Source organism: Vulpes lagopus, chromosome 19 (genome assembly GCF_018345385.1).
Source record: "Vulpes lagopus strain Blue_001 chromosome 19, ASM1834538v1, whole genome shotgun sequence".
Classification (NCBI taxonomy): Eukaryota; Metazoa; Chordata; class Mammalia; order Carnivora; family Canidae; genus Vulpes; species Vulpes lagopus.
In genome coordinates, this window is record NC_054842.1 from 50,943,342 (window position 1) to 51,080,761 (window position 137,420).

The 137,420-nt window shown below is 42.1% G+C and overlaps 1 protein-coding gene and 1 pseudogene across 1 annotated transcript; both read left to right on the forward strand.

Annotated features, from left to right (window-relative positions):
• Positions 1-15,008: 15,008 nt before the first annotated feature.
• LOC121478701 lies at positions 15,009-24,844 on the forward strand (annotated as a pseudogene).
• A 27,719-nt stretch (positions 24,845-52,563) lies between these two features.
• On the forward strand, positions 52,564-82,408 carry LOC121478933 (TCDD inducible poly(ADP-ribose) polymerase). The gene is made up of 6 exons (XM_041734427.1): positions 52,564-52,767; positions 55,934-56,891; positions 72,373-72,541; positions 73,824-73,984; positions 79,447-79,725; positions 80,351-82,408. The coding sequence occupies exons 2-6, from the start codon at positions 55,975-55,977 to the stop codon at positions 80,796-80,798; spliced, it is 1,974 nt and encodes a 657-aa protein (XP_041590361.1). The 5' UTR covers positions 52,564-52,767; positions 55,934-55,974; the 3' UTR covers positions 80,799-82,408.
• Positions 82,409-137,420: the final 55,012 nt, after the last annotated feature.

The window sequence follows — 137,420 nt, forward strand, 5'->3', positions numbered from 1 at the left end:
GCCGAATTATTTTCCAAAATGGCTCAACCATTTTGTATTCCTACCAAGACTGTATGAAAATTTCAGTTGTTTCCCATCTTTACTGCTCCCTTGTATTGCCAGTTTTGTTTTTGTTATTTTGTTTTGTTTTTTAAGTCATTGTGATAGATGTATAGTGGTAATTTATTGTGATTTTAATTTGCATTTCTCTGAAAAGTGCAAAAACAAAAAAAATGCCTAATACAATAATTATTCTAATGAAATTAAGAGTTTTTGTGAATTCAAATGTATTGATCCTTTTATTTTTTTCACTGTGTGGAAAATTCCTTCCCAATGAGAAATCAGAAAAAAAAATTCAGTTATATTTTTAGGATTTTTTTTTGAGTATTTGCTCCAAATTACCTACATTTTAAATCCATCTGGGCACATTAGTTAGTTATATGATGGTAGTATCTTTATTCACTGGGGAAAAAAAATGGCCAGGCAGCTCTCTCTGTAACCTTTATTGACTAACCTATTCATTCCATTTATTTGTGAAGCCTCCCTTATTAAATAAGAGGGTCTATTCCCAGGCAATCAAATCTGTTTCATTCATCTTCCATCCATTTGACAATTACTTGTTAAGTACTTAACTATGTGCCAGGCACTATTCTAGATTCTGGGAATTCAATGGCCAACTAAAAATACGGGCCTCAAACTCTCAGAGCTTATATTCTAGTTGGGGGAGATAGATAATAATTAAATAAATTAATAATTGTATAATATTTTAGGTATTGGTAAAAGCCAAGAAGGAAAGTAAAGCAGGGTAAGGGGCATGTAATGATGAGCAAGTGCTACTTTGAGTAGGTTGGTAAGATGAACCTCTCTGAGGAAGAAATATCCAAGACATAAATGTATTAAGGTTGTGGAACAAGAAGATACCTAGAAGAGGAGCATTCCAGTCAGTCACCTGAAAATGCAAAGACTTTGTTATGGGAATGAGCTTGACATATTGGGGAAACATCAAGGAGGCCGTTGTGGATGAAACTAACTGATAGTGAAGGGAGTGGAGAGGAGGTGAGAAGGCCATTTAAAGGCCACAGGTCACAGAGATCCTTGTAGACAATTTATATTCTAAATCAGATGAAAGCTATTGGAAGATTCTGAGTGGAAGGCTGATGTGATCTGATTGGCATTTTACAAATACCACTCTGGCTACTGTGTAGACAATTGTTTAATACATCGTTTTTTTTAATAGTTTTTTTTTTTTTAAAGAGATCTTACTTATTTATTCATGATAGACAATAGAGAGAGAGAGGCAGAGACACAGGCAGAGGGAGAAGCAGGCTCCATGCAGGGAGCCCGACGTGGGACTCGATCCCGGGACTCCAGGATCACGCCCTGGGCCAAAGGCAGGCGCTAAACCGCTGAGCCACCCAGGGATCCCCATTTAATACATCTAATTTAAATAAAAATGCATCTACGAAAAGAAAAATAAGTAAATAGAAGAAATATATTTGGATATAGAAAAAAAAAACAATGGTGAAGGTGGTATTTTAATACCCATAGTGTGGGAAACACTGGCTTTCCTGGTTATTACTTGTATCTAGGCAACTGTACATTCCTGCAGGATTCTCTGATGATTAGCTATTTTCCTAAATTTTTTTTATAATACTAAGCATTCTCCCACCGATTCTTCAATGAGGTTTCTCTGCTCCCTGGTAATCAAGCCTGGGCACAGGGTTTCATAGTTTCCGAGTTATTGCACACCTATTATTTTGACAGAACTTGGAGGAACTCACCTCAGAAAAGTCTGAAGTCCTGAAGCAAATCAGGATTTGCTTGTAAATTACGTGTAAATTACATCACTGCTGTGAGCCGAAATCAAACTGTGTGTGGAGAACTGGGAACCAGGGAGGAGGACTAAAATCGCATATAAACTGTCCTGAAGGCACATTCAGGCACAACCTCCTCAGTCACAGCACCTGTTGCTCTGGAACTGGTATTATCAACGAGCAGTTCAGCTAGCTATGGTGTGATTCCAGATGTGCTGAGAGAACCTATATGACCAGTGTACGCTTCTTGTGATTCAAGGAACAGAGTTTGAAAGATGCTTTCATCACCCAACTGCATAAAAGCAAAATTTCTTGTTTTGGAAAAATATATGCCAGGCTAAAAGAATTCAAAGAGTATGATGAGCGCATACAATGAAAAGTTTAAAGAGGGGAAGTATGTACCCCTGGCTACAAATGTACTAGCTTATGCTTGGAATATTTTTGGAAAGATGCACAAGAGGTTATTTACAGTGGTTGCTTCTAGGGAACTACTGGGTTCTGAAGTAAAAAAAAATAGAACTTACTTTTTACAGATTCTTTTGTACTTTTCTAAATTTTTTTATTGGACTTTTTTATTATGTGCATACATTAAAATGTCAATTAAAACAAATTAATGAAAAACAAATACAGCTTTTGTTTTTATCATCAATGACGGGTCCTTGAAGCTCTCTCACTGCAGAGGCATGGAGCCAGGGTACCTCAATTTTAACCAGAGTGCAATATAAGTTACCTGAACCTTAGCTTCCTACCTACTGGTAGGCCAGCTGGGCCCAGAGCTCCCTTCTAGAAACAGAATTTAGCCTTTCCTGAGAAAAGGTGGGGAAAGTTCAGTTTGAATCGCAGCTGTGTGACTCATTGTGGAAAAGGAAAATTATTTAACTACTCTGAGGCTTTATTTCTTCATCTGTGAAATGGGGGAAATAATGACCAGTAGTAGACTTTTAATGACAGAGAGGGCTTTTATATGTTGAAAGGAGCACTCCCAATTACTTTTTTTTTTTTTTTTTTTTTTTTAGGATTTATTTATTTAGTTTAGAGATCCTGAAGCACAAGTGGGACGGGCAGAGGGAGAGGGAGAGAGAATCTCAAGCAGAGTCAGCACTGACTGGCGAGCACACCATGGGGCTCTATTTCACAACCCTGAGATAATGACCTGAACTGAAACCAAGAGTCCAGTCAGTGCTCAACTGACTGCACCACCCAGCTGCCCCCAATTACTTGCTTTTTAAAAAATATTTTATTTATTTGAGAGAGAATGCACAGGAGGAGCAGCAGGAAGAGGGCAGAAGGAGAAGCAGGCTCCCCACCGAGCAGGGAACCCAACTCAGGACTGGATCTCAGGATCTCAGGATCATGACCTGAGCCAAAGGCAGATGCTTAGCTGACTGAGCCACCCAGGTGCCCTCAATTACTTGCTTTTTAATTAATATCCATTATGATAAAGGTTTTCATTTGTGAAGCTCTTATCTTTTAAGCTATGAAACACAATACACAGATATTATTTTTATGTTCCATTTTATGCTACTATATATTAGATCATATCTTTATAAATCAAATGGAATACCTTTCCCTCATTCTTTGATTACTGTTCAGTTCATAAATTTAATGAATGAGAATTGTTTAAATAATTACCTTGTATATAACTAATCAGATTCCTTTAGACATTTCAAGCCACAAATACGAGTTAACTGTTATCTTATTCTCTCAAACATTTTATGATACAGTCTTATCTCATAAAAAATCTTTGAGAGTTTAAACAATTTTCTAATAGCTCTGACTTATGAATTTAATCATATTTTCTTAAGCATATAAATGTCTTTTAAAATTACATATATAAAACAACACAATGATCTTTAAAAACCTGCTACAAGCAATTTACATATGAACATCAGTACCTTAGTACAAAAATTTTAAGTAGTTTTCTGGGATTTTGCTCACCTGCCATCATAGGTCAGCTGAGGTGACTCAGTTGAAAATCCGATTTTAAATCCGTATCTTGAGTTGTTATTCCATTTTGTTTCATAATTTTAGGTACCTATTGACTCTCACCCTGTGGCATTTTATTGATCATATGAAAGTTAATTATGATAAACATTCTTATCTAGTGTTCAGAACACCAGAGGTAATCAGTTGTTCATCACAGTTTTTTCGAATTCAAAAGCAAATAGAGGCAGATTGTGAATATTGGTCATTCCTCATAACAAAACCTTAACAGACTACATTTCCCTGCCTCTTTTGCAGCTGAGTATGGCCATGTGACTACTGGCCAATTAGATGTAAGCAGAAAAAAAAGATGCAACTGTGAAAATTACAGAAAGTCTCCTAAAAAAGGAAGAGGTGTAGCCTTCAACTTCCCTTTCATCTTCCAGTTGCTTCAGAAGGGAAGATCCAGCAGTCATCAAGTGCCACAGCCCAGGGATGGCAAACACACAAAGCTATAAGGAGTTCTAGTCCTTGATGATTGTGGTGCACCATGCTACTTCTATACTGACCTGCAGATTTCTTTTAAGTGAAAGGAAGATAGCATTTTACCTTGTTTAAACTGCTATTTTTGAGGGCTCTATTACTCACAGCTGAACTTAATCCTGACACATGGCTTATATAACTTCCTGTGCCATCTTCCTCAACATCAGAATCATGCATTGAGTTTAGAAAATCAAGAATATATATATTAAATTTATGGAGATAGTCTTTATTTTTTTTAAGATTTTATTTATTTATTCATGAGAGACAGAGAGAGAGAGAGAGAGAGGCAGAAACACAGGCAGAAGGAGAAGCAGGCTCTACTCAGGGAGCCCGACGTGGGACTCGACCCCGGGTCTCCAGAATCACAGCTCAGGCTGCAGGCGGCACTAAACCACTGTGCCACCGGGGCTGCCCCGCACATGGTTTTTATAAAATACTTTTTAGCTGTTGCCATATAAGATTGTAGGTTGATGAGTATTAAAATTTTTCTTTTATAATATTTTACAGATGCCAATTTATCTAATTATAAGATTAAATTATTTAAAGAATATCCAAGGGCACCTGGGTGGCTAAGTCAGTTAAGTGTCTGCCTTTGGCTCAGGTCATGATCTCAGGGTCCTGGGAATCAAGCCCTGAGTCTGGCTCCCTGCTCCCCTGAGCAGGGAGGAGTCTCCTTCTCCCTCCCCTTCTCCCTCTGCCCCTCCCCTTGCTCACGTGTGCATTCTCTAACTCAAATTTTAAAAAATTGTAAACGAATATCCAAAATGTCCCCAGGTAGCATTAAGGAAAAAATAAAATAACATGAATCAATGCTGCTTTCCCCATGCCAGGATCAGCATAAGAGGTTGGCTGCAGGGGTCCATGAAGCAAGCTCTGGGCCCTCAGCCCAGTTCCCTGGAGTCTAGTGGGTACTAGCCTGTCACTCCTCACCTATGGACCCTCCTAGCCTTTGGCTCAACCTCTCCTACAATAAATACTGCCAGATTGGCTTTCCTCATCTATTGTTCCCAAAGAAGCTTGGCAGAAATATCACAGAAGTTAGAGGGTTTTTTTGTTTTGTTTTGTTTTTTGTTTTTTGTTTTCATTTAGCACTTCAAATATTTGAAATTGTATAAGATGACTCAATTCCAGGAAACTTCAGGTATCCTGTGGCACTTGTTCAGTGAAGTGTTGAAAAAAGACCCACTCTAGGGTCTTACTGAAAGATGTGAGCAAGCCAACTTGTAGGAGGCAAGGACAAAATGTAACTTCAGAAAAGTGTTTCTTTCATTCCCTTGTGGTTTGCAGGTCTTCTCTGCCCCACTCCTACATTCTTCTCTTGAGCTCAGCCTCTCTGTGTGCTTGGCTCCACAAAAGCCCTGCCACTGGCTTCCCCATAGCAACTGGCTCACATGCTCCTCCAAATTCTATTTATGAATGTGTGTTTAATTATAAACCCTTTCAAATCCTTTGAGGGGAATATTTATTAAATGCTTATTATTAAAGCATCTTTCTTAAACACTATCTTTTTTACATCTCGTATCTATCCTTCAAAGTAGGCTCTCTGAAGAGACTCATTTTACAGATGAGAAAATGGAAACTCCTGGTTCCACAACAAGTACTTATTAGAGCTGTGCATTAATTTCAAATTCATGCAATTTTTTTCTCCTGTTTCCCTCAGCCATGCCAGAGAAACTGGTTGGTTAATCAATGTCACTTGCAACCAGCAGAATGGAAGGATCACAGCCTTTGGAATCAGACATACCCGTGTTTAATTCCATGTGGATATTTCTGAGCTATGTGATCATGGGCAACATATTTAAATTTGATTCTCTCATCTGTAAAATGGAAATAATAGTAGCACCTATCTAGTGGGATTGTCAAGAGAATGTGAAAAACAGCCTGCCACATGCTAAATACTGGATGAATAGTATTTATTCATTTATCCTTTTTTTTTAAATTCACTTTTTTGGGGAGGATTTTATTTATTTATTTATTCATGAGACACAGAGAGAGAGAGAGAGAGAGAGAGAGAGAGAGAGAGAGGCAGAGACACAGGCAGAGGGAGAAGCAGGCTCCATGCAGGGAGCCCAATGTGGGACTTGATCCCCGGTCTCCAGGATCACGCCCTGGGCTGAAAGCGGCGCTAAACCACCGAGCCACCCAGGGATCCCCCAAAAATTAACTTTCAAGATGATGAGTAAGCATTTAGCATTTGCCAGGTCTAGAAATTCCAATTGCTTTGATTTATTATTATTTTTTTTAAATTGAAGTTTAGTGGATATATGCTATATTACTTTCAGGTGTACAATATAGTGATTCAATAATTCTATACATTACATAATCCCCATCACAATAAATGTATTTAACATCTGTCACCATACAACATAATTACAATATTATTGACTATATTCCTTATGTTGTACTTTTCACCTCTGTGTGACACTTATTTATGACTGGAGGTTTGTACCCCTTATTAACCATCTTCACCTATTTCACCCATCGCCTCACACACCAGATTGTTCTCTGTATTTAAGAGTCTGTTTCTGTTTTGTTTTTTAGATTCCATGTTTAAGTGAAATCATAGGATATTTGTCTTTCTCTTTGGCTTATTTCACTTTAGGTCCATTTACATTGTCACAAATAACAAGATTTCATTCTTGCTTATAGCCAAGTAATATTCCATTACACACACACACACACACACACACACACACCCCACTGGGGTGCTTACATATCTTGGCTATTATAAATAATGTGGCAATAAACACAGGCATGACTATATCTTTTTTAATTAGTGTTTTCTTGGGTGAGTGGAATTACTGAATTGTATAGTGTTTCCATTTTTAATTTTTTTGAGGGAACTCCATACTGTTTTCCACAGTCGAACCCATTTATATTTCCACTAATGGTGTACAAGGGTTCCCTCTTCTCCCATATCTTCAACAACACTTGCTATTTCTCGTCTTTTTTTAAAAAGATTTTATTTATTTGAGAGAGAGTGAGAGAAAGAGGAAGAAAACATGCATGGACTGGGGGAGGGGCAGAGGGAGAAGCAGACTCCCTGCTGACTGGGGAGCCTGACTCAGGGCTCAATCCCAGGACCGATCCCAGCTCAGGATCATGACCCGAGCTGAAGGCAGACACTTAACCGACTGAGCCACCCACCCAGGTGCCCCTATTTCTTGTATTTTTGATGTTAGCCATTCTGACTAATGTGAGGTGATAGCTCACTGTGGTTTTGACTTGCATTTCTCTGATGAGTAGTGATGTTGAACATATTTTCATGGGTGTGTTGCCAGCTATGTTTTTTTTTTTTTTTTTTTTGGAAAAGTGTGTATTCAGGCCCTCTGCCCATTTTTTAAATCAGGTTATTTGTTGTTGTTGTTGTTGTTGTTGTTGTTGTTTGGCATTGAGTTAAATAAGTTCTTTATATATTTTGGATATTAACCCCTTGTCAGATATATAATTTGTAAATATTGTTTCCCATTCAATAGGCTGCCTTTTTGTTTTGTTGATGGTTTCCTTTGCTGTGCAAAGATTTGAGATAGTCTCAATAGTTTTGTTTTCCTTGCCTAGAGGAGACATTTCTATACAAATATGGCTAAGGTCAATGTTCAAGAGTTATTGCCTATGTTTTCTATTAAGAGTTTTATGGCTCCGTGTCTCTCATTTACATCTTTTTTTTTTTTACAGATTTATTTATTTATTCATGCGAGACACACACACACACACAGAGGCAGAGACACAGGCAGAGGGAAAAGCAGACTCCATGTGACATGGGACTCGATCCCGGGTCTCCAGGATCATGCCCTGGGCTGAAGGCAGCACCAAACGGCTGAGCCATCCAGGCTGCCCTGTATTGTGATTTCTTAATGAAGTTTCACAAACTTGCATACATATTAGTATTTACCCCTGGAGAAAAGTATTCCCAGTATAAGAGCCAGTTAGAGCAAAGTCTCTAAGGTAAGCACACCTGCTTTACTCAAGGAATATAGAGGAGGTCACAATGACAGGAGCAGAATGAGCAGAAGAGACAGACCATATTGAGTCTTGGAGGCCAATGCAAGGACTTTGGCTTTTATGGGAAGCCATTTTGGGTTGTGAGTAAAGTTCTGACATGATACGACTTATATTTCAAAGCATTGCTTTGCCTCGTATATTGAGATCAGATTTAAGTGAGCAAGCAGAAGTAAGGGAATGGTTAGGAGGCAGTGGCAGTAATCCAGGGAAGAAAGGTGGCTTGGATCAGTATGGCAGCAATGAAAATGGAGAAGAGGTTGGATTCTTGACATATTTTGAAGGTCAAGACAACAGGATTTCCTGATGGATCGGATATGAGTTATGAAGAAGGGAAAGGAGTACATAAAGTAGTGAGACCGTATGGGATCACTAACAAAGTGAGCTTAGAGAAGGGAAGATGGCCAAGTTCTGAGGTAGGAAGCATACCAACTTTTCAACAAGACCTTAGAAACACTGGCCTTATATTTCATTGATGTAATACTTACATATAAATGCTGAGATTTAATTCCTTCAGCATTCACTTGTAATTTAATCATTATGATTGTTAAATGAAACTAAGGTGTATATAAGGCTTAATCTTCCCTCACTCACTCTGTGAAATTCAACTGAGAAGATGTATTACACAAGGTCAAAGAAAAAGGCATCAGAATTGGAATCTATAATCATTCTAGTCTCAGTTCTACAGATAATGGTTTTGTGAGCAAGTCATATAAACCTCCAGTCATTGATTCCCACATCAGTGAGACTAGAATATTGAAACGGATGTTGGGTCCTCTTCCATATTAATGTTATTATTTTTGAGATGAGTCTGTACTTGGTAAGGCTTGTTTTGTTTTGTTCTTGATATAGTATAAGGAAAATAATTTTGAGCAGAGGTATCTTGAAGAGTGCTTTAATTCTCTCCCTCACACTCTTCTCGGCCTGCAAGGGAAGGATAATGCCTGAACCAAATGCTTCAGTCAAAATTGAGTTGGAACATGATGCCCGATCTTTGCAGGATTCCTTGGGGAATATACTATGTAGTTCCTGCTGAGAAAGGGAAGTTTCACTGGCCTGGCAACCTGGGGATCTCCTGTAGGTATTTCATCAGACTTTCTCCCTTAAGGAGAGTACAGGGCTGAATGAAGTCAGAAGTAGCAGCTCTTACATGTGTTGGATCATGAATCCCCTTGAGAATCTGATGCAACAGCTGCTCTATCCGGCCAAGAGGAAAAACATCATTGCCACCAAATACTAGAAATGGAAACCTTATTTTTTAATAAATGAAGAGACCGAAGATAGAAATAAAGAGACTTGAGCTTGGCCCTGCTGTTAGTAGTAAGCAGTGAATGCAGGACTAGATGTCTAGGTGTTGTCTCTTAGCCAATGTTCCTTCCATTAAATGATGTTGCCTTTTATATTTTTTCTATTTTCCTGCAAAGTTAGTTTCTTAAATGTTTGGGAGGGTGGGAGGGAGTGCATCATGTTTTGTTTTTAATTCATATTCCATAATATTCAACCATTTAAAGTGTACAATCAATGTTTTTTTGCATATTCAGAGTTGTGCAATCATCACCACTATATAATTTTAGAATATTTTATCACTCCAAAAGGAAACCTTGTACATAATAGTGGTCATTCCCATTCCCCCACCCCCAGCCCTAGGCAGCTACTAATCTACCTTCTATCTCTGGGATTTGTCTACTCTGGGCATGTTGTTTTTTGGTGACTGGCTTCTTTCACTTAAAATACTGTTTTCAAGTTCATCCATGTTACAGCATGTATCAATACTTACTTCCTTTTCATTGCCAAATAAGATCTCATTGTATCAAATGTTTGTTTACCTATTCATCAGTGGATGAACATTTTTTTTTCCATTTTGTGACTACTATGAATAATAATGCTATGAACACTTGTGTACAAATTTTTGTGTAGACATAGGTTTCATTTCTCTTGCTATCCACCTAGGAGAATTGCTGGGTCATATGACAGCTCTATGTTTAACATTATGAGGAACTGCTAAACTATTTTCCAAAGTGGTTACAACACTTTATAACACTATCGGCAATGTTACAGGTTCCAATTTCTCCACATTCTAGCCAATATTTCTTATTATCTTTTTAAAATTATAGTCATCCTAAGAGTGAAGTGTTGATATATGGGGTTAGTGGCCTACACAATGTACAGAGTAGAACTAAATAGTCAGGAGCTAAAATGGAAATTCAAAGCCAGATAATAAGCTCTACCATCATTTTTTTTTCAAGTCAACACTTAACTGAGCTTTTACTATGTGGCAGTTACTATACTAAGCATTGTCTTAGATTTCCTCCCTAACTTTGATCATACCACCATCACCAGCTACTGTTACTGGCCTATTTTATAAACGAGGAGACCAGCTAAAAGAAGTTAAGTTACTAGTGGCTGGTAGGTGGCAAATCCAGGATTTAAGTATAGGCCTGTCTCCTGCTGAAGTCTTTAACCACCACACTGTACTGCTAAATATTTTATCTAGTAGATTTCCTTTTCCAAAATGAGTCTAATCAATCATTACTTCCAAAGTTTTACCCTCACCATGCATCGTCTCTAGCTCCCAGGGTATCTACAGTTATTCTCAAATTTAGTACCAGAATCACCTACTTCGATTTGCTTCATTAGCTTTGTAAGTGTGTCTGACATTTACCAAACTTGGAGAACCACTGAGTCTGTTAGAATTAAATTCAACTGCAATTAACAGAAATGGTGCCATAAACAAGACAGAAGTTTATTTTTCTTACCTGTTAAGAAGCCCAGAGATAGTTGGTCACTCTAGGGTCAATATCAACCTCTATAGATTGGGAACCAGGCTCCTTCGACCTTTGTTTCATATGGCTTCAATTTTTTCCAAAATAATTTCACTGTCCAATTGGCTTCTGGAGCTTCAACTATTATACCTGCATTCCGACAAGCAAGAAGTGGAAGGGAAAAAAATACACACCTTTTCTTTAAGGACTGTCCAGGAATATGCATGTATCACTTCCACTTAATTTCACTGGCCAGACTAGAGACATAAGGCCACACCCTGATGCAAGGGAGGCTGGGAAAAGTAGTCTTAGGTTCTGAGTGACTATGTAGTCAATGAACTATTAGAGGTTCTCTTATGATGGAGGAATTAAGAGGGGTGAATGTTTGGGACAATTAATCTCCATCACACCCAGGAAGGAAGAAAATTTACCTAATTCCTATTTCTACTACTATTTACTACTCCTATTTTGTCCTATTTCGACAAAAGACCTTAGAGAAATTCTCTCTGTAACAGATTTTAGATTCCATAATGAAGGTGACTAAGGCAATGGCTCTTAAACTTTGCTGCACAAGGGAATCACGTACGGGTCTTAAAAACTACTGATGCCTGGCTTCCTTGTCCAATCATTCTGATTTAATTGGTGTAGAATGGAACCCGGGCATCAGGTATTTAAAAGCTCCCATTGTGATTCTAATGTGTAGCAAAGTTTGGGAACAACACTCCTAAATTTTGAGGATCTTCAACCTAAGATCCATTGAGTATGGATTTATTCCATCAATGGCCTTTCTCCGAACTCAAACGCCAGCAGTTGGGCTGGTACATGTTCCTGGTATTAAGGTTAGGTATGATCAGGGTAAATCTAATGCCAGCGCTGCAAAAGACAATTCAGAGGGCATGTTCTTCTGACAATAGCCCAGTGACATTTTTATGTACAGAGGAGAACACATTTTAATTGTGGCTATATTTAAACACATGCATTATTTCTGTGTGGCATGAAAATAGCTATTCTGGTTGTGTGTGTGTGTGTGTGTGTGTGTGTAGTGGGACTCAGCTCTGATGGTGAATCATCCTTGAGCACAACATTTACATTTCGAACACAAGAACCTATTCAATTCAAATTCGGAGGGTCCTCTCTCTTTGGCAGTATGCTTGTCATTTGGAAGCTCAAAATAGCCTTTTAGAAATCCAAACAGTTTTGAGCTAGTTGGCATCTCAAACTATTACTAGCTGTCAGATATTTTATCCATTCAAGCAGATATCGGGCAAAGGTTATATTTTCTTTGAATTGTTAATGCAAGGTCTGTCTTTTAAGTTGAGATGCGAAATGAGGAGAAGAAGAATAAAATAGAAAATTTTCAAAGAAGAAATCTAGATAGGTCATTTCATCCACCTCTTCACCTTCAGATAGAATGACATTAAAACACTGTAAGTAGATAAGAATCTATACTATTTTTATAGTTCTTAAATGACAAGATTGCACAACCCAGTTCTCATTGCACTACATTTCATTGTAACAATTTGCAGCTAGAAAATACTTCTTTGCACTGAACCCAAGAGCTCTGGCCAAGTTAATCCCATTTCCTCCTTGCTAGTCTTCAATTCAGATGGACAACAGCATTCTTCGTGAAATTTTCTCACACACTTGGAAACGATAATTAAATAAGTCTCCAGGTTTCTCTCCTCTAATCTGCATAACCTCCCTTCATATCCTCCTTTTAGTGTTCAACTAACTGCAATCACCTTCATGGCAATCTTCTCTTAACCATGGGATTCCCAGAATTGTCTGCATTTGGAATGACCTGAGGAACTTCAGTGTCTACTCATGCTGGTGTCCCACCCCAACAGATATGATTTAATTGAAGTATATCCTGAACTTTGGAATTTTTAGAAGATTCCCAAGTAATTCAAAATTGTAGACAAGTTTGGGAATCACTATCTGAACTCACCCTCTTACCCTCACCTCCTTCCTCCTTGCTAATAGACCCTCAATAAGAGTCCCAGATTAGGCGTCATGATTGGCCTAAACAGTGGTTCCCAGCCCTGGGAACATTAGAATCACCTGCATAGCTTTGACAATAGGAATGCCTGGACCCCACTGATAAACTACAACAGAACATCTACCGTGGGACCCAGGGAAACTGTGCCTTTAAAAAATGCTCTCCAGGGGCAGCCTGGATGGCTCAGAGGTTTAGCACCTGCCTTCAGGCCAGGTCCTGATCCTGGAGACCCAGGACCCAGTTCCACATCAGGCTCCCCACATGGAGCCTGCTTCTCCCTCTGCCTGTGTCTCTCCCTCTCTCTGTCTCTCTTTGTGTCTCTCATGAATAAATAAATAAAATCTTAAAAAAAAATCAATTAAAAAAATAAAGTACTCTCCAGATATTTTTAATCCACCACCAGGTTGGAACCCATTGGTGGAAAAATCCGATTTAAAGTGTTTTCCAGGGCACTTGGGTGGCTCAGTGGTTCAGCGTCTGTCTTTGGCTCAGGGAGTGATCCCAGAGTCCTGGGATCGAGTCCCACATCGGGCTCCCTACAGGGAGCCTGCTTCTCCCTTTGCCTGTGTCTCTGCCTCTCTCTCTCTGTGTCTCTCATGAATAGTTTAAAATTTTAAAAAAATGAAAAAGATAGTTGCATGACCCTGAGAGTAAATGCCTCCTTAAACTTTGTGCCCTAGGCACCACATCTAGCCTCATCCTAGCCTCCACTCTGATTCAGATAAAATTTAACAGCTGGTACCTGTCAAATAATCTTATACAAAACAACCAGTTAGATCAACTAAAATATTAAGTTTTTCAGTGGTTGTTCAAAGTGTCCTAAAGCCAAACAAATTTATCTAGAAATGATGCCACATGCAGCGTGATCTCAATTTGGGGTACGCATCTTGGTATCAGATGACATCAATATCCCTCTGAGTTAAAAAATAACTACCATGCTGATTGTCTCAGTCCCTGTTCACCCACATGAAAACCGGAATGTGATCCTGTGAGAAAAGAATTTAATTAGGTGAGTCAATGGGTGTCAGCTAGCACGGTGGCGGCAGAACCGAGGACTAGGATCCTCGTGCAACTACTAAGGAGTCAAGTAGCTGTTACTCGAATTAAAAGTGGAAACTAGTAGGTGTTTGTAAAAATGTGTCGAGCTTGGCTATTCCTGCTTCCCAAAGCATTTTAGGACAAACATATGCAGCGGTCTCCCAGAAATAGAAGTGTGGGTAACTCAACCCAAAGTTGTGGTTCCTGTGTCCAGCCTGTGTTGGGTGGTGCGTCAGCAGAATGAACGGTGAAGAATCTCAGTGGGCTGACATTCTGGAGCTTCCTCAGAATGCCTTGTTCGGGCTGGCAGGGAAGTAGGGGGCGCTGACCAGGCAGACAAAGGGGAGTCTGCAGGTTGAGGCAACACCCATGGCTAGGACTAGAGCTTTAGATGGACCAGTTCCACTCCACATTTCAGGACTCTGACTTTTGCTTTCATAGGTGTAGCACTGATGGAGACAGCTGGTGGCCAGTAGCAGGAGGACAACCTCAACCAAGGGACCTATAAAAGGGCCCTCTTGTCATACCCTGCCCCTTGCTGCGGAGGTGATATTCGAGCCCTTCTCAGCTTAGTGTGGCTTGTGGGTGCTCTAGCATCAGTTCGGAAAATATTTAACAATTTGTTGTTAAAAATAATGACTACTCTTTCCGGTCTGATGTGTGCTAGACCACTCCAACTGACTCCTTCTTGCTCTGTGACTGTCTCAGACTTAGGACAGTAGGACTCTATGTCCTGTACCTTATTGCAGGGAGGGATGGGTTATGGTCCTACCTGTGAACTGAGAACTGAGTAATTGTTGTCTTAAGGCTGTTTCCCTACTTCCTTTTCTGACAGTCTTCAGGCAGGTAAGGAGGCACTCAGCAGCAACTGGCAAACTGGACCTGGATTAAATCAACACCTGAATGTGTCAGAAAGTTTGGATGGAGTCCAAAATGTGTTTGCCAGCCAGAATGACTAAGAACCCACACCTGGTGCCAGAGTGCAACACAGACCTGCCAGCGCACTTGGACAGATCTGCGGTGCTCACTGGAATCCATGGTCCTGGTACAGGAAGTCCCAGGTGACTCTGCCCCCAAAGTCACACTCCTTCAAATACAAAGGTTGGGTGTTTTTATGAGATGCATCCTGAAGTATGAAGAGAAGAAATGACATAATGTCTGGGATTTGCTTTAAGAATATTTAAATATAAGAACTTCAAAGAAAAAAAAAAGAACTTCAAAGAAAAAGAAGTGATACAAGAGGCTGGATGAAATGTGGCAAACTGGGATTATTATTGAATCATGATATGGGGTAAATAGGGATTAATTATGCTATTTTTTCTAATTTTGTGTATTTGAACACTTCCATAGTTAAATCTGTTTAAAAAGCTAAATTGATCTTTATAAACCTCATAAAGCTTGTTTGCAATGAGTCTACGCATAGCTTTGCATAATACCCACTTCTTTGAGATGACAGCAAGAAATAGGGAGCCCAACTATATGGAATCTGGATTCTCCTTTCCACCCAGTCCCAACAACTCCTCGCCTGTGCTCAGGACCCTTATTTTGCAGTGAGAAGATGACAGGTCTGGGGCTTAAGAAATCTGGGTGCAAGTTCGGTCTGTTCATTAACAATGAGACCTTGGATAAATCGCTTGCTCTGCAGCTTCTTTCCTTCCTCTGTAAACTGGGGATGATCCTGTAATAACACCACCCTTGTGGGTTATTGGAGGATCATATGAAATCAGGTACCTTGTGAAGTGTTAAGGAAGTGTTGTCAGCACCAGCAGCATGACCTTGGATCAGATGGCCAAGTGCTCTGACCTCAGAGTCCTCAGTTATGAGGGCGGAGAGTACAACAGCATTCCCAAGGCTGTGGGAGAACCACCCAGGAAACTTATACAGCTGGTTCTGCTTTGCAGCCTAGTTGGGGGACAGCTGAGTTAAGTAATGGCAGTAGTCCTTTCATGTTCTAGCAGTGAAATGGCTGTTGGGGGATTAGGAGTCTACTGTGCCAACTTACGTTGACAGCTAGGTACAGGTCACAGTTGGGGGTAATTTCATGGTGATAAACAGTTAAAGAGAGCCATAATATCTGCAATAATGAGGAGGAAATCTGAACTGGTCTGAGGTGAACCAAGATCTTTATAGCTAGGAGTAGGCACACAAATTAAGAGAGTGGAGGGGGTCAGCTGTTCTGCTCAAGCAGCTGTTACATAAAATGACTGGTAAGGGACTTTCCTGAGCTACCTGGTAGAGCTTCCTATAAGTAGGAAACAACTGCCTCAGGTGAGAGCAGCACCCATAATTTCTGCAGTCTTAGGGACCTTTGGGGTGTCTAGTTTAGATAGCAGGGCCACATGTGGGAGGGTGACCTTGTAATCCTGGCTCTAGGCCTATACCTTCTTCACTGGTAGGCCCATGAGATTGGCTGCCCACCATGCCCATGCCCATCTCACTGGCTATCTCTCTGCTTTTCTTTGCAGAATATTCCAACATTTGTACATACTTGTTTCCAAGTTGTTTTTCCCACATTCTGATTTCAGAATTCTTGTTTGTCTCATGTGAAGAACAATCCAATTCAGTATTTGTTGACTGCTTGCTATGTTCAAGCCCTTGTGCTACTGACCTCAGATGTTATAAAGGAGAGGAAAAAGGAGGTTTCTCCTTAAAGCCCCAATCTAATGTGGGGAAGGAGTAGGGACTACTAAGATAAGCACACAGGTAATCCCAATATACAAAGAATCTGGCAAGCACCACAAGAATAGTGGGTCGTGAAAAGATTTTAAGGAAAATGGTCATATTCCAAAGACTTGATGGAGAAAATTTATTAGAGATGGGTCTTGAATGGTAACTACATTTCCTAGAGGCAGAGAAGGATGGGAACAATACTTGGGGAAGAGGAGGCACAAAGGCACAGAGGTAGGAAAAGGTGGTATGTGTTTGGAGAACAGCAAGCAGTGCCATTTTGTCTGCAACCTGGAATGAGTAGAAAACCAAGAGGACACGGATGTAGGCTGGGGCCATTAGGAAAAGGCACTTACTTCAATTTTCTAAGCAATAAGGGCCCCTGAAGGTTTTTAAGAAAAGGCCAGAGATGAGTACTTCGAGAATATTGACTTAGTGCTGGTGTGCAGACTGGAGAGCCAGACGGACCAAGCTACGTAGTACGGAGGAGACAAGAGGCTGCTGGCCCTCAGATAGGCCACAGAGGCCACAGAGGCCACCACATGCTGGTACACAGAGTCCAGGAAACCATGGAGTCAGGCTAAGGAGGAGAAGTCTCGAGGTATTATTCTTAAGACTCTACTTTTTCTGAGGTAAAAAGCTCTCTGTTTTAGACATACCCTTGAGGTCTGGAGAGGTCAACATTTTCCTGTCATACACTGGAAAGACAAAATCAAGTTTTCTCCCCAAGTTGATCTTCTTTCAACACTGAAAAATTCACTTTCTTCTAATATCCATAGCTATTCCACTGGGATCCGTAAGAAAAAACAAAAAAACAAAAGTGGTTGAGTTGAAGGCCAGAGTAGCCTGCCTTCCTTGTGCCTTAGAACTTCTACACAGCCCCGAGTATGAATGATTTTATTCTTTCATGTAACAGTTTCCTTCCTCCTCCCGCTATGCTCTCAGTTCTATTCCTCCCTGCTTTTCATAGCACCTGTGAAGTCTCCTGCTTGAATGGCTCCATCCCTCCAACATCCATCTTGCTGCTTCCCTCTATACTCCTCCTGCTCCAAATCACCATCTCTCACTTCAGCCACTGTAAGGACCTCCTCACTGTCTGCTTATGCTCTTGTACCTTTCCTGGCCCCACTCTTCAAGCCACAGCCAGATAGATATCCACAGTGGTCCTTTCCAGAGTGAAGTAACACCATAAGATTATCTCATTTCAACCCTCCAACAAGCATGCCCCACAGGTTAACATCTGAAGTCCATAGGATGGCCTATATGGTTCTTCATGACCCAGCCCCTGGCTCCCCCCTTTCCCTTGTTCTGCAGCTACCCTGGCCTATTTGCTGTTTTCATACCCACCAAGCATGTGTCAGGCTCAGGCCTGGCCCTTGCTTTCCCTCTACCTGGAATGTTCTCCCTATTTTTATGGGCCACTCCTCACTTTAGGATTCTGTTTAATGCTACCTCTTCAGAGAAGCCTTTTTGGACCACCATGTCATGATCTATTAACTTACCTTGCTGTGTTTCTCTTGGTAGCACTATGGACTACAATCAATCTTTGTGTGATGTGTGTCTTCTCCCAGAAAATGTAAACTCCATCAGGACAGGGTCTCAGTTTTGCCTGCCTCTATTTGTTCAGGGCCTGGAAAAAAGCCAGGTTCTCAATAAATACTTGCTGAATGAATGAGTGTAGAGATCTTCTCTCTAGAAAACACTTTCCTTTGGCTCTGCTTCTGTTTCTTGGTTCTCATTTGCTTTGGTCTTTGAAGGTTTTAACTTAACAAAATTTAAAACTTAACAAAACAAGGGGCCTTGCCCCTTGACTGGCATGAAACTAAATGTTTCTCTTCTTCCATCTCACATCATTTACGATACTTCCATGGACTCCCAAAATTTAAATTTGCTCCAAGATTTACTCCTTACTCTCCTTTTTTCCCTTTCCCTCTCTCTTCATCTCTTATCTTTGTGCAGATGATGACCTAATATTATTTTCAGCCTAGACCTCTGTAAACTCAGTCCTTCCAGTGCCAAGTGGGCATCCTAATGGCACCTCATATTTCATATACTTAAAAATTTCTTCCTCCTCCTCACCTTTCTATGTGTTAATAGTACCACTATTTCCTTGGCTCCTAAGCTAGAAGTCTTAGAATCATTTTTTATTTCTCCTTCAGACCTTCTTTCCTCTTTCACCAATATTACTGGATCTTCCTTCTAAATGGCTCTTAACTCTAATTATTTCCATCCCCACAACCACCACCCTCGTATGACCATTGCCTGCCTGGCCAGAAGTAGCCTGACCTGTTTGATGTTCCCTTCCTGCTTGTAGGCCCTTATCTGAGCCACTCCCCTACCCCATCTCTGCTTCAAAAAGCCCCTGTAGGCTCTGTTCCAGCAAGGTCAACTCACTGACAACCATGCATTTCCAGTGCCAGTTTGGCTTTTTGCTTGTCCCTGCACTGCCCAAGGCTTTCAGTCCTGCTCTTAACTGAATGTCTAGGGCCACATGGGCCAGACCCACTCATATCAGAGCCTAGGCCCCAGCTCCCATTTCTTGGGGAATGAAGTTTAAGCTTACCTCTTCACCAGCAGCCTGTTTCCATTCTCCCCTCCTAATTCCTAGCTTCAAATAAAAGAATCATTTTTGAAAGATTTGCTTTAAGCCTTGTCTACCCTACTAAAAAATTAATGGCTATTTCCTATAGAATGAAGACAAAATTTCTCAGCTTCAAATTCAAGTTTGACTGTGGTCTACATTTTTAGCCATAGTATTCCTAAAATAGGCCTAAGACACAAATGCTTAGAGGGGCTGGGAAGGTAATGGGAGTGAATATATGGGTCCTGTATAACACGGTGAGGAGTGGTGGAGACTGTGGCAAACTGGAGGGTCTGCGCCCAGCTGTTTAAAGAAAAGAGCTAGCTGTTGGCATACAGAAATTTGAGCCTAGGATTGCCAGATGTTCTGAGTATTCCACAGAAACTGGAAATCTGAGGTTTTAGGCCAAATTTCTGGAGTTCATATGTATGTGTGTGTATATATGTATACACACATACATGTGTGTGTATATATGTATATACACACATACATATACATACACATATCTATACATGGTCTAATACATATATACCATGTATATACCAGTAATACATATTATGCCATATGGTATAAGACCTACATATATATATATATATTTCACGTGAGTGAATACATACACACACACATATATGTGTGTGTGTGTGTGTGTGTGTATATATATATATATATATAAAATGAATGACTATGGTACAGTGGTCTAATACACACACACACACATATATGAATTAATATGGTACACTGCAAATCATATCTGCAGGCTGGATACAACCACAGAGTTACCAGTTTGGAATTCGGCCTCTATATCTCCGAAACCAGCCAAAATCTCTGAGCCTACACTTGTTAAAACAATAATAATAGCAATAAGCAAGTGTTAGAACAGTGTTACAGATTGAGTTCCAAACGAAGACCTTATCCTTGGTGTAATCAGAAGGAGAATTAGAATGGTGGTAATTTTCTCAGGATGTGACTCAGAGGCATTTGCTGCCCTGTCAACATACAATTTAAAGCCATCCTGTAGCACCAGGAGCAATAGCCCAGTTTATGAAAGCACAGACACAGCATTTCCCACCCTGGTATAAGGTATATGAGAAATGCTTGTTGGAGTACATAGACAGCATTTCTAGAGACCTGTAAGTCACCATTCTTCAAAGAGTCTGTATTCCAAACATTTGTTTTTCAAGGTTTTCTGTTTTCAACATGGTCCCAGAAACAATGATATAAATAGGACCACAGAAGCCATACTGCCAATGGATTACTTTATATTTGCAATGAAAAAGAGTAGCAAAGAAGGCTGTTGCAAATATACTGGTGTGGTGCTTCAATCCCACAAACTTCCTTTGCCCTAGTGGCCCTGGTCAGAAATAAACCTCTAGTAGGCAGGCCTTCAAAGAGGAGCATGGACACAAGGGTGATTGAGAAGAGTGTTTAATAGCATGGTTTCTGAAGTCCTTCTAATCACACACTCTGGACTTTTCATTGGCATTGTCCCAGGAATGGCCTTTCTTTGAGCCTGGGGGCTTTGGGGTTTGGCTTGAAGTAAAGAAGGGAAGGGCATGAATGTAGGGCATATCCTTCCAGCTGTCCTGGAGCTGAAAGGGGCAACAGGACAAGGCAGTTTTCCTTCTTGACAAGGATGCTAGTGCAATGAGGTTGAGAGTGGGAAGGGAACCACATCAGGAAATGCCTCTTATTTTTTATTTAGGTCAAGGGTCCCCCTCAACCCCCACTCCTCCCAGGCCTGTCTCTCCCCAGGAGCAGGCTGGAGACATTGCCTTTACATAGTATTTCACTCCTCCAGAAGTTCAGCAAGTACAGCTGACAGCACCCCAGGGGACTCCTACCATTTCCTCAGTCTCCAGGGAGATGCCTCCTGAATGAAAGGATCTAAAAAGAGACACACACACATTTATATACACGCCTTCCTGTTCTCTCAAGCACCAGAATATTTTCTGCTCTGTGCTCCCACACTCTACAGCCTCATTATCTTCTGAGATTTTTCTCTCCTTCCTCATACCACTGCCTCTGCAACCACCCCCACCACACACACAGTTTCCTCTGTTATCTCTGAAGGCTAGGAGAACTACTGAGAAGAGAGGAGTGTTTCTAGAGCTTTATCTTCCTCAGTTCCGCCTCAGCTTCAATGTGTGAATACTAGGAAAGCTGTTCCCGGAAGTGTTGGAGGGCATATCGCTCTTTCCCCACCCTGTTCACTACCTCTCAACCCCCCTCCCCATTGATCACTGAGCCTATCACTCATTTCAAAGCTTCTGTTTAAATCTAACTTTCTTCAGTCAAGACAGCCACAAAAACTTCAAGCTCCTTTTCCTCCTTCTCCCTCTCCTACCCTTTGCTCCACTCTCCCATCCCCCTAGTTCGGGAGACTGGGCTGGTTTTTCTATTTTTTCCCATTGATGAGACATAAAGCTAAAAGTAAGACAACACAGGTGTTCTACATTTGTTTGTAAACAATATTTTACCTTTTTTTTTTAAAAAAGATTTTACTTTTTATCCATGAGAGACACAGAGAGATGCAGAAAGAGAGAGGCAGAGACACAAGCAGAGGGAGAAGCAGGCTCCACGCAGGGACCCCGACAAGGGACTAGATCCCAGGTGTCCAGGATCACGCCCTGGGCTGAAGGCGGCACTAAACCACTGAGCCACTCGGGCTGCCCTATTTTACTTTTTTTTTTTCTTTTTTAAGATTTTATTTCTTTATTCATGAGAGACAGAGAGAGGCAGAGACGCAGGCAGACGGAGAAGCAGGCTCCATGCACGGAGCCCGATGTGGGACTCGATCCCGGGACCCTGGGGTCACGCCCTGGGCTGAAGGCAGCCGCTCAACCGCTGAGCCACCCAGGCATCCTTATTACTTTCTAAATAATATACTAAATGACTTTCTTCAACCTCCAAACCTCTCCTTAGGTGAAGCACTTTTAAATATAATGCAGTGGTTCCAGCTGTTAATCTGAAAAGTACAATAAAAACACTACGAGAGCTCTTCTGCCATCATTGGCACTGTCCTCGGCACAACTCGCTCAGTGGCTCTGCCTGAGAGAATCCACCGCCCCCCACCACCTGGCAAACCTCACAGCAGACGGGATCCGGGCCATGATGGACAAGAAGGCCAACATCTGAAACATGTCTATCATTGCCCACGTGGACTACGGCAGATCTACGCTGATGGACTCACTGGCGTGCAAGGTTGGTATCACTGCCTCGGCCTGCGCTGGGGATACCTGCTTCACGGATGCCTGGAAGGGCGAGCAGGAATGCTGCATCACCAAGTCAAGGGCCATCTCCCTCTTCTACGAGCTCTCAGAGAACAACTTGAACTTTATCAAGCAGAGCAAGGATGGCTACAGCTTTCTCATCAACCTCATCAATTCCCCCTGACATGTGGACTTCTCCTAGGAGGTGACTGCCACCCTCCGTGCCACTGGCGGTGCCTTGGTGGTGGTGGACCATGTGTCTTGTGTGTGTGTGCACGTGGACACATGCAGACAAAGATGGTGCTGTGGCAGGCCATTGCTGATCATAGCAAGCCTGTGCTGATGATGAACAAGGTGGACTGGGCTCTGTTCGAGATGTAACTGGAACCTGAGGAGCTTACCAGCCTTCCGGAACATTGTGGAGTGTCAATATCATTTCCACCCATGGGGAAGGGGAGAGTGGTGCCGAGGGCAACAACATGTTGGGACTGGAGGCTTTGGGTCTGGACTCCATGGTTGGGCCTTCACCTTGAAGCAGTTTGTAGAACGTATGTGGCCAAATTTGCTGGACATGATTCTGAAGAAGCTGTGAGGCGACCGGTATTTTGATCCAGGCCCTGGCAAGGATTTGGCAAGTCAGCACGAGGCCTGATGGCAGGAAGGCACCACGGCTGTCAGCATCTCTCATGCCCTACCTTCAAGGTGCTTGATGCAACCATGAGCTTTAAGAAAGGGCAGACAGCAGGCTGATTGAAAAGCTAGACAGTGAAGACCAAGACCAAGAAGGCAAACTGCTCTCAAGGCTGTGATGTGCCGCTGGCTTCCTGCCAGGGATGCTCTGCTGCCAATGATCACCATCTATCTGCTCCATCTGCTGTGATCTCCTGCATGAGGGGCCCCTGGCAACGAGGCAGCCTGGGCATTATAAGCTGTGACCCCAAAAGCCCCCATATCATGCACACTTCCAAAATGGTGCCGACCTCTGACAAAGGTCAGTTCTATACCTTCGTCCATGTATTCTCAGGTCTGATGCTCACTGGCCTGAAGGTCAGGATCATGGGGTCCAACTACACCCCTGGGAAGAAGGAGGACCTGTACCTGCAGGCCATCCAGAGAATGATCCTGGTAACTGGCCGTTACGTGGAGTGCATCGAAGATGTGCCTTGTGGGAACATGGTGGGTCTGGGAGGCATGGACCAGTTCCTGGTGGAAGACTAGCACCATCAACACCCTTGCATTCCCACAATGTGCAAGTCATAAGGTTCAGCCTGAGCCCCACTGTTCAGGTCACTGTGGAGGCCAAGAATCTAGTGGCCTCCCCTTCCCAAGCTAGTGGAGGGTCTGAAATAGCTGGCCAAGTCAGACCCCATGGTGCAGTGCATCACAAGGAGTCAGGGAGCACACCATTGCAGAGGCTGAGGAGCTACACCTGGAGATCTGTCTGAAGCACCAGGAAGAGGAACACGCATGCATTCCTGTCAAGAACTCTGACCCCATAGTCTCCTACTGCAAGACTGTCAGTGAGAAGTCAAATGTGCTGTGCCTGCCCAAGTACCCCAACAAGTGCAATCAGCGGTACATGAAGGCATGGCCCTTCCCTGAGAGCCTGGCCGAGAATATGAACAGGCAGGACGGCCACCCATCAGGAGCTCAAGCAGCAGTCCCACTATCTGGCCGAGAAGTGTGAGTGAGATGTGGCTGAGGCCCATGTGATCCGGTGCTTCAGGCCCGATGGCACCGGCCCCATCGTCCTCACTGACATAACCAAGGGTGTGCAGTACCTCAGTGAGATCAGGATAGCACGGTAGCTGGCTTCCTGTGGGCCACCAAAGAGAGGGCTCTGTGCGAGGACAACATGTCCGGGATGTGCTTCGATGTCCTTGATGTGACCCTGCATGTGGACACCATCTACCTCAGAGGTGGCCAGATCATCCCCGCTGCCCAGCACTGCCTCTACACCAGTGTGCTGACTGCCCAGGCCTGGCCTATGAAGCCTATCTACCTTGTGGAGATTCAGTGTCCAGAAGAAGTGGTTGGTGGCATCTACAGTGTCCTGAACAGGAAACGGGGTCACATCTTTGAGGAGTCCCAGGTGACTGGCACCCCGTTTGTTGTGAAGGCCTAACTGCCCATGAATGAGTCCTTTGGCTTCACAACTGACCTGAGGTCCAGCACTGGTGGTCAGACCTTCCCCCAGTGTGTTTTTGACCACTGGCAGATCCTGGTTCAACAACACCAGCCACCCTAGCCAGCTGGTGGCAGAAACAAGCAAGCATAAAGGCCTGAAGGGAGGCATCCTGGCCCTGGACAACTTCCTGGACAAACTGTAGGCAGCCTTCCCTGTAGCCGACCACCCTCGGTGGGACTCAGCATAGCCCCTGCACCCGGCCGATGATCGACCACAGCAACATTCTCCATGACACCTCAAGACTGTTCAGACAGTGACACTCCATCTGACAGGTTCTGGGGCCCACTCAATGTCATCACTCAATGTGAATACTTGATGCCACTTCTTACAATATTTATTTCAAGATTTCAGAGGGAAGAGAAATGCCCGGGGGGACTTATTTGGCCGGTGGGGATGGAGAAGTGGGATGGAACACTCAACACATTTTTTTTCCATTTCAGAAACTCAAATGTCAGAAAAAATAATAATAATGCATTAAGAGGTTTATTTGGGTAAATGGCGTAGTGGATTTTCCCCCAGAAAGGGGGAAGGAACAAGCAGTAGACCTTTCTCTTTAGAGAAGAGATACCACATATGTTTGCTAGAAGGCAGGAAACTTCATGTAGTGTCACAATGAGCACCTCAGCTGTGTTAGTGCCACTGGAATAATATATTTGATATGATGGTGACAAAAAAACAAAAAAACCAAAAAAAAAAAAAAACCCACTGTGAAAGTATTCAAAAATCCAGAAACATAGATAAAATTGTGTATTTATTGTACTTGTTTAGGTTAACAATTAAGCCCGCTATTTTATTTTATTTTTATTTATTTTTTAAGCCCACTATTTTAAATGGAGAGATTCCTCACCTGAAATGTAGTTGTAGTTGAAAGCAGAAATATGTTTCTTCTGTGCTGACATTACAAATACACTACATATTTCCCTGTGACTTAAAAAATTTAACAAGTGTACAATATGATTAGTACACATTCCCTAGTACACACTGGAGCTAAATGGATTAACAAAAGAGCTATTTATCAACACATAAATCCTCCCATGTGGATGACCATTTCAAATTCAGAGTAAGTTTATAATATATTTATAAACCAAAAATAAAGATGATTTTGAATTTTGCATTTTAATGGAATCCTGGAGACTCCAATGAGAAGCCAAGTAGAAAAAGGTCATAGTGTCCTATTTCTCCTTTTCTTTAAAAATGGAATTCCTTTTACATAAATATTCTATCTGTATTACACAATAAATCTAAATAAGTGAGAGAGAACTTGTGCTCAGAATCCTGTCACCTCAGCAAAACTAACTTTTCATTTGACCCTGCTCCCTTCTAATTCTGGTGAGTAATTGGAATGAGTGCATTCTCCCATTTTCAGTTAATACTATTTGAGAAGCATGTTCCATGCTGCTATGTAATCTTTGTAATTTGAATTTTAATAGCTACACCATATTTTTAATTATTCCCCAGTTATTGGGCATTTATTTTGTAATCTTTTCCATAATAATTAATACTGTGGCCAATCTTCATTTATTTAGCTTTTTTTCCTTATGGATTATTTCTTCAGAATACATTCTATGAGGTAGGATTAAATAAAGGTCAAAAGCCCGGATGTGAAGAGGTTTTTATTTCACTCAGTGACCAAGGGGCTCTAGGGACTCCACCCATGGCCTCCCACCTTTTCCATCAGAGACAGACAGTTCTCTATCAGAGGTATATCAAGTGGCTACATTCCCCCTCTAGAATACTGGGACAAGCTGAGAGTCCATTTCAGAAAAATACAGGCTTAAATACTATGACCTTAAACCCATATGAGCTTGCTATATGTTGCTACCAAATGATTCTCAACAAAAAGTAAAACCAGCACTTTCAGATTATAACAATTTTGCTGGGGAAAAAAAAAGTGAACAAGGAGTGACATTTAGAAAGTTGTATGTCCCATTAATAAATGTAAAATGGTTTTCATTGTTTTAATTTGCATTTCTTTTATAAATTAGTGAGATTGAACCAGTTTTCATATATATGTTTACTAGTGATCTCCTCTTGAATGAAGTGTTTCTTTCCCCAGTTCATTTACTCAGTAAGGACTTAATATTTTTGTATATTTTATATAATATAGATTTTAAGCATTTTAAATACATGCTAATATTTTCCAGTTTATTTTTTAAATATAATTCTAACATTGTGTTAATGAGCTATAACCACCTCCAATTCTCATAGTATTGCTTCAGAAAGCTTTGGATATAGACTTTGGTTCAAAGGGCAACTTGATTAATATAAATCACTAACATACCTGTTTCCAGAGACAGTAACACAAAATTGTCAAGGGTTGGGATTTTTACAAGCCATGATTAAATTATAGAAATATCTTTGGTCAATGCCAAATTTATGTTGTAACTTTTTTTTTTTCCTGTACCATATAAACAGAATAATCAATGTAGTCTGGGACTTGAGGGAACCTCAATGTAGGTAATGAGGTTGGGGCCTTTGGAACGTGGAGAGAGAGGAGCTGGGCTTTCTTGGGATGACATGAAATAAGGTCATATGGTTTGGAGTGGACAGATGACATATGGACTGGGAAGAACTAAGTTAAGAGGAGTTTCTCTCTTTTCTGCCTTTCTACATTCTCATCTCCAACCCCTTTCTGATCACCAGATAAGATTTCCATAGGAAGTAGTTTACAAATATTTTTGGTGTCTCCTTTCATTTCCTTCTTCTATTCCTCTTTTCCCAAACTCCCTCACTCCTTCCTTCCTCTTCCTTTTCTTATGGCAGGACAGCACAATTACAGTGGAGTTTGATAAGCTGGATCCAGGTGCTATCATTTGATTTTTTAAAAAGATTTATTTATGTGTGTGTGTGTGAGAGAGAGAAAGAGAGAGAGGAGAGGGAGAGAGGAGAGAGAGAGAAAGCACAAACAAGCATGGGAGGAGCAGAAGGAGAGACTCTTTAGCAGCCTCCACACCAAGTGTGGAGCTCAATGCAGTGCTGCGTCTCAAGATGCTGAAATCATGACCTGAGTCAAAATCAAGAGTCAGACACTTAACTATCTGAGCCAATCAGGTGCCTCGCTACCATTTGATTACTTGACTTTTACCAGATTACTTTCTGAATCTCCATTTCCTCTTCTAAAGGGAGACAATAATAGTACCATTTCCAGAAGGCTGTCATGAAGATTAAAGAAGAAAAGTGTTTAAATGCTTAACACAGTATGGTAGACTATTTTATTCACAACTATTTGGTGCTCCCACCAGGGGGAGGATTACACTCTCCAATCCTACTAATGTCAGCCTTGGCCAGGAGACTTGATTAATCAATGAAATATGAATGGAGCTGACATATGACACTTTGAGGCAGAAAACTTAAGCCAGTACACAGTTTGTCATGTTTTCTTTTCCCTCTGCCATAACAACCAGCAATGTTCCAAAGAGAAACTGTTCTATCACTGAGTCCAAAAGTAAAGAGGACTTAGAATAGTCACGGTCAACATGCAGTGGGCACATAGCATGAGCAAGGAAAAAAAAAACTTTGTTACAAGTTATAAGCCACTGAGCTTTGAGGGTTGCTTATAATCTAGCCTATATTGATTGATTAAAACAGTATCTGGTATGTTGTAAGAGCTTCTATAACGACTGGTGAGCTGTTAGCCAATGTCCAGTGCTCAGATAGGCATAAAAGACATTCGAGTTCTGACCAGCCAGAATGGAGTGTCCTTGATCACACATAATAACAGTTTCAAAATACATGAAGTGAGAACTGATAGAAATGCAAGGAAAAAAGGATAAATCCACAATTACAGTCAGATATTTCAATACTTCTGTCTCAACAATCAACTGAACAAATAGACAGAAAATCAATAAGGACATAGAATACTTGAACCACCACCAACTTGATCTATTTGACAATTATAGACTATTCCATCCAACAACAGCCAAATACACATTCAAGTGCACACAAAGCAATCAGCAAGATAAACTATATTCTGGGCCATTTAACAAATCTTAATTGAAATCATTCAGAGTATATTCTCTGACTCCAGAGGAACTAGAAATCAATAAGAGAAAAATGTCTAGAGAATTCCTAAATATTTGGAAATTACACTACACAATTCTACACCTGTGCACCAACAAAATAACAGGAAAACTAGAAAACATCTCAAAGAATATGAAAACGAAAACACAACATAGCAAAATTTGTGGGATGAAGTAAAAACTGTACTAAGAAGATCTGTAACTTAAAATCTTATCTTAAAGAAAAAAAATCAAGAATCAAAGCTTTCAACTTAAGAAGCTATAAAAAAAGAGAATTTAAACCAAAGTAAGCAGAAGGAAGAAAGTAGTAAGAGCAAAAATCAATAAAATAAACTAGGCAAAAGAGAAAATGAATGAAACCAAAAGCTAGTTCTTTGAAAAGATCAATGAAATCAATAGACAAGAATTATTATATATTAAAGAAGGGACATCACTACAGGTTTTATAAATATTTAGAGTATAATAAAGTTTATAATAAATGTATCAATATATTTGACAAATTAAATGAACAAATTCATTAAGAAACACATCAAGTAGAAAACCTTAGCTTAGCTTCATATCTATTAAAGAAATTAAATTCCTAATATCTATTTTAAAAATTGAAGTCCTAATCTGCGCCCAAGTCTTAGACCCAGAATACTCTACTAGTGAATTTCATCAAATATTTAAGGAACAATATCATCAATTCTAGATAAACTCCTTCAAAAAATAGAGGGGAGGAAGGAATATATATCCACTCATTTTATGCCAGCATCACTAATATCAAAACTTGTTAAAGATCTAAGAAAACCATTGACCAATATCATTCATGAATGTTCATGCAAAGATCCTTAGCAAAATATTAGCAAATTGAATCCAACAGTGTTAAAAATTATACTATATCACGATTCAGTGAGTTTATCCCCAGAAAATAAATTTCAAATCAACCTCAAAAACTGACTAATGTAATTCACCATATTAACAGGATAAAGGAAAACATAATATGATCATCTCAACAGATAAGAAGAGACATTGATAAGTATTTCATTTATAATAAAATCTGTCAGCAATTCATGAGAAGGGAACTTCCTAAAGCTATAGATGGGGACATCTACAAAAGCCTGCAATTAACATCATACTTAATTGTAAAAGAGTGCATAAGAAAATATGGAAGAAAATCTTTAAATCTGGGATAAGCAAAGTTTCTTAAAAATAAGGGAAAATCATAAAAAGTGATCAACTGAACTTCATAGAAATAAAAAACCCTCTGCTCTGAGATAATATTAAAGAAATAAACAGACAAGCCAGAAATTGAAAGAAAATATTTACAAAATGCACATTTCACAAAAGACAGGTATCCAAGATATATAAAGAAGTCCTATAACTCAATAGCATGAAGATAAAACAATCCAATGAAACGAGGAGCAAGTGATCTGAACAGATACTTGACAAATGAAGATACATAAATGGCCAGTAGACACATGAAAAGATACTCCATATCACTAGTCTCTAGGGAAGTGTAAAGTAGAACCACAGTGGATCACTACTACATATCTATTAGAAAGGCTAAAATTAAAAAGACTGAAACACCAATTGTTGGCAGGGACATGGAGCAACTAGAGCGGTCATACACTGCTGGTGGGAACATGAAATGCTACAATTTTTTTGAAAAATAATTAGGCAGTTTCTTAAAAAGTTAAATATGCACTTACCATACAACCTACGCATCACACTCAGTTATTTAACCAAAACAAATGAAAACTTGTATCACTATATACCTGTACATGAATGTTTGCAACAGCTTTATTCATATAATTCAAAGGTGCAAACAACTCAAATGTCTGTCAACAGATAAGGTGATAAATCACAAGATACCCATATGATAAAATATTACTCAGCTATTTAAAGGAACTACTAACACATGCCACAGTATCAATGGTCAAAAGACACTAGACATAAAAGAGTACATATATATGATTCTATCTATATGTAATTCTAGAAAGGCAAAATCTAATCTATAGTTACAGAAAGCACATTAGGGGTGCCTAAGATTAGGAGTCATGGGTCAGGGACCTGGACTGAAAATGGGTACCTTACAATATCTTAAGGTGATGAAAATGTGTTTCCTGACTGTGGTTGTACAATGGTTGTATTTACTTATTAAAACGCATTAAACTGGGGTGCCTGGGTAGCTCAGCTGGTTAAGCATCTGCCTTCGTCTCAGGTGATGATCCCAGGATCCTGAGATCAGGGGTCCTGGGACTGAGCCCTGACTCAGGCTCCCTGCTCAGTGGAAAGTCTGCTTCTCCTTCTCCTTCTGCCTGTCCCCCAGGCATGTGCCTGCTCTCTATCTTTTACTCTCAAATAAATAAAATCTTAAAAAAAAAAACTCATTAAACCATAGCTTAAATTGGGTGCATTTTATGGAAATTTATCTCCTTAAAAAAGTTACAGATAGTGCTCTAAGGGCACACACTCTGAACCTATCAGCTTAGGTTAGAAATCAGCTCCCATTCTTTTTTTTTTTTTTTTTTTTTAAGATTTTGTTTATTCATGAGAGACAGAGAGAGAGAGAGAGTCAGAGACACAGGCAGAGGGAGAAGCAGGCTCCATGCAGGGAGCCTGACATGGGACTTGATCCCGGGTCTTCAGGATCAGGCCCTGGGCTGAAGGCAGTGCTAAACCGCTGAGCCACCAGGGCTGCCCCAGCTCCCATTCTTATTAGCTGTGCGACCTTGGACAATTTACTTAATCTCCCTTTGCCTCTCAGTTTTATCATCTAAGGTAATAGGATAGTAACAGCACCTACTTCACAGAATTGTTGTTGGGATTAAATGAGTCAACACACAAAGTTCTTAGATCAAATGGCAAGTATTAATATTATTACTGTGATTTTTATTGGTCACCTGACCATTCACAGAAAGGCACAAATATTTGAAAATAGGGCACTCTGTGTTGTTCACTGTTCATCTCCTATATCAAGCACAGGATGATATACATAGTGGGTATTTGATAAATATATATATATATTTTTAGTGTATGAACTGTGAATAAATACTGTGTTTCTCTTTGGGGTGATAGAAAAGTTTTGATGACGGTTGCACAACATTGTGAATGTAGTTAATGCCACTGAAATATGGTTAAAATGGCATATTTTATATTATTTACATTTTACCATAATAAAAGAAAAATGTTTATATACCTAATGAAAAAGAACCTACAGCTTTAGATTTCAGCTCTGCAGAGGCTATGTATAACCTCAGAATAATCACTATAGCTCTTTTGTCTGTGGCTTAAATGTGGAGGAAGACATTCATTTGTAGTGTCCTTTAAGGTCTTAAGATGAGGATATTGTGAACATCTTGACAGAAAAAGTGAAAATTTGGATCTACCATGAGGTACATTAATAACCAAAAAGTCTTGATATATCAAGCATTTGTCTAGTAAGATAAAATTTCCACCAACTAAGCTACAGCTTACTTCCCACACTAAAGCTATAAAAATATGGGAGATTCAGCACCTGTTAGTAAAATTATGAATTGAAGTATCTTGAGTTCCGGTGTTAAGCTGCTCAATAACATTCTTCTTTAGGACTTATATAACATGATTTGCTTGCATATCTGCGATACTTCTAATAAAAATAACAATTTTGTGGATACGGTCAGTTTTTAGGAAATGTTCTCAAAGTGACAGCTTGAAAACTATCATCAGTTTATTTCAAACCCTTCAAGCACGTGAATGAGTGTTCATTTTATGGCTATAAAACTTTCACATGTTCCTCCTTCCCTTGGTGGAAATTACTTAAGAACTAAAGATGTCGGGCAGCCCGGCTTAGTGGTTTAGCGCCGCCTTCAGCCCGGGGTGTGATCCTGGAGACCCGGGATCAGGTCTCACATTGGGCTCCCTGCATGGAGCCTGCTTCTTCCTCTGTCTGTGTCTCTGCCTCTCTCTCCCCCTCTCTGTGTCTCCCATGAATAAATAAATATTAAAAAAAAAAAACAACTAAAGATGTCTAAAATGATTAAAACCCCATAACAAGTACAGAGGAAGAAGTTTTTAGTGGTTAGATTAATTTAGACTAGTATGTAGTAATACTTCCTACCATAAAGACAGAATAAAAAGATACCCAATAGTTTCACTCAAAAGGAAAGTTTTATTCATTTTTTTCCTCCTCATTTCTCTCTCTACTGCTGCATGGTAACCACTGGAGAAAAGAGGAGGCGTGTTAGATTCCACAGTGGCATCTGCACTGACGTCGAGCAGTGCTCTGCGGCTTGCTGTGTATTTTGGCTCTGGTAGACTAGCTAAACTTCCATTACCTTGTTATCAAAATACCACAATGATAAGAGTTCCTCTCCCCCAAGGAATATATTTCACTTTACAGTTACTAATCAGCAAAGAGCCACAGGCAGATTTTTTTTTTTTTAAGAAAAGAGCTAAATGAACCATATGTATTATTTTCTTTACACAGGCTAAGGCTTTGAATAGAATAACAGGTGGGAGTTTGCAAGATATTTTAAATATTTCAAAGAGCCCAGTAAAAATTCTGTCAATACTAAGACAGAGCTTCCTGGCCCTACTTTTGGCTTCCAATTTTCATAGCATGCTGATTAATTAGGGGTTATATGTGTCTAAGTAGGAATGGAGAAGTAAATTATTACACGATAAATATAGTTTACTAGAGAGATTTTTTAAAGTAAATATGAGGTCCTTATAGGAAAAGGATAATGAAACAAATCCTTGGTGATTAAAATGATGGGAACCGGGAGCCTATACTAATTATTCGGTAAGTAGTCATCTTTCTATACTGTTGCTGCCTATGTGAGTATTATTTGTGATTTATACCCTACCATTTTCTGAAGACATTTAAATGGTCTCACACTAGCTAAATATTCTTTCAATACTTGGGTTACTTTACTACTTGCCCAATGAGATGATAGAAGCCCTAAGGAAAAGGAGGACCAGTCTTAGATGTCTCTGAACTTCACTGTTTTTCTAAATAGGTGTTTTCTGGCACAGAGTAGGTGTTTTCACCTTGTCCTAGTCACTGACCAATGGGTTGTTGGAGGAATTTTCTGGTCAGGTCCATGTGTTGCCCTATTTCAGCAAACACTTACCAAGAGCCTACTGTGTGTCAATCCCTGAAACTAGTGTGAAGTGTAATCAGGTGATGGGAACACACATTAAAGGAATTTGTAGAGTGCTCAAGGGAAGGGAACAGTTTATGCAAAAGGCATGAGGCCGGAAGAGCTAGGCTGGTCTGAGGCACCAAAAGGACAGCAGGTTTAGGTTCTGTGGAAGCAGGAGAGCACAGAATGAGATGAGCTTGGAGAGGCTGGCAAAAGCCAAATTATGCATGGCCTTGTAGGTTATAGTAAGAAGCAAGAAGCTCTTAAGAGTTTACTCGCTGACTGTTCTGAGAGTAGGGCTGGGGAAAGGGTGGTAAGAAGTGTGTCGGAGAAACGAGTTTGGAGACCAAGTATTGGCTTAGACCAAAGTGGCAGAAGGGGGATGAAGAGAAGTATGTTTGAGATTTATTGTCAAGGTAGGAACCATAGGGTTTACAGATGGACCAAATGCAGGAGATAAGGGAAAGGGAGAAGTTTCTGGCTTGGACAATTGCATGAAATGGAATGCCCCCTTTACTGAGTTGCAAGATTGGGAAAGAACAGGTTGAGATGGGAGGTCTTGAAAGGGAATCAAGAGTTTGGTTGTGGCTGTATTATGTTTGAAATGCCTGAAAGACATTGAGAGAGATGTCAAGTTAGTAATTACATTTACAAGTCTGGAGCCTATTAGATATATATGGTTGATCAGCATATATTGATGATATTTAAATATATATTAAAGGAACTCTGTATTTTAGAGATTCCAAAGGAAAATGTAAGGAGATAGAGAGGAACAGGGAAAGGAAGTAGAAAGGATACCAGAATGTGTAATGTACCAGAGATCAAGAGAAAAGAACAGTCAGCTGAGAAGTACGCAGCTCGATGCTACTGAGAAGTGAGCAGGGGGAGAGTAAAGTGACTATCAGACTGGATGCCATCAGGGTCACTGGAGGCCTTAAGCAGGCAGTTTCAGGAATGTGAAGGATGCTGAAGATAGACTGGACAGCAGGTGAAATGGAACAGGTGAGTTTGAGACAGTACAAACAAATAACTTTTTGGGGAGTTTAGGAGAACATGCAAAAAGGAAATTCAAGAGAGACAGATTTAAGGGAGGCAGATGGGGCTGAGACAAACTAAATTTTTAGGGATGCTGAGCTTCCGGTAGCTGCAGAGTATCCAAGTGAAAATGCCTTGCAGAAGGCACAATTGACTGGAGAGAGAGTTTTGAAACCATGTATGTACAAAGCTTGGACAAGAATCACTAGCCCAGATTCCCTTTTAACAAACCCTGTCCATGTTCAAGGTATGATGTAAAAAATTCAACACATAATTCCTCTTCCAAACATTCATCTTGGACTACTCAGCACAGCTGGTAACAACTCTAATCTCTAAGATCTACAACAAGCCACCTTAGTCCTTTACTTGGCCCCTTGAGGTTTTTCTGTAAACTAAATTTCTAGAGGTAGCATTTCTGGCCTGCAAGGTATACCTTGAACCGACATGTCAGAGGGCAGCTGCGCCCTCATAGGACCGTGGGAAGTTGTAGAAAGTTTACTGAGATATGCTGCCTCTCTTAGTTCCTGCTGTGAGTGGCATGTTCCGTCTGCTGGTTTCTGCAGCCTTTGCTAAATAAATGAGGAGCTTAGTTTCTCCTGAGGTCAGTTAGTGTGACATCTGGGCCATTCTTTCAATATTGGGAAAGGGAGAAGAGCCATGAAGCTCATAGGAGGAGGAGGGGATTTTGAAAGTAGAACCCATTACGTATGACTGCTGAAAAATTTCTTCAGTACTTTGATGAAGACTCATAATTCCTTATGGGAATGTTTTCTTGTGAGGGTAGCATGTACGTGTATCTTATAGGCTTCTTTTCCTCTTTTCAAAAACTTTAATATGCACCTACGTAAATAAGTTCCCATCTTATATGAATTGATTCATTTGTCAATAATAACTGCAGAAGCCAGTGTGTGGCCACACTACTCCAACAAAAACACAAAGTATATTGTGTTTCAGCTTAAATATGTGGAGAAGCAGTAACCTTGTTCTTGTTCTAGTGACATCCATTGACTTACATATGGTTTCTCTGTGTCCTGAGACTGTAAGTTCAATGGAAAGGGGACAGAGATACAACATGGGCAGAATGTAAGAGATGATTTATAGTATATACTAAAAAATAAATGTCTTGTTATATTAGATTCCTAGGGCTGCCATAACAGTGTGTCATAAATGGGTGGCTTAAAACAACAGAAATATATTGTCTCCCAGTTCTGGAGGCCAGGAGCCCAAAATCAAGGTGTCACCATGGCCTTGCTTCTTCTGAAACTTGTAAGGGAATCCCTCTTTGCCTCTTTCTAGTTGTCCAGAAACCTTTCGCATTCCTTGGTTTATAGCTGTGTAATATTAATCTCTGCTTACATCCTTACATGGCATTCTCTAGGTCTTCAGATGACCATCTTTTTTCTTTTTTTTAACACCAATTATATTTGATTAGAGGCCTACCCTACTCTAGTATGACTTTATCTTAACTAATTACATCTATTTCCAAGTTTTTGTAACACTATTTCCAAATAAGTTTACATCCTAAGGTACTAGAGATTAGGACTGTAACATTTTTTTAGGAGACACAAGTCAACACTTGACACTTATAACTTTTCACAAGAGAGTGGGAGGGAAGGAAAGGAGGAGGCAGGAAAGAAAAGTGGTAGTTATGGGTAATGGGTTAGGAGGCTACTTGTCCCCATTACTGTTTCCAGACCTCTATGTCCTTACCCCTTTATAACAAAAAATTGCGTCCTAGGGGCCCCTGCTATTTGGATAAACTACCCTCTCTTCCTTTTTTCTGGTAGATACTGTTATATACTGACCAATTAGTTCTGTCCACTAAATATTGGGCAGGAGTTCTCAAACTCTGTTGTATATTCCAGACCACCTGAGAACTTGGTAAAAATATATAGAAGCCCAGGTCCTATCCTACTTCAACAGGCCTGTCTCTGTATCTTTTAATGGCTCTCTAGGTGATTCTAATAAACTCTGAAGTTTGAGTATGAATGTCCTTGGGCACATGGCATGTAGTCTTTCTACTCCCATATTTGCCATCCACAAAGGTGACTCATCTAATACTAGGTCTCTTATTTCTTGACCTCCTTCGCCCTCAATGACCTTCTATTCCACTCCATCACATCCTGCCACTCCCACAGCCACACTCTGGACCTTGCCAGCATTATCTCACTAATCTGGGGTAATCAGTATTACCTGGAATGAGCTGCAACTCTAAAGGGCAGAATTATAAGGTGAGTTCTTTTTTTGTTCCCAGTTGCCCTTTCAACCCCCTTTCTAAGCTAGTTCTTGGGGAGGGGGGTTTGGTTGCTTGTTTTTTGTTACTAGAGCAGACCATTAACTTTTCTGGCTTTCAGGTCATAAAATTTCTTCTTGGAACTCTTGGTCACAAGATCAGTCTCAGTGCGATCATTCAAATGTTCAATAGAATTTGAGCTACGTTCAAAGCTAAAGCTCCTCTCCTCGTCTTGTTATTGTCACTCACTGGTAAGCAGGGGGAGAGGAGTACTTAGGGTTGTTTCTCTTTCCTCTCCATCCTCCCCCCAGTTCAGCTGCCTCTGTATCCTCTTGGATTGGATCAAGAGAAGAGGCTGTCAAGGTTTCACTTGGTTGTCACAGATACAGTCCACCATGGCGGCCTTTGAGACAGCAGAACCTTGGTGCTTACTCTTTCCTTTGATGGGCATTTCTGTGAGTTTTGAGGAGTTATTTCGCACTTGGAACACTCCAGTAAGCTCCCGTGATGGACGCAATGTCTTTCACCTTCTACTGGCTTCCTACAATTTCTTCCTCAGCACCTGGCCGTCTGGTGCCTACTCCCTCAAGCTAGTCATGGGATCTGGGATAGCTCCAGACTGGTTCCTCCCATAGGCCTGCATTTAGGCCGGGAGAAATACTCACCAACCCTTGCCTAGCTGCTGGTGGATATGAGCTTGCTCCCATACACCCTTACGTGCCCCCTATCACCACACCATTCTCCTTGCACACCCTAATTTGGTCAGAGCTTCTCTTACCAGCCCTTACACTCTTCAAACTCAAGGAGGCACAATAGAAGCTCTTCAAATGGCTTCCTTAAAGTATCTCTCTCATGTAATTTGAGAGAGGAGCACCACTGCCTTCACCTAGGAGAAAGTGGAAGTAAAAACCAAGGTACTCCAAAAATTCTCCAAAGAACACTTGGCTTTCAGTTTTTCAATTCCAGTGCTTGCACACACTCCAGGTGAGTGATGGATTAAGGGTCATAAGACCAGTCTGACCATCTCTTTGCAGGTCCCACAGAGGCAATATAACACCTCATTATGGCACCTATTGTTTTCTTCTCAGTCTTTAGGGCCTCAGCCAAAACTAAAACAGAAAGAGCTCCAATTAAACGTCCTGTTTACACAGAACGCTGCTCCCTAATTTAGAAAATGGCCAGTTTGCTTGTTAAACAATTCTCCCTAGGACCATTACGTGACCTTAAGGGGACCCTTCTCTGATTCATGGTCCCCTTTACTTTCTCTCATCACTAGTAATCTCCTGCTTCCCTCACTGCCCGGTTAGATTTCACAGTCTATTATACTTTCAGTAATTCTCTTGCCAATACCATACTTTCCTTTGTCTCTTTATCATTTCATAACATCAGTCTGGAAAAATTTCAATCTTGGATGAACTCAAAAGCTCATATCCTCCACACCTGCACCCAGGCAACTGTGCACCACAACTGAGAAACACAAAAGGGCTAGTTGATATGACTATAATTTCCGGGTCACTAGCTCTTAGCCCTCAACACAACACTGCCAACAATTCTATTATATTTCTTTGGCCAACTGGCTCTCTTTCTGTCTGTAAGGGACATTTCATGTGTTCCCCACTATACTCAACCTTTAATCCCCTACCCTAGTGCTCACTTTCTGTTGGTCTGTTTTTATTGTCTGTTGTTTCTATAGGTTTTTTTTATTGTCTTGTCTCCTCATGATGTATTTCCTTTCTCCCTCCAACTTTTATTATGGTAAGTTTAAAACTTACAGGAAAGCTGCAAGAATAAGTACATATAGCACCTCTATATGGAGATCCACACACATATCTTGGTATACAAACACATACACAGGCAGTTACACATGGTATGATTCAAATTTCTATTGCCATAGTATGCTAACTATAATTGTATAAATACAACTTCACTGCCAAAGCGTCAATCTTCAAATTGACCCTATAATTAACAAAAGCCCATCATGATCAGTAACAGTGTCCAATCATAACACTTCTTTCAAAATTTGTCAATGACTGGTCACCGCACATGTTATTCAGTTCAAGCATAACAAAGCATACAATTGTGTTGCCTCCTTTTCTCCCAGTGGTCAACTCTCATGACACTTTTTGAAAAAGATTTATTTATTTCAGAGAGGGGGGCAGAAAGAGAGGGAGAGAATCTCAAGAAGACTCTGCACTGAGTGCACAGTCGATGGGGGAGCTCCATCACATGACCTCAAGATCATGACCTGAGCTGAAATCAAGAGTTGGACAGTTAACCAATGGAGTCTCATATGACACTTTATAAAAATAATATTTGAAAGAGAAAATTGGTCAAAGGAGATGAAAGTATAGGAAAGAAAAGTGGTAACAATGAAAGTGAAATTTGAATCAAACACAAATAGAGTTACAGAAGAGATAACTGGGAATACTGACACTGCTACCATTAGAAACACTCCAGATATGCAGCCAGAGAAACTTACTAAATGCAGAGTTACCAAGATTAAGGAGGAAAGTGGCTGTGATGAAAAGATAAAAAAATGTCTTTGAGGAAGTGACATTGGCAGAAACTTCACATTAAAAGAACTTTTGAAAAAATAAATAAAATAACTTTTGAAGATTTCACAACATTGTAAATGAAAATGATAATGATTCAAGCTGATCCAAACTTAGGAGTATGGCAATTTGCAAAGGTACAGAGAAGATACTTCACTGTAAGAGTTATACGATCAGAGGAACCATACAAACTACTTTAAGTTTTTCAGAAAGAAATATAATACTTCAATCCTCAATTTCTCTAATGTTTTACATTCTAGTGTACCAAATAAAAATTACTTTTACTATTTTTTTTATTCCCTACATTTATAACTGACCATCATAATGTTTTGACAAAAATGTTTAAAGGTCATGGAACAATGGTAATTTCTCCCACTGATTATGAAAATAATTTTGTACAATTTCACTTTACATGGTCCTTTGAGTGCTGCACTACAATGCAAAGTGAGGACTATATATACATATATTTTTTTTTCCCTGAACCATTTGAAAAGACTCTATAGTTATCATGATGCTTCACCCTCTAAATAGTTCAACATGTATCTTTCTCTTAAGAACAGGGACATTTAGGACACTGGGGTAGCTCAGCGGTTGGGCCCCCGCCTTCGGCTCAGCAGTGTCAGTATTTTCTAATCGTTGACCCATGATGAGTCCTGAGACAGAGTCCCACATCACGCTCCCTGCATGGAGCCAGCTTCTCTCTCTGCCTGTGTCTCTGCCTCTCTCTCTGTCTCTCTCATGAATAAATAGATAAAATCTTTATATATATATATATATATATATAAAAAGAACAGGGACATTTTTCTACATAATCACAATACCTCTCTTGCTCTCAAAAAACAAACATTGATACCATAATATGTCTAATATTCAGTACATATTCAAATATCCCCAATTATCTGAATGATATCCTTTATAATGTTTTACTAATATCCAGAATCTACATAAAGATCAGGCATTCCCTTTAATCTAGAATAGTTCCACTGTTTTTTTTCCTTTTTCTCTCATGATATTGATACTTTTTTGAAGTGTTCTATAAAATGTCCCACTATTTGGATTTGTCTGATTGTTCTCTCATGCTTATATTAAAAATCAGTGTTCTAGAACTTGTTTCTTCCACCTGCCCGACTCCTACTCCCCAGACAGAAATCAGGTAGCTATGGTATGTTATTGTGAAATTTCTATAATGTTCTTCTCTTCATTTTATTCTTTGCTTTCTCTCCTTAACCAGTCAACAGGGAACCAACTGATCCTCTTCTTTGCAAAAAACAACAAAAAACAAAAACAAATAACTTCACAACCAAATCCCTTGACCCTCTCATACTTTCTCAAGAATGACTGAAATTCATCATCCATTTCTTCATTCGGTTAATTCCAGGACAGTCCGTCTTTTTACTTGTTGGGTGCTTAAATGCCCTCATGTCCTCTATCCCAATCCAAATCTACTCTCAAGATTCAAAATCCTTAAACTAAAATTGAAATGACTACCATCAGCTTAAAAAGACACATCTCCCAGGGGAAGATTTGCCTTTCAGCAAAGCTCTGTGAAGATGTGTGCCCAGTGCCCATCCAGTTCCCAAGGCATAATAGACTCTGACATTTTGTTGAAGTGAATTGACCTATACATAGCTCAGTGGGCAAAATTTCCTAAAGATTTCCAAACCAAACTGTCTTAATTAAAGCACTGCTTTCAGACTTACAACTGTTTCTGCTGATAATAGTTTATACAGGAGAGTGCTAGAGTCTTGGAGGACCAGGTAGGCATTTGAAAAAAATCTTTGAAATATTGTTACTTTAATCTTGACCAATAAAATAGCTCCTTACAACATGCCTTATCTGCAATCACACTTCAGTAGAAGCTTGCTAAATTCAAAAACATATACACCCACATGTATTTTAAAGAATACTACATGGATGATGGTTTTTCCTCCTCTGTTCACCATATCAGAAGGTGTAAAATGTCCGTTAATGGTCATTTTAAGCGTGACCATTTGGTTAAGGTGTTGTGTGTCAGATTTCTCTATTGTCAGATCACCTCTTTCCTTTTGTTACTAATAGTGTATAAGGAGATATTTGGAGACTATGTGAACACACTATTTTCTAATCGTTGACCCATGATGAGTGGTCAGTGGTGTTACTATCCATTAATAATTATTTTCTTATCAATTATTATTTTGGTGGTTACAAAATGATTTTTAAAAAAGATTTATTAAGAGAGAGTGCATGAGTGGGGGGCAGGTGGGAGGCAGAGAAAGGATCTCAAGCAAACTTCCCACTGAGCATAGAGCCTGATGTGAGGACCATGAGATCATGACCTGAGCCAAAATCAAGACTTGGGTGCTTAAGTAACTGAGCCACCCAAGCACCTCACAGAGTGATGTTTTAATGTTATCAATCCAACTACATTTATTCACTGGCATTCCTCTGTAAAAATGAGTTTTCCCTCCCTTCTTGTACCTTTGCCCTTTGAGTATTTTTATCAACTCATGGATTCTTTATCATTCAGTATGTTATAATGAATTGCCATCCTTATTTTTATCATTCAAATTGTCCTATTTGGGCCAGCAGGAGAACCTTTAATCTGGCTTGTGTCCTTTGACATTCCCCATCAGTTTGAGAATGCTTATCTGGTTATTTTTAATTGAGTGTCAGATATTGCATTTAGATAACTGTAAAAGTAGTTTGAGGCCTAGAATAATATTATCTTTCTCCAAGGAGGATTTATATTTGCTTCTGGCAAAAGGTTAAGGCCACTAGCAATCCTAGATCACCTTAATCCAATTGGAGGACCTGAGAGGATTTGAAGCTGGGAGGGCCGAGTCTATTTCTGGTCCCAACTTATAGCCTGTTATCACTCCCCTTGATCTTCCTCAAACTTCAACTTTTATACTTCTTGCCCTCTTAGTCTTAAAAGTTCTATTCAGCTTCTTAGCCCCCTCTTTGGGATAAATGGCTCTAAATGTTTTGCTCACCTCTCTGGGTTTCCTTCTCTCAGATCTTGTTACCTTCATTCTTCATGTTAGCTCCTAGGACGATTTTAAAAATATTTTGTTCAACTTTTGTGGGTTTTCTCAGTAAGAATATGAGCCTGAATTACCTAATCTATTACTGGAAGTGAAAGTTCCCCTTACCTCAGAGTTGACTTTTAAAAATAAAAATATAGTCATGTCATTTTCCTAATTAAAACAGTTTCAATGACTGCCTATTTTTCTTTCTTTCCTTTTTTTTTTTTTTTCATAGATTCACAATCCCAAGATCAAGAGTCACACGCTCCACCAATTGAGCCAGTCAGGCTTCCCTGCCTATTTGTCTTCAGAATCCTTAATTAGGCCTGAAGGTCTACATCCCCAAATCATCTCCAGCCAGTCTCCCTCTCACTTTCTACTTTCCAGACCCACTCACTGGCTTTTTTCTGCACGCCACACCTTCACAATTCTGGCTTTGCACATGTGGTTCCCATCCCTTGATCATTGTTAATTGCTCCCACCCATCTCCCTCTGATCTAGTTAATGCTTAATCATCAGAGTTCAGCCAAACGCTTCTTCACCAAAGAAGGTCTTCCTGGTTCCCTCAGACTAGGTTGGTCTCTGTTATGGCACCATGCTCTTCTTCACCAAAGCACTCACTGAAGTGTGTGATTATATGTTGATTTGAGTAAAAATTGTTTAAGCATCTGGAAGGATGCTAAATGAAGGCAGGGATCCCGCCCATTTTGCTAACCATTACATGCCCAGCAACTACTTATAGCAAGTATTCAATAAAATAGAGGAATGAATAAAAATGATCAATCAACAAGTCCTTTTCTGGGCCACTCATCTATGCAATTAGCCCATTTATTTCCACCACCAGGACTGCACCTAGGGTTTTGGTGATGTAGCTAAAATTTCCTGGCTTTTAACTTTGAAGTCTGATTTTTTTAAAAAAAAGTTTCAGTTTCCATTTTTCTTATGGTTTCATTGATTTCATTTCAAAAGAGCATTATTTTTGACCAAAGAAACATTTTTCAGTGACTTCACAAAACTTTAAAACCAAGGGGTTACCTTGGCTTCAATGTAAACATACTTATCATTGAGAACAAGTCATTCAGATGCTTGATCTCCAATTTAACTAACTCTTCAGAAAGTGAAATATAAGAGTTTCAGGCAGGTGATGAAGTCAGAATAGTACAGCAAATAATATTGCAAATATTTTCTTTTGCTTAATATAGATTTTCCTGGTAGAGTAAATTTTCATCTGCTTTGCATTTGAAAATAAAAGACAGCTGCCTCTTTAGAGGCTTGTAGGCAAGAAGTCAATAAATAATGGGAACTCTAAGTGATAATACAGGATTTTTGTTTTAAAGGCAGATTTATGCTTACTTTGCTAGAAACTTGCATGAGCCTTCACTGATATTTTATTTTCAAATTTTACTATGCTTGACTTGGAGTTGGCTATTTTTCCCCTCTAAACCCATAAAACATACAAATGTCAACTGTTTCATTTCTTTAGCCTCAAAGTAATTTCTTATTCAGTCAGCCTCCCTGAATGGGATCTTCACTGACAAAACCGGGTAATAGGAACTGTAAATTAGCTTAGGTTTATAGGAATTACAGTTTATCTCTCCCGGAGAACCACCACTGGACAACACCTTACTTCCAAGCTTTGTGAAAATAAATCTCCCTCTTCTGCAAATGCAGAACACAGTCCAATACTTTTTTTTTTTTTAAAAAAGATGGACTATTAAGCCCTTCTAATTAACCTTCATGTCAAATGAAGGAACCAATGTGTTTGCTCTATAGCTTTAGAAATGGGGATATCCTTAGATACAGTAGCAAGCAGTGCTAGCTTCTACTCTTAGTTCTCCTCTTCATTATCCAACTGCCTACTAACCATCTCCACTTGAATATCTATTATATCTCAATCTTCACATATCCAAAACTACATTGTTTCCCCTTGCTCCCAAAAGCCTACTTCCCACAATCTGCACCATCTCAGTGAATGACAACTACATTCTTCTAACTGCTCAAGCTACAAAGTGAGGGGTCATTCCTGGCTCTTCAGTTTCCCTCATACCCCATACCCAATTCAACAGCAAATCCTCTCAGCTCTACCCTCAACATGTGTCCAGAATCTGACAAGATTGGGTGCGTTCAGGGTGGTATGGCCGTAGATGTGTCCAAAATCTAATCACATCTCATCACTGCCACAGTTACACTTGTCCAGCCACAATACTTTCTTCCCTAGACTATTAACTAATCTTCCTGTTTTCACTCTTCCCACCCTACAAGGTTCTTCTACACATAGCAGCCAGAATTATTCTTTTAAAACGTAAATTATAATTTCTATGTCAAGGTAGAATCCAAAGTCTTTACCATGGCCTAAAAGGTATGAAATTTGGCCACTCCTTTGACCTCTTCAGCAGAACTCTCTTTTGTTCATTCCACTCCAATCAAACTGGCTTTTGTGATTTTCCTCTAACATGCCAAATTTACCTCGACCTCAAAGCCTCTGTATATGCTATTCTGTTTCCCCGGAACGTTCTTCCCCTAATATTCTCACCGCTAGCTCCTATATCTTCCTCAAGCTTCTGCTAAAATATTTCCATTTAGGAAATGTCTTTCCTGCACAGCACATTGTTTTTAAAAACACCTCCTTCCCTTAATCACAGTTTTTTTAAACACCTTGGCCAGAGTGACTATATATTTCAGGGCAGTCCTGGTTTCATCTGCATTGTCCTGACATAATTATAGATAACTATTCTCAAAGTGTTCTTATTTGATAAATTATGTGACTGTATCCCTTACCATGTCTTAGTCTTACAGCTTTCATCATCACCTGATGCTACTTGCCTATCTCTTACCATTAGAATGTTGATAAGAGTTAACCATTTAATTCTCTGCTATATCCCTAGCACTTAGAAGTGCCTAGAACACATACCCAAATACGTGGTGAATGAATAAGTGAACAAATGAATAAATGAGCTGGGGTCATTAACTCCTTATGTTAAGTGTTCTTCTGGGAACTTAGGGAGGAAAAGATAAGACACGGTTCCTATCCCATGCGCAAGTTCCACCTGAGAGATTCTGATTTGACTGGTCTTGTGTAGAGACTAGAAATGTCTATTTTTAAAGCTACTCAAGTAATTAATTGTCACATATAGGTCAACCTTAAATCCTATGGTCTGGGAGCTATCTACCTAGTGGAGGAGTCAGATGAAAGGCAGGTAGGATGGGCAGCCTGGGGGCTAAGTGGTTTAGCGCCGCCTTTAGCCCAGGGAGCAGGCTCCCTGCATGGAGCCTGCTCCTCCCTCTGCCTGTGTCTCTGCCTCTCTCTCTCTCTGTGTCTCTCATGAATAAATAAATAAAATCTTTTTTTAAAAAAAAGAAAAGGCAGGTAGGAATCAAAACCATCTCTCCTCAGCAAATGGCTAGGATAATCCAGTATGCCAAAACCACCATTTTAAGTTTAGACGTCAACATGAAAATTTATACTATGTACATGATACTTCCCAGTGTACCTGGCCAGGGCTACTGATGAATTAAATTCCTAAATTCCATTTTTTGTTACTGAGGAAAGTCTTGACTATTGGCTTTACAGAGCCACAAATTTGAGTGGCAAAAAAGGAAACTATGGATGGCCTAGCATGTCTCATGATAGTGTAAGTGAGGACAGGGAAGTTGTCCCACAGAGAACCAATTCCAGAACTTGATGAAAATGAGTACTTGGACATAATTTATTTGCAGGGAATAGCTTTGTAACCAAACCTGTGCATATGCCCTAATTATATCCTCAAGATAAACTCACACCAGTAGAAATGCTATTAACTCAGATAGATATCTGAACATGATTTTCATCATCTTTAATTGGGAATTCACTTTTTCAAAAAGAAAATGGCTTTTTTTCTTCTTATTAAATGTAGGTGTACTACAAATACAAACAACGGAGTTTCTTAACATGCTAAAGAATAATAATTTTAGATACTTCAAGAAATCTGCTGCTGCTAATTCTCTCCTCTGACAATACGTAGTTGGGCTTAACTCGTCCTCATTATATAGTCTTAGCACTTTGCCTGGTATACCACTATTTTAGCACTTACCACCCATAGTGTGTGTGTTTGTTTTCCTACTTGGCCACACCCCTGGAGTCTCTTTCCCCTCCTAGCGTCCCCCCACATCTCAAGGGTTTTAAGACTATGAAGGCTTAAAGCAACCGTACCTAGGGAACATCTTCAAAGCAGAGAATCCCTTGCCCTCTGAGATTTGGATTCAGAAGGTCTAGGATGGGGCTGGAGAATCTTCAGCAGACTTCCAGAGGCCATCTGGGCGGTCAGTTCACAGACTTTAAGAAACTGACAGAAAGTAGGAACTATCTTAGTCATCATTGCACAACCAGTGCCCAGCACATGCATACCCGATATATGTGTACTAAGTCAGCTAAATGAATGATCCAGAAAAGATCCAGGGACTTCTATGAGGAAATCATTTTGTATAGATCCAAAACCAGTTAGATCAAATAGCACTTTATGTACTGTAGGAATTATTCAACAGGTCCAAAACTGAAAGGGAATTGAAGAGCATACTTGATTGTCATGCATCCTGTGAGGAGAACAGCCCAGCAGATGATTAGGCAGATGACAAATGAAAATCTTAAAACAAAATACCTTGTGATCTGGTATAAACATTTTAGAACCCATGCTATTCATATTTTAGCTATTTTCTGCTAGGCCTTATATTTTCATCTTTCCCAAACAGAGGTACCTTACTGCTTATCAAAGGTGAAAAAAAAAAAAAGGTTTCAAGAAAAAGGAGATTACAAAGGAGAAATATTTTTAAAACTTGGAATGGTCCTTAAAGTGAATATTCTATCACTTTATGAAAATATGAGCGTGAAGTGCACATTTATCGACGCATGTTCATGCCTGATTCTGAACCTACCTCTGAGCTTTGAATTAATTCACCCTTAATTTGTGCTGATTAAATTCCCTACCTTTAATTGCTCTGACATGTTCTCTAGCAGCATTTTCCAGTCTTTTCCCATCAACACCATATTTAAAACCCACTTGAAGTAAATAAATTTCAGCCAAAATCATTTCTTGCTCTAGAATTCCAAGAGTGGAGCACTCCCTCAAAGGAAAATAGGAAATCTTTCTTTAGGTTAGTTTTAGAGGTTGACCCATTAATAACATCAACACAAAATTTTCAATAATAGATTTTAGGTGTAAAAACAATAGTAATTCAGATGCTTAAGTAAGAAGTTTGACTTTTCTTCCACTATGAATGTAATAAATACACACACATGTGAATTCCTTTTGAGTTAAAGAATAAGTTGTTTTTATATATATAGTCAGAAGGCATTATAGTCTGGACTTAGCACTCACAGATAAGGAATTGTCAGTCTGCCATTTATGCAAGTTCATTGTGTTCTCCATGTAACCTCAGTATAGCATTGCTAAGAGCTAAGGCCTCTGTTTTCAAATCTTGGGTCTTTCATTGTGCTGAGTCACATTAGTCACTGTTTCCTTCTTGGTGTGGTAACCAGAAATCATTATCCTTCTACCAGAAGAATGTTGGGGAATTAACTATTACTAATAGTTGTGAAAACAGAAAGCAACAGATATTGATACTTATACTTCATTGCACGTATTATGTTAATGAAAATGGAAGGTCTTGGATCATGTGAAATTTGAGGTAAGCAGACTTGGCTTTTATATGAATAAATTGTTCATTGAAAGTACTACTAAACTGATCAGCCATGCCAATGTAAAACCAGCAGACAAGGATGACAGAAGTTAGCAATAAAAGGAATACATGGAAAGGAAATTAGCATGTTTTAATCCTATAAATATATTCAAAAAGAATTTAGGGCAGCCCGGGTGGCTCAGCGGTTTAGCACCACCTTCGGCCCAGGGTGTGATCCTGGAGACCCGGGATCAAGTCCCATGTCAGGCTCCCTGCGTGAAGCCTGCTTCTCCCTCTGCCTGTGTCTCTGCCTCTCTCTGTGTCTCTCAAGAATAAATAAATACAATCTTTTAATAAAAAAATTTAATGGCCTAGGGCCATATATAGAAAGTGTACATCTACATATGCCATATATGTTGCAGGTATAGATTTGTGCCTTTTGTGGTTTTAAAGAGTACTCAGAGAGGAGTCACTTATTCATATAGGTTTACTTACAATATTTAATCCAAGTACTTGAATGTGGTAGATACTCGGTGAATAAAAATTTTTTTAAGTGAATTGAGAAGTTCTATGGCAAGGAACCAGTGAAGTAAAACTTTTTATAGTTACTTGGAATATTAAATGACTATTTATTTAAATGACTGCGCTAACATGGAAAGCCACTTGTAATGAAGGGTTAAACAAAATATGAATTTTCAGTAATGTCATAATGACGGGGGAGGGAACCTCTGAATAAAATAAGATGAAACACAACTATAGCAAAATGTTAAAATGGGACTTTAGAAGGTTCAACTATGGGTATTTTTAAAAAAGGTTTATATATTTTAGACAAAGAGAGTGTACGTGCACGTGCAGAGGGAGGGGTAGAGGGAAACAAGACAAGCAGACTCCCCACTCAGCGGGAAGCCTGATGGGGGGCCTCATCCCAGGACTCTGAGATCATGACTTGAGTGAAATCAAGTCAGATGCTTAACCAACTGAGCCACCCAGGTGCCTCCAACTAAGGGTATTCTTATCTTTCTCTCTACTTTCTATTTTTTTCCTTTAATACACATGTATTTCTTAATCATATAATTTGGTATACCTGTGAAATTGGCAGGAAATGTTACAGGACTTGACGTGTTACTTTGTGACAGCTCTTTCATTTCTGACATATGGTCATGTTGCTATCTAACCAGTAGAGTTTGCAAGCAAGATGACTAGAAGATAATATCATAGTATTAGCTAAGAAAACGTTTAGCTACGTATAACAGAAAACAGGCTAACCAAATTGGGGTTACAATGAGTTGAGGGGTGGCCAGTCTAGGACTACTTCCTGCAGCAGTTTCAAGATATCATAAATGACTCAGACTCCTACCTTTCTGCTCCAGAATCCTTAGCTTGTGGGTCCTATCTTCATATTTCCCACATCATGTTCACTTTCATTTTTGTCATGAGGCTCCATGTCCATCCTTATATTAGTATTCTAAGAGGAAAAGGAAGAAATGGAAAGTATATCTATATATATTAAGGAAAAGAAATGTCTTCCCAGAAATCTTCATCCTATGCCTAGAACTATATGCATGGCCACTCATAAGTATATGGGATCTAGGAAAATGATTTTTTTTTTTTGACTAGGCACATTGCTAGCCCTCCTCTCTCCCCTCTAAAAGTTATCAGGTAAATAAATAAATAAATAAATAAATAAATAAATAAATAAATAAAAGTTATCAGGCTTTTTCTGAGGAAAAAAAGGGGCAATAAGTAGTATCTGCTGCCCCTTTTCATAAAAGGAATACATTCATCTCCCCCTCATCCCTGCAAGAGAAATAATCTCAAAGTCTCATCCAGTTACTGTAATGAGCTCAGAGTCCAGGATCCAGAAGTTCCAACGATATGGAGTACTCCCAATCAATTGTATGGCTCTTCATGCTCCGGCAACTAACTTTTAAAGAAAAGTTATTTGCCTCAATACTCCTAAAATAAGTAACAGTAGATAGACAAGGTACAGGATGTTGGTACAAGTCCCATTTAGGAAAGGGTAAATGGGAAACACACAGTGGTTACTACAGAACATCTCCAATCCTGTTGGATAACTGTTGCAAGAAATCTATGCCCTTGGTCAGTTCATCAGTCAGTTCCTGATTCGGTTCTGTAGGAGGACCTTCCTATTCCATTTCTTCCAGGGGTCCTCTTGGACTGTTCCTTCTTGGAACCCGGATATTATAATGCTGCAAGGAAGCCCAAATTAGCCATGAGGAGAAGCCTTGTAGAGAAAAACTAGGGAACCCAGCCAGTAGCCAGAGACATGCGGCCCTAGTTGAGCCAGGCCCAGCCGTTTAGGGCACTCCAGTCGAAGCAATAAGCATCCCCAAGTGCGGATGAGCCACATGCACCACGACCTGGCTTAATTCCTAAACCAGAGAATCCAGAATCGTGAGCAAGTAAGAATTGCTGTTTTAGGTCACTAAGTTTTGGGGTGGTTTGTACCCAGCAATAAAGTAACTGAGTTATGGGACACCTGGGTGGCTTAATGGTGGAGTGCCTGCCTTCCGCCCAGGGCGCGATCCTGGAGACCTGGGTTCCAGTCCCACATCAGGCTTCCTGCATGGGGCCTGCTTCTCCCTCTACCTGTCTGTTTGCCTCTCTCTCTCTGTGTCTCTCATGAATGAATAAATAAAATCTTAAAAAATAATAATTCTTAAAAAAAATAAATGAGGCATTTCTAAAAGAATAAATAATGTGTAATTTAATGGGTGGGAGAGAACAGAATTAAAAACAACCCAAAAGAAAGCATGAAGTGTAAGGACCATAGAACAGAGACAAAGAGCAAACAGTAAAATGCTACTTTTTGAACTTAGATGCTGGCTTCTAGGGCAGCCAGGGTGGCTCAGCGATTTAGCACCTGCTTCCAGCCCAGGGCGTGATCCCGGACTCCCGGGATCGAGTCCCACGTCGGGCTCCCTGCGTGGAGCCTGCTTCTCCCTCTGCCTGTGTCTCTACCTCTCTCTCTCTCTCTGTCTTTCATGAATAAACAAATAAAATCTTAAAAAAAAAAAAAAGCAAACAAAAAGGAAACGTGCTTCTAGGTAACTCCGTGTGTATGAGCAGGCGCAGACCAAGACGCTGCCTTAACACAGTTTTTAGGCCTGAAAATTCTATGTTTACCTAGGGGCGTCGGAATTCGTAGCTTCGCGGAACCGCCTAGACTTGATGCCCCGTGGAGCCGCCTGCTGGGGGAGGCCCCGCCCTTAATCCACTTCTTGCTGGCGTCGTGTGGTTTAGAAGCGCGTGAGCAGGCTGGAGACCCGTTATCTCCGGTCCTAGCGCTGCTTAGCTCTTTATATAGGCGTCCCTGTGTGTGTTTGTGTGTGTGTGTGGTTTTTTGGTTTTTTTGTTGTTGTTGTTTTCTTTTTTTTTTTTTCAACCCAGGAAGCCTCCGAGCTGTGGGACTCAGTCAGACTTGAGGCCGCGGGCGAGAGCAGCTCTTGGCAAGCCGCGTGCGCGTCTCTGTCCACGACTAACCGCCATCCGGGGCCCTTCTCCCCCGACACGGCGGGACCCACGAGCTGCACGCGGGGCTCTCCCCGCACCACCGGAAGCCTATCCGAGGACTCACCGCCCAAGACATTCGTCGGCCCAGAAACCACGGCAAAGTCGCGCGGGGTGCGCGCCGGGAGGGGGAGTCCGTGGCGCTCCGCGGGGCGGCGGCCGCCGGGGCGTCGCCGGGTCCCCGCCGGGTCCGCGCCGCGTGCCGGGCCTTCCCTCGCGGCCCGTCAGGCAGGGGGCGGGCGACCCCGTCTGGCCGCGGCGACCGTAGCAGCCGTCCGGCTCCCGTCGGGGTCCCGCGGCGCCGAGGCCGGGAAGGCCGGCCGCACGGAAACGGCTCGTGCCGTCCCGCACCCCGTCCCGGAGCCCCTCGGTCAGTCAGGCGGCGCCCGCCCCGCGCGGCGCACACCGCCGCTCCTCACAGCCGCGCGACCGGCCCCCTCCACCCCCGCACAGCGCGCGTGCGCGCGCGGGAGGACACGCCCCCTCGCGGGAGCACGCGGCCGCCGCACGCACGCACGCTCCGCGCGCCTCCCCGCGCCGGGAGCGAGCGCGCACGCGCACGCGCACGCGCACGCGCACGCGCACGCGGGGCGGGCCTCCCTCGCTCCGCCCGCCCCGCCCTCCCTGGCGGCGCCCACTGAGCGCCCGGCCCTCTCCCCCCGCCCCTCTCCCCCGCGGCCCAGGCTCCGCCTCCGCGACGGGGCAGCCGAGAGGAGGCGACCGGAAGCCACTTTAAAGCGGAGCTCGGGGTGACAGGCGAGCGAGCCGGAGCGGGAGTGCGGCCGCTGCTCTCTGCGCTCCCGGCGGCGGAATGGCCCGCGCGCTGCCCGCCGCGGCCCCGGCCTGACCGTCGGACGCCCGAGCCCGCTCTCCGCGCGGACGCTGCCGCCGCCCCGGCTCCGCGGTCCGCGCTCTCCGCGGCGCCATCAGGTGAGGGCGGCGGGCGGCGGGGGGCGGCGGACCCGGCGGGATGGCGGGCGGGGGCGCCGGCCTCGCGGCCTCCGGGGCTCCGCGCTGCGCCGCGTCCGTGCTCCCCGGCTCCCTCGGACCCGCCAGCCCGGGACGGGGCGGCCTGCACCCCCGGAGCCCTCGCGGCCGCGGGCAGGTGTAGGATCGGAAGGCGGCGGCGGCGGCGGCGGCGGCCCCCCGCGGGCGGACCCCGACCGACCCCGCGCGCTCTGCGGCGCCGCAGCCCGCAACTTTGCGGGCGGTTCTCACGCAACTTCGGGGCGCACGAGCGCGCGCCGGCCTCGCCCCCCGTCCCCCGCCCCGCGGCGCCGGCCGCCCGGTGCCCGCGAGCGTCCGAGCCCCGCGGGACGAGCCCCTGGGCAAGGTCGGTCGGGAGGCGGGGACGGCCGAGCTGGAGAGGCGGCCCGAGCGGCTTCCGCGGAGGAGGGGCCCCGACGGGGTCGGGACGGCGCGCGCGGGATGCTCGGGGACGCGGGGTCGGCCGGGCCGGGCCGGGCGGCGCCTCCTCCGCGCTGCGCGGAGCTGCCGGCGGCCCGGGGGGCGGGGCTGCGGGGCCCGCGGCGGCCGGCAGGAGGCGTCCCTCGGACCCGGGCTCGGCGGCGGGGGGCGGCGGGGCTGCGGAGTGCGCACCGGGCGGTCTCGGGGCAGGGGCGGGGGTGCGCAGTTTGCAGCGGGCGGTCTCGGTGCGCGGGGCCGGGGAGCCCGGGGGGCACCACGCGGGGTCTGCGGGGGCGCGGAGTTTGCAGCGGGCGGCCTCGGTGCGGGGTCGGGGGAGCCCGGGGGGCACCACGCGGGGCCTGCGGGGGCGCGGAGTTTGCAGCGGGCGGCCTCGGTGCGGGGTCGGGGGAGCCCGGGGGGCACCACGCGGGGCCTGCGGGGGCGCGGAGTTTGCAGCGCGCGGTTGCGGGGCGGGGGGCGGGCATCACGCGGCGAGGGGCGGAGCGGCAGGGCGCCGGCTGCAGGGGCCCCAGCCCGGAGGAAGTGTCCCTCCAATCTTTATTTTTCTGTTTTGCAAACTAATTGAGGAACAAGTCCCAGTGACTTCCCCAGCGCAGCCGCTCCTTAGGGCTCGGCCTCCTCCTCGGTCTTATTTCCGAGCGGGTCGGAGGCAGTAACAGGAACAGGGCGCGCGTGCACACACCCGAATGCACGGGACGGGCGCAGCGTGTCCTGCCTGATCGGAGGGGCCGGGCGGCTGGAGCGGGCGTGTGCGCGCGCGAGGGGAGGCCCGGCGGGCTCGGCTCGGCGCGGCGCGGGGCACAGGGAACACCAGCGCCCGTGCCAGTCGCGCCTGGAGGCCAGAGCCCCGAGCGGCGAACGATGACGCCTGGCCGGGCGCCTTCCAGCTGATGCTCGTCTCTGTCAAGTCGCTCCTCCGCGAAGCCTTCCCCGCCGCGCCAGCTCCCACCGAGCTCCCGCTGCCCCTCCCTGTGCCCTGCGTGTGCACCAGCCCCGGCCGGGTGCGGCTGAGCTGTCCGCGGCCGCCCGTATGCAGATTTTGCGCCGTTACTATAAGCCTGTTTTCCCCGTTCTGGGGACTCTCTGTTTCCTTTCCTCTCGCTTGTCGTAAGAGCACAGCGAGCAAAGCGTGTAACGCAGAACGTGCGTTAATCAGCTGCTAGTTCTGGTCGCCAGGAGGCTGTTAGGAGTCAAGTTTTGGGGGACTCAAAAAGTTACCGGTGGATTTTTCCTGGGTTGGTTTCCCTGCACGTCCCCCACCCTGGCCTTGTTCAAGGGTGAGCAGCACTGTGCTTTGTGCATTTCTCTGAGTTGGATCGTTATGAACTTATTGATATGTAGATTCATGAGTCTCTCCAATTAGATCTCTAATATTCATTTTTCTGGGGAGTCCGTCTTAGCATTCTGTTGTTGACCTGTGAAGGCTAACAGAACTAGTCCTTTCACAAGTGCTTTTTCTTCAGTAATTCAGTTTAAAAAAAAAAGTATGGAAGCACCTACTGCGTGCTTTGTGCTAGGCATGGATGCTGCTGATCACCTGGGATGAGTGTTTGAGGAAGTCATGGACGCTTGCATCAATGATGTCTTTTTCTTTTACTCAGTTGGCCAAGACAGAAGATGAATTGCTCATCACCAGCTCTTCCACCTCGTACAAGGCTCATTAAATATTTTCAGAATTGGTTAATGAATGTTAGGTTGTGGAGGAGACACTATTTGTCCTTCTACAAAGTTTTCTATATTCTGGGTTTTCTGAGGGGTCTTATGCTTTGAAGAGAGCACGCTTTTGGTCTCAGTTCATTGAGAATCTGGCATTTAGGGTGTGTTTTATATTGTATTTTTCTGTAATATGGCTTCACTTACCTTAAGAGATAAAATCATATATGTAGCTTTTCTGAAGATAAGGGGGAGGCCCTTCCTGAATTATGCAGTTGTGTTTGGTTTCCAAAGCAGTGTATAGTGGTTGCTGCTGATGTAGCTTCTGTTGCTAAACAAGCAACTGGAGGAGTATTCTTCCCCCAGTAGTGATAATGTTTTGGGGATTGTAAAAGTAGATCCTTAACATCCTGGGGGGATATATTGGAATTGAGAAATGCTTCAGTATGCTCCTGGCTTTCTCTCCTATAACATCTCAGTTGTGAGCCCCTGTTTCTTGAGTATATCCTCGTGCTTTAAATTCACTCACTGTTTAACTTTGAAGTTTATCCTTCAGTTGATGGACTTTTTTTTTTAATACAGTTTTTGTCACCTCGTGGGATAGGTGATAAAGAAACTGTGAAGAGAACCACAAAGTAGAGATGTGGCTTCCTTGTTGTCATCTGTTAGCCACACCTATTTCTACCCCTCACCCTCCACCACACCCTAGATTTAGTAAAAATTCATACCTCAGCAGAATTACCAATTGTATATTGTCCACAAATGAATGTCAAGAGCCTTTTGAAAGATACTATATCTTTACCTTTACCTGCTGTGGGCTTTTGAATAGCCTTGGCTGCTTGGGAGCCTTAATTTCTCAATAAAACTTAAAATTGACTCATAAAGATGAAATACAGTATAAAAGGAGTGACTTCAGGGACTTAGTCACAGACTAAAGCAAAACATTTTGATGAATGAATGGGATCCAGTTGTTGTCAGCTTGTAAATGATCATCTTTCCTTTCCTTTCCTGGTAGGATTTTTAGACTCTGAGGAGCAATTGGAGCTAATCCACATCATGGAAATGGAAACCACCGAACCTGAGCCAGACTGTGTAGTGCAGCCTCCCTCTCCTCCTGATGATTTTTCATGCCAAATGAGACTCTCTGAGAAGATTACTCCCTTGAAGACTTGTTTTAAGAAAAAGGAGCAGAAGAGATTGGGAACTGGAACCCTAAGGTCTTTGAGGCCAATTTTAAATACTTTGCTAGAATCTGGTTCACTTGATGGTGTTTTTAGATCTAGAAACCAGAGTGCAGATGAGAGCAGCTTACATGAACCTATAGTGAAAAAACCCCTGGAAATCAGTCCGTCATGTCCACCCACAGAAAACAGTATGTCTGTCCTGATTCCTGATGGGACAAATGTTGGGGGCCAAATACCGGAAGCCCATCCTTCCACTGATGCTCCAGAACAAGTGGTTCCAATCCAGGATCACAGCTTTCCACCGGAAACTCTCAGTGGGACGGTGGCAGATTCTACAGCAGGGCACTTCCAGACTGACCTTTTGCATCCAGTTTCAACTGATGTTCCTGCTAGTCCTGACTGCATAGACAAAGTCATGGATTACATTCCAGGGGTTTTCCAAGACAACAATTTTACAATCCAGTACATTTTGGACACCAGTGATAAGTTGAGTACTGAGCTCTTTCAGGACAAAAGTGAAGAGGCTTCCCTTGACCTTGTGTTTGAGCTGGTGAACCAGCTACAGTACCACACTCACCAAGAGAACGGAATTGAAATTTGCATGGACTTTTTGCAAGGCACTTGTATTTATGGCAGGGATTGTTTGAAACATCACACGGTCTTGCCATATCATTGGCAGATCAAGAGGACAACTACTCAAAAGTGGCAGAGTGTATCCACTGATTCCCAGGAGCACTTGGAAAGATTTTACTGTAACCCAGAGAATGACAGAATGAGAATGAAATATGGGTATGTATCTATAACTACTTTAAAGCTGTTGTTAATCCTGTAGAGAAGGTCAGGAAGCTAAATGCTTCTTAGTAGGGTGGTTTCTTTCAGTAGTAACTTAACAGGTTTTACTCTTTTGGCTGTATGCGATCCTGATTTTTCATGTTGTTTGAATGCAGACTATTTACCTAATGAAACAATGAAGGTTTTATGATTTAAACAATTCAGATGTCACTCTGTTCAATACGTGTGTGCCTAAGAAGTTGCATATACATTGAATGTCGTGAGTCAGATACTGTTTTAATGGCATGAGAGTTTGCTTTTGAAAGATTTTCTTTCTTCTTCCAGGAACCCAGGGGATCCCTGGGTGGCTCAGAGGTTTAGCGCCTGCCTTCAGCCCAGGGCTTGATCCTGGAGACCCGGGATCGAGTCCCACATCGGGCTCCCTGCATGGAGCCTGCTTCTCCCTCTGCCTGTGTCTCTGCCTCTCTCTCTCTCTCTCTCTCTCTGTAAAATCTTTAAAAAAAAAAAAAAAAAAAAAAAGAAAAAATCCAAGATTAATCTTAAGGTAGTATAAATAATGAACCAAATTTATCTAATTTTAAAGTTTCGCGTAGTGAGTAGCTGCTGTTTTTTATGGGGGAATAGTGTCATTTAGAGATTTTTGTGGCCCTCTTTCCATTTTGAATGGTACAGGTTTTTTGTGAACTTCTTCCCAAACTTCTGAATCATGCCCAAACATGTTGAATTTCTTTTAGTTTCTTTCAGGTTTCTTAAGTTTATTACTCTATTTTTCTTATAGATAAAATTGTTCTACAGTACAGGCTATTTTCTTCGACCTGAATAATGATTTGTAGGTAAAATTCATGTTAAGATATGTTTACCATTTACATGAAAACCAATTATCCTCAAGTTTTTGTATGCAAGGCATGCAAATATATTTGGTTTTTTCAGTGTGGATGTCCAAGCAATATTCACTCATAGGGAACTGAAATTTCCACATCTGAATTCCTATTTAATTGAATATAAAAATGAAGAGGAAAATAATATTTGCTACGTGTGAAGTTGCTAATGGAATAACAGCAATAGAGTTAGCATTACTCTTATGTTTCTAGTTGTTTCTCCTGTAGTACAGGAGTTAAAATATGTGATATTAATAGTTATTTGTCTACAACCAAAAGAAAGGATTAAAATGATATGAAGGGAGAACATATCTGTCCATGCTCCCTGACTTGGGAAACAATGAGGGCACTCTGACAGCTTCGCAGATGATGAATGGCCTGATGTAGTATTGAAAGGCATGACCCATTGGAAGGAAAAATATACGGAGTATCCTAACCCATAAGTCCAAGAGAAACTTTTTTTCTTTTAGATTTATTTATTTGAGAGAGAGGGAGAGCGTTACACTCACATGCAAGCACATAAAAGAGGGGGAGGAGCAGAGAGAGAGAGTGAGTCTTCAGCCGACTCCCTGCTGAACGATTGGGACTCGATCTCCTGATCTCAAGTCCCTGATCATGACCTGAGCTGAGACCAAGAGTCCAGCACTTAACCACCTGATCTCATGTCCCTGATCATGACCTGAGCTGAGACCAAGAGTCCCGCACTTAACCAACTGTGCCATCCAGACACGCCCAACAGAAACACTTTGTTAAGTCCTCTTTGTTCATTGTTCACAGATAACTTCACAGTGTAACCCAAGTGTCTGGAGAGTCAACAATCAATTGATGTCAGTAAACCACTTCTAAGTTGTCTAGTTTCGTTAGTCTTGGTGTTAACCTTCTGTGTTCAGCATAGTGCCAGGTAGGGCATTGTTGGCATTGTAGAACCAGGTTTTTGTTTTGTTCTTTTTTAAAACTTGCTCCCTTTGAGTATGAGGTAAGTGGTTTTCTCTTAATATTGCATTATTTCAGTTATGTAGTACACAGATTTGTGTATCTTTTTAACAACCTAATTATCATGAGACTAGAACTTTGCGTGTTCGTGTTTCAGAAGGGATGCATGGAAGGATGAGAAACAATATAAGGCCCAAGTTTAAGGCATTATTATGTAGAAGCCCCTTGGGATAAAAGTAAGATAATTTCAAGAATGTAGCTTTCCTGGGGTTCCTGGGTGGCTCAGTTAAGCATCTGAATCTTGGTTTCTGCTCAGGGTCATGATCTCACGGTTGTGGGATCAAGCCCTGAATTGGGCTCTGCTCAGTATGGAGTCGGCTTCAGATTCTCTCTTCTTCTCTGGCTTGCCCTCTTACTCACTCTCTTGGCTAATAAATAAAATCTTGAAAGTAATGCAGCTTTCTTGATAATTAATGTTTCATCTTGATAATGTTAGGTACTCTAGATTCTATCTTGCTTGGGTAGCAAAATTTTTAGATCCTGTAATAAAGCTAAGTACTTTTTAATTTTTTTTTTAAGCCAACATCGTAGGAGACAAGAATGTTTTCCGTGTTATCTTAAAAATCTTTTTAATAAGTTATTGTCCAGGATCTCTGTTGCCCATGAGCTAGCAATTCTAATTGGTATGTCAAGGTAATTAATTTTATACACTCTCAAAGCCACTGTAATCCTTCCATCTCCAGATTGCAAAAACTGCAGAATAGTGGCCTCTCACTTCACTCTTATGAAGCAAATTTCCAGTCTGCTGAGTACTTCATTCAGCATCTTGGTACATTAAGTTTCTATCTGTTTGAACTGGTCAGGAAGAAACTAGCAGGATTATTGTCCAACACATTACATTCTGTTACCATGAACAAGGCAAGACAGGTATTTTGATCTCAGAGAATCCAAGAACTCTTAGGTCAGCAGCATATTGGGTATTTTATTCTTTGGTAAAATTATTAGGCTAAAGAATTAGACCTAGATATAGACTCATAAGTGTATATCATTGGATCAGTTATAAAGTGGTTGCACTGAGTGCTTGATTTCCAAATCTCTCTTAATGAACTAAACTAACGTTTATGTGACACTTAAGAGGAAAAATAGGAGTGAATTATTGTAATTACTAATGCTGCTGCTACATTGTTAATGGTAGTAAGTGGTCCTGTTCTGATAAAAATAGCAAAAAGTGTTAACAATTAATTATTATTAGTAAAGTGAAGTTCTCCATAGACAATAGTAAGAAATATAAGATTGTAGATAGCTAAGTGTCAAAAATTAGGCTTTTGGGAAGTTGACCTGTGGTCATTGCAACCTGGTTTTCCTTGTATTCCAAAGCGATGTTGTGTTTCCTGGCAACAAGATGCAGATAACGGCATGTTGAGCCTTGCTGAGAGATTCACAAACAAGCTGGAGCAGCCCAGGTTCACATGGTTACCACATTATTTGGCTAAAGCTATTAATCTCTGTGGTCAGGCCTGTAAAGCTGGTCTATCTGTACAGATTGCACATAACCAGGAAGTGTGTGTTCAGCTGTGTATATGTCCAGGTCTGGCCCAGCAGTCTTTGGAATCAGAAATAATGAATGGCAATTGTTTATCCCACTTGTTTTCAGCAGTTTATATGACTTGGAAAGTCATTATTGTATACCATATCCATGTTACTTCATTGTATGGAACTTGGGGGAAAGTTCATAGTTCTGGGTCTCTAGCAAAGACAAAAGTTCAGAGTTTCAAACTTTGCAGATAAAATTCTTTGTTTTGCAAATGTATTGGATTTAACATCTAAACCCAAATAAGATGTGCAGTATCATTTTATTCTCAAGAATGAATTTGGAAAGGAAGTTGAGCTAGATAAGTTTACAGGTCCCTTCCAACTCTTTAGTCAGGATGCCTAGATACTAAAATATTTTTTTAAAAAGGATTTCAATAGTAAAAGCTTATTTGGTTCATTATAACAAAATTATTTTAATTATTCTTTTCCAATTTTGTCTTTATCCCAAAGTATGATACAATCCCACTTTGCTTTCTTTCTCTGCTTTTATATATATCTCCAGATGTTGATTGCTGACATAACTGGACACTAATTGTATGTATGAACTCCCCATATTTAGATGCCAAGGCTTCTTTTGCACACGGGATGGGCTTTGGAGAATTTCCAAATTCCAAATACACAGTTAAGAAAACAACATTGAATGTTGTGTTTTCGATTAAGAAAACACAGTCTCTGACAATTTAGGCACTCATCCTTAGTAGAAAATGATACTAAATGGCAGGAGTAAGTAGTTTTGAAAGAGCTTTACTAACTGTAGATAATTGAAACTGTGGAGGATGTGCAAATTTCTCTTTAGCAACTGAGATCGCCGCTGTTTTTCATATTATATTCATGTTAAAGTATGCCAAAATACAGAATAGTCTTCTACTTATCACCCATGAGGGAAAGGCACTCTGTGAACTTTTATTTGTAGGTAATCCGTAGGTAAAAATATGACCAGTGATTATTTCTGAGTCCCTGAAAGAAGGAAGGGCGAGGAAGAAAGTATAAACCTAGACTCCATGGTTAATTTTTCTCAAAGGTCGGTGTTCTTTTCTCCTCTTCTGGAATTAAAGCTTATTGACATGAAAAAGGGAGTTTTACTAGTTTACGGTTTAAGCTTAGAGTGATGTTATAGTCTTACTTTTGAGTGATTTTGATTGTTAATTGCTCTTAGAAGGTTGTTTTGTTTTTTGTTTTTTTTTAATCTGGACAAGGGAAAATACCATCAGATGACTTCAAAGGAACTCCGTGAAAGAAGACAGGGGAAGTGCATATTAATGATAATATGGAACATATGCAATTTTCTATTTGACTTGCAGAGTGGATTATCTAAAGTAGAGTAAGCTCCTGACTGAACTATATTGGAATAGTTAAATTAGCCAAGTTAGCTCTGGCCTGCACAGCTGTGATGGTATAGGAACTAACTCATTATGTGTTATTGATAACACTGGAGAGAGGAGAACAGCTGAAACTTACTATGCCTTGTGACTTTTTGGTATTTCTTGAATATACACAGCTGGATGAGTTTGAATTTATTTTAAAAATTCCTGCCTCAGAGAAAGAGAGAGCTCCATAAGCAAGAACTGTGTTTGAAGTGACTTTCAAAATATGTGCCTTCTGCTTTAGGATAAAGCAATCCAATGAATTATTTTTTGTATCTCTTTATGCTCTATTTACATATGAAATAAAACTAATTGGCTTCTGTCTATACTAATCCAGAGAAGTTACTGGGTCTGTGTAGAGCTATCATGGGAATCAGTAGCAATCATCCATTTATTCCCTTTCTGGTTTTTTGTCAATAAGGAGATTAGACTTTTTGAAGCAGCTGTCACCTGGCTTCAGGTTGGGGTCAGTCTGTTCCTGAAGTATTGACAGTAATGAAAATGAACTTTGCAAAAGCCAGAGATGTATAACTTTTAAATCAGAATCCATCTGTGCATCTCTGATCTTACTTAGCTGGTGATCTTAGTTTCATTTGGGTTTGGGTGCCCTTTTCTAAAGGGTGAAACCATATGTAGCTCATACAAACCTGGGCTACTCCAGAAATGCTACTACAGTCCAACCATTTGAGATTATGACCTCTTCTATTCCTTATCATCTGATTTGAGACCACCAGATTTGCATCCTTCGTCTGATTGTTAATAATTTTGATCATGTTAGGATCTGAGGTCCTCTTAACATTGATCAGCAACTTTTAATAATTACTACTTCCTGTTTGAGAGTTGCACTTGCCTTTTTGTGGAAGGAAAACTTGAGTATATGTGTATCATTTTTGCAAAGGAAAAAACAAATGTATTTTGAACTAGAAGATTCTTTTGGGACAACTTTATAAGTCTGGTTCTGGTAATTAGACACTGGTAAGTTTTGCAAGAAATTCCCTTCATAAAAGCAGCAGAATTTCTCTTTTAAAATAAAACTGGGATTCTTAAACTTAAGTGAATATGAGTGATTTTTGTGTCTTTTTGGAAGATTCTAGAGTACAGAGGGTTGAGCTATGTTCTATTTCATTCTGGGTTTGAAATTTTTAGGTAATAGCTTGAGTTGAACTATACTTTGCAACACCATAAACACAAGCTATACAAAGGAATAAAATACTTCTAAAGTTAACCATTTCTAGCAGCAAACCAGTTACATTTTAGATATGAAAAACTTCTTTAACAAAACCAAATGTATTCTTTTTATATTTATAGATTATTTATGGTAGTGCTTTCTAGGGACCAGGAATTCTGCACAGACTTGCCTATATTTAAAAACCCTGTAAGTGTTAAACCTAATCCAGCCCAGTCCCTGATACATGAACTTTTTAAAAGCCTTGAAATCCTAATACGGATTAATTCTTTGTTAATAGGGGAATCTGAAATTGCAAGGGGTAAAGTCTGAAATACATTTTGAAGTCGGTGGGGAAAAAAGCATTTTACGTAAAATCCATTTATTTGATAGTTTATAAGGTTTATATTTGATTTGTGCAAAATTATAGTATTTTAGTCTTATGCTAACTATAAGCAATTCTGTAATCAATAAATTGTAGAAGTTGATGATACTAATAAACTTCTAATTGTGAAACTTACAATTTTTCTTGCTGACTTAACCTGTTACTGTTGCTAAGACAAGCACAGAAGGGAGTTAACTAAGCATTCCTGTTTACTGTGTCCACACTACAAAATGTGTCTGTCTCCTTGATCTTTCTCTGCAATGTGCTGTTTACTTACTGGTAACACCCACTTGGCCTGTAAAGAACCTTTGCATGGTCATCACAATGAAAGGGTAGGCTCTTAGAATACTAGTGACTGTTCTCTTTCACATTTTACAGAAACCAGTGATTTGTGAGTATGTGTGCCACAAAATGTGTCAGGAGTGTATTAGAATCTCCCATGACTAAGTTATTGAGAAGGAGTTCAGGAAATTTGTATTCTTTATGCAAATGGATGTCCTTTATTTTGGCTCTATTGCTTCTGAGCATAAGGAGGGATTTGTGAATAATCTTATGTGAAACATAGCACTTCTCATATGACTGGAAAATATGTTTAGGCCATACTTGCAGAAATTTCTCTTTGTTGCAATTTTTTTTTTCTTTTTGGATTAAGAGAACTTTTTTTTTTTTTTTTTTTAAATCCTTTTTCCTTTGACATATAGCCATAGAGTTTGGGTGACCTTCTTGCTTGAAATTTTAACCAGCACTAAATAGGGAAGAATGGCAGGAGTAGAGGCCCAAGGGTGATTTTTGCTTGTAGTAGTGTGTATGCTTTCAGAATCTTGCCTCCTGCACCTTGTGATCTTCACAGCTTCTGCAGCTGATCAGGGCGTAGAGAGGGCAAATAGCACAAAATACTCTAAATAATTTCCTGCTGCGGTTGGTCTTTGGTTTCTGTCACCTGGCTTTGCTCTTTCATTTCCAGGCATTGAGAGAATAAAAATAAGTGCAGGAGAAATACTAAATTTGCCTTCTGAGGTAATTTAAAAAAAAAAAAAAAGTCCTTGAATGGAGGTAGAATATATGAAACAGAAGGAACTTTGCTTATTTACTTTCTGACGTTTCGATTGTTCAAATGCTGACACACATCAGAAGCATTGTATAAAGTGTTCTACAATTAATTTGTTACCAAAAAGTATTTTAGGCTGTCTTAACTATTGATAATATTGAATCTGTCTGAGAAACTTGGCTTCAGAGAATCTTCTTCCTTAAAAAAGTTACTGATTTAAAGCCCTATTGAAAGGTTTTGTGATCATAGTTTACAAAATGTAGATGATTAAAAAAAGTATCTCCTAATGTTTTCTGTAGGAAGTCTTTTTTTTCTTTCTTTGAGAAATTTGCTTAAAAAAACTCAGGAAATGATGAATTCTCTATATGATTAGTTTGCATACATTCAGATCTCTAGTCTTGAGAGTTTCTTAGTCATCTCTGGGTTCTCATAATAAGCCATCAAAGTGTATATTTTTAATTTGCTCATTGTACTAACTGGGGAAAAAGACAAGGCTAAATTGAGAAAATTCTGAATAAAACCTTTTTTTAAGGAGTTTATAATTTTAAAATTCAATATATAAATTAGATTGTATTTTTTTTTACTGGTTGTCATTAGAGGACATCATCTATAATTATTTGTAATTAGTATTTCATTTATGTGTGAATGAGTTCTGAATTGTTTGAGGTTATTTGAAAACAATTATTTTAAAACACTTTTGCATTTACATACAACCGATTTTATAATCAAGTAGAAAAATTGTATAAACAAATATGTTTCAGCCCTCTTTCAGTGCTTTAAAATTCTGTATTCACAAAATTGAATTAATCAGTATGGTGCCCTGAGTACATGGCAAACAATTTTTATTGTCTATTTTGAGGTCAGATAGAAATTTCACAGTTTTAAAAATATTTCACTTAACAAATGGGGATATTTACCCCTCTTCGTAAACAGCAGTAACTGCATAATTTCAGGCAGTGTAAGGTATGGTACACACTTTTTAAAAATCTATCTTGTGCTTTCTATCCCAGCTGGTGTGGTAGAAATTAGGTTTCACTTCCTCTTCAGGCCACGGTTAGGAAGTATGCCTCACTTAAGTTACCTTCTAGGTGCCTCAGGACATGTGACTGAACTTGGATAAAAGTTACGGCTGTATGACATTTCTGATGTCTTCAGAGTGCAAAATTTAATCCCATGCCTCTGTAAATAGATAGCTGTGAGATCTTCTGATCTCATAAGTGTAATTTTTATTTGTGAAAGATTTTAGGCTTATCCACATCTTTTGTGTTCTTTCCTTAGATCTGGTAGTTTTGTAATAAAAACAAACAAAAAAGCCCAACGTAACAAAATTTAGCAGGTTTTTTTTTCCTCAAGTGGATATTATCATTTGCTTTTAGTGTTTGCATAGGGCAGAAGGGACTTAAGTGTACGGTATTTTTTAGGGGTTTATGAAGTACTTAGGTGTACTCAAATGTGTCTTAGTACAAAGGTTTTTTGAGAATAAACTCAACTGTTATATGTTTGTTCCTCACATGCTTTTGGAGAATATAGAATTACAAAAGCTTAAAGATGATATTCTTTCATGTAGGAAATCTGCCTTCCTTTTTTCTCCTCTTATGCTCTCATTTTTATTTCACAGTGTTCACTTCTAGAATGACTTTAAGACCACAGTTCGATGTCTAAGCCAGACATGGGGTTTAACACACAGATCAAATGTGGTTCTAGATAGCATCCATTCACTAACTTACTGCTTTCTCATTCACCTGTTTCCAAGGTGTTTCAGGAAGCACCAATGGAGCAGCTTATACAATCAGAATTTTGCCTTAAAATGATCACTGTTTTAAGAATTGATTCCTAGAAACTCATTGTATCTTAAAGGATATTTTTACCTACTCAAAAATCATTTGAGCTATTTAAAACCATAAGATAAATCCATATTTGATGTTAATTGTTTTACAGAGTGAGCTAAGCCTCAGCAAGCCTGTCTTGATTAGGTCAGGGTCTCCTTAGAGGTGGACAGATTGAATTTTCAATATTTCAGTACTGCCCACCCGTAACTACTGAGGGTCATGTGCATAGTAATGTAAACTTCTAATTTTGATTTGTAGGTGTGTCTATGTCTATAGCTACTTCTGGATACAAGGGGAAAAATCCAGTTGGTACTAAGATGCATGTCATAGTAAATAAGTTAAATATAGAATTTTAACTGGGGTACCAGGGTGGCTCAGTGGTTGAGCATCTGCCTTCGGCTCAGGTCATGATCCTGGGGTCCTGGGATGGAGTCCTGTGTTGGCCTCCCCACAAGGAGCCTGTTTCTCCCTCTGCCTGTGTCTCTGCCTCTGTCTCTCTCTCATGAATAAATAAATAAAATCATTTAAAAACATTTTAACCTCTGATAAGTATTGAAAGATGTTGCCTTGTTTGTAAGCATTTATAGGCAACTTTTATTGCCTCTGAGCTATTTACGAGTCAGTATTAGCAAAAATCTCAGTACCAGAATAAATGACCTTTTACTACGCTTCTGAAGCATAAAGTTAGGAACATGAATATGTGGTCCTCTGAAGTTTAATAACTACACTGCTCTCACAAAATATGTTTGTGTTGAATATGCCATGGCTTTGATTCTCATTACCCTGTAACATACTTGAAGGAATATATAAGCTGCTAGATATTTCAGCATTGCTAAATGAGTTCTGGAAACATCAAAGCCAGGTATCAAAAGCCAGCTATATTTTGTGTGCCTGTGAAATTTCTTTAGCAGCAGCAAACATGTCCCATCTGTCATGCCTGTCTCAAGCATAGCAGAAGAGCCTAAGTACTCTCTATACTTCATTTGATCTTTATCCTTCTATTGTTTGTGACCCTCCGTTTTGGGAGAAGTTTTTACTCTACATCATAGTAATAAAACAAGAGGACCTATTAATTGTGTCTAGTTAGTTGGCTGATATGGGCGGGTGATAATTAGTTTGAGATCACAGGTTTATCCTTATAGAAACCAGTTAGCTCTTAGAGGATGGAAGCCAGATTTCCAAAATCTAGCCCATCTGGTTAAAACCCTACAGAGTAGGGTCTAGAAAATTTATATTTAATTGACCTTTGCTAAAGTCTGACTTCTGTATTTTAGTTGCATCTTCTTCCCATTTAAATGTGTTCCACCCCCTGCAATCCCTGTTTCATGTAATGGCACCTTACCCAGTCATCCAGATCAGAAACCTTCATTCCCTTCAGCCTCTTCATGTCTCTTCATTCCCTTCAGCCTCACATGTAATCCTATTTTATGCAGTTAGATTTTAACTCTTAAATACCTCTCAAAGCACTCCTACTCCTTAGCTCTCTGTCATCATTTGTCTCATGTGGTTTCTAATAGTTACAGATGGCTAGGCGTAGAGTAATAAATATTAATAATAAAGATGCTAATATTTAAGCAAGTAAGTGCCTATCTCCACCCTTCCCCCACCATTCTCCACCCTCTCCTACCAAAGATAAACAAATCAGTCCTCCATACCACCGTTGTTGGAGTAGCTTTTTAAAAGGCACGTCTGAACTTTGTTGAAAATAAACCAGTGATTCCTATTGCCCACAGAGTCAAGTCCTGACCTCTTAACCCAGCATACAAAGCTTTTCATTATCTGGCCCCAGCCACCCTATCCAGTCCAGTCTTATCTCTTATCATCCCCCTCACACGCACATACACCCTGACCTCCCACATGAACTGTATGTGCTGCGTGCTCTTAGGTCTCTCGTGCCTTGTTTGGTTGGCTTCTACACATGCCAGTCACTCTGCATGTGATGTCCTGCCTCCCATTGTCTGCTTGATGTCCAGCCAGACTTGGCTTTCATCTACTCTAGGATACGTCCCATGAGCACCTTTCCTGACCCCTTTTTCCAGCAGAGGTAGGTCCTCTGCCTCTGAATTGTTCCAGGAGCACCTTTGTGCCACATTTCACACCATAACCACACTGGGTTTGCTTGTATCTCTCTCTCCTTGCCAACTCTGACCTTTTTCATCTTATCCCCAGCACATAGCCCAGTGCTTAATCAGTGTGTCTCCTTAAGATTTTTTTTTGTTTTTTTTGTTTTTCACATTTCGGTGTTGGTTTCAGACAACTTAAAAATACAGATAAATTATCTAAAATGGTTACATTCCTTTCTGAGCTCCCAAATGCATAATCCTAAGAACTATTTATCTAACAGAGAGATTTAGGTTCTTAATTTCTGTTTCATTTAGCAACTTTTTTTTTTTAATAGTTTTGGTTTTCATTATAGCTCTTTATCATTTACATCATGGGCTCTGTTTACTTTCTTTTGTATTTGAAATTTACATAGAAGAAAATGGTTGTGGGACATTCTTTCTGACTTAGTGTGGGTGTTGGCCCTCTATGCATAGATAATAAGCATTGGAAAATGTCTTGTTATGTCAAGATATTTGTTGAGTAGGAGGAGAATCATTGTTATAAAGCATCTAAATTATGAGAATGGGTGTTCCTTTTAGAATTTTAGATTAGTTTTGATCTGGATTCTTATATTGGTATGTGTGGTGGTGTGTTTCTTGGTGAAGCATGTGGAAACAGAATTGTTAATATTTCAGAAATTTAAGTTCATTCTTCCTTTTGTAGCAAAAATCATCAATCTGTTTACAAGACTTTTTTTTTTCCTGATTCATCATGATAAGGTTATATCTTGGTTAAGTCAGTACTGATTGATTTAGCCATATGATATATTTAGTCAAATCTAAGTCCTGCACAGTGGCTGTCTCCCCTACTCTCTCTTTCCTGGCAGTCCCACAGTGGGGATGTTCTTAGGCAAATAGGGTTCTCATCTGCCAGGATTATTATACCCTACTTTTACAGTTTCTCTCTACCTCCGAATCTCTAGCAGTCTCTTGCTCAGTCTTCACACATCCGGTATTTATTGCTTTGACCCTTTATCACCATCTGCTCAGTACTCTAAATTTCTACTCTTAAATTTGAGGCTCTGAGACCCTGGGCTTACTTCCTCAATTCATGGCCTGACTCTTCTCACATTGCCTATTTTACCCCGGTTCACATTCTTTCATCTGTTTAAAAGATTTCCTTTCCAGCTATTTGCACTGCTCCTATGCCTCCCTGTCCCTACCCTTTTTCCAAGAAGCAAAGCACTTGAAGAACGCCTTTTTTTTCTTCCATACAACCCTTTCTTTATTGGTATTATTTCCTATTATTAAACTGTCCCTAAAATTTTAGAGAAAGCCTCTTAACTTTTCCTAACCTTTATCTGTTCCTAGATACCAGTCACCATCTCCTGTCCCATAATGCTGCATGCCTGCTCTGTGTCTTCTCATTCCCAGGATGCACTTGCCAATGATGAGTGGCAATGATGACTGCCTATCTAAATAGGCAGATGTATGGATTCTGGTTTTGTGTTTTGCTAGTTACTTCTCTCTTGAAGCCCCTGGAAGCCAGGAACTACATCTGTTTAATTCTTTGTGTATTGCCTAATACAGCCCACCATCACCATTACCACACATACATGACTCATAACTGCTTTCTCATAATAAGAAACAATGGTTTGATAAAGAAGAGTGGTGTGTGTTGAACATTTGGCATCTGTATTGCATGCATTTTTTGCTGGTGCAGATGGAGGAGAAAAGAAACTCTTGGCTTTGGATTTTTTAAGCATTCCCTGTTTAAGGGAGAGCAGGTGGTAAAATTAATCTTATAAAAAGATAATTTAATGTTTTTCAAATTTGTTGTTTTGTCTCTGTGAAGTCTAGAAAAGCATATTGAAAATCAAATAGAGCTAAAACAGTACTTTGATACATCAATCCAAAGAACAGTTGATTGTAGTAAATTAGGATTTGTCATAGAAATTTCATAATGCCCAATGGACTGAAATGCACAGAGGATGTGGCAAAAGCTGCAGTTTTAGATGTCTTTCTCATGCAAATCATTATCTATGAAGTCTTAATAATACAGGCTTAAACAGAAATTGCTAGAGTGATGTCCAGAATAAAATCTGGTACTTTAACAGCAAAAAACATTGGCTGTTTATAATGCATATTAACATAATAACTGCTGTTCTAAGAATTCCTTTAAGAAAATACTGAGGATTTAGCTCATAATTGGGAACAGTTACTGGGAAATAAATTTAAAGCAAGAAAATCTGTTTAGAACTGAAATTATATTAAGAGGGAGAAACAGGTATCTGTTCAATATCAGATTCTCCTAAAATTAGGTGAAAATTGCTTAAAGCAACTTGATGTGAAGCTTAATTTAGGTATAAGAGTTCTTGTTTTCAGTGTTTCTTCTTCTTTCTTAAAGAATTTTCCAGGAACAATTTTTTCCTTTTAAATTAAATATCCTTATTTAACATAAATCCTTTGGCACAAGAAGCGTCAATGTGATTTTGAACTACATTTTATTATCTTATTTCCATTTCACACTTAGTTAAAAGTATATGTAAAGATATATGTTCCTTTTAAGATTATATCCTACCAGAGTACTCTTTTTTTTTTTTTTTTTTGTCAGTGCTCTTTCTAAGCAGGAAATTAGGGTTTGGGAAGCTCTTTAGGAATTTTTAAAGGTACATAATGGTTTTTATAAGTTATGTGCTTCACAGCACTATTAGTTGGATATATAGACCTGAGGGTTTTTTTTTTTTCAAATAGAATCTGTTTCAAAACTTATAAACATTAGGATAGAGGGTAAGAAATAGATTTTCTTTCCCTGACATTTGCCAGGGGTGTTTATTGAGAGATGTTAATAAGTATTCATGGGGAAAAAAAGGGAAGAGAGCACTGTCACAGTTTTAGAAAGATACTTTATAGCCCTCATCATGGTACTTCAATATTTACCTTAGCATATTAAAGGGACTGAGGAGTGGCTGCAGTAAGTAAATTGTTTAACTTTGTGTAACCAAGTTTTTTTTTTTTTTTCCCCCAAACATTTGAACACAGAATGCTTTTTACACAGAATACCTATTAACAGTCCTTGAAACAAGTGTTCCAAGAGCAGAATTTGGAAAGTTTTGTACTAACCAACAAAACCCATAGGTCAGAATTAATAAATACCCTTTTCAAAATCCTGATTTACAGCAAGGAAATAAGTTAATTATTGGTGATATTTGTTCAAACACCTGAGTTTCATATGACCCAGTCATTGTGAGTGCCACTAGATCTGAAATATGTGTGTGTTACAGACAATCCATTTAGAAATCCGTTGTGGAAAGAAGGAATGTATTTGGAAACTTAGTCACTCTGCCAATACCTATGATGTTACTTTATGATATATTTTCTTTTTCATGTGTTCTTAGGGACCTTTTGAAACATAACACCAAAAGAGAACAGTACAATGAACATTTTCCAGTTATGTAAAATAATAGTTCAGATGTTTCAAACACTAGATGAAATTCCATTAAAAAAGAAAGGCAGATGTTTTAATTGAACCACCCATTATAATTTCTTAAATGATTTTGACTCATAGAGTGGAATTTTCCCCCCAACAATATTGAGATATTTATGAAGTACTGATTCAGCAGCAGCAGACCAAAATGACAAAAATATTCGCATAGCTAAACTTCATAATAATCCAAAATATTTTTCTTTTAATGTTTTGTCAATTTCTCCCCCTCCATCCCTGGGATAAAAGATAGTGTTGATATTGGGTAGAACAGTAATATTGGTCTCGTCTGGGCTTTTTAAAATTGTTTCCTTTTTTCCCCTGCCTTTCATCAGGCAATGTTGTGTATTCTGTATTGGCTTAGGTAAACTGATGCCTCTGAAAAAAAGACAGGGTTCAAGAGAAGTTTCTTTTGTTTCTCTGCTTGCTTTCTATGTCAACTTCATCTCAAAACTGACTCCCTGATTGGCTGAGACCAGGGTGGAGGATGAAATTACATTGATTGATTTAGGTCTGTGATACTGTGGGATAGCCTCTGTCCTACCATAACTCCATGGCCTGGAACTTTTTGGTCTTGTTAAGAAAAGGCACTTAGGAAAAGGGGAAAGAAGCAGTCATGTCCTTTTACTCCAAATAAGACAAGTTTTGAAAATTCTACAGCATGTTATACTATATATTTCTAATGTCTGTTGAAATGTTTAGATATTCCTATTTTGCAAATGTATTAACAGTTCTTTTTTTGGGGGGGTCTCTTTAGAGGACAAGAATTTTGGGCAGATTTGAATGCCATGAATGTGTATGAAACAACTGAATTTGACCAACTACGAAGACTGTCCACACCACCCTCTAGCAATGTAAACTCTATTTATCACACAGTCTGGAAGTTCTTCTGTAGGGACCACTTTGGATGGAGAGAATATCCTGAGGTATTTACAGGTTCTTTTTCCAAAAAGTGCATTAAAGCTTTTTTTTTGTCTTTTACTGTCCTTGCCTTCTTCCTTTACAACAGTAATTGCACAGAACACCAAATCAAAGAGCTTATTGATGTAAAATTGAGTCTTGTTGATTAACATTATTCTCAGTTTTTCTGAGGATATATTTCTTTCCATTAATCTGGAATCCATAAATACACTATTACCAGAGAGGTAAAATGCTTTCCCCAGTATCTTCATACTGTAGAGATCAAGTATTTACGGTGGTAAATACTCAGACTCAGTGCCCCTTTGGAATAATTTTAATGAGATGAGCACTGGTGTAATTCTGGCTATTTCTGGCTCCTGGGCTCATGTTCATTGGATCATGTGTTACACTTAGCATTTCGGAAGTCTAATGGGAAACAAGCACTCTTAAGCTCCTGGAAGAAATACTTGAAAATGTTTATTGAGTTGTGGTCAGGCAAATCAGTCATTTAAAATTCTGCCATATGTATACATGCATCTTTGGTCTGAGATGGTAAGAATAACTCATCAATCACAAAGCGAGGTTTTAAAATGATGGATTTACTTGCCTCTGAAGGAGAATTCTGAGTCAAGTTTAAAAACAATAAAATGGACATTAGAGATTAATTTCACATTCTTCTTTAATTTGATTAAATTCATTTCTAACATTACAGAAAGGGAGAACTGACTTATTTACCCTTAGGTTTTCTTTTAAGGCAATAGCTAAAGAAAACTACTTGTATGTTAATTAATTGCTTAATAATACACAATTGAATTAAGATTTCTGAGACTCTTTTAAGTAATCACTAGTATCTAATACCTTCCAAGTATTCTCAGAATACTTGGGCTGTCCCTATGTTTTACCTCTGAAAGATTTCTTGGGTTTGGAACTTAACTAGTTTATTTGAACTGTATATACTACCATCTTTAATCCTCTTCTGAAAATTTCCTTAAGCAATAAAACAAAAAAATTTCTAGGACATTGTTAAGGCCTCCAGAAGGAACAGAATAGTTCCCTGGGCTTCACGTGTTTTATAAGGTGGAAATCCATGCTCTTCTGAAGAGGGAACATCTTTCTATTCTGTTTGTCCCCTCACTGTCTCCCCCCCACCCCCAAGTCCTTTGTGTAAAGGGAATTAATTTGACACTCTGCACTTCGTTGATACTTTTCTGATGTTAACAGGAAGGTTAACTATTTTTGACTTTAGTTACAGTAACATTTTTCATATTTCATAGTGATTGCTTTTTTCTAACTTTTTTCCTACTCCAGTCTGTAATTCGATTGATTGAAGAAGCCAACTCTCGAGGTCTGAAAGAGGTCCGATTTATGATGTGGAACAACCACTACATCCTCCACAACTCATTCTTCAGGAGAGAAATAAAAAGGAGACCCCTCTTCCGCTCTTGTTTTACACTGCTTCCATATTTACAGTAAGTGTCAGTGGAAAGCCTTATTTTTACTCTCATTTTCTATAAATGTACAACTGAATGCCAAAGAGTAAAAGGTTTTAAATGATAGAGTTCAGATAAGCTACAGTTAACCTAACATAAAAGTGATTATCTGGGATGCCTGGGTGGCTCAGTGGTTGAGCATCTGCCTTTGGCTCAGGGCATGATCCTGGAGGCCCAGGATCGAGTCCCAGGTCGGGCTCCCTGCGTGGAGCCTGATTCTCCCTCTTCCTGTGTCTCTGCCTCTCTCTCTCTCTCTCATGAATAAATAAATAAAATCTTTAAAAAAAAAAAACAACTGATTATCCAGTTGATTTTTTTTTTTTTTAAATGAGAAGCAAACAGGAATAACATTTTTGCACAACAAAAACTAATTATATCTAGAATGAGGTAGTTTGCATTTGCTTCTTTTGTGGAAGATACAGAGTTTCCTAATGATAACCATCCATGTAATAGGACTACTTCCCAGTACAGGTAAACTGCCAGGGCAAGTAGGGAGAGTCCTTCAAGGTGACATTCTCTAATTCTCCTTTCTCCTTTCTTGAGTGAATTTTCATGGGAAAAATTCTTTTCAAATAATTTGCATTCTCATTTGCTAAGTAAGGCCTACCTTCCTATAAAACTCACTAAAAAAAAAAAAAAAAGAAAAAGAAAGAAAACTCAATTAAAATCACCTGTCATATTTCTAGGTTGAGACTGAACTCATTCTTCTGAATTGTCGGTGAGCTCTTCTTCCATTTTTCCCAAGTGCTATTTCTTCTTCCCCACCCCTAGATGCCCATGGGTACATCTCCATAGATGCCAGAAAAATGGAGTGTGTTACCAATAGCATGGCCATTAGTAACCCCAGGGAAATTGTTAATGTACTCATCAGATATACCATATTTAGAGCCTGATCTTTATAATGATGCTAAGTTTACTTGGTTTTATGACTGGGGGAGGTCTAGAGTTACTGGTTTTTCTCTTCTCCTAATCGTAGAGATGCTGTTTTTATAATCTGTGTTTTTGGTGTTTTTTTTTTTTTTTTTTTAATTTCAGTCTCAAACTGTTTTCCCTGGATCATTATGACAGAATTTTAATGATTCCTAATTGAGATTGCAAAAGGAACATTAAAAACAAAATACGAATGAATAAAAATCCCTGAAATGCTTAGTATCCAAAAGCAATTTTTAGTAAGGCTGATTTTAGAAATATATGTTGGCTTGGGGTAAATGTGTGCTTTCTTTCTAATCCAAGTGTGAAAATTTTTACCTTGTATGTTTCTTTTTATTTTTTTATTAGAAACTAATAAAAATGCCATTTCTGTGATTTCACTAGCACAGCTGGAGATAGTGTCAGCGTCCAGTAGCTAGGAACATATTGTCCTCCTAGTGAGATGGTGGAACTCATTAGTGAGACCAGCAGCTTGGCATGCTGAGCCAATCAAGCGGGATGTAGCTTCTGAGTGAGAGTAAGAATGCTCATTCGAGTGCTGCATTGTTGGAGAAGTTTTACAGAATGGTGAACATTGATTTATTTCAATCCTAAGACAAGTAATTATGGAATAACTCCTCCCTCCTCTTTTTACACTTAGGCTTATTTTGTAAAAGTATGAACTATGAAAATAATATAAGCGGTAGTAGAATCAATGTTGCAAATTTGGCACCTTACTATTTATAACATAGGCTTACAAGAGAACAAAGTCACTCTATGCTCCCTTCCTTTTTCTTCTTAAAATTTCCTATTTTAGTCTTCTTGTCTGAAATAGTGATAATCAGGTATAAAGTAAGAGCTTAGCAAATCAAAGAGATTATGCAGACACTTAAAAGAGAAAAGAGCAAAGAAGCAGCAAGTTCACCAGGGTAGAATGGGTAAATGCAGCCCTTCAGTTCCTATCTGCCCTGGAGTCTGGGGCTGTGGGGCACTCAGACTGGCCTAGTGGGAAGAAAGTAGAGAGGGATTAGTTTCAGAAAGCCAACTGCAAAAATAGACCATGATTTTAATATTAGCCAGGAAGAAAGTTTTGTTTTTAAGTGTTAGTAAATACAGAGCATCAGATTAAAACATAAATGTCAAAAAGGCCACAGTTATCAGGGAATCAGATGCCTAAGAATTGGGAATGCCAGAATAAGAGAGGTGGGATGAGGGGGCTGGCTGACTTAATCTCTGAATTTCTTGCAAATTTGACTTCTCATAAATAAGTTTCCCTAGTGATTTTAATTCCCTCCAGTTTCATTGAGCTCTAACTATATACAACTCCGTCCACTTAAATTTAAGGTGTACAGTATAATGACTTGTATATTGCAAAATGATTACCACAATCGAGTTTAGTTAACCATCACTCATAGTTACAAAGAAAATATTTTTTCCTTTTGCTTGCTGCTTTTTAATGAGGCTGATAAAAAGGAGCTTATTCTTTAATATTCTTGGAATACTTGAGCTGAGGCTGCATACGCAAACAAATCTCAGATTTAGAGATTTAAGAGTTCATTTCAGCTGAAAGGGCATATCCTGTGTAGTCACCCCATGGTCATAGGAAAGCCTGAATCAGTTTGACTTCTCCCCAAAAAGGATAAAATGAATTTTTACTTCATCCCTGAAAGTGGGTTAGGAAACATCCTTTGAAATGGCAAGGGGAGGGAAGGAGATTGTAAAAGATGACCTTGAATTCTGAAAATCCATTCTTCAGAAGTCCTTGAGTACAAGTTCCCTACCCTTCAACTTTGCCTCTGTAAAGAAGGCTGGTACAGCACTGTGAAGCACATGATATGTCGTTGGAATACCCATGAGCTGAATACAAACTTAATATCCTCAGAAAATAAAGCCATATTTGTAACTGTGCTTGGAAGATATATTTCTAACCCATGGCAACTGGAGTGTAGAAGTCCATCAGACAGCTGACTGTATGCATTTTTATGTTTTAGCCCAATTAGGACATTGGTTCATTAAAAGAAAGCATCTATAGATAGGAATGGATGAAAATTGTATATATGAAATCTAATGTTTTAGGATTGATAGGATTTATTTACACAGGCTCATCTTCAAGTGTGAGTCTTCTTTGGTCAGTGCCAGCATTTCAGTATGGCTATGACAGCAGCCTAAAACCTATTTTGGGCAGAATGGTTGGGAGAATCTTAACCTTCTTCCCTCAACTCAGAAACTTCAATCCTTAATAATACTGGAAAACCTCGTAGGCTGGAACTTACTCTCTTTGCAAAGCTGGAATAGAAGGGAACGGCTAAAAATAAAGAGATTATACTCTGTGTTTCCTGCCATTTCTCCAGAATAGTGATGTCTTTTTAAGAAGTTACAGACCTTTCAGAATCTGATTAAAGCAGTGGGGCCTCTCTTCAGAAAAATGTGCTAGTGAATGAAGGCTTTGGAGGAATTTGTCAAGGCTTTATGAAAATGCTCCAGAGGACAGGAACTATTATGCCTCTGCCATGAAGGTTGTAGAAACCAGTGCCCCTTTTAAATTAGCCCTCGTATTTAAAAGCATGTGGGGGATCCTGTAAGCCCTGGCTCCTCCCATTAACTCCTGTCTGTGTCTCCTAAGGGACCTTTGAGGCTTGCTAAATTGTAGGCACAGCCACTTGAAGGGGGCAGGTGTTAGAGAAGGCAGTTGTGCTTCTATAGCTTTTTAGCTTCTTATCAAACCATCTCTTAAAAGACTGTGTGAGATGGTGGTGGTGGTAGTGGGTATCCGGCAAACCTGAGTTGTAACAATGATATATATCCATTACTTTCAAACCATGGGAGCCTAGAGGAGTGTGTGTGTGTGTGTGTGTGTGTGTGTGTGTGTGTGATAGGAGTTACATAGTATATAGCAGTGGAAAGGGTATACTGTCTAGAAACTGTAGATAAGCCTAGATTCAAATCCCGTCTCTGTTCTTTGCTACTATATTAGCAGTTTCTTTATTCAAAAAGTACAGATAACCAAGCCGTCTTGGAGCGTTATGACAGTTAGCAGTACTGTGTGTAAAATGCCTGTCCATAGTATGTGCTTACTATAAGGTGGCTATGATTACGAGGGGGAGGCTGGTAAGATATGCTCTTGGAGATTAGATGCACGTTCACTCACAGTTGTAACCTCTGTGTCACAAAGGTCTTTTGAAAATGTTAGTTTCCTAATCCATTTGGCAGACTTACTGCTTCCTTGTGACCGCTCTGTGCTGAGGAGTGTTACAGTACCCTGGCCCTGAATCTGCGACGCAGGGCCAAGATTTCCTATCTCTCTGATTCTTCCCTTTTGCTCTGTTTTGAAAAAGGCCAAGAAATATAATTTAAATATAAGCATTTAATTGGGCAGGAATAAATAACTATTCAGCTGCTGCTTATCTAAACTCATCCATTAAGATGTAACAGACCTGAATTTAAAGGTTCAAGGTTATACATACTGGTGTCTAGAGCTTAAAGTAATTACCTCCATCTTCAGCACACCTAAAGCTGTAAAATATGAATAAAACTGATGACTTTGTTGTTATGTGATAGTAAAAATGAAGCAAATGTTGGCTTTTAATGCCTACTCCAATGATTTTTGTTTTTTATACAAAAAGTCTAAGCTTTTTAATTTTTTTTAAAAGATTTATCTATTTATTTTAGAGAACACTGTGCATGTGCTGAGGGGTGGGGGCAGAGGGAGAGAATCTTCAAGCATATCCCCCCTGGGCATGGAGCCTGGTGCAGGGCTCAATCTCACAACCTGTGAGATCACAACCTGAGCTGAAACCAGGAGTTGGACACTTAACCAAATGCGCCACCCAGGAACCCTTAAGCTTTTTTATTTATTTATTTTTTTAAGATTTTATTTATTTATTCATGAGAGACACCGAGGGAGAGAGAGAGAGGCAGAGGGAGAAGCAGGCTCCACGCAGGGAGCCCGATGTGGGACTCAATCCCGGGTCTCCAGGATCACACCCTGGGCTGAAGGCGGCGCTAACCTGCAGAGCCACCCAGGGATCCCAGCTTTTTTATTTTTAATATTTTATGTCTTCTTCCTATTAAGCTTCCTCTTTCTTGCCTGCCTTACTTTGTCTCCCCTCAGTCTGCTCCTCCCACACATACATAGTCTTTAGTAATGGCACATTTTCTGCTTAGTACAGCAAAGTTTGAAGAATACATAGAAATTATCATTGTACTCTTGAAAAAAGTTTAACCGTATAGGCAAAAGAGGAGTCTAGGATTCAGAAAGTAAACATAAATTGGCGCTTGCTTGCTTGCTTGCCTTGTAGCAGTATATTCCAGAGTTTTCTCCACATGGAGGAAGTCTGGAAGAAGCTAATAATAGGTTATCTGTGTACAGGCAGTGTTACTTTAAGATGTTTTTTAATACACAGCATTTTCTGTATTGTTTTCTAAATAAGCACTTAAAGTTTTACAAGTGATGATATTAAATACTGCTATAGAGCACTATAATGTGAGATGTACTTATGTTTTACATTGACATTCCTTCCTCTCCCTTGTAGGACACTTGGTGGTGTTCCCACACAGGCTCCTCCACCTCTTGAAGCAACCTCATCATCACAAATCATCTGCCCCGATGGGGTCACCTCAGCAAACTTTTACCCTGAAACTTGGGTTTATATGCATCCATCTCAGGACTTCATCCAAGTGCCTGTTTCTGTGGAGGACAAAAGCTATCGAATCATTTATAATCTTTTTCATAAGACTGTGCCTGAGTTTAAATATAGAATTTTGCAAATATTGAGAGTCCAAAACCAGTTTCTTTGGGAGAAATATAAAAGGTGAGTCCACAATATGAAAAGTTAAAGAGTTCTTAATGTAGTTAATGACAGAGTAGAACATAATAGTAAAGACTTTCAAAAAACTAATTGTATTTTTTCATGCGTTAACTCACATATACTCTTCACAACACTCCGTAAGTTCAGTAACTTGCCACACATCATACAGCTAATAAGATATGTCCTAGAGTTTGAACCCTGGCAGTCTAGCACCAGAAGCTTTGCTCTTAATCACTTTACTATGCTGCATTTCGAGTCAACAAATAAATAAGTGTAATACAAAAAGAATACGTGCAGGTTTGAGAAATCTCAGAATTAAGACACTCCAGGTTGGTGGAATTAAGACAAAGCTATCCTGAGAAGGTAAGTTTGTGAACTAGATTTGAAATGGAAGAGAGAGCAAGTGAACAGGTGTAGGGGGTGGGGGGAGAAAATAGCTTTTCTTGTCTGTAGTGGAAAAGATAAGTTTAAACCTTTAATATGCTCTTTGATGGCATTTTGCCCTTGGAAGCTACTTTAACATTTCCTCCCCATGGAAACGGTAAAGAGAAGTTTATGACTACATCTTGCCTATTAAATTGATCTATATCTGCCTTCTTCTGAATTCCCTCTCCACTCTTTGCATTAGGAAAAAGGAATATATGAACAGGAAAATGTTTGGCCGTGACAGAATAATAAATGAGAGACATTTATTTCATGGAACATCACAGGATGTGGTAGATGGAATCTGCAAGCACAACTTTGACCCTCGAGTCTGTGGAAAGCATGCTACCATGTTTGGACAAGGCAGTTATTTTGCAAAGAAGGCAAGCTACTCTCATAACTTTTCTAAGAAGTCCTCCAAAGGAGTCCATTTCATGTTTCTGGCCAAAGTGCTAACTGGCAGATACACAATGGGCAGTCATGGCATGAGAAGGCCCCCTCCGGTCAACCCTGGCAGTGTCACCAGCGACCTGTATGACTCTTGTGTGGATAATTTCTTTGAGCCTCAGATTTTTGTCATTTTTAATGATGATCAGAGTTACCCTTATTTTGTTATCCAGTATGAAGAAGTCAGTAACACTGTTTCCATTTGAAAAATCTTGGTACTGCTAAATTATTTGATATGAACTCGATCCAGCATTTGTAGCAGGTTTTGGATGGGTGGGACAGAATGGGAACAGCATTGGACATTAATAGGGCACTTTTAAGACCCATTTTTTAAGTGCTAGAAAGTGAAATTTTTTTAAAGAAAAACAAGTTTTAAAATGACCACTTATTCTTTAATTATTTACTAATTGTTGTTAGTGTACTCAGTGTGGAAAAGACTACAGATTGCATACTCTTTTTATTCACACTTGTACATATCGGCAGCAATGGTATTAGAAGCATTTTTTAAAAGAAACTGAACAGCCTAACTAATTAAATGTGGCTTAAGCCTGGTAGAAGTTTGGCCAAATGAAATGGGAGGCTGTGAGCAAAGTGAGGATTCTGTGTATTTATAATGATAAAAACTGACTGGAGCTAGTACTACCATACTCATTCCCTGTCCAAAGCATCATTTATGGTGTAAGATAAGTTCATGAAATTCTGGTGGGTGGAAAGCAATTTTTATTTCTATCAGCAGAACTGAAACGTATCACCCAACCAGAGAGCATCAGTGACCTTAATTGTTCTTCAGAGTTTGTCTGAGAACTCAGAGGACACTTTTAAAAAGAAGAAGAAGAAGAAGAAGAACCATTTGAAAAATTTTTGTCACCAGCAAAATTTTTCACTAACCGGTTATATGAAACATGATTCTTGTGTTGTTAAAGTTAGGCCTTAGAAAACCCAGTCTCTTTCTATATCATCTACCCCAATCTGAAGGAGTTGGGCAGCTAATTTGGTTAAAGCCAGTCTTGAGGATTAGTAGTATTACTTTTAGAGTTCCAGACCTAGGCCCTGACAAGGTTTTAGAGGAAGGAAGTACATGTATAACTGAGTCGAAAAGGTTTATTACTGTGCTTTGCACAAAGTAGGCTCTCAAAAGTATTTGTTGGCTTGGAAATCTTGTTAAGGTGGTTATCCCACCCCTGTGCCTGCTTTGCCAGCTGCAGCTCGATTCCCTGGCCAACTGTATTTTACACTACTTAATAGAAACACAAACTTGGAAATTGTGCCACTGGCCCAGCTGGAGCAATGTTAAGTGTATATGCTAATGCCTCAGTTCAGAGAGGAAGCAGCTAGGTGTACTTTGCCGTAAGCAAAGCAAATACCTGGATTTACAGAAGTGGAAGTGGTTGTTCAGAAAAGAATTCCCCATGGAATTCTTTCAGATACCAAGCTCTCCTAGTATGTTTGTGGTTATTTCATTTACACAGAACTTTTCAGGAACTCCTGTGTTGTTTAAAGCAAGATATATCTATACTGATGTCTCAGTGAATCAGTCTGTTTAAGCACTTATCAGGGCTTCCACACAATTATTTATTTTGCCCTAGTTGATCTCGTTGTTTGCTGCCATTGGCATGAAGCAGCCAGCTGTGGCTGTTAACAGTTGTTCTTTCATTCAATTATAACTTGTAAACCAGTGATTCCCGATCTTTTTCAAGTTAAGACACCTTACCATTGCTTATTTGATTTTATGAAACTTGTTCCTTTTTTTCTCCTTTAAGGAAAATAAAGCTTTATGACATATTTATTTTTTTAATAAAACTAAGCAAAAATAAAAGTTCTGGTAATTCTTTAAAACTTCTACTGTTTTGGTTCCATTGAAGATAACCGAATTCAGCACATAGTGGATAATCTGTCTGTAAATGCTGGTTGATTGGTTGAATGAATGTGCGATTGAGTGACTGAACAGACCCAATCAGAACCTGCTGCTTGAGCTTTTGTGCTCTAGAAATCAGCAGAAACTATTAGGTAGCAGTCAACTGTAAGTCACAAGAGAAGAGTGAATGTTTTATTTTGCAGGTAAATGTTTGAGGAAAAGGGGCAAGCTGTGTATCAGCAAACAGCTATAGTGAAAAATACAAGTAGGTTGTCCCCATCAACAGGTGCTGAAGTAAATAAGAAAAAGAATTCTAGAAATCTTGTTGGCTGTCAAGCACCTTCACTTTCAGCCAACTTAAAGTGATCTGATCTGAGTGCTTTTCCCCCCTGGTGTAATAATTGTTAAATTCCTGTATAGTACTGTATGTTGTTTTAACTAAGCAAGAGCTGTGGAGTTGGTCTGAATCTTTTAATGGTTCCATGGCTTTAAAACAAACTGAAAAGCATTCAGTAAATCTTTCTCCCTACTGACACAACTGTAATTTACACCATTTCAGAAAGCTGGAACTTACTCTTAATTTAAACTGTGGTTAAGATTGCCAGGGAGAGGCTGCAGACTCCTTGAGACATTCCAGTGTCGTACAGTTCTATAGATAGGAGAGCTTTTTTTAGATGTGCAAAGTTTATAAATATTGGGTCCTTTGTAATTATAAATTCTAAAATCCAACTCTGTGCGTTTTGTTACAAACCTGTTTATTTTAGTAAATGATTATTTAGATACTAAAGAGAATCATGAGGGCCTGAAATATACTGATCTTTAAAGAGGAATTTTTATTATACTAGGTCTGAAAATGATTGAAAAACAACGTATTCACCCAAACAGTGCTATACAGTCAGTTTAAATCAGAGGGGTTTTTCCTCCTTCATTTAAGGAAGGTAAGATGACAACAAAATGTTCCTAGTTTTCCTTAATTGGGATCAAATAATCAAAATGTGTTTAGAAAATTCTGTATGGCATTTCCAAAATCTAATCCATATTACTTATTGCTATTGTGTGTCTATGTTTTTAAAATAACTTAAGATCTTCCATTATACTATAATCTTGGAAAAATCACTTAACCTTTCATATGGTTACTTTTCTCATATTTGAAATAGAAGTTTGGGTTTTTTGTTTTGTGGATTTTCTTTTTTTTTTTTGAGAGACTACAAATAAGAATGATCCAACTTTGAGATCCTATGCTGTGAAAATGTTTTGTAAAGTTCTGTACAGACCAATAGTGTTTATTTACAAATTAAAAGCCAGATACAGGGGCGCCTGGGTGGCCCAGTCGGTTAAATGTCTGCCTTTGGCTCAGGTCATGATCCCGGGGTCCTGGGATTGAGCCCCTCCTCAAGTTCTCTGCCCAGTGGGTAGTCTGCATCTTCCTCTGCCCCTGCTCTCCTCCTAACTCATTCTCTCTCTCTGTTTCTCTCTCTCTCTCTCTCAATAAATAAAAATCTTTTAAAAAAAAATAAAAAGCCAGATATGTTTTTTCTTTTCTAAGATTTTATTTGAGGGAGAGCACATGCCGGCAGGATGGGAAGAGGGAGAGGGAGAGGGAGAAGCAGATTCTCCACTTGAGCAGGGAGCTCCACTCGAGGGAGGTTAGATCCCAAGATCATGACCTGAGCCCAAGGCAGACGCTTAACTGACTCAGCCACATAGACACCCCAGATACATATATATATTTTTTAGAGAAGACAGTGTTGTGTTTTAAAATCTGACATACACTTTATTCATTTAGGTTACTCTTAATACAATAAGAATGCTTTTGACCTTTGCTAACTTTTCTCGTAAGCTACCATGGTAGAAAAAAAATTTGCTTTTGACAAATTTTCACCGGCATTATTAGTTGCTCTTGTTTGATATGTTCTTGTTTAACTCACTCAGTGTATCTTCTGGGAGCCTGTCAGATGGATGGAGCTCTTTTAAAGCTTTAATCTTGCATGAGTGGAAGTGTTTGTGTGTTAGAAGCATTTCATGGACACTTTGCTAAATTTTCTAAGCTAGAGCAGAAGTGTCCAACCGCTCTAAGAATATCAGAATTTCATGGACTTAATTGCCCTTAAGAATCTAATGGTTAATGAAATATGAACAAAAGGTTCTATGAATTCAGTAGTCTTTATTTAAAGATTTTGTTTATTTGTTCATGAGAGATAGAGGCAGAGGGAGAAGCAGGCTTCCCTGCAGGGAGCCCGGTGCGGGACTCAATCCCAGGACCCCAGGGTCACGACCTAAGCCGAAGGCAGACACTCAACCACTGAGCCACCCAGGTGCCCCGAATTCAGTGGTCTTTTAATGAAAATTTGTGTTACTCATCACAACCATATCTGCATTTGATACGTAGGATATACCTAGTCTACAAACAACATTTGGTGCTCACATGGATTAATGGGCTCCTTACAATAACTCCCATATGCTGCTAGTTTACAGCCAACAGACTGGAAGCCACTGGGCTAAACTATTTCTATATTCAAGTTTTATAATGGTATATATCTCCTTAACTCTATCCAATCTTTAAAAAGCCCTAATCAAATCACACCATTAAGGGGCTCAAACTAGTGTTCAAGTCTCTAACCTGTCTAATATTTAGCAATGTTTTAGGTGCCAAATTGTCATTTGGCAGGCCTTCTGTTTAGATAAATCAGCTGCCCTTCATAGTGCTTCACAGTACAATAAGGACTGCATCTAATAAATGTGAGCGGCAGGCGTACACTAAACAGATGCTTCTCAACTACATGATAATGAGGGACTCTTCAATGCTCATCAGTTTATAAATCAGTTTTTGAGCAGCAGTAATGGATTTGGGGCATTAACCCACAGTTCTCTGATGAATGTCTGCATTTCACAGTATTTTTGTCAAGAATTTAAGTCATGATTTCTAAGCTGAGTGCAATGAAATGTCCCACTTAGGGGTAGCAACCATAAATCTAATTATCATTGGTCTCATGGATCTAAGCTAACTCAACCCAGTAACCACAGCTTTAGTTTCAACCACTCATAAATGTAGCTAATTTCTAAATGCAAGTTTCTACCCCACATGACTTACATTTTTCTAAAAATACAAGTTTGTAATCTTATTTTTATAATTGTAGGTATATATAAGTCAGTGCTAGATTGCAGTGGGAATGCAAATTTTGTGAATCATTGTTACTCAATTTTGTGATGGAATTACTGTCACTTACCAGAAAGCAATGGCTTAGTCACAAACCTGAGAAAGACAATCTTAGTATGTGGCTTGCGGACTAATTGAGATTTAAAAATGTAAAGAGTTAGCCCAGTAACTCGCTCATGGTATACAACAAAATGTTAGTAATACTAGAAATAGTAGAGTGGTAGCCTAAATAATGACCCGTAGGGATATGTTAACATTATATAGCAAAAGAGGATTTGTAGCTGTGATTCAATTAAGGGTTTTTAGATGGGAAGATTGTCCTAGGGAGCCTAATATAATCAGAGGGAAGCAGAGATCAGAGAGAAATTAGAAATAAATTTGTTTTGTTTTAAGCCACCAAGTTTGTGGTAATTTGCAACAGCAATAAGCAGGTAATACAAGTAGTAAATATAACAGAAATCCTATTAAAGACTTATCAAGCTCACAGAAATCAGCAAGTGAAAGGAGCCCTGCAAATAAGGAAACTTCCCATGCTTATTGGAAATGTTAAAAGGTGGTGCGAAATTCCAAGAGAAAACCAGCAGTGGCTTTCTGAGAGTGGTATATACACGTGCTAAAGACAAACCTTACTTAAAATAAGACTTCTTCTAAGGGGTATTTACTGAATAAAGACAAGCACTATAGGGAGTCAGCTAGCCTGGCCCTCTTGAAAGCAGGGAGGAAACAAACTGCCTTAAAGAATGGGTGAAAAAGATGTAGGGATGGCAAGTTTTAGTACCAGGATTGTCTAAGAGTGAGTTTTGTAATTTCAAGCCCCCTTTGGGTGATCTTTCTTCTTATATAGGCCAAGAGTTCACAGCTATTTAGAAGACATTTGTTGACTAGCTTCTAGAACCCTGGGACTTCCTCCTTGAAAGGGCACCGTGCTCCATGATCGAAAGTACCTTCCTTTGCTCTAGCAAGGCACAGGGTTTTTTTGAGCCCCTTTTGGTTAAGGAATATCAGAAACCCTTGTCTTTGTAAAGACTTCTTAAAGTCTCAAGTACTAACTCCACTCCTAAGTGTCTTTTTTTCCTGTACTCAGGAACTTCTTAACAAAAGGCTGCATTGAGCTTTGCTTTGAAGGAAGGGACATCTGCTTAGTCAGCTTTGCCTTGCTTTTCTCTGTTGTACCTTCTTCCAAAGAGTCTTGTGGAAAAGGTCAGGGTAATCAGACCATTTTGGTAAAAATGCATACTGGTGTCTTAAATCATAATATAATGAATTCTTTATCATAACAAATGCAGAATAGGTTATTCCAACACTGATTGATTCAAAAGTGCAACGTTTCCAAGGATTCTGTGCAATTCACTTGGTTCTCCCCTCATGGTGACAAGAGGACTGCTTAGCCTCAAATACATCTCATTTGCAACGTACAAATGTAGGAAGGGATGAGCTTCAACTAGTGCTTTTTTTTTTTTTTTAAATTTCAAAAGTTAGGAAAATCTTACAAAAGCACCCCCCCAATGGTCTGCCATCTTTGTATTATTGTCCCAGGTTGTATCATGTGTCCGTGCCTAAACCAGTCCCTGGCAAGGAAAACAGAATCCCGTGAATGATTTGGACTAACCAACATTCACATCTTAGGGCAAGCCAGTGTGATCCGTTATGCAAGTTGTCACCCAAACCTGAACAAGGTTGAGATTTTGTTAGGAAGAAGAGAGGTGGCTGTTGGGGAGAAAAACCAACAATTACCTGTCACATTGTTTTTCAAGGTTAAGTTGAGATTGCATTAAAGGGTACTCCTTAAAGTTTTCCAATCTATTTCACAAAGACCCCTAGGTATCCATTTCCTTAAAGACCAAATGGCTATGGAAGGAAAAACATTGTTTCACAAAGCCTGTAAACTGACTTAAAGCTGGATTTACTACTGTCCGGTCTTTGAAACTTCCAGATTCTAAATGGAGCTATTTTTAATGTGAAACTTTGGCCTTCCTAATGGACTGACATTAAGAAGGCCCATGCAGCACGGAGTGCAGGAACAAAAACCGTTAGGTTACTTAGGTTGAAATCCTAGCATCATTATCTCCACGTGGGGTAACTTGAGCAGGCTAGCATCGCTAAGATTCCATTTCCTTATAATAAATAACCTCATGGTCCCTGTAAGGACTAAAGGAGCACTCATGTAGAACACGTAGCATGATAATGCTGACTTCTTTTTACTTGAGTCCAAGGACTCAAAGGAGGCCAAATTGAAGATCTACATTTGGGAGTACGGAATAAACCCCTGCAAAGTTCAAGCATACATTTTCCTTGGTTTTAGATTCACAAACTCCTACTTCCTAGTAAAACATTTTTTTTTTTATTTTTTTTAACATTTTAAAAGTGTAAACTACAAAGATGAAATACAAGTAAGCAGAGTATAGTGAAAACAAGCTAACCGTCCACCGTATCTCAGCATCCAAGCCAACCCCCTAGCTCTATCGAGCTGCTACGAAAGGCTGGCGTTCTCACTCAGGATTTGGGAGGGGAGGTGGGATTGGCAGCATCAAAAAGGAACACCTCCTTCAGTTTTGCTGGGACATTACAGGCTTGAGCTTGTGATGGATGGTGCCATAAGCCTACTCAGAGATGAGAAATTTAAACCCTTAGCAGCAAGCACGCTCAACTAGCTTTCTCCAGCAATGCAGACAAACGTCTGATGCAATGAAGGCATTACCAGGCAGCGTTCTGATAGGAACCCGGGAAAACCCAATTCTGGGTATGCCTGGTTCTGCCTTGGATCCGTCACTCACCTTCCCACAGCATCTTGGAGAAGATGTTTGTCCAGAGGTAGCAAAGAAAATAAACTGTTGTGACTTGAGGTCTTGGCTCCAATCTCTAACACAGTAAAGTGGACTGCAGGTTGGAAGGCCACTGAGTCTATTTTCAGAGCTGCCTGCCCTCAGATCCAGCACGCCACGCGGGAGCCCTGCCTCGACTCTTCCCTACTTCTAATGCCCTAACCGGGGTATCAGGCTTTACTTCTAGGACACAAAACCAGTCCACCTCCCTTCCTTGCCAGCTCCTGGAAAAGAAAATCAATTCGTTATTCAAAGCAAGGGCTGATGAAGCTCTTTGTATAAATATTATAGACTTGGGTCATACAAAATCTCATAGCTGCTCAGTTCTGCTGTTGGGGCATAAAAGCAGCCAGGGACTACGTGTAAGTGAACGGCATGGCTCTGTTCCAGGAAAACCTTACTTCTAGGCTGCCGCCACCTATGCTATATGCCATTTTCAATCAATCTAAACAATTGAGCCAAAGCTAGTTTGTGTGATTTGTTACTTGGTGTGTCCAGGTACCGTATCAAATACTGGCTTCTAAAAAAAAAAAAAACAAAAAAAAACAAAAAAAAACAAATACTGGCTTCTAGCTCCTACTGTAATCGTGCTCCTAACCGCAGGGAGAGTCTTACTATTACTTTCTAAAGTCTGATTTCCTTCCCCTCCCTGTCCTATATGAGGCCATATTCAACTCATAAAGAAAACTGAAAGCCTTTAGGAAGGCTGGGCCTTTGTGCCCTGTGATCGGTGAAGGCATGCTGCAATGCTTCTGTTTTCTCTGAGGCAGTGGTAGACCGCGAGGCCGTTATAAAAAGGCTCCCACCGTTGCACTGCTACACCCACCGGTTGAAAGGCAATCCTGTCCTCGCTGTTCTGGTTTAACAGAAACCCTCGTCAGACAGTAGAGTGGACAAGGAGACCAACTGGCTCCAAGAGTAGGAGATAGTCTCTTACTGGGATGCCAAGTGGATGAAAACCTTTTCTGACTTTCAGGTTTTCTGTCATAGAATGACCAAACGCATAAAGAAGTCCCTGAAGGCAAGGGGGTCACTTATAATTCCCACCCCTCTTTTTTCATGTTAGTGTTGTCAGGACTGTGGTAGCCCCTCAACCCCAGGATCAGGAAATAGAGCAGGGCGTGTTTTCTGGAGATGCAGGGAGACAACAGGATGGAAAGGGTAGGAACAATATTAGCGAACTGCAACCATATGCTTGACAAGACTCGGGATCAGCCTCAAGTCTGAAGAGGCCAGTGTGAGAGCCTGCAGTTGGGCTGTAGGGAAGTAAGAGATCAGGACTGGGACATGAGTTTTGCTTTATCGTTTCCATAAATGGGAGGAAAGGGATATTTGATAAGCAGAAAAATTGGGAAGAGATAGTTGGCAGGCATGCCTGTAGGCTTCTCAAAAAATAGGAAAAGGGAAAAAAAAAGAAAGCCGTGGCAACTTTTCACAGAGTTACCGTAGGGCCTCAGGAAAGCCAATAAGGAAATAGTGATGGCTACAGGGGAGGTGACCGTGATCACAGGGGTGATGATGGTGGTCCTTCATGACTGTGATACTGGTGATGCAGAAGAACATGGTGTTGGTGATGGTAGTAATGGTGATTGTGATGGTCATGGTCAAGATGGTCATGTAGATCATGATGGTGGTGGTGGTGGTGGTGGTAGTGGTGATAGTATTGTTGCTCTTTGTACTGATGGTGGTGGAAAGGGAAAGAAATGAAGACCTCTAGGACCTGAGCTAAAAAAAGAAAGTGGGGATAATACATTTTATTGTTCCAGCTCCACTATAAAAACTCCTAGAAGGGAAGTACACAAATTTTGACCTTGATTCCTGCCTCACATTTCAGTCTGATAAATTCAGAGTTAGGAAAGAAAAAGCAGCAAACTCACATGCTTCTAGTGATTGTTTAGCAAAAGATAGAGACCTGTGGTGAATGGTTTTTTATCTCAATGGACTTCTTGATTTTTTTTTTTTTAGTTCATGAGAGACACAGAGTGAGAGAGAGAGAGAGAGAGGCAGAGACACAGGCAGAGGGAGAAGCAGGCTCCATGTGGGGAGCCCGATGTCCAACTTGATCTCAGGACCCTGGGGTCACTCCCTAAGCCAAAGGCAGACGCCCAACTGCTGAGCCACCGAGGCGTCCCAGGCTTCTTGATTTTGAAAATAAAGTATGTTTGTTTGTTTTTTTTTAAATCCTCTTCCACTCTTGTGTCAGGCCTGCCTTGTTGTACAACTCTAGGGAGCGTTCACTCATCAGCATGACCTGTACTCCTGGAGGAGCTTAATGCCCAGAGTGCAGCTATGTTTAAGGCCTTGGCATAACAGCCTGGGGAGCTGGGGCTGGACCCTGAATTTAAGGAAGAGCTAAGGAGGCAGAAAGTTCTCAAAAAGGGGAAAAAAAACAAAAAACAAAAAAAAACTAGGCCAACAACAGAGAGATAGGCCGGGCCTAAGGCTAGACAGAATCAATAGGACGTTCCCAGCAGTGGGCAGCAGTCCATGAACTTAGGAAGGGTATAGTGTGATACCTACATTTGCAGTTGTTTCCTGCTCTGAACTATATTTACCTTGTATTCCCCACAAGTTTTAAGTCTTAAAACAGCCCTGAGTCTTAAGGAATGCTCAAAGGAGCTCACGTCTACACCAGGAGGTGTGCTAGGTGATAGAAAACTGAGCCGGGAGAGAGACGTCGGGCAACCACTACTGGTTGTCACTCCCCGAAAAACGAAAGCCCCCTCTGGAGAAATTTCAAGAGCATACACTGGCCTTCCCATAAATAGGTGAGATGGGAGGAATTGAGTTATTTTATCAAGATAAGGGAAGGCTGGAGAACTTGGAGATATTTAGGTACAATAATATTGACTCATGTTTACTGAACATTTACTGATAATTATGGAACATTTACTCTATGTTGGGCTCTGTATTAAGTGCCTGATGGGTCTTATTTCAATTTACAGTTGAGAAAATAAAGCCTATAACAAATTATTTTGATCAAGTGTAGCCAGTGAATGGCAGAGGCTTATTTAAATCTGTCTGCTAAATTCCAATTTACAGTCAAAATCAGTGGTCTCCAAACGTTGTGATGATACATTCCTACCATTAAATAAAATCTTGGGGGGGGGGGGGCTGCCCCATCGTACGTATATTTATTTACTCATAAATTATATATATATACATCTCTTCTTTTCCACTAATAAATTATATGTATTACAAAACAGACATGAAAATAGAAATAAAATAAGAAAAAGATGAAGTAAATAATGTAAAAAGATAAAAAGTTTTAAAAACAAGAAATGCAATGTTTTGATACGTATTAAATGTATACAAGTGTTTTCTGTTCTCACTATAAAAGTACTAATGATAATAGTTGAAAAAAAGCATATCACAAAGGTACTCATATCCGATAGAAGTTCTTCACTGACTACACTGTAGCTAGTAAATATTCCTAATACCAGATGTCTATCAGTTATTCTTGCAAACAAAAATAAAAATACCACATGTATATATATATATATATATATATATATATATAAAATATATATCTTGTATTTTTATATTTTTACCATAAAGTTTCAAATTCGGGATCCCTGGGTGGCGCAGCGGTTTGGCGCCTGCCTTTGGCCCAGGGCGCGATCCTGGAGACCCGGGATCAAATCCCACATCGGGCTCCCGGTGCATGGAGCCTGCTTCTCCCTCTGCCTGTGTCTCTGCCTCTCTCTCTCTCTCTCTCTCTCTCTCTCTGTGACTATCATAAATAAATAAAAAAAATTAAAAAAAAAATAAAGTTTCAGATTCCATGAAACTTCGTGTGGGCGGTGTTTAAACAAGCAAGTTCTGCTTCTGTGTCTGAGAATGCATACATGAACATTTTTTTAGAGAAACAGAATAACATAAAATGGAAACACATCAAAATATGCTTTTTCAAAATGCAGCCTTGCAGGTCTCTTGTGAAATGCACAAGTATTTCTCTCTCCTTTAAATGTGAAAGACAATTTCACTTGAAAAGACAGTTGAAATGTGTGTGTGGGGTTTTGGTTTGTATTTTTTTTTCTCTTTACAAAATATCTTCTAGGTCGCTAGAATCAGCTACTGGTCATCAGAAGACAAGGCCAGAAACTTTGAAATATTAGTGTTTTCATATACGCAGAACTGATCTTTAATTTCAGCTTTCTTTTAAGAACTTTGTCATGAGATAACCAGTGAATCCAAGGGTGATAAAGATTTTTATGACCACAACCCTCCCTCTCCCATCGTATGCAGTTTAACAAAAATTGAACTGTTTGGGACAGGTTTTGGCAAATATTTTCTGTGAAGGGCTTGCTGGCAAATATTCTAGGTTTTTCAGGCCTTGTGGTCTCTGTTGCAACTACTCAACTCTGCCCTTGTCTGAAAGCAGCCGTAGACAATATGTAATCCAATGAGCGTGACTGTATAAATAACACTTTTATTTACAAAAAGAGGCATCAGACTGGATTTGGTTGAGGCCAGAGTTTGCCAACCTGAGACTTAGGATGAGGATGATATCATCTTTAAACCCACTCAAACCAAGCCCAGATAACCTGTGATATGTCACAATACCCTGAAAGGGAAAAGAGCACAGGTGCCTCCCTCGGCTCGGGGAACCCCTCACTCTCTCCTGAGGGTACCATGCCTACTGCACGTGACAGGTGCCCACCCAACAGACAGGCCTCGTAGGGTGCCGGTGTCAGAAAAAACGAAAAGTTGGAGATCCCTAAGATTTTTCTTTATAATTTTTTAGACAAAAATGAATGTAAGTAGTTTCTCAATATTTCTGTCCTTCTCAACTGATCATTGTTTATGTCCCACTTTTGAGATGACTTCAAGCTTCTGCACATCTACCTGAGAAAGTGTGTCATCGGGATAAGAATGGGAAGTAAAATGAAGGGGAGGGTGTGGGACCTTGACAGTCTCTAACACTAGCCGCCTTTCAGATGGGGGAGGCGTCAGTGTCCCCTTGCCGATGGAGGAGGCATCAATGTGATGGCACGGTTGCCTTTGAGGATGAAAAGTCAAGAAGTACAGAGATGAACTAAGGGAAGAAGAAACAACAGGGCCTGTGGCCTTTGGAGAAACTTCCTAATGACCATCCAGACCAAGCCTGTCATGCCTTTACCACACCATGTTGTTGTTATTTATTTAAAGGTAGACTAGGCTATGAGCTCTTTGAGTGTATCTTCGTGGATCTTTTAAACCAGGTGTTGTGAACACTCAATAATAATGTTCCGTGAGTGAGTGGATGCAGAGGTGCAGAAGAAGGGCCACAAGATTTTGGGTCCCGTTCTTAAGGAATAAGATTAATGTAAGACTAGCTAAGCCACATAAACATATAAGGCAGGATGTGTCCCCAAAGTGTCGCTGGTCATTGCAACCCCACCCCAAGTGAGGGAAGGAGGAAATGACTGTGACTCAGCAGAATGGGACATTTCCCCATCACCAGGAGAGGTGTTGCGTGAGGATATGTAAGGTGAGGCACCAGGTTCTTGTTTGGGTTTATTTATTTATTTATTTATTCGTTAAAATTTGTATTTATTTATTCACGAGAGGTACACAGAGAGAGAGAGAGACAGAGACACAGGCAGAGGGAGAAGCAGGCTCCCTGCAGGGAGCCCGACGTGGGACTTGATCCCAGGACCCTGGAGTCATGACCTGAGCTGAAGGCAGGTGCTCAACCACTCAGCCACCCAGGGGCCCCCGAGGCACCAGGTTTTTAAATGGTCTTTTCACAGATATCCAGAGTGGCAATAATTTCGTTGATTTGATCGATACAAACTGCAGGACTGGAAAATTCTGGTAAAATACAATCTATTTAATGCCAAATTATGTGATTTGTTCAGACCTACTGAACTGGAAAATGCCAAGTTCCTTTTCCCCTGGTGCCGCATGAATGTCACCTGCAGTGATTAAGCGCAGAATCCCAGAGCAGGGCAAGACGTCAGCCAGCCGATGGCCTAGGCAGTCCTGGCTTCCCCTGAACACACAGCTTCATCTTACCTTCTGTACGTCATATATGAGAGCTGGGGTCCGCTTATGACTAAAGTGTTATTAAATCTGGACATTATTTGTCAATTAATAGTGGGTCACATGAAGCGTGGTGGGCCCTTATATAGGTCTGTGTGCTCACTCTTTCTCTCCCCGCCCCCCTCGCTCTTCTTCTTTCAGCTCAGCTTTCTGAAATTTTCTACTGAGTCAACATATTCACTTTTCTTTGGGACAGGGAAATGGACCATAGAGTTTGAAAGTGAGTGAACAGAGGTGTGAGCGGAACGTATAAATAGAAGATTACTTTTTAAATAGCCAAGGACTCTGCTTAGAGAAGGATAACGTAAGTTCTAGCCCCAGCTTCCTGGAGAGCTGCACCACATTACTTAGCGCTCCCAGGCCTCAGTTTCCTCATCTGTACAGCCAGTGATACTGCCCCTTCCAACTGCATGATTCTAAGACAGATTAAGAAATAATAAGCCTATAGCTTCCATCATTAATACTCAGACCTTGACCTTAGAGTCATGTATACGTTTCATGAGGAAAGTCCTCTGATTCCAAGTGGAGTGACTCCTCCATAGAAGAATCTCATAGATGGAAGGTGGAAAATCCAAGTGGAAATCTGAGATTGTTCCCACTTGTCACTCTGATCTGCACAGATATATATTCGCTGCCCTCGCTGGGGCACAGCCACTTTCAGCCTTCACGTCTAGGGTCTCGTCTGAATGACTCTCTCTCTCTCTCTCTCTCCATCTCCACTTGCCAGTGCTCAAACCACAACCCACCCCCCCCCAAGACTACCGGGGAAGGTGTGTCTTCCAGAGCCACCAAGCCTGGCCTGAAACCCGATCCTGAGGACCAGGGACCCTGGCCCACAGTTAGGCAGGCCTCTGCAGTGACCCACTTTTTAATGACTTCCTATCCATCGGGTGGTGCCTCCTGCAGTGTTGACTCAGGCTCGCTCTCCGGGCACCTGCACCTGTGGTAGGAAGGCGTCCCCGCACCCGGCCTCGCAGAGGGACAGTCACCCCCCAGGGGAGCCGTTTCTGCCTCGCCGCCCCCTTGTCAGGTTGGGCTCTGACTCAGCCTCACATGCAGCCCTTCTCTGGGGCTTACCAGGCCTTTCTTTGTTTCCTCAGGAGCCAGTTCTCGTTCACGCAGCCCCAGCGGGCCCCAAACCCCGGCCACCCCGGCCCGGCCTGCCTGGTTCTCGCGGCCTCTGCGCAGCCGATGGAAACTTTGCCCACAAGCGAGTTAATTCCTCGTGATTCTACTAGATGCATATTTAATGCATTTTTAAAATAGATCCTGAATGTCGTTTCCATGGCTATCTCAGATTATTGACAGCACATTTTCTTTTAAATAAAACTTTTATATGTATAAATGATTTATTTGACGTGGGGCAGATTTTCATTCCCAGGAGAGTGAAAGTTCTAAGTCCCGTTTGCTGTTCTTCCCCGGCGCAGCATCGTAGGAGGCACAGACCCTGTGCTGGGAATACAGACATCTGATTTCCATCATATTTCTTAAAATTTTACTAGTAGCCGAAGACTCTTATCAGCCCATAATCATAAATGGACCAGAACATGAAATAGCTGTGAGAGCTAAGAAAAACATTCTTACTGGAACAAGTTCATAGAAAACAAAGTCTGTTCGAACTTAGAAGGAGGAAAGTTAAAATACTGTATATGCACTGGGAAGTATTTTTAAAGATAAATCGGTTTTTTTTTTCTTTTTTTTTTTCGGTTCTCTCTCTGAACACGGGTCAGGTCAGCTGGTCAGACACGTAAATGGCCTAGAACTGAGTGCACTGTCTTCCCAAAAGGATGCTCGTTGGAAAAGAAAATGCCTTTCCTGAAACATTTCCTAAGCTCCCGCTCCCAGAGCCCCAACCAAGCCCCGGCTGTGGTGTTGAGCCATCCCACAACCTGACTACATCCCTGACTTAAGGAGCTTTGGCACTTCGAACACTTAAAATTCATCCTGGCTGGACTTGGGACGTTGAAGAACACATGCAAAGAATTTTGTATGGATATTCCTTACCTGTTTATACTGTGAAGCCTTGATTGTCATAACGTGTTTGTTAACTAGCTAAGACGTGCAATACATAAAAAATGCAAATGTCACCAAAGAATATAGAGAGTCTCCCTAATTCTCCTCTAACCCCTGCTAAGGTAAAAACTGTTACCGGTTTCTTATAGCCACCTCCGGAGGTAACATGTATGTGTGTACAGATGTTTTAAAAGGCGATAGGGTATTGAACACACGGCTCATGCACCTTGCTTTTCTTCACTTAGTTCATCCAGGAGCTCAACCTCGTTCTTTTTAATGACTGAAAGCATTCTTTGCTATGGATGTTCTAGAATTTACTGATGAACTTTTGGGTTGTTTGCAGTCTTCTGCTACTACAAACGATGCTGCGGCAAATATCCTTATACCTACACACACACACACACACACATTCATGCCTATGTGCCATTATTTCTATAGATGGAAATCTTAGAAGTAGAGTTGTTGGGCCAAAGGACAGTGTACTTTAAAACTTGGTAGATAGGGCAGCCCAGATGGCTCAACGGTTTAGCACCGCCTTCAGTCCAGGGAGTGATCCTGGAGACCCAGGATCGAGTCCCACGTCGGGCTCCCTGCATGGAGCCTGCTCCTCCCTCTGCTGTGTCTCTGCCTCTCTCTCTCTCTCTCTCTGTGTGTGTCTCTCATGAATAAATAAATAAAATCTTTAAATAAAATAAAATAAAATTTGGTAGATAATGCAATGTCGACCTCCTTAGAGACAACCAATTTATCATCACTCCCCATACTTTTTCCCACTCAAAAAATAAAAAATATGAGAGGACAATGCCTTTCTAATCACTCTCTTTGCTCTGAGTGTATATCTTTGTGGAATTGCTTTAAAAATAGAGAGATATAGGGGTGCCTGGGTGGCTCAGTTGGCTAGGTGTCTGGCTCTTGATTTTGCTTCAGGCCATGATCTCGGAGTTGTAGTGTCGAGCCCCAAGTTGGGCACCCGGCCTGGTGGGGAGTCTGTTGGAGATTCTCTCCTTCTGTCCTTCCCCCCACTTGTATGCATGCTCTTTCTCTCTCAAGCAAACAAATAAAATCTTCAAAAAGAAATAGAGAAGTCTATCGGACAGAACTGCCATGATTACCATAATATTATCATTCAGGTCTCAACTAAACTGTTATTCCCTAAGCAGATCTTCCCTGACCAACCCTCCCCCCCACCCCGCCCCAGACACACACACACACACACATCCCCAGTCCCTCTCTGTTATCCTTTGCATTGTCTTCCTACCATTTGTCACTTTCAAAAATGGCTTCTTGGTTTACTTTCCCCCCTAGCCTGCCACCCTCCACTAGAAGGTGAACCTTAGGGGAGCATGAAACATGACTGCCTATGTTGTTTATGCAGTACTTTGAACAGGACCTGGCACGGAGTCAGCAGTTCATACACGTGTGTTGAAGGAAACTCCAGGTCCAAAGGTACCCTCAGTACCCAGGGATGTGAGCTCACACTCGAATAACTTTCCAGAGCCTTCCAAGAAAGGCGGGTGGGGGCGGGGCATGGGTGGTGCTGCTCAGAAGAGTTTCTGACCCATTCTGGAAATGTTACAGGGCTTTGGAGAAAAAAATAAGGCTCCCATCAATTTCAGGAAAAACAAATGGCACTGGTAGAAACTAGTCTTTTGATCGGGGGACTGAAGAAAATGAATCACATTGTCCTTGGTTGTGGGCAAAACATGGGTCAAAGTGGAATAAAAATTAATATTTGCAAAGTGTTTGAAGAGTATCATTGCTATGACTGGAAACATATTCCATGATGAAAAATAAAGCTGAAGTCTTTGACTTGTAGTTTATAAAACATTCTGTCTTGAGGAAGTTCTGACAGGTGGTATCGTGCTGTGGAGCTGATTCACTGAATACAGGTCATAATAAATGAGTGTTTGTCCAAGGGGTGTTTCTAAATCCTCTAAGGTTATTCGGCTGGGTCCCGGGTGTGGCCGGCAGGTTTGGCTAGGCCTAATTAACGAGATTCTGCCGTGAGGAACACTTTGGTAACGACTGTCGGTATAAACATTTCTTGTGGCGCATTCACTGGCCCAGCACCAGGAAGACATGAAAATGTCATTGGAGCTTTCCAGACATTATATATGCTGGGAGCTACAGGGCAGGCATGTGAATTGTCCCACTGGAAAATCTTCCTCCGTCTTGATTAATTAAATACATGAAGTAGGCTCGTGTTAATTGCTGAAGAGTATGTCTTTCTCAGAATTCTTAGAGGTCGGCTACTCAGTTTCTTATATAAAATTACATCTAGTTTCATACTTCAGTGCCATGCCGCACGCAGGTGGCTTTGGGGTTTAGACCCCTGCGCTCCCCATCACAGTCATCTCCTCAGTTCCTTAAAGGAACAATTAATGTTTTCTCAAGCTTGAAGTGCTATGAAAGTGAAGTTCCTAAGACACTGGCGGTGGCTTCCAGCTGGCCCCCACTCCCAATGGGATGGCTGCCTGTGAGCACCCCGATGGGGCAATTTTCCTTCAGATCTGCAGACATTGGAGAAAGCAGCATTGCAGAGCTGTGTGTCCGAAGATAGCCTCATGTGCCAACAGCTCTCTACTGCTTCCTCGTCAGACATACCACCTCCAGGGAATTTATTCTTGGTAGCCTTTCATCGAGCTCCCCGCTCTGATCTCAGCAAGCCCAGGGACCTAGTGAACTTCTGACTCTGTGGAAGAATGTGGCAGGACTGGGTTATCCCGTGTGGGACAGGACCAGCAGCATCAGGTTCAGGAGAATTTTTCCAAGTCGGCCAAGTGGTTTCTTTTCAGGCCCAGGCTCTACTACAAGTGCCAACTTCCAAATATGGGAACACCTAGGAGACTGGCCTGCTAGTCACACAGGCCCCTCGAAGGGCTATGCAGAGCCCCCGCCAGGCCGGGCATTTGAACAGGCGCCTCTCCAAAGCTGGAATAAGGTATTTTGCCAAGTCAGGAGTGACTAGAGACATTCAAAGTTTCTTTGGCACTTTGATTTCTGAGATGTAAGGATCGAAATGGACCTGCAGGGCTCAAGATGCTCCTCCTTTTCAAAGCATGTATTTTCCAGACCGTCTCTAAAATACCCTTCAAAGAAAGATGAACCACATATTTGTGTATGAAAAACATGAAAAACACACACAAAACACCCTTTTTTAAAAAGGCCGTTTAAGATTCTCCATTGTGTGTCTTTACAGGTATCAGACATCCATCTGCCTACTTTTGATTTTCCGCCCAGGAAATAAGAGTTTTCCCACAAATAACTTCAGCTGCCCAGGGGAAAAGTTAGAGAGAAACTTAATTTCTCGTAAGTGGAATGAGGAGTGATGTTATGATTCCCACTCATAGGATCCACTGAGATCGTTTCTGAAACTAAATGCCCTCTAATAATAGATCTGCCCCGTACGAAGCCTCATTTTGCCAGGCCTGGCTTCGAGTTTTAACGACGTCTGCCCTTAAAATGCATTCCTAACAAGAACCTGTGAATCGACTCAGTTTTCTAGAGCTGAGGCACAATAGTGAGGACATGGCTTTCTCTGTAAATCCCCTACATAACCGCTCTGTCCAGGGCCTATGGACAGGGCGACCACCGTGGCCGTGACGGAGACAGAGCTGGGTCAGAAAAGCCAGCGTGGAGTATTGTCTTGTTAGCTCGGACTTTCATGACAAAGCCCATAGACCGGGTGGCTTAAACGACAGAAATGTATTGCTCGCTGCTCTGGAGACTGGAAGTCTGCGACCCGGAGACCCGGCTATGCCAAAATAGCCGGGTCCTGGGGACCACCCTCTTTCTGGATTGCAGAAAGCGAGAGAAACAGAAGAGAGAACATGAGGGCCCTACCCAAGGGCCCCACCCAAACACCCTCACATTGTGGGTTGAGGGCTCCAACATATGAATTTGGGTGGAACACAATTCGGTTCACAGCTGGTATTGAAGCAGAGGGAGCTGGACCAAACCATCTTCCTCCCATGCACTTACGTAGACGAAGACGGTCTGTAGCATAGAGGCCATTCTAGATGCGGTCCTGCGGGATTTCTTCAGAGAAGCTCGACGAACAGCCTGTTTATTTATTTGTTTGTTTGTTTTTCTGCTTTTTTTCCCCAAAGATATACAGGGAAAAAGATCCACCCCTAGGAGTGTATGTCTGACCTCTATACACTCTAACACTGAAAAAAGAAATATCTTGGAAGGAGAACATCGTGCTCAGTTACGGCAGAGGGTTTGAATCCAGGGACCAATTCTATCTCTCAAAGGACAATTTTGATATTTGGCTCTTTCTTCCTTGATGCCTCTTCTGGGTCCTGTGCGAGAAAGTGCTTCTAAATGGATGCGAGGGTCAGTTCCAGGCCAGAAAGGACATCGGGCGCGGTCGTCGAATTGCCGGGGGATCAGACGCTGAAGGTCACCTGGTAGGCCTGAGCTCCAGGAAACCGAACCCGCGCGCTCCCTGGAGATCCTGGCAGCCAAGGGGCCTGGAGGACGTCGGTCGGCTGCAGGTTAGGCCTCGGGGCCCGCACCGGGGCGTGAGGATCTGCAAGAAGGATCACACGCGCAGCCTCTCTGCGAAAGCCACAGTCTCCAGGACTCCTGGCGCCTTCCTCTCCAATACCATATCCGCCCCCGCTGAGTGGGATCCAAAGGGCCTGTGAGAGGAGAAAACACACAGTGGATTCTCCCCCTCGTTGGCTTGTCAAGGTTGAGAAACCAGCGACGCCAACGGCCCCTTCTGTCAACCAGCGGGACCAAGGGGGGGAGCAAAGGAAAGCAGGAGCCTCTGCGATTCCCGCATCTGACCTCAGGTCCAGGGACGACGACCTTCTTCACAGGAAGCTTCTCTGAATGTGTCCCGTGTCATCCTGAGACGGGAGGGGGGCAGCTGAGGCCTGTGGACACCCCGGGGAGGAGTAGGCCACGATGCCGTGTGGGCAGGGACACGGAGCTGTGGGAACCAGAGCCAGAGCCACCACGGCGATGTCGGGGGCGTCCTTAGCCATCACTCTGGAAAGAGACCGCGTTGTCCTCCACTGTCCCAGGCGTCCCCGTTCTGCGCCCTGGCAGGGAGGCCTGAAGACCTCCCACTGGAAGCACTGGCAGTGCCAACAGACCCCCCCTCAGCATCGTGTATGAAGTTCTTTGACCTTAGAAGCCCAGGCCTTCCACGATACAGAATCTCAGGCCTGGAAGACACCCCAGAGCCACCTTATTTTGCCTTATCTGGGAGAGACAGAGCTTGAAAGTGACGTTTGCACTTACCTTCTCCGCCCCGAGAGGTGTCCAGTAAGCCATTTTTGAAAAATGAGGCAAATTACTAACCTGTTTTATTCAATAGGTGTCACCAAGCATGCGACCTCTTCTTAATAACTGGACATCACCCTAAGCTTCAGTTTTCCCATCTGCAAAATGGGGCAAAGCCCTGAGCTTATAGGGTTGTCAGGATCGAATGAGACATGACGTGGAAAGTGCTCAAGTGCTTTGCACAGTGTCTTACCCACCATCCATGTTAAAGAAAGAGCAACAAGGGGACCCCTGGGTGGCTCCGCAGCTGAGCATCTGCCTTCAGCTTGGGTGTGATCCTGGAGTCCCCGGATTGAGTCCCGCATCGGGCTCCCTGCAGGGAGCATGCTTTTCCCTCTGCCTGGGTCTCTGTCTCTCTCTCTGTGTGTGTCTCTCATGAATAAATAAATAAAATCTTAAAAAAAAAAAAAAAAAGAGCAACAAGAGCCGGGACACCACTACCATCGAGGCCGCTCAGACCGCCAGGTATCTTCTCTGCTGGCAGCACAGTGACTCCCTGCCACAGCCCAGTCAGGCTGTTGTTTCTTATATGCCATGGACTGGGGAACTAGAAAAATCCACCACGTCCAGAACCACATGTTTATATGCTCAATTAGAATCAATATAGCTTCAAATGGGTGGTTAAATGTACAGCTGTGTGAGGGCTTTATCTGATCTGCGGAAACTTTTCCCCACCCAGGAACACAGCCTGTATTCCAAAGGGTTGGATACATCATAAATCAGCCACCCCAGACGAGTGAGCTGTTACTGGATTTATTATACCCCACTTATGCAAGGTCCTATTTCTCTTCAATAAAGTAATTTTACTCACACATCTTTAAGGTGTTGCTGGGAAGTCACTCTCTTTCCACCTGCTGGCAAAAAGACGCACGTGGGGGCCTCGGAAATGATGTATTGGGATCGGTATAAACCAAAGCCGTGGCTCCTTGAAGCACCACCCAGATTTAGAGATACCAGGGATTTATCAGACAAGGAGAAATCCCCAGCCTTGGCTGTGCAAAATGAATCTCACAGAAGAATGTCTACATCTGGTTGTGTAGGAAGGCTAATGGGAAACAGTGATGTGTTTCTGGGTTGGGAGTTTGGCATTGTCAGTCTTCATAAGGGGCGAGCGTAATATAATTTTCTGTTATGAAAGCAGACAGGGATGTGCTTTTGTTCAGCCCAGCACCCTTCACCATTTTATTTTATTATTATTATTATTATATTTTTGGTTACAGCCAGCTGGTCTAGGGACAAGCAGGTGACCAGCCTGGCCAGTCCATCCGTACCATATTCGAAAGATCACAGGGATTGGTTCAGAGATGACGATCCCAGCCAGTGGCAGCCCGCTGGGATTTTTGTTGGCGCTAATGGGAAAGAGGCAGTCTCTCTCTCTCTCTCTGGTAGGCTGGAGATGCGAGGCTGGAGCTCCTGGTGGAGGAGAGTCCAGGAGGAGAGTCGGCCTGAGAATGAGAACCCTGGGGATGTCACTGAGGCCCCTCCATCTAGGTACATCAAGACCTTTCCATCATATATGCTAGTAGACGCATTCGCTCTTATTTGATTTTCCTTGAAATGGTTTAAGGTAGGTTTTGGCTACTTGCAACGGACAGATTTCCAGTCGTACGTTGTGATAATCTGGAGCGCGCGGCTCTGTGTGGCTAGGTGGTAGCCAGCCTCCACGAGGGCCCCGATAAGCTTTGCCCCCTCGTATTTCCTGGTAGTCATCACGTACGAGGCCTCCTTCCCACACCGGGGCAGGGCTGGCCTGTGTCACTACAGGCTGCAGCAGAAGTACTGCCTGTGGCTTCACAGGCTTGACTCTCATTCTGGGGCAAGCCAGCCACCGTGTGTGAGAACGCTCGGGAAGGCCCTGGGACGGAGCCCACGTTGAGAGCACGCAGGCCTCCTGGGAAGAGCCAGCAGCAGCTCGCCAGATGTGTGGGTCGAGCTACCCTGGAGGTGGGGCAGCCCGGGTCACACCTCGGAGTGACCGCCGTCCAGCTGGGGGCTGGACTGCCACCCCACGAGAGACCCCGAGCTCCAGACACCCTTCCACTGTGGGCCCAGATTCCTGGTGCATGGTGAAGCTGTGAGGGATGATGAATGATCGCTGCTGTCTTAAGCCAGTGAGTTTTGGAGTAATTAGTCACACAGCGTTAGAGGAGTCCTGGGCCTCGTCTGCTACGTCTCATGGCCCAGTGAGAAAAACAAAATCCTATAATGCTTACATCCCAGGCTCTTGGCTCTCAAATATCACTCCGTTTTTGAGAGTTTCCAGAACGGAAGTAATTGCCGTAGTGGAACCCCTGCCACCCTATGCTCTCACCTTCCCTGAGTCCCACTGTCACCTGGGCTGGGCACCCACTGCGCTTCCCTGGGGATCAGCGCCTCTGCCAAGCACCCGGCTGTCCTTGAGAACTAAGGCCCCCCCTCAAATTCCTAACGCAGAACTCAGGGACACTTCTGAGCTCAGGGCTCACTGTGTCCTCTGCAGTAATGGGGTTGCTCCTTGTCCTCGCTCTGTGACGTCACTTTAACTTTTCACTTTGCCCATGAAGTTTGGAATTTTAATTTCGAACATCATACCAGATGATAGCTCCGAGGTCCAGCTTGGCTCTTTTTTTCCTCTGCCATCATCGGAACAAAAGCTTTTTCTTTGAAGCAGAGCAGCCTAAAAAGAATTTTTTTTTTTTTTTGCAAAATGGCAGCGTCCTTTCATCTTCACTGTTCAACACAGGAGCCCCTGGCTGCATGTGGTTACTTAGCGCTTGACATGTGACTAGTGTGACGGAAGAACTGGATTTTTAATTCTATTTAAATAGTCACGTGTGACTAGTGGCTGCTGTATAGGACATCACAGCTTTAGATGCAGTGGTTGCCAAGCAAACAACTTTTATTTTATTTTATTTTATTTTTATTTTTTTATTATTTTAATTTTTTTTGCAAACAACTTTTAATCTCGAGCACAGAGTTTGTACTAAGGTAAGTGTGACTGTAGAGCCCCGCTTTCCCTCGAGTCTTACCCAATTCCAGGGCAAGTGGCCCTTTCAAGTTCTCTCAGTGGCTCCTCCCACCTTCCCCCCAGGACTCAGCCGGGACCCCAGGATTGACTCATCGCCGGCCTCCAGCCGCGCCCACACACAGCTGCCCCCCAGCGATGGCTGGGCCTGTCTCAGGGGGATACCCTGCTGCAGTGAAGGCCGGCGTCTGGGGCCAGAGAGGGTCTAGAAGCTTCTCGGTCCACGCCTCCAGGGTCCCCTCACTGCTTAGGATTACACAGCGGCCCAATGGGGGTCCCAACTCAGTGGGGGTAAAACATGAAACGGTTTTCATTTTTCTGATCACTGCCTTCAAGTGTGATCTGTTCCTGGCCAAACCAAACAAATGAACGCATTAAAAAATGAGAAGCGTGTCCCTGTGCACACCTCGGCAGGTTGCGCTCCTCTCTTGGCACTTGCGGTCCAGTTAGAACCCTCCTTCCTCCTCCTGACTTCAGAACTCTGGGTCGGCCTCCGTCTCCCAACTCAGTTTCCAGGTCCTCCAGGCTGCTGGGGTCCGGAGCGGCGGGGACTGGGACAGGCCTCTCCTGCTCTCTCCCGGGTCACGGGAGCCGGTGGTCCTGGGTGGATCCAGGCAGCTCCGCTCAGGCGGGCGAGGGGGGCGCCTGCAGGCCCGCGGCCTCTGCCCGAGGCTGCCCCGGAGTGAGGGGCCGCGGCCCTCCCTGTGCCGCCCCTGGGGGACAGTGGGGCACAGGGAGCGGGGCATCCTCACTGTGCCCCCTGCCAGGCTGTGGACCCAGACACTTCCTCCTGCCTCCCTGCAAAAAGGGGCGAGGCTGACCCTCGGGGGCTCACACAGGGCCCTGAGGGCTGGAGACTGACACTCGGGTCCTCATATAGGGCCCGGGAGCTGGAGGCTGGAGGCTGAACCTTGGGGGCTCACATAGGGCCTGGGGGCTGGGGACTGGAGGCTGACTCTTAGGGCTTCACACAGGGCCCGGGGGCTGGGGGCTGGGGGCTGAGGGCTGGGGGCTGACCCTCAGGGGCTCACACAGGACCCGGGGTCCCAGGGGAGCTCCTAACTGGTCTCCGCTGACTGCCGGGTGGGCTTGGGGCACCTATGGGATCCAAGCCCTGGGGAGCAGGGAGCCCGTCCCTGGCACAGGGGGCTTAGGGACCAGTGGTGGGTGCCCTCCCGCTGAAGCCAACCCCAGAGGGTGGGAGCGTGGGGGCCTGGGACGGGGCTGCTGAGTCCCTGGTGGCCCGGGTTGGGTGACGTTCAGAATCCCAGCCCGGTGCCAGGGGCCCGCACACCCCGTCAGGCCGCCCGCCGAGCCCTTCCCGGCCTGGCCTGCATACTTGGGTCTTGCACTGGGACACCTGCGGAGGCCGGGCCTGGGAGCCACGCTCAGGACTGTGCCAGCAGCACGCGGCCTCCCCCCGGCCTCCCCGCGGCCTCCCCCCGGGCCTCTCCTGAACCCCCAGCCTCCCCGCGGCCCAAAGCACAGCCGGCCTGGCTGTGAACCGTGTCCTCCTCCCCAGGAAACAGCTCCTGCCCAGTTCCCCGCCCGTCGCTCTCCCTGCCCCCTGCCCTTCCTTCTTAAGCCGGGAGCGTGAGCACCTGGCTCCCGGGGGAGGCTCCCTGCAGTGATGCCGGGGTGGACTTCGGAGCAGCCAGTGTGGACACCGCTGGCCCCGGCTCCTAGGGACCAGAAGAGGAGGAGCGCCCGCTCGCATATGCAGGTCGCGGCCCTGCCCCAGCACCCCCCACCCCCTGAGCACCTCGTCCTCAACACCATCTGTTCTCACACCTGCGACCTTTGCATAGGCCAAACGTTCCTGCGGCAACAGGTAAGAGGAGCGAGCGGTTTCTATGAGCGCAGCCCCTCGGGAGCCTGGAGCCTGGACCTTACGGTAACCTACGGGGAAAACCTTCCGGGTGGATTCTTAGTAGAAGACGAAGGACTTGCTTGCCTTGTCTCTCTATTAGAAAGAGGACATGGAGCGCAAAGCTGGGTCAACCTTTTCCTTTTTCCCCTCTCTTCTATTCAGAGGAGGTTTCTTCCTTGTTGTTTGGGTGACTTTGGGAAGACTTTCTTTTTTTCCTAAAAAACAACCAGTCTCTGGGTTCTTCAAGAGGAGAGGGTCTCACTCCAGATCCGAAGGACCCTGGTGGCACGTTATTTAGTTGTTATTTAGTTCGCTTGCTCACAACGGAGCCGTGAAGCAGTAACGTGCCATCCTACGGATGAGCCCACCGAGGCACAGAAGTTCCAGAAAGTGTCTCCGGGGTTACGTGGTCACTGACTGACCGGGGCTTCCAGTCATCCACCCTCCCAAGTATTTAAGCACTTAGGCCACTGTTGACTTTCTGACGAGCTGAGATATTTTCCTTTGGTTCTTGATGCCAGCTCTTTGATCCGTGTTATCATTTTATTTCAAGTTCTCTTGGGAAGGTTTAGATTAAGAAGTATATTAACAGGAAGAATCTTGATTTTTCTATTTTCTTAATAGTGACCTAAGGAGATATTTAGGGAAAGTGTGGCCGGAATTTTGCCTCAGTTTTCCAGGTTCTGTTTGAGCGGTCATCTTACTGGCAAATCCTATTTCTAAATGCTTCTGTTTTAAGTGGGAGACCCTCGTAGCTACTGCTGGGAAAGCATCTTAAGTTACTTACCCCACGGAATCCCTGTCTCAGTGTTTATGTCCTATATGACTGGCTTTTCTTTCATGTTGTGTTTTCACGGGCCCGACTAACACTTTGTCCCTGTGTTCTTGGATTCTTTTCCTCTTTGGTTGTCTCTCTCTTCTCTACAGCCGCCCAGATTTTCCCTCTTTTCTCTACAGATGCATAGTCAACAGGCTTGCTCACTGTTTATTTTTCTGACTTCTTTTCTTCTGCTTTAATCTGTGCTGTGTGCCCCACAATAGGAACAGGGGATTTAGGAAACTGCATTTTTGGCCTTGGTCACAGCAGCTCCAAACAACACCTCCAGAAAGTAAATGTTTGTGCTCCCAACTGCTCCAAGTTCTCAAACATTCGGGCCAGCAGTGTAGGTGGGAGCTTGTCGTGCTTCCTACAGGAGTAGGAAGCCAGGCGGGTGCCGGTGTCTGTGGGGGGGCAGCCCTGGGCCGCACTCCGAGGCCATCTGCTCCCTCAGAGAACCGGTAGGAATCTTTTCTTTCCAGAAGCCTCTTTGTGTGGCTCCAGGGATGCAGTACCTGGGCCTCCTGCGGTCCTTTGATCCCACAGGGCTTGCCATCACCTGACTCCTCGCAGTCCCCCTTTCGCTCTTTTCAATAAAGGAGATACCTTAACGAATCACCCAATTGCCCTTCTCTTTCAGGCTGTGGAAGGCCCAGACGGCAGTCTGGAGGGACAGGGAGTGGTCTGAGACCCTGTGGACCACCGGGAAGGCGCAGAGGCTTGGCACATTAAGGACAAGTTAGTGGTGCACAAGCATGGCATTCGGAGACACGACAAAAAGACATATTTCAGGGCTGGAAAGAACCTAGTACCCATCAAGTCCAGCGGTCCCCAAAGCTGGCCTCAGCCCAGGGAGACGCTGCTGTCGGCAAACGGCCCGTAGAGGCAAGGGCTGGACGTTGGGGAGGGGTGTGCAAAGAATGTACTTCTGGGCTCCAGGTGTATGAGCCCCTCCCAATTTAGCCCGTTTACAGGTGAGGCCCAGAGCAGGTGTGTGGCTCTTCCAACACCCTTGACCGTTTGGCAACTGCACCAGCACATACGTTCCCCCAAGTTATTAATCCACTTTCCCCTCTAGAACAGCCCGGAAATAACATGCCACAGCAGTGGTGGTGGCGAGGGCGGGGGAGCATCCTGCCAACATCAGAGGAAGAGCTAAATACCAAGCAAAAGCTCAAGGGAAATAGTAAAAGGAGGTGGGGGGGGGAGGGACTGGTCCCCAGGCAGAGGACCTGGAGCACCGTGCGCAAACCTGAGAGCATGCGGAGGCCGGAATGTCACAGATCAGACTAATTCGATCCAGATCTGGGAAATTATTGCCCTGAGTGTATCCTTGCAGCCCCTGCTTCCTCCTCCCTCCCTCGCAAGGCTGGGGGGCTGGTCCTGACGCCTGAGGTTAGAGAAATTCAGTGGGAAGGTTTGGAGACTCAGAGCCAAGCGGATCATTACAACTCTTGTGCTCCCAGCACAGAAGTGAGGGTAGGAATGTAAGAGGTAGTTGTGTTTTGTATTTAAGGAAGAAAAAAAAAAAAGCCTGTGTGGCCCTGAAGGAAAGAACATTTGAGGTCGAGTTTAGGAAAAACTTGCTAAAACTCAGAGCCATTCCTCTGATGATCTGGGAACTTCCTTCCCTGCCATGTTCAGATCGTGCCTCTTTTTTTTTTTTTTTTTGGTCACGGCAGTGCAGCGGAAAGGACCATTTGCAGAACAAATTTAGGTCAATCTTTTGGGTTGTCCGCCTGGCTTCCGTGCTTTACGAGATTTGCTCAGTGACTAGCAGGCCAGCGGCGTGCCGGCCCCTTCCCGGGCGAGTGGCCCCAAGCCTCACTCTAATCGGGAGCCGGAGCCTTCTCTAACCCTGATTCCTCGGTGCTTCAGGAGTGCAGGGCCACGATCTCGGCCTGGTGACGTCCGTCCAGCGGGCTGGAATTTCTGGATGGCTTTTCCCACTGCAGGGATTCAAGCAAACCATTGTCATTCTTCCCTCTCTAACAAGAGAAAGAGAAATCCCAGCCCTGAGAGCATTAGTTCTGGCTCAAGGACATGGGTTTTCTTTCCTGGAAACAGGGACTGGCTCAGTGAGATGCCCCCCAAGCTGTGCTTTGTCCTGCCAGGACGCCCGCGCTGGCCAGCTGCAGAGCAAAGGGGCTGCTTGGGAGGGGGAGTCCTGACGCCCCCCCCCCCCCCCACGGACACAAACCCTTCATTATTTAAGTTATTCAGCATCAGGGAAGATTTTTCCCAGGATAAAGGCTTAGACAACTTCATTAATAGGAGTATTTGCAGGAATCAGAGCATTGAGCCAAGTATGAGTTACGTAGCCTAACGGAGGAAATAGGGAAACAAGCGGGGTGAGGACCCCACTGTTGGGAGTCTGCAACCGGCGGCACATGGTGGGGTGAGCCCCCTTGTCCTGGCCTCTCTCCCACCCAGGGCCTCACAAGCACCTCAGCACCCAGACGGCCCAGGGCTCCTCCGGAAAGCCCGGCTGTGACAGCGGTGCCTGGGGCCCGGCTGGGGTGTGACGTGGAACCCCTCTCCCGGGGCCTTGCCGTGACCATTCGTCTCCGTGGTTTCTCCTAAGAGCCAGGGTTGGCCGCAGGCGCCCCGCGGCGGCAGGTCCCCACGGGCAGGCTGCAGCCCCCTGGCAGCTCACCCCTATTGCAGGTGGCCCGCGAGGCAAAGCCAGGTGCCCGAGGATGTTGAGAGGCTCTCTACCTCTTTTCACCCACTGACATTTGCATCAATGACCTAGAAGCAACAGTGGAGAAAGGCCCCAGTGCCTTAGCACAAATCAAGGCAAAGGCAGCAAACCGTCCCTAGGGGCACTTCAGGATCCCAGGGTCTGGGATCGAGCCCCGCGTCGGGCTCCCTGCTCAGCCGGCTTCTCCCTCTGCATCTGCCACCGCCCACCTACTTATGCTCTCACTCGCTCTGTGTGTCAAATAAATAGGTAAATAAAATCTTAAAAAAAAAAAAAAAGAGAGAGAGAGAGAGAGAGAGAGAATATCCTCGAGGAACCATACAAAATACTCACGTTACTAAATCTCACCTGGAGGTACCGATCTTCTTAGCCGTCTATGTCATGGAGTGGGAAATACACGTCTAAAGCCCCTGCTGTCTGTCTCCCAGGGTCCCCTGTCTGTCCCAAGGGAAAGCACGTGCGCAATTGTCTGAGTTACGAACTAAACTAGCCGCCCGTCGTAGAGCACGACTCCTACCTAAAAGAATGGCTGAGAGGCCAACGACAGGTTCTCAGACTCGGATCTCTGGCAGACTTTTTCACAAAGTTGGCAAGTGAGCCTGTCACTTCAAAGAAAACAAACGACTGCTTGTTGCCAGTGGTAGAAATGAAGACTTCAGGCGGAAAAAAAAAAAAAAAAAACTTTGGAAAACTTGTGCCTTGAAGGTACCATGAGCTCCACAGCTTTACCAGTTTTTTAAAGACTTTGCTGATGATATCGGTGGGGATGCTAACAAATGCAATTTTATTTATTTTTTTAACAAATGCAATTTTAGATACTGTATGATTCATGTCTCAACATTGGGAAGGTCTGCATACCTCAGCGAATCAACATTTTCCAAATGACCGATGCCTGATATCACACAGTTATGCCTGGGTAAAGATCACTTCAAAGCGTAAGACAGACCAATGGATTCCAACGCAACTGAGACGAAAATTTTATTCATTTGGTTTCAGGTTCCACACTGCAACTAACTTTTTTTTTTTTTTTTTAACTTATAGGCTTGGCTGTTTTATTGTCTTTCCCCAAAAGTGGTCAAGGGGAAAGGCAACTAACTTTTAAGAAACTAAAAGCTGTGCAGTTTTGACTTGGTAGCAAAGAATCTGCACGATTTTCTGAAAAGGCTCATAAAATACACCTCTCTTTTCCAATGATGTATCTGTGTGAAGTCAGATTTTCTTTGTATGCTTCCACCAGAACAACCCATCACAACAGACTGAATGCAGAAGCAGATAGAATCCATCTGTCTTCTATTAAGCCAGATGTTAAAGAGATTTGCCAAAATGTAAAGCAATGTCACTCTCCTCACTATTTTGTTTCGTTTGGGAAAAGACAGTCATTTTTCATAAAAATATATTACTAATGTTAGCATGAAATGGGCTATTAAGGCTATTTTTAAATTAATCAAACACCTTGAAATTCTCAGTCTTAATTTTTAATGTGTTAAATACCAATAGTTATAACCCAAATACATAAAAACACTTTATGATCCTCAATCATCTCTAAGAATGTAAAGGGGTCCTGGGGTCTAAAAAGTTGAGAACTGACGATGCACTGAAACTTCACGTGATAAAGCCACTCAAGCTAGAGAGCATGCTAGGGTGGATAGGACATGTGCTTTAGAGTCAGACCCAGGTTCAAATTCTGACTTTAGCCCTTATTAGTTATTTGACCCTACTGAGCACTGGCGTGTTCCAAGTTTCACCTTCCTCATCTGTGAAATGGGAATAATAATACGTGACCTCCTGATTGCTCGAGGGTTAGGATAGTACTTGTATTTAGCAGAAGGCACTCAGATATTGGTTGATGGAATGAACATAGGAAGATGTTTGGTGTATCAATGAGGACTTATGGTTGCAAAGAACATAAATCGCTTAAACAGTAGAAAACGTACCTTCCATAGCAAGAAGTGCAGAGCTAGAAGAGGTCAACAGCATCAGAAGACCCAGGTCCTTCTCATCCCTCTGAGCCCTTGATGCCGGCTTCCCTCCTTGGTCAGGTAGCAGGTGGCAGCAGTAGTTCCAAGGCAGTTGACACTGAGGCAGAACGAGGTCTACTTTCTCCCTTGTGGCTCTCTCTTAGGAGAGAGAAAACCTTTTTCTAGATTGTCGCCCCCACCCCACCCCCTGGATGGACTTACCCTCCTATTTCATTAACCTGAATTTGGTCATGTGTCCCTTCCCGAACCCATTCCTGGCTGGGGGTGGTGGGCGCCAGGAGAATGGGTTGTCCCTTTGACCAGTCAGGCCCAGCTCCTGGGTGGGAGGTGGGGGTCAAGCTTCCTTGAGGGACAGGCTTGGCGGGTGAAAGGCCGATAGCTGAACAAAATCCGGACTCTGTTAGGTAGGAAAAAGGGATAACGGAAGGAATCATCAGGCAGTGGCACAGGGTCTACTAGATTCAGTCTCGAGCGTTGGGTCTCCCATGCGGCTCCGCAGACTGGTTACATGGGAATCACCTGGGAGCTTGTTGAAAAGCGCCGTTCAAAGTGTCCTATGCATACGAATTGGCCTGGGATCTTGTGAAAATTCAAATCCTATGTTCGCAACCAGATCTCAGATAATGCAGCTGCTACCAGTCTATGACCCCGACTTTGATAAGCAAAGATGTGGATCTGCACCCCCAAATTACTGACTTAGTCTCCTAGCTGGCCCTGGCTCGAGAGTTGGGTCCGATGGCGTAGAATGTCAGCTCCGTACAAGTTGGCACGCATTCGTTCCTCATTCCTGAATTTACTCATTCAATAAGCATTCGCAGAAACCTATACCCCGCCAAGCCCGTGCACGTGCAGCCCATGTTTCGTCGGGGAGAAAGGGCAGCAGATCTGTAAGCAGGTGTCTTTAATGTAAGTGCAGAAATGCTCTTTAATAAGGTGGTGAGGGTGGGGTGACCATCAGGGAAAGTTGCGCAGAGGAGGGCATTTCAGCTGGGCTTTCTTTGGTGCCCAGAGTGAGAGAGTGCGTGTGCACGAGAGCAGGGAAATAGGAATGACCTGGGCACAACGACGAGGTCTCTGCGCCTCATGTACTGGCTGAGACGGGGGTGAAGGAAGGGAAGGTCACAAGATTTGTCTGGGACTCGATTACGAGAGGCCTTGATGCTGCATTAATCACCCCACAGCTGTTCTCAAGTTTGCACCTGAGAGTGAGTTGGAGAGCTTTAAAAAATCCTGATGCCCAGACCACGCCCTAGGTCACTCTCTTGGGGGTGGCGGTGGGGGTGGGGTGGGGGCAGGCCGGCATCAGCACCTCTTAGAGCAGGTGAGGCAATGTGCAGCCAAGTTGGGAACCATAGGTCCGCAAGAGCCAGCGCCTGCCCAACCTGTTTGCATAGAACATGCTTCTCAGTGTGGAATGGGCCTCTACCTTCCTAAATGCACTTTTCATTTCGATTTGATATTCAAAATCAGGATTATTAAAAGGCTTTTATGCCACAGAGGCCATGTGATGGGCATTGGAATGGAGCCCCCCCTTGCACAGGGGCCTGCGGGGTGCGGGCAGATGAAGCCTGCCCTTTGTTCTCCTGCCTGCATCTGTGAAAGCTGATCCCGGAGAGGCTGCGCCGGGCGGGCGAGGGCACCCCTTCCACCCACTGGCCTGCACCGCGGGGATCCCGGACCAGGCAAGTCCCAGCCTTGGCCACGGAGCACACGTCCCCTTTCGCTGACTGAATACCTATTCAGGGGAATCTGGAGTGTGTTTCTCCTCGATAAGATGAAAAGATGAAGCCTCCACATTTCCAGGCTGGCGGAAGAATGTTTTCGCAGGCGCTTCACAATATGGATTTGGAATGCCCGCTCCTGGTTTTGATCTCCGAACTCAGCTGCTAAAATGTTAGAGTTAATAAAAGTCGTCCCTTCTCCCATTTATCACCATTACAGTCCCCGAAATAAAGTCTTTAAAGCGTCCAAATGTTGCTATGAAACTTTTGTAGTTGTTGTTGCCTCAAGTTGCAGAATTTCTGGAGTGTTTTGAATTAAAAGAAAAAATTTAAACTATTCCATGTATAAAGCATAAACACATCAAAAAAATAAATAAATAAGCAGCCCTCCAACCTTGTTCACCGACCAGCCCCGTGCCCTAGTGTTGAGTCAGTGAAGTACTGGGCGCCGCAGTGGCGAGGCCTGACTCCCTGGGCCCTGGAGCAGGCCGTGGAGGGCTGCGGGCCGCCTGGTGGGCTCTGGGCCGCCGCCCAGGCCTTCACCACGGTTTGAGCTGTGTCCTGGTTTACAACCCACCCACCCCCAACACATGGGAGCTGTGCTGCTTTATTGTCAGAGTTAAAGCACCTTCTAGGAAGCCCAGGGTCGCTTTTGCTTCTTCTCGGAGCCTCTCCTGCCCCCAGGGAGGAGAGGGGTGCACCCCCTTCTCCAGAGCCACGCACAGGCCTTCCCTGCAGAACCTTCAAGTCACTCACCCGGCCTCTTCCCCTCCCGATAGCCTAGGCTCCCCCCACCCCCAATGATGCATAATCACCTTGAAAAGAAATCTAAAACCAACAGTTAGCTGCAGCTCTGACTGCAAGAAGCGGACTCTGTGGAAATCCCAGGCCTCCACTGTGGCTGCAGATGTGACCAGGAATCCGGGCCGTAGCTAATGCAGAGCGAGCTGGCTTCCGTGCGCTCCGACGCGCCAGCGTGTGGGTGGCCCGGCCAGCCCCGGGTAGGCCTCGCTGTGCCGGCGGCGAGGCCCGCGGATGCCCCGCCACTTAGGGCGAGAATCTATAATCAGTAAACAAATCCCAACGGCCCCTCTCCCCGGGCCTGCATTCCCACAGCCCCCCGGGTCCCCCACTCCTGCGGCTGCGGCCACTTGGCCCGGGTGCCCGGCTCCCCCAGGGCCCCGCCTGGATGCAAACAAGCTGGCCTTTGATGACAGGAAGGGAGTGGACTTTTAATCTTGGTTCTGGGGGACGTTACCTCCCTCTTTGTGGATCTGCAGTTGCTTTCAAAATACTTGTTTTTTTTGTTTTTTTTTTTTTTACCTACAGGGTTATTGTGTGCCATTATTAATTTAGCCAAGGCTCTGAGAAAGCAGTAAATGCTGAGTGGCCTTATTAGTCCTCGTTTTGAAAAGCACTTTAACATCCCCGGGCAGCAGGTCTGCTGAGAAGTGCTGCTTAGGCCGCCGCTGCCACCTTCCTCCTCCTCCGCGGCTTCTCAGGGCTCTGCGGCCCGTCTGATGAATATGCACTAGCGCCAAGGGAATCGCAGAAAAACTGGGCAGGGAGGTGAAGCTTATCTTTAGAGTAGACCAATTCCAGTTTTGAATGAAGGAAAAAGAAGAACAATTTCCTGGTAAGTAGCAGGGAGGCACGTAGCCGGCTTTCTGGAGAGGCGCAGGGCAAGGGTCTGGGCTTAAAGTTTATTTAGAAAATGCCTAAAAGGAAACCCATTTTGAAGCTTGTTCACAGCCAGGGGCTCTTGTTTCAAGCCATTCTCCTCTTTTCTTTCTCCTTCCCCTTCCTCATTTCCTCTCTACCCACCTTCCACCACCACCACCCCCCCCCCCCCCCCACCAAAATACTACCAGAGAGAAACACAGCACAGGCCAAGGGATGAGTCTTTAGGAGACACATGAGTACATCTCGGGCGCTGCAGAAAGGCGGGACTACAAGGACAGGGGATGGGTTGGCAGCAGGACGTGCCTCGCCCCAGCCCCGTGGAGTCCACACTCTTGCCTGGGGGAGCACCCTGGTGGCCCATAGGCCGATGGGTGGCTGCAGGCCCGGGGTCAGCAAGTCCTGGGGAGCCCAGGCGTCCTCTGGAAGCGTCCAACTGTCCAAGCTGAAGCTGTGTTGCTGAGGACGTCCCAGGATGAGCCAAACTCGTACCCTGTTTGACAGTTTTAAAACCACTCTTCCCATGTGCTTTTAATTTTTATTTGACAAAGAGATAAATGCTTCATAACGAGAGGCCCGTCGGCGAGGCGTGTCCCCGCGGCAGGCGCAGGGAGGGCGCAGGGAGGGCGCAGGGAGGGCGCAGGGAGGGCGCAGGGAGGGCCCAGGCTCCCCAGCCCGCCGGCCCTCGGCTGCCCCACGCAGCCGCCTCTCACTTTCCCCAGCTCTGCTTCGGTCTCGGAATTCTAGCCTGTTTACACAACTGCTCATCCGTTATCCTCCTGTTTTTGATTACCAACTGGTGTTTATTTTAAATGCAGTTACGGGCCAATTAAATAGAAATTAACTACATTGAGAGACAGGGCGCCCGATGCCTGGGCTGGGCGGCTTCTTCGGGAACGTTCCCCTTGTGCAGGCTGCGCGGAGAGCAGAAACCCCAAGGGGCGGCTCCTTGGGGCGACCTGGGAGCAGGAGTGCAGGGGTGCACTCCTGGGGTGCAGGAGGGACCGGGGATGCGCTGGTGCCTGGGGGACCTGAGCAAGCCGGGGTGACCAGGGCTGCCTCCTGCTGTGATTCGCTTAAACCAGTTCTGATTCACACAGGCTCTCCCAGCGGAAGGTCAGGTTCATTCCACTGAAGCAGAGGGAAGACCCCCCATCTTCTGCTTGTCTTTGTTTTTCAGGACAGCTGGAACGCGTATCCCTTTGCACCCAAACCCTGAACACTGCTGGCCGGGGGCCGGGGGGCTCCACTCCCGACCTCGGGCCGCCCCACTGTGCCCTCACTGACGTCACCTGACACGGGAATCATTTACTCTAAAATGCAGACGAGAAGCACATCTGTGACACACCTCCTTGGCCCCAGCCGTTTCCAGGCTCCATGCGCGCTTCTGCAGCTGGCACAGCTGTGCACAAGCGCTGGCGATGGGGGCATCTCCTCACCTGGCCTCCTCAGCAGGAAACCTCTTCTGTCTTGGCCTGACACGAGCTACCCATCCTTCAAGGTTCCGCTCCGGCCCGTCTTCCCCTTTTTGAAAACTTTCCCGGAGATACTGAGTCAGGTTCTGGTGGGTCACTTCATAGCCGTGGGGCCCTGGGTTGACTGGTGGAAGTCCTCTAGTTCTCATTTTCCTAACAGGGAAAACGGGGAATTCTTGTTAAGATCAAAAGGTTGAATAAATGCGGAGGCACTGTTATTTTTACACGGATGGGCGGTACCATTATTATTCCATTATGACCCTTTATTATGGTTGCACCCTAGAATGCTGCTTGGGCCATTCGTGATATCCTACCCTACGTACGTCATTCCTTAACTATCCCTGATAAGCCTGCCTATTCTCTTTAACTAGGTTGTAAACTTTGATAAAGTAAATAATCAAAGATAATTTACCTATAAGAATCATTCAACCTTGTTTATGATAGTAAAAGATGAAAAATTGCCAAGAGTAAAACAACAAGGGATTGAGATTGGTTAAATAAAGCATATTACACATTCACTTAACATAATACACTTTGGCATTAAAATGAAAGGGAAGGGCTTTGCTCTGTGATGTAGAGAGCTAGAAGGAGCATCACTCTCATCTGTGCAAGGAAAGTAACTGGATGAATGTCAAATTTTGTATAGACTGTCAGAGCTGAGGTTGCAGAGCAAGCAACAGGTCCCGAACCTAGGAAGAGATAATGTCTGCAGAGAGAAAGAGAAGGCAAAGTACTCACTTGGAGTGGATGCCATTGGATGCCAATAAGAAGAATTAGACTAAAATAGTTGATAAATTGTTGAAGACTGAATATGGGATGACTAGCAATTATGAAATCCCTGGGGGCCACAGAGTTTGGGGAGTCCGCACTTCATTTGGGCTTTTTCCACAACCCCAACAAGTGCAGAAAAGATTGGAAAGATCTCTTAGGTGGCCCCATCACATTGCAGCCCTAGGAGAGTGGTAGAGCAGTCTTGTGGGAGGACCAAGAAACACCAGTTGGATCCATCTCCTATCTCCAAGAGGGGAAAAAAGCCTTAATCTGTAGAGGGAGAGCACACCAAGCATGACTGCACTAGGGCTTTGGTGAAAACTCACTGCACTTGGGTGAAAGCAACCAAAGGGAAAAAAATCAGGGAAGGACAGGAGTATCCACTGGGCCCACAATACAGCTGAGGTAGAGACAAGAGAACTGAGAGACATAACCCATCCCTAATCCAGAGATAAGATACATGCCTAAAACTGAGGCTTATTCAAAACATGGAGAATATATTCCCACACTACCTCTCTCCACTGCCAAACCATCAAGCTTTAAATAACAAATAACAGAATTCTACCAAGAGAGGGATGGAAGAGAAACACACAGAGACTCTCTGAGGTACAATGCAAAGAGAAGACTTAAAATTCAGAATCAAAAAAAATAAAAAATAAAAAAATAAAAAAAAATTCAGAATCAAACAGCTAGTGCTCTGACAAATTTACTTCCATCCACCTGAAACACAAGGTATCCCTGTAAGAACATCAAGCCTTGAGAATAAACATAGTAACCCAAACATAGATGAATTCATGCCTCTATTAAAGACCCTAGCAGAAGGAAACGTGCCTCTTTATTTAGGCTAAAGACTATTTCCTCCAGTTTCTACTAGCCTATGCAAGATGACTGGCTTTCAACAGAAAATTACAAGGCATATAAAAACGCAAGAAAAAATATTCCAAAGAAACAATAATCATCAGAATCAGATACAGATATGATACAGATGTTGGAACTGACATGAGATTTTTTTTAAAAGATTTTATTTATTTATTTATTCATAAGAGACACAGAGAGAGGCAGAGACACAGGCAGAGGGAGGAGCAGGCTCCCTGTGGAGAGCCTGATGTGGAACTCGATCCCAGGACCCTGGGGTCATGACCTGAGCCAGAGACAGACGCTCAACCCCTGAGCCACCCAGGTGCCCCTTGACAGGAGATTTTTAAATAAGTATGATTAATATGTTAATGGCCCTAATAAAAAAGATGGACAACAGGTAAAATCAGATGGTTAATTTCAACAGAGAGACAACTATAAAAAAAGAATTCAATCAAAATGCTGGAAATGAAAATCACAATAATAAAGAATTCCTTGGAGAGTTTCATCAATAGACTCAGAAGGTGAGGCAGAAATAGTGAACTTGAAGGTAGGTCAAAATGAATGACCAAAATTGAATCACAAAGGGAAAAAAGAGTGAGAGGAAAAACAGAATGTAACACCCAAGAGTCTCAGGAAATTATTAAACATTCTAACATATGCATAATTAAAATCCTAGAAGTAGAAGAGAAAGTGAGGGACACAAGAAATATCTGCAAAATAATGACTAAGACTTACTTAAATTTAATGTTAGATCCAGAAGCTCAGAGAACACAAAGTAGGGATGATCATACAAACACACACACACACACACACACACAAACACACACACTCCTAGGCATACTATCATATTAAAAACCAGCTGAACACCAATGACAAATAGAAAATGTTAGGGCAGCCAGAGAAAAAAGAAATTGCGTACTGTGGAACAAAGGGAAGAGTTGCAACAGACTTCTCAGAAATAATATAAGCCAGAAGACAGTGAAGTGACATCTTTAAAGTGCTGAAAGAGAAAAACAAACAAAAACCTGCCAACCCAGAATCCTACACCCAGCAAAAATCTCTTTCAAAGTGAAAAAGAAGAAAAAAGACTTTTCCAGACTAACAGAAATTGAGGGAATTTCTTACCAGGAGACACTATAAGAAATGTTAAAAGGAGTTCTTCATGCAGAAAGAATGTATCAGACTGAAACAGTATCTACACAGAAAAATGAAGGTCTTGGAAATAAATAAAGATCAAATGAAATTCCTTTCTTTTCTTATTTATAATTTTTCTAAAAGATAACTTTTCACTGTTGGAAATAATGATAGTGCAATGTTCTCTGTGTTTATAGCACATGTAAAAATGAAAGATATGAAAACAATACCACAAAGATGGAAGGGAGGAATTGGGAATACACTATTGCTAGGTCCTCATAAAACACTGGAAGAAGTATAATATTTGAAGGCTGACTCAGATTAATTAAAGATGGGTATTGTAAACCCTAGAGAAACTACTAAAAATATTTTTTAAAGAAGAATGAATAATAAGTCAATAGGAAAGGTAAAATGGAATAATAAAAAATTCTCAATAAACACAAGAAATCACAGGAAAAAGAAAAAAGAAACAGAGGACAGATGGAACTAGTGAGCTCACCTTAATTATAGAGACAGATTGGTTAAAAGTGAAAGGATAAAGAATAATACACCAGGCAAACACTAACAACAACAACAACAACAACAAAAAGCTGGAGTAGCTATGCTACCAAAGTAAACTTCACAACAAGAAATATTATTTTAGTGATAAAGAGGTATAATACATAAGGATAAAGGGCTTAGTTTCTAAGAAAACATAGCTAACTAAGTTGTGAACGCAACTAATAGCAGAGGTTCAATAGACATGAGGCAAAAGAGTTAAAACTAAAAGGAGAAATATGCAATTATCTCTCAGTAATTAATAGAAGAAGCAGACAGATAATTATGAAAATAGAAGCCCTGAACAATGCTATCAACAACTAGACCAAATTGATGTATATAAAACACTCCTCCCAATAGCAGCAGAACACACTTTTTTTTCAAGTATAGATGGGACATTCATCAATATATACCATATTCTGTGAAATAAACTTAAAAGAGTAGAAACCATTCAAAGTATGTTCTCAGGCCACAGAGGAATTAAACTAGAAATCCATAACAGAAAGATATTTGGAAAATCCCCAAATACCAGAAATTAAGCAACCCTCTCCTAATAATCTGTAGACCAAAGAAAAAGTCTCAGGAGAATTAAAAAGATTCTTGACTGAAAGAAATTAAAAATACAACATATCAAAATGCGTGCTATTCAGCTAAAGGAGTGCTTAGAGAGAAATTTAGCATTAAATGCTCAGAAGAGAAAAAGGGTTCCAAATCAATTTTCTAAGCTTCTGCCTTTAGAAACTGGAAAAAGAAGAGCAAAGTACACTCAAGTTACACATAAGCTAAGGAAAGAAAATAATAACAGTTAAAACAGAAATCAATGAAATTAAAACAGAAAACAATAGAGAAATATTAATAAAACCAAAAGCTGACTCTTTGAGAAGACTGATAAAACTGGTAAACCTCTAGCCAGACTGACCAAGACAAAAAAGAGAAAAGGCATAAATTACCAGGGTGAGGGACAAAAGAAGGGATAGATCATCACAGATCCCACAAATATTAACAAGATTAGAAGGTATATTATTAACAACTCTGTACCTAGAAAATTGACAATTTATATGAGATGGATCCCTTGAAAGAAACAAATTACCAAAGCTCACTCAAGAAGAAATAGATAAACTGATAGTCCTATATCTATTAAAGAAATGTAATTGTACTTTAAAAACTTTCCATAAAGAAATCTCCAGGCCCAAAAGTTTTTACTGTTGAATTCCACCAAACCTTTAAGAAAGATTCAGCACAACTTTCTTCAGAAAAGAGGAGGAAACCTCAACTCGCTTTATGATGCTTGCATTCCCTAATACCAAAGCCAGACATGGCCATCATGAGAGAAGAAAACTATAGAACAATATCCCTCGTTAAGATAGATTAAAACCTCCTTAAATTCCTTACCAATATATTAGGAAATTTAACGCAGCATATTTAAAAGATAATCATGATCAAGCGGCATTGGTCTCAGGAATGTAAGACTGATTCAACTTCTGAAAATCAACCAATGTAAGTCACCGAATTAACAGACTAGAGAAGAAAATAGATGCAGAACAAGCATTTAACAAAATTCTACCCTCATTCGTGATAAAAACTTTCAGTAAACTAGTAACAGAAACTTCCTTAACCTAATAAAAGACATTGATGAGAAACCCGCAGCTAACGTCACTCTTAACAGGAAAAGACTGAATGCTTTCCCCCCGAAGACTGGGAAGAAGGCAAGGATACCAATCCTCTTTCACTATTCTTATTTAACATAATATTGGAAATCCTAGCCATTACAATAAGACATGGGAATAAAAGACATGTCATCTCTCTTCACAGATGACATAATTTTCCATGTAGATATTTCCATGTAGATATTGCTAAAGAATCTACACAAAAGCTCGTACTAGGTCTAATAAAGTCTCAGGATACAGAGTCCGTGCATACAAATCAATGATATTTCTACATACCAGCACTGAACAATCGAAATTCAAAGTCAAAATAACAATACTATTTATAATAGTACCAAGACCCCCCTGACTTAGGTATTATTCTAAAAAAAATTTTTTTTAAAAAAAAGAAAAGATAAAGATGTGGGGAAGCTGCAAAGAACAAAACACTAAAGAAAAAAGAATTTAAGAAGACCCAAAAAATGGAGAAATAGACTACGTCAATGGATTAGATGATTCAGTATTATCATGATGTGAAGTCTCCCAATTTATTGTATAGATTCAATGGAATTCCAATCAAAATTTCAGCAGGCTTATATATAGATATCGAATCTCATCCTTTATCTCACCTCTCATGCAGAAATTAACTCAAAATGGAATCCTAGACCTAAAATGTTAAACACAAAACCATAAAACTTCTCAAAGAAAACATAAGAGACAGTGACATGCATGACCTTGAGATAGGCCAGTGGTTCTGAACAAAGTCATCTTTAAACACCAGGGAACATCTGGCAATATCTGGGATATTTTTGATTGTCGTGAATGGGGGTGGAGGTGGGGCCGGGGGTGGGGGGAAAGCAATAGGCATCTACTGGGTAGAGGCCAGGGATGCTGCTAAACATCCCACAATACACAGGACAGCCCTTGTGTCCCACAAAGAATCATCCAGTTTAAAATCTCAATAGTGCCACCTTTGAGAAAACCCAAGTTAGGCAAAGTTTTTAGTGATTTAACAAAATCACAAACCATGAAAGAAAAAAATTGATAAAGTAGACTGTATAAAAATAAAAAGTATGGGGGAGGGGTACCTGGCTGGCTCAGTCAGTAGAGCATGAGACTCAATTGCAGAGTTCTAAGTTCAAGACCCAGAAGGGGCAAAAACGCTTACTTAAAAAAAAAAAAAAATTTTTTTTTCTCTGCAAAAACTTGTTGTTTTGATTAAAAGAATGAAAAGCCACAAACTGGGAGAAAATATTTTTAAATCACATCTGACAAAGGACTTGTGTCCAGAATATACAAAGAACTCATAAAACTCAACATTCAGACAACCCAGTTTTCAAACACAAGCAAAAGATCTGAACAGATATTTACCCAAGAGCATATTCAGACACAAAATGTTCAACATCATTAATCATTAGGGAAATATAAATTAAAACCACAGTAAGATACCATAATATGCCAAATTGAATACTTGAAATGTAAAAAACTGGCAAAATACCAAATGCTGGCGAGACTGTAGAACAACTGGAATTCTCACGCATTGTGGTCCGGATGCAAAATGGTGAAAAATGAAAAATGGTACAGCCACTTTGGGAAACAGTTTGGCCAACTCTCATAAAGTCAAACGTGTACCTACCATAGCAGCCAGCGATCCCACTCTGAGATGCGTAGAAGGAAGCGTGTTCACACAGAACCCTACAAGCAAATACCCACAGCCACTGTAAAAGCTGGAAACGAGCTACAGGGACACAAACTATAGGGCGACCGTAGAACAGACGGCTACCAGCAATACAACAGGATGGATTCTTGATTCACAAGACAACATGCATGAATTTTACCTGCATTTTACAAAGTTGAAAGAAGCCTGACCCAGAATTGTTTGATTCGATTCACAGGACACTCTGAAAAGGGCAAAATGATAAAGAGAAAAACATATGAGTAAGTTGACAGATCAAGGGCTGGGGGGTGGGTCGTCTCATAAGGAGGAGCCGGGGAGCTTCAGGGTGACAGGATCGTTGTGCGCAGGGCTGTGGTTCACAATACCACTCTATGCGTTTGTCAGGTTAATAGAACTGTACACTACAAAAAGTGAATTTCCTACATGTGGAAAAAAAAAACATCAACCCTACCAGGATGTGGGAGAAAAGATGGAATGCAGATGGTGACAGATACTTATAACTTATTACAAATGAATCACATAAGTGCACTGAAAGGATGGGGAAGGAAGGAGCTGACCTAAGTAACTTTGGAAAACAGTGTTTTGATTTGAACTAAAGCCTAAGTGGCAAATACACACACTGCGCTTCAGTGGTTTCTCACAGGGGGATGGGTTAGGATTTCTGACACCACTTAGTTTTGTATACTTGGATTAAACAAAAAACTAAATCTATTGTAGATCGTGACGGCCAAGTTTGCCACCGTTGCAGGAAGAAGTGCCACGTAGGGAGACAGGGAAAGCAAGAAAGACTCCTGTGGTGCTCAGCTGGATTCAGGGATACCCATAAGGACATGTGTATTAAATATTAAATTAAAAGGATATTCAGTATATGTGATAAATTGGTACAGAAATACAGATAAGCGTGTATGTATGAGTTAGTTATCTACACGCACACACGTCCTAGCTCCAGGGGTCAGAGACAGTGACAAGGAAAACATCTAACTCCCAATGGTATTGGTTTCTTTCTTTCTTTTTTTTTAAGACTTTATTTATTTATTCATGAGAGACAGAGAGAGAGAGAGAGAGGCAGAGAGGCAGAGACCCAGGCAGAGGGAGAAGCAGGCTCCATGCAGGGAGCCCGATGCAGGACTCGATCCCAGGACTCCAGAATCAGGCCCTGGGCCGAAGGCAGGTGCTAAACCGCCGAGCCACCCAGGGATCCCCTGGTATTGGTTTCTAAATACCCTCCTCCAATGAACAGAATCACAGATGCTTGCAGAACTGTTTTATTCCAGGGATGGAGCAGTGGAAATAAACAAAAGCCTAAACATAAGCATTTTGTGATGTCTGAATGTAAGGAAACGCTTTAAAAAAAAAAAAAAGGGAGTATAAGAAACGCATGAGAATCTGAAAGAGCTACTAATAATCAACGCTGGAGAAATTTGAGCAGCAAAATAAAAAGCAATAGTACAATATTAGGTTATAACAAAAAGAACAAAATAAGTGTCCATGAGTCCACGTGGATAAGAATAAATGATTAAATAAATACGTGGGGGAGAAGGGACAGCCCTTCCTTAGAGAGGAATACCGATTAATAATGCAGGGGGCAGGAAGGAAGCGGAGAATCCCCAATACAATCCTGCAGTCAGACATCCTAGTGGGCAAGACCCGCCGATGTGCGCTAAAGAGAGAGGGCGGATGTTTAAGTGGAAACAAGACGTTTGCGTACTCTCCAAGTATCTCGGTACTAGTTTTTGCGATTCTTCTTTAACGCCAAAATTAAATCAGAATAAAATTTTTTTGAAACTAAGGGAGGGAGAGAAGGATATTTAGGAACATGGAACGATGTTTATAATGTATCAAATTTTAAAAAGCAGTACGATTCCAATTTCGTGTGCCCCAACACACACACACACACACACACACACACACCCCAAAATTTGAGACAAGAGCTATCTCTGGATGGTGGTAAGATAGGTGATTTCAGTTCTATGTTGTTTTTATTAATATTATTGTTACTGGGATGCAGTTGAGCACCTGCCTTTAGCCCAGGGCGTGACCCCAGGGTCCCGGGATTGAGTCCCGCGTCGGGCTCCCTGCACGGAGCCTGCTTCTCCCTCTGCCTGTGTCTCTGCCTCTCTCCCTCTCTGCATCTCTCATGAATAAATAAATAAAATCTTAAAAAAAATTATCGTTACCATTTATCAGTATTTTCTAAAATTGTCTACAATGACCACGCATTAACGTTAGAATAGAAGATATTGAAGACACTTTCTGAAGACTGTGTTACACATCATCTACATCTTGTCCGAGGAATTCTTGAATGGAAGCACCGTCTTGTTATTATTCCCTTTGGCAAAATCGACAATCATCCCCTTAATTTGTATTTATACGCAGCAATTTAGTGCTTTGCGCAAAATACTCAGTAACAGTTGAATTTTAAATATTAGGTTCTGGAGTATTTAAATGAGTATAAAATGGAGCGAACCTGAAAAATGAAGAACGTCCACATACCACCTGATACGTGGAAGTACCAGAAGCACTTGGAGCTAACTATGCAGTAGCAAACCCTGTGCTTGCACTATTGTAAACGCTTCCACACATATTAGCTCCCGGGGTCCTCGCCACGACCCAGAGGTAGGGGGCAGTGCCACGTCCCCAGGCCTAGAGCCGAGCGCAGGCCGCGACCTCACGGCCTCCGTGCTCCTCAGGCCGGGCTGGGCCGCTCGCTGGGCCTGGGAGCTGGGGCAGGTGCAGACCTGAGCTAGAGAAGTGATTGCCCGGCTCGCAGGCGCCCGGCTGGGCCCTTGGTCTCAAAACTCCTGCTTCTTCAGCAGTAGCCGCCCTCAAGCTCTAACGTCGAGGGGGCAGCCCGACCAACCAGATGACCAGAGAGCTGTCCAAGCAACCCTCCAGTGGAGAATTCCAACGCTGGATTAGTTCTTCTCCAGTCTGCTTAAATTTCACACCCCCCACCTGCATGGTGCTCTTGTGTTTCCCTCCCTGCCAGCTGAAAATGGTGACATTTCTCTGGTTCAAATCAGACAAGTTTGAAGGACTAGAAGCCCCAGTGAAGCTGCATAGTCGTTCACAGAGATTCTCTCTCTCTCTCTCTCCCTCTCTCTCCTTTAAATTAAAAAGGCAGCAAGTGGTACAACCTTGTCTCTCTTCCTAGGACTCGCGGAAAGGCATCGCGGGCATTCGCTGGCAAAGAGAAAGTAACCTCAGTTTTTGGAAAGTAATGCCCTGTTGACAAGTTGGCAGGACTGCCTTGCTTGGAAAAGAAGGTGTAGAAAACCCGAAGGATAATTAGTGTGCAGGAACCTACCAGCACGCAGCAGGGCCGTGGAGCCAGCCTGACGGAGGCAGATGTGGCCGCGCAGCTCATTACGGCTGTAGAGTTTGTTTAATTCCAGTTGGGGCAATTAGAGAAGACCCTAGATCCTGGGCAGGACTCGAAACAGACTGTGATCTCAGCAGCAGCTAGGTGAATCTAGGCTACCACCTTGGGCTCCGGGAGATTAGAATTCCTCAAAAAGCGATTTGCTTTTCTTTGGCAGTTGTCTCTAGATTGCCCTTGGTGATGGAGGAGAGTAAGGACATGGGTGGTCAAAATAAAGGAGAATTTTTTAAAAAGATTTTATTTATTTATTCATGAGAAAGAGAGAGAGGCAGAGACACAGGCAGGCTCCATGCAGGGAGCCCAATGCGGGACTCGATCCCGGGACTCCAGGATCACGCCCTGGGCCAAAGGCAGGTGCTAAACCGCTGAGCCACCTGGGCTGCCCAAGGATTTATTTTTAAGTAACATCTATCCCCAACATGGAGCTTGAACTCATGACCTCGAGATCAAGAGTTGCACGCTCCACCAACGGAACCAGCCAGGTGCCCAGAAAGGTGAATTTTTAAGCTTGCTTACATTGTCACTAGACAATGATTCCACCATTGAACGTACCTTTTAACTTATATTTTGCTTAAGTGGCAATTAAAATCACAGGTGTTTCCAATTTTACAGCGTGAATACATTTTAGTAAAATTGTTTATCAGGCGGTTATCCCTTAATGCAATTCTGTTCTGCTGATGTTTTAATAAAGTTAAAGATGTGTTTCACCGGAGGGAAAAAGTAGCTAAGTTGGACCGATCTTTTTTGTATTTTGAAATGCTTTAAACTGTTCATTACTCTCCTGATCTGAGATTTCTCCTATTCCTACTGTCTCTGTTCTCTCTTCCCTTCCTCAGACCGTGGAAACCCTTCAAGCAGATCTTTTCTGCCTGTGTATTTACAGTGTCAGACAGAGCTAGGGTGCACCATCACAGATAGCCAATAGGTGCTGCTCTAAAGTGAGGGGCCCCAACTTATTATATCCATTTACTAATCGTCTTGTGCAGATAGGTGCTGCATTCTTTTTATTTTTAATTTTTTTTATTCATGAGAAACAAAGAGAGAGAGAGAGAGGCAGAGACACAGGCAGAGAGAGAAGCAGGCTCCATGCAGGGAGCCCGACGTGGGACTCGATCCCCGGTCTCCAGGATCAGGCCCTGGGCCAAAGGCAAGCGCTAAACTGCTGAACCACCTGGGCTGCCCGGTGCTGCATTCAATAACCTCACTGACCTTGAAAAGTCAGATGAATTTGTTATAAACCAATGCTATACTTGTAGTGGACATTCTCTGATCCTAGCACCTGGTGGCAAGGGAAGCAATTGAGCATTATGCTGAGCAAACAGGGAACGCCAAGCTGTTGCTAAATATTTTCCAAAAGTTTTCCTCTATGTGGTTAATCAGCCGACAGATAAGCAAGTGACTTTGAGTCTTTTTTTAAAAAAATTAAATAAGAACAGAGTTGGTTTTTTTTTTTTTCTAGGTTACATGTAGAGCCCATCAGAGCAACATGGAACTACTTGCTTAATGCACGTAACCCCTGTCTTTAGGGGAAAAGAACACGTGAAGATTTTATGACTACGGGTCAGTGTGGGGTGCCACGAATCTGATAAATGCCACCACGTGCCTTGGGCAGAACTCGGCCTTCCAGCAAACGATTGCTGTATCTTGCCAGGATTTTGTGTTGAGCCATTATGTACACTTTTCTTTCTACCTGCCTTTTCCTATCAGGATGGAGTAAGCTGGCTTCAACAGCCCCTTTACGCTCCTACACCTACTTTTTTTTGGGGGGGGGTTGGGGAGGACCAAAGCAAAAAGTCATTTTGAGACCTCTCTCTCCTCGCCTTGCGGAGAAGAAGAGACCAAAATCCCCAGCATCAGGCTTATTGCTGGTTCCCTGCCCAGCATGGCTTCTTGTCCCCAGCGAACTCGAGTAGCTCAGAGAGAATGAGACATTACCCAAAGCCAACTCCATTCAGCAAATGGCGTAGGCTTCCTGGCTTCGTTTCCTCCACTCTGGAGCTCATCACGCCATAAACCACAGGGACTTTGTAGGCATGTTATTGTATTAGCACCATATGGAGACTACTCATGGAACTCACATGCAGAACGTGTGATGTCAGACCAGTTTACATGAGTCCAAATTTTGTGCAGCTGTTAGACTCAGATGTTTCATTTCATTTTTTATGTCAGCACCATCCCAATAAATCCACTGATCCTGAGACTGAAAAGTAAAGAGAGTTCTGTGTGCTCACATGTGTTTGGGAGCTGCGGAATCTGCGCCGCACCTGCGTGGACCTGCTCTCGCTACCAGGGGTCACATCAGAGCCTCAGCTCCTGTTCTCCTCACAGAAGGGCAAGTGGGGCTGTGGGAATCAATAGAAAAGCAAATACGAAAGGACAGCAGCCTTCACATAAATGAGAAACTATTACTTTGGATCACATGTGTTCTTAAAGAAAGATCCTTGCAAAAGGAAATTTCAAGAAAGATACTGCACTTTCTTTAGAAGGCACTTGATAAAAACCATGCACCAAAACTAATTAGCTTCTGACAAGGAAAAGTGTTTGCTAACAAGTGTCCCTGACTCTACCTCTTAGAGAATCAGCAAGCCTGTCTGGGGTTTGCCTTAGTCAGAGCAAGATGAATCACTGTCTTTCACCAGTAAAGGAAAACTTTCAAAGGTTACCACCCAAATAATGCTGATCTTCAAAAATAAATAGTTCCCAACACTTCCTTGGAATTAAGTATAGAAAGGCTACACATATTTTTTTTTAATGGCTGATTTTGAGATTTATATATGCTATTTATGACTCCTCATACCATGACTACATGTGTCATTTAAAAATAAATGTTGAGAACTGTGTATTTCCTATGATTCATTTTGGATAAGTTGTGGCTCTTCCTGGTTTGGTGAAAAAAAAAAAAAAGAGAGAACTTTGGAGATTAAAAAAGAGAGAGCGAGAGAGCAAGAATTCTCTGCTTTTCTGGATTGGTACAGGCACAATTTCTGGGTCTAAGTTAAGAATGGATATAAGGTTCATTTTGCCCGCCCCCTCCTCATCAGTCTACTTTCAGGATTTTCGAGGGCTCATCTCTATGCTTTGTGATACAGCAGGAGTAAAGCTTTGCAAAAGCTCAATGGCCTGTGGGAGAATGGCTCTTGCATAAGAAACATTTGTGGAATTGCTTGTTCAACTTGTCCTCCCCTAGCCATCGGGTTCTGTTATATGGATTTTTTAAATTCAGAAAAGACAAATCAAAACAACTCTAGTTTATCTTCTAGAGAAGAGGGAAAACATTCAGCTGCAGCATGCTGTGAACATTTTAGGGCTTGCTTCTCATTCCAGATGCATGGCGTGCCTAGCTACTTAAGACTTCAAATCCCCTGCCGAGTTCCCTAAGCAGGCACACAGAGCAGCTTTCAGGAGCTCCTGGGCACAGTTTAGACTCTAGCTCTTAATGCTCAGTCATTAAAATTGCTCTAGGAGATGTAAGTCTATTGGGTGTTATTTGGAAAGGTCACACTGAGCAGCATCTTCCCAAATATGGTGGGAGAAGGACTGGATCTCACTTTAGCAATGAGGAAAGGGAGTCCAAGGAGTGAGGCTTAATCCGTTTGGTTTGGAAGATGCTGCTCTTTGAGCAGAAAGCTTTGTTCCATTGCACCATCAGCTTCAAAGATTCCCAAAACTGTCGGGACCTGGGGAGAGATGCTAAAGGGTTCACAATCTTTTTTGAATTCAGGGCTGGCGAGATGTTTTATATAAACCAGGCTCCGTAAGTCGTGTAGTAGCACATGGTTGACAAGCAATTGCTGGAAATTCTCATCTAGGAAGATCAGAAGATTTGCATGAAGCCCTGGTGGCAATTGTAGAAACTATACAAACTGCTCACGCGTGAAAGTTAAACCTGTGAAAGCTCATCTCTTGGTGAATGAGACCCTTCTGGATTTTCTTGACTCATTCTTTTTTTTTTTTTTAGATAACTCATCCCACTTAAGACTAAGCTGTCATCATTCTCTTAACAGTCATATTGTTTTCCATGTGATAAATATATATTCACTGAATGAGAACATGTAGGAATTTGCAGCATAAAATAAATTTTATAGTAAAAAATATCTGTACTTATGCCTGATTTCTGGAGGTGGTTTTATTCCTGTATTATTCCCTTTTTTCTGTATCTCTTATTCTTAGGGCTTCATGTCCTTAAAAGATTACTCATCTTTGGGTTGAATTAATCCATTAACTCTTTCTTTGCAGAAAACCCTCCAGGCTGTTCCAGCCTAGGAAATGAGAGACTTACTATCTGATATTAAAATATATAATAACACATACAAATTATAGGTGGACTATTTGACCTCCTTCTTAAAGCCACCATTGACTAAATGTGCAGATTATATGTCTGGTAATCTAAATTACAATATTAACTGCAAATATCTAATATATTTTTCTTTAAAATTACATTCAGTTGTCAATGTTGTGTATTTGAGAGAGAACATGAGCAGGAAGGGGAGGCAGAGGGAGAGGAACAAGCAGACTCCATGCTGAGTGCGGAGCCCTAGGCAGGGCTCCATCCCAGGACCCTGGGATCATGACCTGAGCCAAAGTCAGCCACTTAACTGACTGAGCCACCCAGGAGCCCCTCAGCTGTCAATTTTCAGGCACCGATTTTTCATTTAGAAAATATGGTCACTGAAAACACAGGACCTTCAGATTTTAATTGGTTAAAAACGCACTGTGGAACCAAGAGGGGACACTTAAGCTGGAAAGAGAGTTTACTGATTCCTTCATTCCAGAAACATAGGAAACCAATGGCCAGATTTGCTAAAATGGGGAACAAGGTTTAGCATCTGAGAAACCAAGCTGGGCGATTTGGGAAGTACCCAAAGGTGAATCCCTACGCCAGAAAATAGGCTAACTTTTATGAGTTCAGGAAGCAGCACATGAAATAGTTAAAATTATAAATGAAGAGACGGCCCAGGCCCAGGCGGTTTATTGGCAAGTTTTAGCAAGCTTTTAAGATACAGATAATTCTTACATAATTTGATCTAAGAACATAGAAGAAGATGTAAAGACTTTCAGGATGGCTAAGTACTCCACCCAAAATCTCACTGAAATGGCAAATATATATATATATATATATATATATATATATATATATATATATGAAGTAAGAATAACTGACAACAAAGCTAAGAAGCCAGAAAGGGTACCATCACCAGGCTCAACACAGTGAGAAATTCTTGAAAAGCATATGATATAAAACTAGCAGGTAATATCCCCAAACAGAAAAAAAATGAAAGCTCAGCAAATGTGAACAAGACATTTTGTAAAGGTGAGTTCTCAGCAAATCTTCCAGTAAAGATCAGAAGTAGCAGATGCTCCAAAAAAAAGGGGGGGGGGGATGATGAGCAGGGACAGGTAATTATTTAAATGTTCAAATGAGCTGCACCTGAATCTCAGTCTTAATGGAGTTGCCTGGTGTTTGTCACACCAGGATCAAGCCAGTGATACAGCTTTCTAGATGGAAGTGGGGATTGCTTCTCAGCCTTTTGGCTAAGATCAAATCTAGATGGAAGTGGGGGCTTTCTTTTTTTTTTGTTTTTTTGTTTTTTTGGAAGTGGGAGCTTTCATCTAGAAAATTCTCAGAGGGGGAAGTGGGAGCTCTCATGTAGAAAATTCTCAGAGGGGGTCAGCCTGGGTGGCTCAGAGGTTTAGCGCCGCCTTCAGCCCAGGGCCTGATCCTGGAGATCCGGAATCGAGTCCCACCTTGGGCTTCCTGCATGGAGCCTGCTTCTCCCTCTGCCTGGATCTCTGCCTCTCTCTCTCTCTCTCTCTCTCTCTCTGTCTGTCTCATAAATAAATAATAAAATCAAAAAAGAAAAAAGAAGAAAGAAAGAAAAGAAAGAAAGAAAATTCTCAGAGTGGGCCCTGGACCAGAGAAGAGATGAAGGCTCTAGATAATCTAGAGTTAATTAAGATTAATGAAATGAGGTCCTGCATCTAGATGCCAATTTACTTGTACTCCTTAAATGAAAGTTCACCTGGTCCCACCCCTACCTCCTTCTTAGTATCACTCTTATAATTAGAATCTGCCTTTCACCTGGTACAAGACGGATACTACCATCAGTTGGAGAACTAATGACCAAAGAAACAGAATTTTTTGAGACCTAGATAATAATTTTAAGGCAAGTTTAGTTAAGATTCTCCAAGAGTTCCAAAAGATATTGAATTCATTAAGCAACAACAAAAAAGATTATTATGAAAAAGAATTACTTCTTAAAAGTAAAAATATTTGGTGGCAGAGCCAGGTATTTCAAAAGAAAGATTGAATGTATTTATTTCAATGGATCTAAGGATCTAACAAAGGATCTAAGGAAAAGAAAGATAATAAAAATAAGCATTTTGAAAAAAGCAAAAGAAAATGAGAAATTATGCAAAATAAAGGCAGAAATTAATTAAAAGGAAAAACAAGCAAAAACGAAGCTAACATGAAAAATCAATAGTATACAAAGCTGATTCCTTGTAATGTAAAATGCAAGATAAACTTTTGAATGAAAAAAATAGCAAGTACAAATAACCAATATTAGGAATGAAAATGGGAGAATTAATTATAGATATAGGAGAGATTTTTAACAAGTCAAAATATATTGGAGAAATAAAATACTTAAAACTATAGTTATAATACTATAACCATTTACCTAAGAATGCTAGAACGGCTTAGTAAGTGTTAGGAAATCTCAGGGGGCCCCTGGGTGGCTCGGTCGGTTTAAGCATCTGCCTTCAGCTCAGGTCCTGCTCCCAGGGTCCTGGGATGGAGCCTGGTGGCATTGGGCTCCCTGCTCAGCGGGAAGTCTGCTTCTCCCTCTCACTCTCCCTCTGTGTTCACACACTCTCTCTCCCTCTCAAATAAATAAATAAATCATCTTAAAAAAAAAAAAAGGGAATTCTGTTAAACATTTATAAGATAAGAGAGAAAATCCATATGACTTCTTAATAGATGCTGTAAAAGCATATTAAAAATGAATGGCTGTATGTTTTGAAAAGTGTTAGCAAGGTAAGACTAGAAGGAAAAATTTCTTACTTGATAATCAGAAACTATAGCAAATATCATCCAGATTGATAAAACATTAGAAGCAATCTCATTAAATTCAAATTAAAAAAAAAACAACACAAGGATATCTATAATTATCACTACTATTTAAGAATGCATAGAGTCAATATAGTAAGGCAAGGAAAAGATGTTAGATGTAGATGGTAAAAAGAAAAAGAAAAATCATCCTTATTTGTAGTTATAAAAATCTACTTAGGAAATCCAAGATAATTAATTGGAGAAAAATTAGAACTAGTGAGTAAAAATTTACTAAAGTGGCCACATATTACATCAACATACAAAAAACAAAACTCTTTCCTATAATTGGTCACCAGTGATCAATTAGAAAATGTAATGGAAATAAATGCAACTACAAGAGCAATAAAACACTGTATAGATGATAAGCCATAGACGAGAATAAACCTAACAAGAACCAGACAGGCCCCATATTAAGAAAAATGTAGGGTCACCTGGGCGGCTCAGTCTGTGGAGTGTCTGACTCTTGGGTTCAGCTCAGGTCATGATCTCAGGGTTGTGAGATCAAGCCCTGCATCTGGCACTGTGCTGGACGTAGAGCCTCCTTAGGATCCTCTCTCCCTCGCCCTCTGCCCCTCCACCCTGCTTGACCTCACCCTTGCATGTGCACTCTCTCTCTCTCTAACCCCCCAACCCCCCAAAAGAAAGAAAACTATAAAATTTAACTCAAGAGAACATTGAATAATGGCAGCAATGCCTGTGTTCATGGGTGGACAGGCTCAAGATTATAAAGCTGTTGATTTTTTTCCTAAATCAGTATCTAAATTTGCTAAACTCTGATAAAGACCCCATCCGTATTTTTAAAAATGAAACTTGACATGTCCAAAGAAAACTTAGAAGGGCCAGTGGTAGGAATACCTAAGATGGAGCTGAAAAAGAACAAGGAAACATAACTTTACCTCACCAAACAGAGCATCCAAACACTGTAGTAAATATAGAAGGTGGTTTTAGCACAGAAATAAATCAATAATTCACTAAAATGGAATCAAAGGTCCAAAAACAGTTTGTCATAAATAGGTAGATGAAGGACAGGTTTTTCAAAATATACCTAGTGTAATAACAAAGATGGCATTTTAATGGAAAGAAAAAGTAGATTATTTGCTAATTGGTAGTAGCACATTGCTATTCAATTAGAAAAAAGTAAAGTATATCTTTACCTCAGATAATAATGAATCTCATATTTATTGCATCAAATATGAAAAGCATTCAAAGTAAAAAGAAAGAATCTTTCTATAATTATGCTTTCTATATAATTTCTATATAAAGAATTTTCTATAATTTGAAAGATATCTCTAAATGACATACAAAAACTAAAAATCAAGGACAAAGATTGATAAAATGGATAACAAACATTTTTAATATTTCTGTAAAAGACTCCACAGACATAGTTATGGGAGAAAACACCTGCCATGTATATAACGGAGAAGCATTACTACATACATGAAATATTCCTGTAAAATGGTAAGAAAAACAAAGACCATGAACAGATAATTTAGAGAAGAAAATACAAATTGCCAAGATTCCAAGCTTCACTAGTAACGAAAGAGAAGTAAAGTAACACGCCTAGGTTTGGGGCTGTTTTGTTTTGTTTTTTGTATTTATCTTGCTTGGTGTGCTCTGAGCCTCCTGGATCAGTGGGGGCTACTGTCTGTAATTCACTTGGGAAATTCTTAGGCCTTATTTTTTCAGATATTTCTTCTGTCCTAATCTCAGCTCCTTTCTGTATTCTCATCACACACGCACTAAGTCCTCTTGATATTGTCCCACAGCTACCAAATGTTCTGGATTTTTTTTTTTTAAATTCTCGTTTCTTTTTGAGTTTCGGCTTGGGAAGTTCCTACTGAGCTACCTTCAAATTCACCAATTCTGTCCTCACTGTGCCCAGTGGATGACCCACCCATTCTTCATTTCCCTTGCAACTTTTCATTTTTAGTATTTCCCTTTGATTCGTGTAGTTTCCACCTCTTTGCTGACGTTACCTCTTTGGTCTTCGGTGCTGTCTGTCTTTCTATTAGGGTTTTTAACATTTTGATCGTAGTTCTTTTACATTCCTTGTCAGATAATTTCCTCATCTGTGTCAATATCTAAATTGATTCTGATGCTTGCTCTGTCTCCTCAGACCGTGTTTTTATTCTTGTCTTTTAAGATGCCCTGTAATTTTTTTTTTTTCTGAAGCCAGATCTGTTGTATTGGGAATAGGTACCAAGGTAAACAAGCCTTAAAATGAGGATTTCTGTTCATGTTTGCTGTAGTTATAAGTTCCAGAGGCTTCAAATTCCTCTAGTGTCCGTATTCTTGTTTCCTCTCTTGGCTTTGGGGCTTCCCTTCATACTCAGAGGGTCCAGGTCTTGCAATCCTTTCAGCTGCAATCCGCTGGAGGCTTATGGGTCTGGCTGTGAAGTATGCGGGAGGGGAAGTGTTCCCTAGTCTTCTGGTTGAGTCTCAGTCCTCTGGTGAGCCTGTGTCTTGGAAGTGTGGCCTTCACAGGTGTTTCTGTCTCTCCTCTCCTAGTATGGGATCTTCTTCCCTTATAGTCCGTTCCTCGTGTCTGGTTAACTACGTTTTGGGGGTTTGTGGAAGGTGAGACGGAAAGGCTAGGTGCTGGAGCAGGGTAGAAATCTCTGCCTCCAGATTGGACAGGCCCTCACTGTGTCCCAGGAGAGCAGACCTTTGTTATGGAGAAGGATCCAGGAAGGTTATACACCCTTGCTACTTACCCATCCTCCTGCCAGGGTCAAGAGGGGATTTTCTTCAGGTCCTCACCATGAGAACCTGGGGTTCCCAGGGAGGAAAGACCTCAAATTGTGGGCCCCCTTATGACTGAGACCCCTGGTGTTTCTCACTGTCACACAAGTCCACACTCAGCCTCCAGCAACTCATCACAACACCTAGTGAAGTTAAGTGGGCCCACCCTTATCACTCTAGTGGCTTCCGGTATCTCCCCGGATGCCCGCGTCTCTCCAGGCTTCAGAGGTGGTTTGAGTTGAAACTTCAATTGTCTCATGGATCTGAGAAAAGTCACTGACTTTCAGTTTGTCCAGTTTTTCCTCATTGGGAGGATGGGAAGGGTGACTTCTAAACCTTTTATGAGTCAGAGTGAAAAGCAGCCGTCTGCAAACTAGTATGTATGTAATCCCACGGTTTGGCAAATTTAAGAATGATAATTAGTGGAGATATTCATTTGGTGCCGATGGGAATCAAACTGGGTGTCGTCTTTTCTTTCTCTTTCTTTTTTTTTTTTATTTATTTATTTATTTATTTATTTTTTATTTATGATAGTCACACAGAGAGAAAGAGA

What these genes read in the sequence shown, in the direction of transcription:
- LOC121478933 (XM_041734427.1), top strand. Translation starts at nt 55,975, where the DNA reads ATGGAAATGGAAACCACCGAACCTGAGCCAGACTGTGTAGTGCAGCCT. An exon ending in AGAATGAGAATGAAATATGG is followed by an intron (nt 56,892 to 72,372) that starts GTATGTATCTAT and finishes GGGTCTCTTTAG; the next exon opens with AGGACAAGAATTTTGGGCAG. An exon ending in CTTTGGGAGAAATATAAAAG is followed by an intron (nt 79,726 to 80,350) that starts GTGAGTCCACAA and finishes TCTTTGCATTAG; the next exon opens with GAAAAAGGAATATATGAACA.